This window comes from Gossypium arboreum, chromosome 12 (assembly GCF_025698485.1).
Source record: "Gossypium arboreum isolate Shixiya-1 chromosome 12, ASM2569848v2, whole genome shotgun sequence".
NCBI classification, from domain to species: Eukaryota; Viridiplantae; Streptophyta; class Magnoliopsida; order Malvales; family Malvaceae; genus Gossypium; species Gossypium arboreum.
Window position 1 is genome coordinate 115,824,369 of NC_069081.1, and position 115,327 is coordinate 115,939,695.

A 115,327-nucleotide genomic window follows, 5' to 3' on the forward strand; every position below is an offset into this window, starting at 1 on the left:
TATCAAAATCACTTAATAAAACCACCTTAATATGAAATTAGAACTTAAATTTCATAATAATTCATCATAAAATTCCCTTATCCATCCAGGGTAACTTCCAATTTCACCCATAAAATCAAAACTAATGAATTCTACAAGTGGACCTAATTGTAAAAGTCATAAAAACATAAAAATTATCAAGAAAAAGCAAGAATTAGACTCACATGATGTAAAAATATGAAAACCAGCTTTCTCCAGACCTTCTATGGCGTTTTGGCTGAGAAATTATGAAGAAAATGTCTAGATTTTTCAATTACATCATTATTTAACTATTAACTTTTATCTATTTCCAATTTTGCCCTTGTTCACATTGTTTTCTTGCTTATTTCATACCCAAACCGTCCAGCCATTAACCTTTGGGTCTAATTGCTCTTTAAATCCATCTTTTAAATACTTAAGCTATTTACTCACAATTTAACAAATTTTGTGCTATTTTCAATTTAATCCTTTTCAATTAATTAGCCATCCAAACGTTAAAATTTTCTAACTAAACTTTAATACTAACTCAATGACACTCCATAAATATTTATAAAAATATTTATAGCTCGATTTTCAACTTTGAGGTCTCGATACCTCATTTTTGACCCGTTTGACCTAATAAATTCTTTTAATTCACTAATTTCACCATTTCACAAATTCTTCTAAATTCTTACTTGACTCATAAATATTAAATTACTATCTTGTTCAATCTTATTTTTCGAATTTAGTGATCTCAAATCACCATTTCCGACACCACTGAAAATTAGGCCGTTACAGTTCTTCCAATTATTTTTGTGAATCCATCCTCGCCTTTTCTTCTTCGGCAATTTCATCCAAGTCGGGAACGGGCAAATAGTTCGGGTTGTTGACAAAGTTAGTGCCTGAGCCGGTTTGGAAATTCATCGGTATTGAAGCTCCGGCCTGAACCTACTGGGGCATAATCATGACAGATGGCTTCGGTAAATTAATCTCAGGCTTCATTGGTACATGCGTCAGAGTGAAGCCAGGGGGTATTGAGGATCCTCGTTAGTTTGTTCAACTTTGTCCATAGGGCCCTTTCCTTATCCGCTCCTCCCAACAAGAAATGGGATAATCGACTCATCATTTCCTCTAGGACTCCATCATTTGCTCTTTCATCTCTCGCTGAATCTTGGCTAGCTGCTCTTGCATCTAAGACTGCATTTGTTCTTGTATTTCTTTTTGCATCTGCTCCAATTTCTCGAGTCGCTTATCTATTGATTTTTTTCTTGTACCGTAGGGGTGTGTGGCTGGTTGGTTTTCGTTGGTTTCCAGGTTACTGAAATAAATTTTAGTTAATTAATCAGAAAACTCTTATGGCCTTTAATGCATAATGATATAATGAAAATGCAGATGCATGAATGTAAATGAGGCATCAATTTTTTAATTCAATTGCCCTTATAAAATTTTACTTGAAAATAAAATCTTTTACATAAAGTTAAGTTACAAATAGAATTTTGCTCTAACGCTCAAAGTCCTAATTTTTCTAAGCAATGAGGCCAGCTCTTGTCCGTGCTCCGACTCTAACTCATATTTCATGCTCAGTGTGTCCGCCTGAACAGCTAAAGTTTGTAAGTAGTCCGCTACTTCGCGAATCTGGGTTATGGCCTCCCCTATAAGGTAATCTTTGTTTCTAACTTGGTCTTGCGCATGGTGAAACTGCTCCTTCTAACGATTCTCGTTTGCCTCGAAAAACTGGATCCTCATCTCACAGTTTTGCAGCGACGCCTCTAACTCTTCTATTTTTCCTTTCATTTCTTCTATCTTGCTCAAGCTTGCCCTCAATTCCATCGCGGTGTTGCGGTTTCGGTATTGATGTAGGGACTTCTCAAGTTCTGCCACTCTAGCCCTTAATTCCCCTCGCTCATTTCTGCTTTCTGACAGACTTTTCTCCAAATAATCTTTTCGTGCTTGAGCTTCTTGGAATTTTCTTTCCCACCGGTCGGTATTGGCCTTTTCTTCCCGAATTTCATAGCGCCATTGTTCGGAAGTCTTACCTAACCCCGCAGTTCTCATAGATAGGCGCAGCTTCTTATAGTCAGTCTTCCAGCTGTCTAGGTCTTCTTCGGCCTTAGTTTTCCATTTTCTCCACTTTTCAGCCTCTAACCTCTGGACATCAGCTTCTAACCTTAGGTGCATCTTTTCTTCCTCCAATTGTTCGATCTTCTTCCCAAGCTCCGAACTCTTCTTCTCAAAATCTTGCCTTATAATTTCCAATTCCGATGGGGCGGCTTGTAATTGTTCCCCGATAGGTCGAGCATTCTCCAAGCTTGGCCTAGGAATATTATCATTAATCCTCTTTTTAAACCACTCGCTATACTCTGGCGTTACCATTGAACCGACGGCTAACCTCTTAATCCAACAAGTTTGCTTCCAAGCATCCGATAATTCCTGAACTCTCTTCTTATAGTGAGCACCTTTAAACGAGAATTCACTCTGAGCAAGTCCGTGGGTCATGGGTACAAACTGCCTCGATGTAACGTCCCCCTACCCGAGACCGCTGCCGGAGTCGAGCAGGAGATATTACAAAACTTATCTTAGCACTTAAACAGTTTTCGTAGTAAACTATCCATCTGTGTCATGGTCGCTAAAAAAATCATATCTCGAGTTACGAAACTCAAAATATAATTCCGTAAATTTTTCCTGAAACTATACTCATATATCTACTTACTATTTTTTTTCTAGAATTTTTAATCAGGCCAATTAGTACAGTTTATTAGAAAAATTCTCCCCTGTTTTAGGGTTCGGCTACTCTAACCCTTGTGCACTACGAATCAAATTTCTTCCTGTATAGAAATACAATGACTATGCCATTTATTTCAATTAAAAATAGACTTAATAAGGAATCCATACAAATAAAGTTTGAGTCCTAATTCTTAATACACAATTTATGGTGAATTTCTAAAGTCGAATAGGAATCCAGAAATTGTTCTAACCCTGTTTCACCAAAACGTAAATATCTTATAAAATACAACTCTTTTACCTATTTTATTTCTTCCATATAAAAATAGATTCATTAATCTTCAATTAAAAATTTTATTCATTATCTAATTCACTTTATACTATTTTTGGTATATTTGCAAAGTTGGACTACCGCCATTGCTCAAATCTGTTTTAGTATAAAATGTTGATAACTAAGTTTATAACATCTTCATTTCTTCTCTCTACAATATTTACCAACACTTCCTCTTATTACTCTTCACTAACATATCAAAACATACCATACTTAAGGTTTTGGTAACATTTACAAAACATACCAAAATATCACTTAACAACTTAGATACTTTCAAAATGACCAAAAGACATCCTAGGTACAATGCCATTTTCCAAAAAGATAGAAACTTCACCAATTTGAGTTTGGGGATCGGCTTGTATGCTGAGTCCTTATACTTTCGTACCTAGCCTACGTACGGAAATAAACTGTATGCTAAGAATACTCTCAGTGGTATTTCTATAAACAATAGCTTAATCAACTTTAAAACATGGTAATTCAAACACATTATTGCTATTATTCAATATCAATAAGTACTTTAATAACCTTTACTTTATTTACCCTTATTGACATAACTCGGACACTGACGGATACATGGATCCAACCCACACTCCGGGATAAGCACATAGTGCTTCATCGGAATAAATCCGGAACTTTAACATTATAGTACACAAAGTACTTCATCGGAACAAATTCGAAAGTTTAACAGTAGTCGACACATAGTGTCTCATCGACTCAATGTCGGAATATCCCAATACTTCCAATTCCTATGACATGTCAACTATATTCGACTAGCCCGACACTATTAATAGGGTATTCAAAATCACATTCATTTCAATATGGTAAAAATACTTACCTTATTCACATTTTCATACAATATAAATATCAAATATAGCAATAACGATTAAGCTTGGTTTATAGAAATACAAACCACTATTTATCGAATTTAATCGATATCTTCGTTCACTTTCTCTTTTCCTTCTTTGATAACGATCCGTGCTACGCTTGCTACTAACAATCATACAATTAAAAATCATCAATATATTAATTCATAAAACACATTTTCACTTTCTCTTAAACTTTTACAAAAATTCCAATTTCGTCATTTTTCCATTACTAATCTTTTTTTCTTTAACTTAAGCTGCATATTCTCTTTAATCAACTCATTAACAATTTCTAACTCATAAAATTCATTATAAAACATAAATTTTGAGCTCTATTCAACTTAGTCCCTATTTAAACCTAACTTAGAAATTCCTTTAACTAATCACTTCTAACTTCAATTTCTATCAATTTAACCCATAAAACCTCAATTTATTCAACTAAATCAATGTCTAAAAATTCTCTATTTTTCTTCATTTTAACCTCATACATGTAGAACTTTGAATTAGGCATCCATAAACATAAAAATCATAAGAAAATGAGCTAAAACAACTTACCAATTAAACTTTAGGGCCTTAATCCTCAAATTTCCCTTTTTTTTTTTCTTTCTTTCTTTCTTCTTTCTTTCACGTTTGCTCTCTGTTAGTCTTTCTATCTTCTTTTCTATTTTATCAATTTTACTTATTATACTATTATTAACCTATAATAAATATAAAACTAACATGTGTAATAGCTATAACATAAAATATCTTATAGCTATTACACATATATACCAACTATTACACACGTTATTCAATATTAACACACACATGGCACTTAGGGTCTAATTATTAGATTAGTCCCTTTTACTTCTTTAATCTATAATTAAACTTTTATTCCTTATGCAATTTAGCCCTTTAAACTAAATTCAAGCTACTTCACTTAATTAAACACTAAATAACCATTCAACTATAATTCATAAATATTTCTAATAAATATTCATGAATAAATTTCACGGAAACAGTACTCAAGACTCAATTTTCGATACCGTAACTTTAGGTTCATTACAATTCTCTCCCCCTTAATAAATTTCATCCTCGAAATTTACCTGAAAAGAGATGGGGGTATTGAGATCTCATCGTTTCTTCCGGTTCCCACGTAGCTTTTTCAACACTATGACTTCGCCATAGCACTTTTACTAAATGAATACGTTTATTACGTAATTCTTTTACCTCTCGTGCTAGAATCTCAATTGGTTCTTCTTCATACGATAAGTCAAGTTGAATCTCTACATTCTCAGTCATAATAACATGTGAAGGATCCGATCGATATCTTCTTAGTATAGAAACATGGAAGACATTGTGCATTTTCTGTAATTCAGGAGGTAAGGCCAATCGATACGCTACTGGTCCAATTCTCTCAATAACTTCGTAAGGCCCAATAAAACGAGGACTTAATTTTCCTTTTTGACCAAATCTTAGAATTTTCTTCCAAGGTGAAACCTTTGAAAATACTTTATCCCCGACTGAGTATTCAATATCCCATCGTTTCAAATCTGCATACGATTTCTGTCTATCAAAAACACTAAATAACCATTCAACTATAATTCATAAATATTTCTAATAAATATTCATTAATAAATTTCACGGAAACAATACTCAAGACTCAATTTTCGATACCGTAACTTTAGGTTCATTACAATTCTCTCCCCCTTAATAAATTTCATCCTCGAAATTTACCTGAAAAGAGATGGGGGTATTGAGATCTCATCGTTTCTTCCGGTTCCCACGTAGCTTTTTCAACACTATGACTTCGCCATAGCACTTTTACTAAATGAATACGTTTATTACGTAATTCTTTTACCTCTCGTGCTAGAATCTCAATTGGTTCTTCTTCATACGATAAGTCAAGTCGAATCTCTACATTCTCGGTCATAATAACATGTGAAGGATCCGATCGATATCTTTTTAGTATAAAAACATGGAAGACATTGTGCATTTTCTGTAATTCAGGAGGTAAGGCCAATCGATACGCTACTGGTCCAATTCTCTCAATAACTTCGTAAGGCCCAATAAAACGAGGACTTAATTTTCCTTTTTGACCAAATCTTAGAATTTTCTTCCAAGGTGAAACCTTTAAAAATACTTTATCCCCGACTGAGTATTCAATATCCCATCGTTTCAAATCTGCATACGATTTCTGTCTATCAAAAGCAGTTTTCAATCTTTCTCGAATTTTTTTAACTGTACTTGTCGAAACCATTCCTCGATTTAAAATTTTAAATTAAAAAAAAGGGTAATCGACTTTTAAAAAACAAATGCATGGATCGCCACCGATCTTTTGTTTTGGTGTGATCGGATCACCTAAAAATTTGGTTATTTTAATAAAACATTTATGATTTACTAAAACAACAATTTTGGTCTACAAAAATTTTATAAAACGGGCTCGGGAGTCGGTTACGCATGAGAAAGGATTAGCACCCTCATTACGCCCAAAATTGGCACCAAATCAATTAAATATTGTCCTTATGTCAATATTAAAAATGTTTTTGAAATGTGGCTTTTTTTAATAAAAGTTGAATAACCCGAGTTAATTGTAAAAAATCTTATTGTTTCGATGTCCGGAAATTTATAATTCGAAAATCACGAAAGGATGCTCAACTATTTAGTCCAACGAAAAATCGAAACCCAGCACAGTAGGGCACGATTCTTCGAATTCCCAAACATTGATCATTGCCTCACTTTGGAAAATATGAGTGAAATCCGAGAGATATTTGATTATTTGGTCGACGGAGATTGCAACCCAAACACGATAGGGCACTATTCCCGAATCGCCCAAACATCAAACACTTCTTTCGTTTTAAAGGGTTTTAGAAAACGTGGATGAAACTTCAAAGGGATCTTCGATTGCTTAGAATAAATGAAAAAGCACAACCCAACACGATAGGGCACGATTCTCAAATATCCAATCATCAAACATCCTTTGTTTTGAAAGGTTTTTAATAAGCATGGGTAAAAACCTAAAGGAATATTCGATTGTTTTTTAGCAAACATACATATATATATATATATGTTAAAATAAGTACATATTAATATTAAGATGATGATAATATTAAAATAACCATTGATAACTTTACATATAAATATATATACATATAAGTATGATAATAGTAATTATAATACTAATACTAATAATAAATACAATAATAGTAGTAAAAATAAACACAATAATAATCATGAAAATAATATAAATAATGTGTACATGAAAAATAATAATGATATGATAAAAAAACGATACGATATAATAATAACGTAAAGAAAATTAAATAATAATATTTATAATAAAAGAAAATAAAAGAGTGTATTTAAAAGCATATATATAATATTATTGGAACTAATATTAAAAATTAAAGTAGCAAAGATAATATAAAATCAACTTAAATTAAAAAGAGACTAAATTGAATTAAAAACGAAGTTTTAGGGCAAATTTAAAATAAAGAAGAAAAGGACCTATTTAAATGCGTGAAACAACAGAGGGCCTAAAGTGCAATAACCCTTTTATAAAATGCACAAGATTAGCTAGGATTAAATTGAAAATTGCGACAAATTTTGGTGCCAAATTAAAAATAAAAATAATTTAATTGCAAAGTAATAAAAGCGGAGGGCCTAAACGCAAATAGCCCCTCCAATGAAAACACGCGGATCCCGAAGTTGGAGCGGTCGGGTCGCTGGTCGGCCATGGGTTAAGAGCCAAACGACGTCGTTTTGGCATTAGTATTTAAACCCAAAACGACGTCGTTTTGATGGGGCTATATAAGTCAAAATTCCTAAAAAACTCAATTTTCCCATTTCATAAAAAAAACTAACCCTTTCTCTCAAACTCTCTCAAGACCTTCTCCCTCCGACCAAACTCCGGTTCCGTCCGCCGCCATTCGCCGCCGCCGAGCACCGCGCATGGTGGCCGGATATTTCAAAAAGGTTTTTTTTTTATATATTTCTTATATATATACCTTGATATATTTTAATACATGAATGAGAAGAGATGGATTCGAATAATAAAATAAAAAAGAAAAAAAAGAAAAGAAAAAACCTTAAGCCGGTTTGCACTTCTTTTTTTTTTATGACTTTGTTATTATTTTTTTTTGGTATTGCTTGCTCTTTTTTTTAAAGAAAAATCTTCAGAGAGATTACACTTTTTTTTCTTCAATCTCTTTTTTTTTTATTTCTCCCCCCTTTTACAATATTCTTGTTTTTGTACCCAAAAAATCCGGGATTTCAGGCTTTATAGCCGAAATACCATGGATTTGCTATTATCTATTTCCTTGTTCTCTTGCTTCTTTTTTCGCCTTTTTGTTTTTTTTCTTCTTTGTTTCTTTGTGTTTTGTCTGCACTCTCTGCTTATGCTTTTATTTTGGTTCTCTGTTGTTGTTTTGCAGGTGATGGGATGGCCAAGGCTAATGGGCATCTTGGTAATGAAAGTCTTGGTACCTAGGGTTGGTTGCTGAAAAATTTTAGGATAGTGGGCTAGTTGGGCTTTTAGGGTTTTAAATTTTTTTTTTGGGCTGTAATTGGGTTGGTAGCTTTGTTTGTAAATGGACTTTTAATTTGGGCTATTTTATTTGTGTTTATTTGCCGAGGCCAAAATTGGCTACTACAGTACTTTCCGTTTCTTGAACCAATTCAGGTCCAATCATCATCTTCTTATTTAGTTCTGTCTAACATACGGCTGATCGGCATCTTCGTCCATACAAAGCCTCATACAAGATTGCCATCAGATACTTGATCGAAACTATTATTGTACACAAATTCGCTAATGACAAATAATATTCCCAGTTAGACTCAAAATCAATCATACAGGCTCGAAGCATATCTTCTAAAATTTGTGTTACCCGTTCAGATTGACCATTAGTCTGTGGATGAAAAGCTGTACTAAAGTGAAGTCGAATACCGAAAGATTCATGTAATTGCTTCCAAAACCTTGATGTAAACCTTGGATCTCTGTCAGAAATTATTGATTTTGGAATACCATGTAATTTAATGATTTCCCGAACATAAACCTCAGCAATTTTCTTTAACGACCAATCGGTTCTCACAGCTAAGAAATGAGCTGACTTCATAAGTCTATCAACTATTACCCAAATAGCATTCTTTTTACTTGTAGACGTCGATAATCCCGTCACAAATTCCATCGTTATTCGGTCCCATTTCCATTTAGGAATATTGATGGGTTGAAGTAATCCCGGTGGAACTTGATGTTCTGCCTTCACTCGTTAACAAGTCAAACACTTTGCCACATATTCAGTTATATCCTTTTTCATGCCCGACCACCAATACAATTCACGTAAATCACGATACATTTTCATACCTCCAGGATGAAATGCAAATGGACTATTATGAGCTTCTCGAAGAATTAACTCTTTCAACTCAGAATTATTCAGAATGCAAAGTCGATTCTGAAATCTTAGACAGCCATTTCCATCAATGCTAAAATTTTCTGTTGTACCATTCCGAATCATCTCTCTTTTCTTTAACAACTTATCATCTTCTAACTGGGCTGATCTGATTCGATCAAACATTACTGGCTTTATTCTTAATTCAGGTCAAAAGGCTTCCATCTTCAAGTGATACTAAGTTGTGCAAACATTGCTCGTAATTCAATCGTAGTTTTTCTACTCTAAAAGGCCGACTACTACATTAGCCTTCCCGGATGATAGTCTATGAAACAATCATAGTCTTTTAGAAGCTCTATCCAACGCCTTTGTCTCAGATTCAATTCTTTTTGCGAAAGCAGATACTTCAAACTTTTATGATCCTTATAAACATAGCACTTTTCACCATAAAGATAGTGCCTCCAAATCTTCAAGGCAAAAATTACAGCTGCTAATTCTAAATCATGAGTTGGATAGTTACGTTCATGCGGTTTCAGTTGCCGTGAAGCATAAGCAATGACTTTCCCGTTCTGCATCAGTACACATCCCAGTCCACTCAATGAAGCATCACTGTACACTACAAAATCTCTTTCTGATTCTGGTAAAGTTAACACCGGTGCCTCTGTTAACATTCGTTTTAATGCTTCAAAACTTTTCTAACATTGCTCATTCCAAACAAATGGAATATTCTTCTATAGTAGCTTGGTCATCGGTAAGGCTATCTTTGAAAATCCGTTGACGAATCTTCGATAGTAACCAGCCAATCCGAGAAAACTTCGTACCTTTGATACATTCTTAGGAACTTTCCACTTAATAACTGCTTCAATCTTCTTTGGATCCACTCTAATTCCATCCGCTGATACGACATGACCAAGAAGCACAACTTCTGATAACCAGAATTCTACACTTGCTCAATTTTCCGTACAATTGCTTTTCTCATAGTATTTGCAAAACAATCTGGAGATGTTGCTCATGATCTTTTTCTGACTTGGAATACACCAAAATATCGTCGATAAAAACTACTACGAACTGATCCAAGTATGACTGAAAAATCCGATTCATAAGATCCATAAAAGCAGCAGAGGCATTTGTCAGTCCAAATGGCATCACTAAAAATTCATAATGCCCATACCTCGTACGGAATGCCGTCTTCAATATGTCGCACTCTTTTACTTTCAATTGATAGTATCCCGACCTCAAATCAATCTTTGAAAATACGGAAGCTCCTTTCAGTTGATCAAACAAATCATCTATTCGGGGAAGTGGATACTTGTTCTTGACAGTCACTTTGTTGAGTTGTCGATAATCAATGCACAACCGCATCGACCCATATTTCTTCTTAACAAATAACATTGGAGCTCCCCATGGTGATGTACTAGGCCGTATAAAACCTCTGTCCAATAAGTCTTGCAACTGTACTTTTAATTCCTTTAGCTCAGTAGGTGCCATACGGTACGGAGGTATCGATACCAGATCTGTACCTAGGTAGACTTCAATCACAAATTCTACCTCTCGATCAGGGGGTAATCCAGGTAATTCTTCAGGGAATACATCAGAAAATTCACATACAGTCCGAATTTTACTACAATGACTTTCAACTGAATCTGAATTAATCACATATGCTAAGAAAGCATTGCAACCTCGATGAAGAAGCTTGCTAGCTTTAATGGCTGAAACAATACGAATTGATCTACTAGTTCGAATACCATTTACTTCAATTCTATCTTCACTTTCATTCTGAACAATAAACTTCTTTTTATAACAGTCTAAAATCACTCAATGTTCTGATAACCAGTCCATTCCCAAAATAACATCAAAGTCGCCAAATGGCATAATCAACAGATCAACAGGGAATATTCTATCTTGAATCATTAACGAACATCTTCAACATATATGGTTCACTAAAGTAGTTTGTCACGATGGACTAGACACTTCTATCATAACTTTAGACAATTCGGACTCTAATTTTTTGTCTCAACTACTTTCAGATTAACATATGAATGTGATGACCGAGGTCTATTAAAGCATAAACGGTGTTGAATTCAATAAGAATATACTGTCACCACATCGTGAGCATCTTTCTCTTCTCGAGTCCTAACAACATACGCCGAAATGGAGCTCTAGCTTGATTGTTGTGTAGCACTCTCACTAGTTCTTCTAGTACCACCTCTAGCAACGAACTACTTCTACCGATCCCCGCCTTTGGAAGCAAATTCAGATCTTTGCACTCATCGTTTGTTATTCCAAATATCTTTGGGCAATCTTTAATAAAGTGATCGGTAGCTCCACAACGGAAACAACCTCCAGTCAACTTTCTACACTCCTCTTTGTGTCGGTTTCCACAATGCTCTCATATTGGAATTTCAGTATTTTGAACTGGACTTCGGATACTGCCAGTAGACACAGTAGTCTGTCTTTTTCGACCTCGATCACTCCTTTCCGATCGAGAATTAAATCTCCAATTACCTCGTGATTCCTTTGACCGCTTAGGCTGCGAACTTGAACTAACCATTCGGGACGTTTTTTAGTCGAACGAGCAACTTCAGACTTTTTATCCCTTCCGAGAATTTGTTCAATCATCTTAGCTCTTTCCATTAAATCCGCAAACTCAGTGATTCTAAGAGGCATCAACTGTAGTCTAAATTCATCACGTAATCCTCTTAAAAATCTTTTACATCGGTCGGCTTTAGTCGGTACAAACTCAGTGGCATATCTGCTCAATCTCAGAAATTTTCGTTCATAATCCACTATGAGCATCTCATATTGTTTCAGTGTTAAGAACTCTTGTCTTTTGTCCTCTATGTACATTTCTCGCAAATACTTCTTTTGGAACTCTTTTTGAAAGAAGTCCCAACTTATCTGTTCCTCAAGTACATTCTAAATCACTCATTCCCACCATACGAAAGCTTCATCTTGCAGTAATGAGACAACACACACTAAGCTTTCTTGTGGTGTACATTCAAGTTGCTTCAGAACTCTCTTTGTAGTCTTTAACCAATTTTCAGCAATAGTCGAATCAATTCCTTCGCACCCAAAATTTCAGAGTCTGTATTTTCTCAATTCTTTAATTGGAGCTCTTGGGTAATAGGGATAGAGGACGTAGCAGGCATAGTTCTTACCGCTTTTTGAAGGGCATCGGCGATTATTCTAAAGACTTCAGTATTATCACTTCCAACATTCGGTTAATTTTCTACTGGATTCACACTTGGAGTTGCAGACTCCGATTCATTCATATTATATGGTTCATCATCCTCACTATACATCTCTTGATCAGTATCCTCAATGCTTTTATCAGACATTCTTAATGCTATAAAACAAAAATATTCAATAAACATATCAGCATCCAATCCCAACTCAAATTTGACTCAGTAATGGCATGTACTTCTAGATTCACATTGACATTCGATTTAGTCCTAGAACCGACTAAACCTAATTAGCTCTGATACTAATCAAGCTTGTAACGGATACATGGATCCAACCCACACTCCGGGATAAGCACATAGTGCTTCATCGGAATAAATCCGGAACTTTAACATTATAGTACACAAAGTACTTCATCGGAACAAATCCGAAACTTTAACAGTAGTCTACACATAGTGTCTTATCGACTCAATGTCGGAATATCCCAACACTTCCAATTCCTATGACATGTCAACTATATCCGACTAGCCCGACACTATTAATAGGGTATTCAAAATCACATTCATTTCAATATGGTAAAAATACTTACCTTATTCACATTTTCATACAATATAAATATCAAATATAGCAATAACGATTAAGCTCGGTTTATAGAAATACAAACCACTATTTATCGAATTTAATCAATATCTTCGTTCACTTTCTCTTTTCCCTTCTTTGATAACGTATCCGGTGCTACGTTTGCTACTAACAATCATACAATTAAAAATCATCACTATATTAATTCATAAAACACATTTTCACTTTCTACCAAACTTTTACAAAAATTCCAATTTCATCCTTTTTCCATTACTAATCTTTTTTTCTTTAACTTAAGCTTTATGTTCTCTTTTAATCAACTCATTAACAATTTCTAACTCATAAAATTCATTATAAAACATAAATTTTAAGCTCTATTCAACTTAGTCCTTATTTAAACCTAACTTAGAAATTCCTTTAACTAATCACTTCTAACTTCAATTTCTATCAATTTAACCCATAAAACCTCAATTTATTCAACTAAATCAATATCTAAAAATTCTCTATTTTTCTTCATTTTAACCTCATACATGTAGAACTTTGAATTAGGCATCCATAAACATAAAAATCATAAGAAAATGAGCTAAGACAACTTACCAATTAAACTTTAGGGCCTTAATCCTCAAATTTCCCTTTTTTTTTCTTTATTTCTTTCTTCTTTCTTTCACGTTTGCTCTCTGTTAGTCTTTCTATCTTCTTTTTCTATTTTATCAATTTTACTTATTATACTATTATTAACCTATAATAAATATAAAACTAACATGTGTAATAGCTATAACATAAAATATCTTATAGCTATTACACATATATACCAACTATTACACACGTTATTCAATATTAACACACACATGGCACTTAGGGTCTAATTACTGATTAGTCCCTTTTACTTCTTTAATCTATAATTAAACTTTTATTCCTTATGCAATTTAGCCCTTTAAACTAAATTCAAGCTACTTCACTTAATTAAACACTAAATAACCATTCAACTATAATTCATAAATATTTCTAATAAATATTCATGAATAAATTTCACTAAAACAAGACTCAAGACTCAATTTTCGATACCGTAACTTTAGGTTCATTACAATTCTCTCCCCCTTAATAAATTTCATCCTCGAAATTTACCTGAAAAGAGATGGGGGTATTGAGATCTCATCGTTTCTTCCAGTTCCCACGTAGCTTTTTCAACACTATGACTTCGCCATAGCACTTTTACTAAATGAATACGTTTATTACGTAATTCTTTTACCTCTCGTGCTAGAATCTCAATTGGTTCTTCTTCATACGATAAGTCAAGTCGAATCTCTACATTCTCGGTCATAATAACATGTGAAGGATCCGATCGATATCTTCTTAGTATAGAAACATGGAAGACATTGTGCATTTTCTGTAATTCAGGAGGTAAGGCCAATCGATACGCCATCTTGGTCCAATTCTCTCAATAACTTCGTAAGGCCCAATAAAACGAGGACTTAATTTTCCTTTTTGACCAAATCTTAGAATTTTCTTCCAAGGTGAAACCTTTAAAAATACTTTATCCCCGACTGAGTATTCAATATCCCATCGTTTCAAATCTGCATACGATTTCTGTCTATCAAAAACACTAAATAACCATTCAACTATAATTCATAAATATTTCTAATAAATATTCATGAATAAATTTCACAGAAACAGTACTCAAGACTCAATTTTCGATACCGTAACTTTAGGTTCATTACAATTCTCTCCCCCTTAATAAATTTCATCCTCGAAATTTACCTGAAAAGAGATGGGGGTATTGAGATCTCATCGTTTCTTCCGGTTCCCACGTAGCTTTTTCAACACTATGACTTCGCCATAGCACTTTTACTAAATGAATACGTTTATTACGTAATTCTTTTACCTCTCGTGCTAGAATCTCAATTGGTTCTTCTTCATACGATAAGTCAAGTCGAATCTCTACATTCTCGGTCATAATAACATGTGAAGGATCCGATCGATATCTTCTTAGTATAGAAACATGAAAGACATTGTGCATTTTCTGTAATTCAGGAGGTAAGGCCAATCGATACGCTACTGGTCCAATTCTCTCAATAACTTCGTAAGGCCCAATAAAACGAGGACTTAATTTTCCTTTTTGACCAAATCTTAGAATTTTCTTCCAAGGTGAAACCTTTAAAAATACTTTATCCCCGACTGAGTATTCAATATCCCATCGTTTCAAATCTGCATACGATTTCTGTCTATCAAAAGCAGTTTTCAATCTTTCTCGAATTTTTTTAACTGTACTTGTCGAAACCATTCCTCGATTTAAAAATTTTTAAATTAAAAAAAAAAGGGTAATCGACTTTTGAAAAACAAATGCATGGATCGCCACCGATCTTTTGTTTTGGTGTGATCGGATCACCTAAAAATTTGGTTATTTTAATAAAACATTTATGATTTACTAAAACAACAATTTTGGTCTACAAAAATTTTATAAAACGGGCTCGGGAGTCGGTTACGCATGAGAAAGGATTAGCACCCTCATTACGCCCAAAATTGGCACCAAATCGATTAAATATTGTCCTTATGTCTAAAATTAAAAATGTTTTTGAAATGTGGCTTTTTTTAATAAAAGTTGAATGACCCGAGTTAATTGTCAAAAATCTTCTTGTTTCGATGTCCAAAAATTTATAATTCGAAAATCACGAAAGGATGCTCAACTATTTAGTCCAACGAAAAATCAAAACCCAGCACAGTAGGGCACGATTCTTCGAATTCCCAAACATTGATCATTGCCTCACTTTGGAAAATACGAGTGAAATCCCGGAGAGATATTTGATTATTTCGGTCAGACGGGAGATTGCAACCCCGCACGATAGGGCACTATTCCCCGAACTGCCCAAACATCAAACACTTCTTTCGTTTTAAAGGGTTTTTAGAAAACGTGAATGAAACTTCAAAGGGATCTTCGATTGCTTAGAATAAATGAAAAAGCACAACCCAACACGATAGGGCACGATTCTCAAATATCCAATCATCAAACATCCTTTGTTTTGAAAGGTTTTTAATAAGCATGGGTAAAAACCTAAAGGAATATTCGATTGTTTTTTAGCAAACGAGAAATCACAACCCAGCACGATAAGGTATGATTCTCGAATCATCAAACATCGAGTATTGCCTTTATTTGCGAAAAATCTTATTTCGAGGTAACAACATGTCATACCCGGTAAGTTAGGGCACCACACCTCGTATCTCCAAAAATAAACATTTTTTTTAAACTCACATTGTGATTAAAAGGAATATTCTATTATTTAGGTTAAATAATAAAAATCGAAACCCAGTAAGTTAGGGTACGATTATCTCGAATTACCTAATACGGATTATTACTTTTATGAAAGAATTGTTTTAATATATTGAGTAAGAAAAATAACGTGATTTATAGTAAAACATAAAAGCAAATTATAATATTAATATGAATAATAACATAATAGGTGCGACAGTGTCAAAAACGATAATATGAGTAATTATAAAAGATGAAGTAATAGCAAGACTAGTAATATGTAAATATAAACAAATGCATGAGGAAAATGAAATGATCGAAGACATAAGCAAATTAACGAATAAATGAAAATGAATAAAACATGGAACAACAAAAATGGCAATGACAATGAAAATGATAATGATAATAATAATAATAATAATAATAATAATAATAATATAACGTAGAAAATAATGATAATAATATATGAATAAAGAAAAATATATATATATATACATACGTATACCAAAAACATATTCATAATAATAGTATTGAATATTAAAAGTATATATATAATAGAGATAAAAGTATATGCATAATGTAGTATTGAAAGTATTTACATGGGATAATATATAAAAAACATATGAATAGTGTGATATTAAAATATATACATAAAATATAATAAATATATATATATATATATATAATATAATATATACATAATGTAGTATTAAAATATATATAATACATACACATTACAAATAATAATAATGTTACAAAACAATTATTAATAATACTTCATAAATATATACATACATATATATATATATGTTAAAAATAAGTACATATTAATATTAAGATGATGATAATATTAAAATAACCATTGATAACTTTACATATAAATATATATACATATAAGTATGATAATAGTAATTATAATACTAATACCAATAATAAATACAATAATATTAGTAAAAATAAACACAATAATAATCATGAAAATAATATAAATAATGTGTACATGAAAATAATAATGATATGATAAAAAAAACGATACGATATAATAATAACGTAAAGAAAATAAAATAATAATATTTATAATAAAAGAAAATAAAAGAGTGTATTTAAAAGCATATATATAATATTATTGGAACTAATATTAAAAATTAAAGTAGCAAAGATAATATAAAAATCAACTTAAATTAAAAAAGAGACTAAATTCGAATTAAAAACGAAGTTTTGGGGCAAATTTAAAAATAAAAAAGAAAAGGACCTATTTAAATGCGCGTGAAACAACAGAGGGCCTAAAGTGCAATAACCCCTTTTATAAAATGCACAGCATTAGCTAGGATTAAATTGAAAATTGCGACAAATTTTGGTGCCAAATTAAAAATAAAAAATAATTTAATTGCAAAGTAATAAAAAGCGGAGGGCTAAACGCGCAAATAGCCCCTCCAATGAAAACACGCGGATCTTGAAGTTGGAGCGGGTCGGGTCGCGGGTCGGCCATGGGTTAAGAGCCAAAACGACGTCGTTTTGGCATTAGTGGCTTAAACCCAAAACGACGTCGTTTTGATGGGGCTATATAAGTCAAAATTCCTAAAAAAAAAACTCAATTTTCCCATTTCATAAAAAAAAAGCTAACCCCTTTCTCTCAAACTCTCTCAAGGCCTTCTCCCTCCGAGCAAACTCCGGTTCTGTCCGCCACCATCCTCCGCCGCCGGCCACCGCGCATGGTGGCCGGATATTTCAAAAAGGTTTTTTTTTTATATATTTCTTATATATATACCTTAATATATTTTAATACATGAATGAGAAGAGATGGATTCGAATAATAAAATAAAAAAGAAAAAACCTTAAGCCGGTTTGCACTTCTTTTTTTTTATGACTTTGTTATTATTTTTTTTTTGTATTGCTTGCTGTTTTTTTTTAAAGAAAAATCTTCAGAGAGATTACACTTTTTTTTCTTCAATCTCTTTTTTTTTTTATTTCTCCCCCCTTTTACAATATTCTTGTTTTTGTACCCAAAAAATCCGGGATTTCAGGCTTTATAGCCGAAATACCATGGATTTGCTATTTTCCTTGTTCTCTTGCTTCTTTTCTGCCCCTTTTTGTTTTTTCTTCTTTGTTTCTTTGTGTTTTGTCTGTTACTGTTTGCGTTTTATTTTGGTTCTCTGTTGTTGTTTTACAGGTGATGGGATGGCCAAGGCTAATGGGCATGCGGCGGCTGAAAGTCTTGGTACCTAGGGTTGGTTGCTGAAAAATTTTAGGATAGTGGGCCAGTTGGGCTTTTAGGGTTTTAAATTTTTTTTTGGGCTGTAATTGGGTTGGTAGCTTTGTTTGTAAATGGACTTTTAATTTGGGCTATTTTATTTGTGTTTATTTGCCGAGGCCAAAATTGGCTACTACAGTACTTTCCGTTTCTTGAACCAATTCAGGTCCAATCATCATCTTCTCATTTAGTTCTGTCTAACATACGGGTGATCGGCATCTTCGTCCATACAAAGCCTCATACAGTGCCATCTGTATACTTGACTGGAAACTATTATTGTACACAAATTCGGCTAATGACAAATAATATTCCCAGTTAGACTCAAAATCAATCATACAGGCTCGAAGCATATCTTCTAAAATTTGTGTTACCCGTTCAGATTGACCATCAGTCTGTGGATGAAAAGCTATACTAAAGTGAAGTCGAATACCGAAAGATTCATGTAATTGCTTCCAAAACCTTGATGTAAACCTTGGATCTCTTTCAGAAATTATTGATTTTGGAATACCATGTAATTTAATGATTTTCCGAACATAAACCTCAGCAAGTTTCTTTAACGACCAATCGGTTCTCACAGCTAAGAAATGAGCTGACTTCATAAGTCTATCAACTATTACCCAAATAGCATTCTTTTTACTTGTAGACGTCGATAATCCCGTCACAAATTCCATCGTTATTCGGTCCCATTTCCATTTAGGAATATTGATGGGTTGAAGTAATCCCGGTGGAACTTGATGTTCTGCCTTCACTCGTTAACAAGTCAAACACTTTGCCACATATTCAGTTATATCCTTTTTCATGCCCGACCACCAATACAATTCACGTAAATCACGATACATTTTCATACCTCCAGGATGAAATGCAAATGGGCTATTATGAGCTTCTCAAGAATTAACTCTTTCAACTCGTAATTATTCGTAATGCAAAGTCGATTCTCAAATCTTAGACGACCATTTCCATCAATGCTAAAATTTTCGTTGTACCATTCGAATCATCTCTTTTCTTTAACAACTTATCATCTTCTAACTGTGTTGATTTGATTCGATCAAACATTCGGCTTTATTCTTAATTCACCAAAAGGCTTCCATCTTCAGTGATACTAAGTTGTGCAAACATTGCTCGTAATTCAATCGTAGCTTTTCTACTCGGTGCGTCGACTACTACATTAGCCTTCCCTGGATGATAGTCTATGAAACAATCATAGTCTTTTAGAAGCTCTATCCAACGCCTTTGTCTCAGATTCAATTCTTTTTGCGAAAGCAGATACTTCAAACTTTTATGATCCTTATAAACATAGCACTTTTCACCATAAAGATAGTGCCTCCAAATCTTCAAGGCAAAAATTACAGCTGCTAATTCTAAATCATGAGTTGGATAGTTACGTTCATGCGGTTTCAGTTGCCGTGAAGCATAAGCAATGACTTTCCCGTTCTGCATCAGTACACATCCCAGTCCACTCAATGAAGCATCACTGTACACTACAAAATCTCTTTCGATTCGGTAAAGTTAACACGGTGCCTCTGTTAACATTCGTTTTAATGCTTCAAAACTTTTCTAACATTGCTCATTCCAAACAAATGGAATATTCTTCTGTAGTAGCTTGGTCATCGGTAAGGCTATCTTTGAAAATCCGTTGACGAATCTTCGATAGTAACCAGCCAATTCGAGAAAACTTCGTACCTCTGATACATTCTTAGGAACTTTCCACTTAATAACTGCTTCAATCTTCTTTGGATCCACTCTAATTCCATCCGCTAATACGACATGACCAAGAAACACAACTTCTGATAACCAGAATTCTACACTTGCTCAATTTTCCGTACAATTGCTTTTCTCGTAGTATTTGCAAAACAATCTGGAGATGTTGCTCATGATCTTTTTCTGACTTGGAACACACCAAAATAAATCGATAAAAACTACTACGAACCGATCCAAGTATGACCTGAAAATCCGATTCATAAGATCCATAAAGCGGCAGGGCATTTGTCAGTCCAAATGGCATCACTAAAAATTCATAATGCCCATACCTCGTACGGAATGCCGTCTTCAATATGTCGCACTCTTTTACTTTCAATTGATAGTATCCCGACCTCGATCAATCTTTGAAAATACTAAGCTCCTTTCAGCTTGATCAAACAAATCATCTATTCGGGAAGTGGATACTTGTTCTTGACAGTCATTTTGTTGAGTTGTCGATAATCAATACACAACCGCATCGACCCATCTTTCTTCTTAACAAATAACATTGGAGCTCCCCATGGTGATGTACTAGGTCGTATAAAACCTCTGTCCAATAAGTCTTGCAACTGTACTTTTAATTCCTTTAGCTCAGTAGGTGCCATACGGTACGGAGGTATCGATACCAGATCTGTACCTAGGTAGACTTCAATCACAAATTCTACCTCTCGATCAGGGGGTAATCCTGTAATTCTTCGAGAATACATCGAAAATTCACATACAAATCAATTTTACTACATCGACTTTCAACCGAATCTGAATTAATCACATATGCTAAGAAAGCATTACAACCTCGATGAAGAAGCTTGCTAGCTTTAATGGCTGAAACAATACGAATTGATCTACTAGTTCGAATACCATTTACTTTAATTTTATCTTCACTTTCATTCTGAACAATAAACTTCTTTTTATAACAGTCTAAAATCACTCAATGTTCTGATAACCAGTCCATTCCCAAAATAACATCAAAGTCGCCAAATGGCATAATCAACAGATCAACAGGGAATATTCTATCTTGAATCATTAATGAACATCTTCAACATATATGGTTCACTAAAGTAGTTTGTCACAGTGGACTAGACACTTCTATCATAACTTTAGACAATTCAGACTCTAATTTTTTTGTCTTAACTACTTTCGTATTAACATATGAATGTGATGACCCAGGGTCTATTAAAGCATAAACGGGTGTTGAATTCAATAAGAATATACCGTCACCACATCGTGAGCATCTTTCTCTTCTCGAGTCCTAGCAACATACGCTCGAGCTGGAGTTCTAGCTTCAGATTGTTGTGTAGCACTCTCACTAGTTCTTCTAGTACCACCTCTAGCAAACGAACTACTTCGGCCTGATCCCCGGCCTTTGGAAGCAAATTCAGATCTTTGCACTACTGTCGGTGTTGTTCCAAATATCTTTGGGCAATCTTTAATAAAGTGATCGGTAGCTCCACAACGAAACAACCTCCATCAACTTTCTACACTCCTCTTGTGTCGGTTTCACAATGCTCTCATATTGGAATTTCAGATTCGAATCGGACTTGGATCGCCAAGAGACTGAGAGTCTGTCTTTTTCGACCTCGATCACTCCTTTCCGATCGAGAATTAAATCTCCAATTACCTCGTGATTCCTTTGACCGCTTAGGCTGCGAACTTGAACTAACCATTTCGGGACGTTTTTTAGTCGAACGAGCAACTTCAGACTTTTTATCCCTTCCGAGAATTTGTTCAATCATCTTAGCTCTTTCCATTAAATCCGCAAACTCAGTGATTCTAAGAGGCATCAACTGTAGTCTAAATTCATCACGTAATCCTCTTAAAAATCTTTTACATCGGTCGGCTTTAGTCGGTACAAACTCAGTGGCATATCTGCTCAATCTCAGAAATTTTCGTTCATAATCCACTATGAGCATCTCACATTGTTTCAGTGTTAAGAACTCTTGTCTTTTGTCCTCTATGTACATTTCTCGCAAATACTTCTTTTGGAACTCTTTTTGAAAGAAGTCCCAACTTATCTGTTCCTCAAGTACATTCTGAATCACTCATTCCCACCATACGAAAGCTTCATCTTGCAGTAATGAGACAACACACACTAAGCTTTCTTGTGGTGTACATTCAAGTTGCTTCAGATATCTCTTTGTAGTCTTTAACCAATTTTCAGCAATAGTCGAATCAATTCCCTTCGCACCCAAAAATTCTGTAGCTCCATATTTTCTCAATTCTTTAATTGGAGCTCTTAGGGTAATAGGGATAGAGGACGTAGCAGGCATAGTTCTTACCGCTTTTTGAAGGGCATCGGCGATTATTCTAAAGACTTCAGTATTATCACTTCCAACATTCGGTTAAGTTTCTACTGGATTCACACTTGGAGTTACAGACTCCGATTCATTCAGATTATACGGTTCATCATCCTCACTATACATCTCTTGATCAGTATCCTCAATGCTTTTATCAGACATTCTTAATGCTATAAAACAAAAATATTCAATAAACATATCAGCATCCAATCCCAACTCAAATTTGACTCAGTAATGGCATGTACTTCTAGATTCACATTGACATTCGATTTAGTCCTAGAACCGACTAAACCTAATTAGCTCTGATACTAATCAAGCTTGTAACGGATACATGGATCCAACCCACACTCCGGGATAAGCACATAGTGCTTCATCGGAATAAATCTGGAACTTTAACATTATAGTACACAAAGTACTTCATCGGAACAAATCCGAAACTTTAACAGTAGTCGACACTTAGTGTCTTATCGACTCAATGTCGGAATATCCCAATACTTCCAATTCCTATGACATGTCAACTATATCCGACTAGCCCGACACTATTAATAGGGTATTCAAAATCACATTCATTTCAATATGGTAAAAATACTTACCTTATTCACATTTTCATACAATATAAATATCAAATATAGCAATAACGATTAAGCTCGGTTTATAGAAATACAAACCACTATTTATCGAATTTAATCAATATCTTCGTTCACTTTCTCTTTTCCCTTCTTTGATAACGTATCCGGTGCTACGTTTGCTACTAACAATCATACAATTAAAAATCATCACTATATTAATTCATAAAACACATTTTCACTTTCTACCAAACTTTTACAAAATTCCAATTTCATCCTTTTTCCATTACTAATCTTTTTTTCTTTAACTTAAGCTTCATATTCTCTTTAATCAACTCATTAACAATTTCTAACTCATAAAATTCATTATAAAACATAAATTTTGAGCTCTATTCAACTTAGTCCTTATTTAAACCTAACTTAGAAATTCCTTTAACTAATCACTTCTAACTTCAATTTCTATCAATTTAACCCATAAAACCTCAATTTATTCAACTAAATCAATATCTAAAAATTCTCTATTTTTCTTCATTTTAACCTCATACATGTAGAACTTTGAATTAGGCATCCATAAACATAAAAATCATAAGAAAATAAGCTAAAACAACTTACCAATTAAACTTTAGGGCCTTAATCCTCAAATTTTCCTTTTTTTTTTTCTTTTTTTCTTTCTTCTTTCTTTCACGTTTGCTCTCTGTTAGTCTTTCTATCTTCTTTTTCTATTTTATCAATTTTACTTATTTTACTATTATTAACCTATAATAAATATAAAACTAACATGTGTAATAGCTATAACATAAAATATCTTATAGCTATTACACATATATACCAACTATTACACACGTTATTCAATATTAACACACACATGGCACTTAGGGTCTAATTACTAGATTAGTCCCTTTTACTTCTTTAATCTATAATTAAACTTTTATTCCTTATGCAATTTAGCCCTTTAAACTAAATTCAAGCTACTTCACTTAATTAAACACTAAATAACCATTCAACTATAATTCATAAATATTTCTAATAAATATTCATGAATAAATTTCACGGAAACAATACTCAAGACTCAATTTTCGATACCGTAACTTTTGGTTCTTTACACTCGACTTATATTGCCTCAAGGCTAACAGTGGAGTATACCCAGTAGCTCCCTAGATTCCTAACAATGGCACCCAATCGAAGTTACCACATCGGTACACGATCTCGTCAGGGACCATCCTATAAGCTCTCCACTCGATATCCTCCTCCTTGAGGTTCTGAAAAATATCCATCCATTTCTCCTCCGAGATATCCTCTCTCCTCTGTATAGCTGCCTCTTCTTTCAAAAGAGAATAACCTTCTGAAAAGACTCGATAGGAAACCTTGTCTACCTTCTAAAAGTGCCCATGAAACTATACCATCAATAGTTGAGCACATCCAATAAATCGCCCCTCGTCTGTCATCCGACACGAGCTCAAAGATCTGAACGTTTCTGCCAATAATACCGGTACCGGTGTGATTCCCTTTTCAAGGCGATCGAACAAGTCGATGACCGCCTCGTCCACTTGCCTCAAAGCCTTAGGAAAGATCACTAATCCGTAGATGCTTAAGGCAAATATATCGACCCTTTTTCTTTCATCTGGATTCGTCAAGATCAAATCTCGTAAATTTTCCCAAGGGATACATTTGCTATCTCCTTTTTACTGAATCCGAGTGGTGTCCCAAGGCTCGCTCATCCCAGAAATGCTCATTAGTTTCTTCACGAAAGCCTGATTACTAAAAACCCGGGCATAAGTCTTCTGGACCTGAATCTTTGGACACCTAAGCAGCGTAGTGTATTCCTCCATGGTAGGTACCAAATCCACTTCTCCAAAGGTGAAACACTTATATGCGGAATTCCAAAACTGCACCAAGGCTCGGAACAAATGCTTATCCACTCTAATGTCTAGCAGGTAGGATATGTCACCATAACTTTGGTAAAACAACTGCTTAATCCTTTCGTCCCAACTAACCCAAATGTCTCTCAACTCTTGCAGCTCATTCTGTACTATATTGACGCGAGTGAAATCCTGCAGCTCCGACACATACCTTTCTGCCAAGCTATCCCCTCTCTCAGATTGTAGCCTCTCCGACTAAGCACGAATGGCCGTATTATCCTCGAATTTACTAAGAAATTCATTCTCCATGTCAAATTTTCTAACTTAGTAATTGAATGTAGATTAACGCCTCCTTTAGTATGCAATGTCATGCAAAAAAGATAATCAAAACAAAACATCGGTTAGTATCAAATAATAGCGATAGAATGCAAGTACATAAATGGTGATTATAACGTATATGCGGGTAAGTACTAAGGCTCGACGCGGCTCCACCCAAGGATAGCTCCTAAGGTTCACTATATGTGGTTTAGTTCTAGGAAAAGGGGTACCCGAACCAGCAGATTCCTCAATCCTCACCCATTATAAGCTCATATAGATCGAGTTCGGTTCGGGGGGATACATTTCCCTATGACCATGCAGAGATGAAAATCTCACGAAATCATAGGTACGGATGTACCCCGGAAGCAATCCACTAGCCCATGCGGAGGTGAAAACCTCACGAAAGCGTAGTTTCTTACTCCCACTTAGAAGGTGTGACCACAGTAGCCATGCAATGAAATGTAGTGCTATTCTACAAGACCCGCACCAAAACAAGCATACAATCAAATGCAGTCGAAAGATTCATGATTTTTTAAAGTAAATTTGTAACGGCCTAATTTTCAGTGGTGTCGGAAATGGTGATTTGAGATCACTAAATTCGACAAATAAGATTGAACAAGATAGTAATTTAATATTTATGAGTCAAGTAAGAATTTAGAAGAATTTGTGAAATGGTGAAATTAGTGAATTAAAAGAATTTATTAGGTCAAACGGGTCAAAAATGAGGTATCGAGACCTCAAAGTTGAAAATCGAGCTATAAATATTTTTATAAATATTTATGGAGTTTCATTGAGTTAGTATTAAAGTTTAGTTAGAAAATTTTAACGTTTGGATGGCTAATTAATTAAAAGGACTAAATTGAAAATAGCGCAAAATTTGTTAAATTGTGAGTAAATAGCTTAAGTATTTAAAAGATGGATTTAAACAGCAATTAGACCCAAAGGTTAATGGCTGGACAGTTTGGGTATGAAATAAGCAAGAAAACAATGTGAACAAGGGCAAAATTGGAAATAGCATAAAAGTTAATAGTTAAATAATGATGTAATTGAAAAATCTAGACATTTCTTCATATTTTCTCAGCTAAAACGCCATAGAAGGTCTGGAGAAAGCTGGTTTTCATATTTTACATCATGTGAGTTTAATTCTTACTTTTCTTGATAATTTTATGTTTTTATGACTTTTACAATTAGGTCCACTTGTAGAATTCATTAGTTTTTGATTTTATGGGTGAAATTGGAAGTTACCCTGGATGGATAAGGAATTTTATGATGAATTATTATGAAATTTAAGTTCTAATTTTATATTAAGGTGGTTTTATTAAGTGATTTTGATAGGAAATGATATTTAGGACCTAATTGTTAAAAAGTTGTGAATTGAAGGTTTCTGTTGAAATTAAGAATATAAAAGGTTTTGAAATAGTTTATAATGATAAAATAAAGTGTTAATTGAGAAAATTTAGTTCAATTGATGGGTGAATTGAGAAGGGACTAAATTGTGAAAATTGTAAATTTTGGGGTAAAAGTGCAATTTCAAAATTTGAACAGCATAAATTGTGAAGTGAAATAGAATTGAAATGGATGCTAATGAAGGAATGATTTTATAATTATAGATCAAGAAAACGAATCGAATCGTGGAAAGGCGAAAATTCAAGAATAGTCCACGAATTTCTCGACTTTTACAAATTAGTCCGTAAGTTCATATGGCAAAGTTTAATGTTTTGATATGAAAATATTATGATTGTTAAAGTATTTTATTGTTGATGAATACTATCAATTTGCATTAACTAATGAATAATGTGTAACTAAAAGTACAAATTAGTAGGAACAATGGATTTGAGTGCTTCTATTCTGTGACCTCGATGAGTTGATTGAAACATATGTGACAAGTGTGCCCGTTTAAGACCATAGCTGGGCTATGGCATCGGTGCAATGTGATAATGTGACTCCGTATAAGACCATAGCTGGGCTATGGCATCGGTATAATGTGATAATGTGATTCCGTATAAGACCATGTCTGGGATATGGCTTCAGTATGATATGTGAACCGTGTAAGACCATGGCAAGGCTATGGCTTCGGTGTGTGATGCGTATCAATGTGAAAGTCCATGGTTTACTATGGCAATGTGATAATGAAGCACTCAATTCCCTTATTGTTCCCTAATTTGACAATGAAGTAAATGAGAAATGGGCCTAAGGGAGTTAAATTGTGAGTTGCCATATGGAAATTATTCCAATGAGTTATTAATGAAATTGTGACTTGGAGGATGAAATAGTTAAACTAATAGATATATGATTGTGTACGATATTTGATATGATTTGTGTTTATATGCCTATGAGCTTACTAAGCTTCAATAAGCTTACTTGTGTGTGTTTAATATTTTATGTAGATTGACTTGAAGTGAAGTGGGTAGATCGGATCAACACAACAGGGCACACTATTCAGATCAATTCCGGTAGTTTTAGTTTTTGTTTTATGTTTAAAGATTTATATGGCATGTATAGAGTTTGAATGAATTGAAGTAAAGATGTTATAAATTAGTTAACAATATTTGTACTAAAATAGTTTTCGGTAAGTAACAGTAGTTTGACTTTGAAAAATCACTAAAAATAGTAGAAATGGAATTAAATAATGAATAAATTATGAAATCGAATCTTGATGAGTCTATTTTCATATGGAAGAAGCAAAATAGGTATATGAGCTATATTTTATGAGATGTTTAAATTTTTGTGAAACAGGGCCAGAGCGATTTCTAGATCCCCTGTTCTGACTTTGGAAATTCACCATAAATTTTACAAAGATAATTAGAAGTCATACTTTATATGTAAAGATTCCTTATTGAGTCTAGTTTTATTAGAGACAAACGGCATAGTCATTGAAGCTCTGTACAGAGAGATATCTGATTCGTAATACACAAAGGTCAGAGTAGTCAAACCCTGAAACAGGGGAGATTTTAAATAATAAACTGTACTAATTGGATTGACCAAAAATTCTATAAAAAAATTGGTAAGTAGATATATGAGTATAAATTCATAAAAAATTTACGGATTTGGATTTCGAGTTTTATAACTCGAGATATGAATTATTTAGCAACTATGACACAGTTGGACAGCTTGTCTGAAAAGTATTATATAAATTATCTAAATTTGGTTAAGTGCTCAAATAAGTTTAGTAGTGCCTTGTGCTCGACTCCGGCAACGGTCTCGGGTAAGGGGCGTTACATTTATTGGTATCAGAGCTTCAGTTTAGCCGATTCTCGAAATATGTATGATGTGAAAAGTGTCTAGAATTACATGCCATATAAATGTGATGGTGTCTTGTGTATGATCCGATCTAATCCTTGTTTTTATTATAGATTATCTTGATTTGAAAAGATATCGATAGACCGAACAAACCGAGCAAGAAGAAGTTAATAGCGAGTACAAATCTCGAACAAGGAACAAGTAGTGAAGCTCGATTTCATTGATGCGAGAACAAGAACTCAAAAATATGATTTATGGATTCATGAATCAGTGGTATAATGAGAATGTGCGAGAAAGAAATCAGACTCTGCAACCTCCTCCCCCTATCTCAACATCTGTAGTACCCCAGTTGCTCCTCCACCTCCTCGACAACCGAATCGCAAACGTTCTCCATTTGAAAAGCTCGAGAAAACATGGGGTGAAGAATTTCGGGGAAGAACAGACGATGACCCCGTTAAAGCTGAATATTGGTTACAAAGTATAATGAGGGTTTTTAAGCAAATGGCGAGCTCACCAGATGATTACTTAATATGTACCGTGTCATTATTGAAAGAAGAAGCTTATAACTGGTGGGAAACAATAGAAGCTGTTGTCTTAATTTGAGAAGATCACTTGGGAATTTTTCAAAATGAATTTAAGAAGAAATATGTCGGTAGAAGATATCCGGATAAGAAGAAAAGAGAATTTCTCGACTTGCGAAAGGAAACAAGTCGTTGGCTGAATATGAAAGAGAATTTGTTTATCGAGCAAATATGCTCGAGATATAGTACCCATGAAGAAGAAATGTGTATCGATTTGAAGAAGGGCTTAATGATGAGATTAAAATGATGATAGGGGCATTGAGATACGAGAATTTGTTGTTCTATCGATCGTGCTCGAAGCTTGAAGAAGTATATAATAAAAAGATGCAACGAGATAGAAGAAGTAAAGAATCTTTCAAAAGAAGTGCATCTAAGTCATTTTCGGCTTTACCAGTGAAGAAATCTAAAGAGGAATTCAATCGAGCCACTTGATTACCGAAAGATCAGGAAAAAGTAGGCCAAGACAATCGATTACAAAGCATCCGACAGACTGCTTTGTTAGTGTGGGTAGTGTACAAAATACCCAAAGGCCCAAGTGTCAACATTGTGGAAGAAGTCACCCGGTGAATGTAGAAGTAAATTAGGGCTTGTTATAAATGTGGGGCCACCGATCACTTTATTCGTGATTGTCCCCAATTAAAAGTAGAAGAAGTGGAGCAGAGGAGAAACCGAAAATTCTTCCTCAAAAGGAAGACGCTCGGTCGGAAGCGATTCTTCTGAGGGCTACTCGTTCGGGTATGAAAGATCCTGCTAGCCGATCAGAAGTTAGGGCTCCTGCTCGTACTTATGCCATTCGAGCGAGAGAAGAAGCAACAGCTCCAGATGTAATTGCTGGTACTTTCTATCTTTATGATGTTCCTGTGTATGCTTTAATAGACCCTGGGACTACTCATTCATATATTTGCACTATGTTAGCATCTGAAAAGAACTTATTTGTTGAGCCTCATCGATTATGATGTACAAGTTACAAATCCGTTAGGTCAAAGTGTGGTAGTTAATTTAATATGTCATAACCATCCCTTTGAAAGTTAAGGTCGTGATTTCCCCGATTTGATCTTGCTACCCTTTCGGAATTTGATGTTATCTTGGGCATGGGTGGTTAATGAAACATGACGCAATAGTGAATTGTCGAGAAAAGCGAATTAGTTTGAAATGTCAAACAGAGACATTATTTTGGTTGAGTCTGGAAATTTGGATGACATGGTTAGAATGATTTCCTTTATGTCCGCTTTCGAAATTGTTACGTAAAGGAAATGAGGCTTATTTAGCCTATATTCTTGATACTCAAGTTCGAATCAAAGTTAGAGCAACTATCTATTGTAAATGAATTCATGGATGTATTTCTGAAGAATTACCGTGGTTACCACCGATAGAAGTTGAGTTCGTGATAGATGTGCTTTTGAACAGCTCCCATATCGGTGACACCGTATAGAATGGCTCCAGCAGAATTAAGAGAGTTAAAAGCAGATTGCAAGAGTCATTAGACAAAGGGTTTATCGGACCGAGTATGTCGCCGTGGGTGCACTGTCTTATTTGTGAAAAAGAAGGATGGTTCATTGAGGTCGTGCATAGATTACGTGAGCGGTGAATAAGGTAACAATTAAAAATAAATATCCTTTGCCTCGTATTGATGATTTATTCGATCACTTAAGGATGCTACAAGATGTTTTCAAAAATAGATCTCGATCTGGGTATTATCGATTAAAGGTAAAGGAATGTGATGTACCGAAAAAGCGACTTTTAGAACTCGGTATGGTCATTACGAGTTCTTAGTTATGCCATTCGGTTTGACAAATGCTCCCGCCGCTTTTATGGATTTAATGAATCGAATTTTCCATCTTACCTAGATAGATTTGTGGTTGTGTTTATTGACGATATATTGATCTATTCAAAGACGAATCGAGCATGCTCAAGACTTGAGAATTGTATCTGCAGATATTAAGGAAAAACAGTTATATGCAAAATTTAGTAAATGTGAATTTTGGCTTCATGAAGTGGGATTCTTGGGTCACATTGTGTCGATTGATGGTATACGGGTAGATCCGAGTAAGGTGTCACGGTGATTAATTGGAAAACTCCAAAGAATGTTACTAAGTGCGAAGTTTCCTTGGATTAGTGGTTACTATCGTCGATTTGTGAAAGATTTTTCACCGATTGCTTCACCGATAACTAAATTATTACGAAGAATGTTGAGTTTGTATGGTCTCGATGAGTGCCAACAAAGTTTTGATCAATTAAAGAAAATGTTGACAGAGGCTCGGTGTTAACTCAACTGAATCGTGTGCCATATGTAGTATATAGTGATGCGTCTCTGAATGGTTTAGGTTGTGTATTGATGCAGTCAGGAAAAGTTGTAGCATATGCTTCTCGACAGTTGAAACCACATGAGAGGAACTACCCTACACATGATCTTGAGTTAGCTGCCATAGTATTTGCTTTAAAAATTTGGAGACACTACCTATATGGAGAGAAATGTTATGTGTATACAGACCATAAAAGTTTGAAATATTTAATGTCGCAGAAAGAGCTGAATTTGAGACAGAGGCGATGGTTAGAGCTGTTGAAAGATTACGATCTTATCATTGATTATCATCCGGGTAAGGCAAATGTAGTGGCAGATGCACTTAGTCGGAAATCATCATTATTTGCTCTTCGGGCGTTAAATGCTCATTTGTCTGTTAATGAAAATGGTTCTATATTAGTTGAATTAAAGACAAAACCAGTATTCTTTCAACGAATTCGGAATTGTAAGATGAAGATCCGAAGTTGGTGTTGAAACGACAAATGGTTCGGGATAATTTGAACTTAGATTACTCTATTGATAATAGTGGTATGTTATACCATCGTAATAGAATTTGTGTCCCGAATAATCTAGAATTGAATAAGGATATCTTATCGAGGCTCATAGTAGTATGTACTCGATTCATCCGGTAGTACGAAGATGTATTGTGATTTGAAAAAATGTATTGGTGGCACGGTATGAAACGGAAATTTGTGAATTTGTGGCAAAATGTTTAATCATCAACGGTAAAAGCTGAACATCAAGTGCCTACTGGTTTGTTACAACCCGTAATGATTCCGAATGGAAGTGGGAACATGTGACGATGGATTTTGTATCTGGATTGCGGTGACTCAAGAAAAAGATTCGATTTGGGTGATAGTAGCAGATTAACTAAATCGGTAGCATTTTATTCCGTCGTAACAGATTTTTCACTTGATAAGTTAGCGGAATTATATGTGTCAGAAATTGTGAGATTACATGGGGTGCCGACATCAATTATTTCTGATCGAGATCCGAGGTTTACTTCGAGATTTTGGAATAAACTACAGGAAGCTTTAGGTACTAAGTTAAAATTTAGTACAGCTTTTCACCCTCAGACAGATGGACAATCAGAGCGAGTGATTCAGATTTTGGAAGATATGTTAAGGTGTTGTATACTCGAGTTCAGTGGCAGCTGGGAAAGGTACTTACCTTTAGCTGAATTTGCTTATAATAACAGTTATCAAGCTAGTATCAAAATGGCACCGTTTGAAGCTCTGTATGGAAGGAAGTGCAGAACCCCGTTGTATTGGTCAAAATTAAGTGAATCGAAATTAGTCGGAGTGGATTTAATTCGGGAAACTAAAGAGAAAGTTCAGATTATTCGGGAAAGTTTGAAAGCTGCTTCCGATCGTCAAAAGTCGTATGCAGATTTGAAAAGAAGAGATATAGAGTTCAATGTGGGTGATCGTGTGTTCTTGAAAGTTTCTCCGTGGAAGAAAGTTTTACGGTTTAGTAGAAAAGGAAAGCTTAGTCCACGATTTATCGGACCATACGAAATCATTGAGAGGATCGGTCCGGTAGCTTATAGATTGGCCTTGCCTCCAAAACTTGAGAAGATCCATAATGTATTTCATGTATCTATGTTGAGACGATATAGATCAGACCCTTCACATGTGATTCCTCATACTGAGATAGAGCTACAATTAGATATGACTTATTCGGAGGAACCAGTGAAAGTATTAGCTCGGGAAGTTAAAGAACTACGGAATAAACGAGTACCGTTAGTAAAAGTGTTATGGCATTGACATGGATTGGAGGAGGCAACCTGGGAAACAGAGGAGTCAATGAGATCACAATATCCAAATTGTTGTGTAACAAATTTCGAGGACGAAATTTTAAAGGGGAGAGTTATAACTACTAATTTTCAAGTGGTGTCGGAAATGGTGATTTGAGATCACTAAATTCGACAAATAAGATTGAACAAGATAGTAATTTAATATTTATGAGTCAAGTAAGAATTTAGAAGAATTTGTGAAATGGTGAAATTAGTGAATTAAAAGAATTTATTAGGTCAAGCGGGTCAAAAATGAGGTATCGAGACCTCAAAGTTGAAAATTGAGCTATAAATATTTTTATAAATATTTATGGAGTGTCATTGAGTTAGTATTAAAGTTTAGTTAGAAAATTTTAACGTTTGGATGGCTAATTAATTAAAAGGACTAAATTGAAAATAGCGCAAAATTTGTTAAATTGTGAGTAAATAGCTTAAGTATTTAAAAAGATGGATTTAAACAGCAATTAGACCCAAAGGTTAATGGCTGGACAGTTTGGGTATGAAATAAGCAAGAAAACAATGTGAACAAGGGGCAAAATTGGAAATAGCATAAAAGTTAATAGTTAAATAATGATGTAATTGAAAAATCTAGACATTTCTTCATATTTTCTTAGCTAAAACGCCATAGAAGGTCTGGAGAAAGCTGGTTTTCATATTTTACATCATGTGAGTTTAATTCTTACTTTTCTTGATAATTTTATGTTTTATGACTTTTACAATTAGGTCCACTTGTAGAATTCATTAGTTTTTGATTTTATGGGTGAAATTGGAAGTTACCCTGGATGGATAAGGGAATTTTATGATGAATTATTATGAAATTTAAGTTCTAATTTTATATTAAGGTGGTTTTATTAAGTGATTTTGATAGGAAATGATATTTAGGACCTAATTGTGAAAAAGTTGTGAATTGAAGGTTTCTGTTGAAATTAAGAATATAAAAGGTTTTGAAATAGTTTATAATGATAAAATAAAGTGTTAATTGAGAAAAATTAGTTCAATTGATGGGTGAATTGAGAAGGACTAAATTGTGAAAATTGTAAATTTTGGGGTAAAAGTGCAATTTTGAAATTTGAACAGCATAAATTGTGAAGTGAAATAGAATTGAAATGGATGCTAATGAAGGAATGATTTTATAATTATAGATCAAGAAAACGAATCGAATCGTGGAAAGGCGAAAATTCAAGAATAGTCCCTAATTTCTCGACTTTTACAAATTAGTCCGTAAGTTCATATGGCAAAGTTTAATGTTTTGATATGAAAATATTATGATTGTTAAAGTATTTTATTGTTGATGAATACTATCAATTTGCATTAACTAATGAATAATGTGTAACTAAAAGTACAAATTAGTAGGAATAATGGATTTGAGTGCTTCTATTCGTGACCTCGATGAGTTGATGAAACATATGTGACAAGTGTGCCCGTTTAAGACCATAGCTGGGCTATGGCGTCGGTGCAATGTGATAATGTGACTCAGATAAGACCATAGTTGGGCTATGGCATCGGTATAATGTGATAATGTGATTCCGTATAAGACCATGTCCGGATATGGCTTCGGTATGATATGTGAACCGTGTAAGACCATGGCAAGGCTATGGCTTGTGTGTGATGCGTATCAATGTGAAAGTCCATGGTTTACTATGGCAATGTGATAATGAAGCACTCAATTCCTTATTGTTCCCTAATTTGACAATGAAGTAAATGAGAAATGGGCCTAAGGGAGTTAAATTGTGAGTTGCCATATGGAAATTATTCCAATGAGTTATTAATGAAATTGTGATTTGGAGGATGAAATAGTTAAACTAATAGATATATGATTGTGTACGATATTTGATATGATTTGTGTTTATATGCCTATGAGCTTACTAAGCTTCAATAAGCTTACTTGTGTGTGTTTAATATTTTTATGTAGATTGACTTGAAGTGAAGTGGGTAGATCGGATCAACACAACAGGGCACACTATTCAGATCAATTCCGGTAGTTTTAGTTTTTGTTTTATGTTTAAAGATTTATATGGCATGTATAGAGTTTGAATGAATTGAAGTAAAGATGTTATAAATTAGTTAACAATATTTGTACTAAAATAGTTTTCGGTAAGTAGCAGTAGTTTGACTTTGAAAAATCACTAAAAATAGTAGAAATGGAATTAAATAATGAATAAATTATGGAATCGAATCTTGATGAGTCTATTTTCATATGGAAGAAGCAAAACAGGTATATGAGCTATATTTTATGAGATGTTTAAATTTTTGTGAAACAGGGCCAGAGCAATTTCTGGATCCCCTGTTCTGACTTTGGAGATTCACCATAAATTTTACAAAGATAATTAGAAGTCATACTTTATATGTACAGATTCCTTATTGAGTCTAGTTTTATTAGAGACAAACGGCATAGTCATTGAAGCTCTGTACAGAGAGATATCTGATTCGTAATACACAAAGGTCAGAGTAGTCAAACCCTGAAACAGGGGAGATTTTAAATAATAAACTGTACTAATTGGCTTGACAAAAAATTCTAGAAAAAAATTAGTAAGTAGATATATGAGTATAAATTCAGAAAAAATTTACGGATTTGGATTTCGAGTTTTATAACTCGAGATATAAATTATTTAGCAACTATGACACAGTTGGACAGCTTGTCTGAAAAGTATTATATAAATTATCTAAATTTGGTTAAGTGCTCAAATAAGTTTAGTAGTGCCTTGTGCTTGACTCCGGCAACGGTCTCGGGTAAGGGGTGTTACAAAATTTTTGGTATTTTAACAAAAGGATAGTAAATAATCGATTTTTATGGCTCGACTCTCAAGTTCATTCCCCAGTGGAGTCGCCAACCTGTCGAAACCATCACTCGATTAAAAAAAATTAATATTTTAAATTTGATGAAAATACGAGGGGGATCGACTTTTTAGAAAATAGAAATATGGAGTCGCCATCGTTCTTCTATTTTAGTGTGATCGGATCACTTAAAAGATAAGGTTAATTTAATAAAACATTTTTGGTTTATTAAAATGCAATTTTGGTCTTACGAAAATGTGAGAAAATGGGTTCGGGAGTCGGTTACGCATGAGGAAGGATTAGCACCCTCACTACGCCCAAAATTGGTACCAAATCGATTAAATACTGTCCTTATGTCAAAGCTTAAAAAATTGTTTTTGAAATGTGGTTCTTATCAATAACGTTTAAATAACCCGAGTGGGTTACCAAAATCTTCTTGTTTTGACGTCCGAAAGTCTACAATTTGAAATTAACAAAAGGATGCCCAACTGTTTGGTCCAACGAAAAATCGAAACCCAGCACAGTAGGGCACGATTCCTCGAATTTCCAAACATTGTCCATTGCCTTACCTTAGAAAATAAGGGTGAAATCCCGAAGGGATCTTTGATGGTTTTGAGCAAATGAAAAAGCGCAACCCAGCACGATAGGGCTCTATTCTCAAATTGCCAAACATCGAACAACACCTTCTTTTTGAAAGGTTTTTAATAATTATGAATAAAGACCTAAAGGAATACTCGATTGTTTTGAACAAACGAGAAATCACAACCCAGCATGATAAGGCATGATTCCCGAATTATCGAACATCGAGTATTGCCCTCGTTTTAAAGGATTTTTAGAAGAGCCGAGTGAAATTTATAGAGAATATTTATATGCCTATGAGCTTACTAAGCTTCAATAAGCTTACTTGTGTGTGTTTAATATTTTTATGTAGATTGACTTGAAGTGAAGTGGGTAGATCGGATCAACACAACAGGGCACACTATTCAGATCAATTCCGGTAGTTTTAGTTTTTGTTTTATGTTTAAAGATTTATATGGCATGTATAGAGTTTGAATGAATTGAAGTAAAGATGTTATAAATTAGTTAACAATATTTGTACTAAAATAGTTTTCGTAAGTAGCAGTAGTTTGACTTTGAAAAATCACTAAAAATAGTAGAAATGGAATTAAATAATGAATAAATTATGGAATCGAATCTTGATGAGTCTATTTTCATATGGAAGAAGCAAAACAGGTATATGAGCTATATTTTATGAGATGTTTAAATTTTTGTGAAACAGGGCCAGAGCAATTTCTGGATCCCCTGTTCTGACTTTGGAGATTCACCATAAATTTTACAAAGATAATTAGAAGTCATACTTTATATGTACAGATTCCTTATTGAGTCTAGTTTTATTAGAGACAAACGGCATAGTCATTGAAGCTCTGTACAGAGAGATATCTGATTCGTAATACACAAAGGTCAGAGTAGTCAAACCCTGAAACAGGGAGATTTTAAATAATAAACTGTACTAATTGGCTTGACAAAAATTCTAGAAAAAATTAGTAAGTAGATATATGAGTATAAATTCAGAAAAATTTACGGATTTGGATTTCGAGTTTTATAACTCGAGATATAAATTATTTAGCAACTATGACACAGTTGGACAGCTTGTCTGAAAAGTATTATATAAATTATCTAAATTTGGTTAAGTGCTCAAATAAGTTTAGTAGTGCCTTGTGCTCGACTCCGGCAACGGTCTCGGGTAAGGGGTGTTACAAAATTTTTGGTATTTTAACAAAAGGATAGTAAATAATCGATTTTTATGGCTCGACTCTCAAGTTCATTCCCCAGTGGAGTCGCCAACCTGTCGAAACCATCACTCGATTAAAAAAAATTAATATTTTAAATTTGATGAAAATACGAGGGGGATCGACTTTTTAGAAAATAGAAATATGGAGTCGCCATCGTTCTTCTATTTTAGTGTGATCGGATCACTTAAAAGATAAGGTTAATTTAATAAAACATTTTTGGTTTATTAAAATGCAATTTTGGTCTTACGAAAATGTGAGAAAATGGGTTCGGGAGTCGGTTACGCATGAGGAAGGATTAGCACCCTCACTACGCCCAAAATTGGTACCAAATCGATTAAATACTGTCCTTATGTCAAAGCTTAAAAAATTGTTTTTGAAATGTGGTTCTTATCAATAACGTTTAAATAACCTGAGTGGGTTACCAAAATCTTCTTGTTTTGACGTCCAAAGTCTACAATTTGAAATTAACAAAAGGATGCCCAACTGTTTGGTCCAACGAAAAATCGAAACCCAGCACAGTAGGGCACGATTCCTCGAATTTCCAAACATTGTCCATTGCCTTACCTTAGAAAATAAGGGTGAAATCCCGAAGGGATCTTTGATGGTTTTGAGCAAATGAAAAAGCGCAACCCAGCACGATAGGGCTCTATTCTCAAATTGCCAAACATCGAACAACACCTTCTTTTTGAAAGGTTTTTAATAATTATGAATAAAGACCTAAAGGAATACTCGATTGTTTTGAACAAACGAGAAATCACAACCCAGCATGATAAGGCATGATTCCCGAATTATCGAACATCGAGTATTGCCCTCGTTTTAAAGGATTTTTAGAAGAGCCGAGTGAAATTTTGAAGGGGTATTTGATTATTTTAAACAATCGAGAAATTACTACCCAACACGTTAGGGCACGATCCCACGAATTGCCAAATACCAGATATCGCCTTCGTTTTAGGGATTTTAAAAGACACGAGCGAAATTTTAAAGTGATATTCGATTATTTTGAGCAAATGCAAAATCGCAACCCAACATGTCAGGGCACGATTCCGCGAATTGCCAAACATCAAATCTCATCTTCGTTTAAGGGATTTTAAAAGATATGAATGGAATTTCGAAGGGAAATTCGATTATTTTGAGCAAATGCGAAATTACAACCCAACACGTTAGGGCACGATTCCGCGAATTGCCAAACATCAAATTTCGTCTTCGTTTTGAAGAATTTTAAATAATCGTGAAGCTAGATTTTAAATTTATAAAAGAATAATCAACAAAAACATGAGGTCCAAAATAGATTTTAAAAATGAAATGTACATGTAAATTTATAAAAGAATGAGATCAAAATTAGTACATATGTAAATTTTAAAATATTCTAAGAGTTATCGTATGCACTTATATCAAAATATTTAGATAATAAGCTATATGTAAAACACAAAAATGATTTGATATATAAATACACCCCAAAAATAATGATTTTATAAGTATACAAGAAAAATGAAGTTTCCAAGAATTATTTCATATGTATATGAAGAGATTATTTAATAAATCATAAAATAAAAAGTATTTTAAGATAAGAAATCTATTAAGATAACAAATATATTAATATATAAATATACGTGTCTAAGAGTAAGTACATGCATATTTATAGATAATGTATATACATACTCAATTAACTTATATGAATCAAAAGCATGCACTAATATCCATGGATACAAAATAGTTTAAATTCAATGTAAAACATATATAAAGCATGTTAAAAAAAATGTTGAAATGCAATGATATATTTATAGAGTCCAAAGCCATTATGCATAAAAGTAGGTTAACATTATTATAATATATATGTATATGTAATAATATAAATGAAACCAATATTTAAAATGTACAAAACATGATACTACGGTTGCTAAAAGAGAACAATTTACAACAATGGAATAATCATGACTTAAAGTTAAAAATAATTAATTAGGAACACACAAAAGGGCTATAAACTAAAGGACTCAATCGAAATTAAGCTAAAACAAGAGGGGAAAATTAAGAAAATGGAGCAAATACGAAAAAAAGGACCTATGCGCGAGGCGTGATAATACAGGAGGGTCTAAACTGGAAATATAGCAGTCCTCACAACACCGCATTAAAACGCAGATCAATTCGCAAACGCGCATAAATTGCAAAGCCAAGCTTAAAAAAATAATTAAATAGATAGGGCAATATTGAAGGCCCAAACGAAAAGGGAAGGGCCAATTGGGAAATTACCCCCTCTCCGCCAGAACGCGCGGATCATAGGGTGGACGAATGGGTCGGGTCGAGTCTTATAAAACGACACCGTATTTGGGCCCTTGGACAAGACCTAAAACGGTGCCGTTTAAGGTCCTATATAAAGGCTTATTTTAGCCCATTCAGCTGGAACCCTAGCCTCATTTCCCTTATTCAACCGCAATCTGCGTTTCCTCCCTCAAAGAGACCTGCCCGCCGCAAAGCATGGCGACTGATGCCCTCAGCCTTCAAAACACGATTTCTTTCGGCCATCGGGTTCCCTTCAAACCCCGATTTTGACAGAGCAAAAAGGAATCCGCGGCCCACACTCAAGGTAAGTCTCTTTTTTCTTTCTTTTTTGAATGTAAAATGAAAAAACAATAATAAAAACAGAGGAAATAATGAATGGAACCAAAGAACAAAGATCACCTTCTCGAAAAATGGCTCTTTGATTTTCAAGCAATATATTGCATATGTATTGTGTATATTTCTTTGGTGTATTTGTCAGTAGTCATTACAAAGATTGAATCGTTGGCTTTATAGCCGGAAAGAAAAACCAAAAAGAAAAAATACAAAATAATTTCCTATTGGCTGCCATTCTCGTTGTTGTCTTTTGTGTCTTTTCGCAGGTACAGGTGCAGAGGACATGCGCTGTCCCTTGGCGTGAGGCACACGGGCAGGTCATCTTGTGCTTGCAGTCTGAGAGAAATGTCTTGAGAGAGGTACGGAGGTGGGCGACGTGGGGAAATGGGGTTTGGCTACTGGTTGCGGTAAGAAGTGAAGGAGAACCCTAGGGTTCTAAAATTTTGGGCCATTTGGGCCAATGTGGTTTTGGGTCCCGGGTTAATTTGGGGATTGGGTATTGGTTGTGGGGCATTAGTTATTGGGTCTAGGTATTAGTGTTTTAAATTGGGTCAAAGCCTGTTAATAGACTGTTATAAGGTTTAAGTCTTGGTCTTGTAATTGGGCTTTGATTGGTCATTGGACCATGGACTATTGTAATTATTTGGACTTTGGACTGTTAATATTTATATTCAATGTTTATGGGTTTTTTTTTTGTTTATTTGGACCGGGAAAATTTGGCCCACTACAAAGGGAATATGAAAAATGCTTAAAATGGTCTTTCACGTAAATAAAAAGATTTTTCTTACAAAAATTATTAACTTGAATGTGAAGAATTTTTTATCTAATAAATGGAAAAGTCATTTTTGGGTAAGTGTTTCTAAATCTAAAACATAGAAAAGATTAATTTTTGGATTGATGTATCAATTCCACCTTTCATTTTCACTTTCATGTTTAGAACAAGTTTTTCTTTTCCCTTTTACATGAACTTGATAAAAACCGTTATGGTTTTGATGGATGACTAGCTTGTTTAGAAGTAATCAAAGGCTATAGCAATGACATGAAACCACTTTTCTTTTAAAGTGGTAAAAATTATAAAATTATTCAAAAAAAATTGAACTTGAATTAATTTCATAAATATAAGCTTATAAGTTGGACCACCAAAGAACAAATTTTTTTCACGTGGGTCTATTTGTGCTCTTCTATAAGAACACAGTTGTTGTGACAAATTGGAATTTCTCCCACAAAAGTGGGAATAAAAGATAAAAAGGAATAAAGATATTAATTTAGTTTTGAAAGCATGAAAGAGTTCACACTTCTCACTCCCAAATTCATAGTGTATCAAAATGATATTTCAGGTCATAAATAGACTATACAAATTGATAAAGTAGTAATAACAAAAGAATTATTAAAAATAATTATATGATATATACTACTTTTTTTAGCAATACCAACTAGCTTTAAAAATTAAAATTGTTCAAACCAAGTGTAAGGTAGGAACGAATTTGTTCCAATCAATACAAACAAAAAAAAAATATATATTAGGTTGCCCTAAAATTTTCTTTCCTTCATGAAATATTATTAAATTAGCATTATTTTATTGCATTTGTGGGGACTGTTGGGATCAGATTTCGAAGGTGGAGTCGATGACCCTACCATTACAAGGTATTAAATTACTGTACCATTGAGCATTAGCCCATTGCCCAATGTTACTGCTACAAGATTTGACCATTGTCGGCTTCATATTCCTCTCCCAAGTGAATATGTACTGAAAAGAACATTAGTTTAAAGGACCCTAAACCCTTTAAGCTATATAGTTAATTTTAATATATGGTACAATTATTAATAAAAATCACATCATTATTGATATCAGTTATCAGTCAACAACACATAAATAGCTTCACAAACAGCTCCTATAAGACCTAGTCTTTTTTGTTCATAATTCGAATGTTGGGTTTGTCTCCGACCAATTTTATTATTATTATTATTATTTCTTTTGAGTGTTTTTATTATGCAAGTTACATAAACCGAATGTTTTGGTCTGAAAACGTACTGTGCTCATAATATTATTATTATTATACCAAGAAAGATTGCAGAATTTAACTTAGAAATTTAAAGCATAAAGTTTGTATCGTTTTCAAAGTAGAATATATCTTTGGTTCCATCATAAAATTATACCAAGAAAGAATGCAGACTAACACACTTTTCAATTATGAGCATGATAATCGACGGGGTCGAAGCGAAGGTAGAAGAGCTCGATATGTACTAATGGAAATAAAGAGAACCCCATATACCCTAAGCACAGTCTTTGTAGCAAAAGTACATGCTGTTGATCAAGTGCAAATATAAATCAAACACCATTTCACCTATATAATGACACTGACACCCCCCATACCATTTACCAAGCAACTGGCCCCTAACAATAATTAAACCTGCAATGTTATGATTCTCTCCTTTAACAACACTCTCCTTGTTTGATGATTATAGCTAGGTCCAGTTCCAAAGAGTACAACAGAAGAAGAATATAACAGAAGAAAAATAATAAATTAATATAAAGTAAAAAACCATGGGCATGCATGGGATGATATGATCAGACAACCCAGTGTAGGCACAGTGGTCAGGCTGCCAGCCAACCAGCCACTGAAAACCCTATAAAAGTACACACACACACACATATACTGAATTCACATTTAGGTATGGTGTGTAGTAGGCTAGGTAGGATGGTCCAAGATTATTTGTTGGGAAAAGGGTCAAAAGGACCACCCTATGAAGACCTTAGGGTTTTAAACGAGTTTCAAAAAGAAAAGGAACCAATCTCAAAAGTGTGGTCTGGCTCAGATGTACACACAGTCTCTCGCAGGTTATCTTTTTTATAAACTCCTTTCTTTTATTCTGCCTTTGGGCTATAATCAAACTCTATTCCCCTTCACCCCCGTCTTTTCTGGGCTCCTACTTCAATCATTCGTACGCATTTTTTATTTGCTTTGTGCAGTGTAAAAAGAAATATAATAGTAAAAAAGAAAATCTTGTCATGTAATGTAAATGTTTATTAAAGGGTGAAGATCTAATGAAAGTTACGTAATGCAAAGGAAGATAAAGTTGTTTTTTATTACTGTTGGGAAGTGGGAAGTGACAAAGTGTGATGAAGTCAGATAGTGAGTGAGTGAGCGAGTGAGGCTTGGGGTAGTTGCTATCGTGCACCGGGGGGGGGGGTTAACAAGAAAGGATGACGCGGGCATTGGGGTAGGCGGGTGGGGGGTTTTAGGGTAAGGGTTAAAGTAGGCAAGCGGCGGAGAAAGCTTGCTCGTAGGACCACCTGCTTTTAACGGACTAAAGCTCTTTGCTCTCCTTCTGTGCTTTGCACTTTTCCCATTCTCATTCTCCCGCGCGTGCTTTTTCCTTTCCTTTCATTGCTTGGCGCTAATACCCTCTTAAGCCTTTATTTTTGGCTATAATAGCTACAGTTTGTTGTCTATATATGCCGTATTGACTTCCATACTTAAGAAATGGGGAATTGACTTTTAAACGGAGGTGGATTCTCGTTAACCCCTTAATTTTTTTTAATTCAATTTTCTTAATTAAACCTCTATTTTTTTATTATTTTTTCCTTTAAGTATTTGCATATAAAACACCGTTTTTCTTCGTAAAAATGGACAAATGAAAGTTGATGTAAAAAACGTGATAGGGTGTGCCAATTTCAATACAAATTCAATGTCAAGCATATATTGCCGATGGCCTTTTTTTATTAAATAAGAAAATTATGCGATTTTTTACATGTTGGTTGTAGGCTTGGAGCTACTTCAAAATTAATTATTAATAGATTAATGACAGAAAATGAAACATTTTGAATATTATTGCTTGTCATTTAAGAAATTTGTGGTTAATTGAGTAAATATATTGTATTGTAGAAAATATTCAAATAATGTAAATATATTTTAACAAGTGATTAGAAGTAGTGAAAGTGGATTTTTTAAGGTATTTAGAATAAATTCAAATTCTAAAGTTTACCTTGTTGACATATTTTATGTAATTATCACCTTTGATCCAAATAACATTAAATTTCGACCATAAAATAAATATGAGCACGTATGATTATGATTATAAAAAAATAATACGAAAACCTAAGAAAAAAACTCCTCTAAAACTCTAATTTTTGTTTAAATAACGACTCTAGAAAATATATATATTATTATTAGAACTCACGAGTCATGAGATTAATTCAATTGCGATTTTATTTAAACTCATTATTTTTGTAAATTAATAAACTATAAAATTCTAATTTTTTTAAAGAAATAACAACTCTAGAAAAATGTATCTATACTATTATTAACAGTGGTGACATTAGTTCAATTGCTACATTATTAAAACCCATTATTTTATAAAATAATAAGTGTAATTGTACATTTTGATACTTGAACTTGGCTTTAAAATTCAAATCGGCACTTAAGGTTTTTTTGGGTCCAATTAGGTACCTAAACTTGGCCTCAATGTTCAATTTGATACCTAAACATTTTTTATCCAATTAGGTACTTGAACTTCATTTTTTTTGTTCAATTTGATACCTGAAACTTGGATATATAGTACAATTTGGTTCGAATAGCTAAGTATTAATTTGGACCAAAAAGTTAATTTCAAGTACTTGATCTTGTGGTTAATGAACTTGGTTTCATAGTTCAAATTGGTCCAAAAAATTGAGTACTAAATTAGACCAAAAAGCCAAGTTCAAGTATCGAGTTGAACCAAGAAGTCAAGCTCGAGTACCTAATTAGACCAAAATAAACTTTAGGTACAACATCGAACTCTAAATCCAAATTTAAGTATCTAATTAAATAAAAAAAACTTAAGTATCAATTTGAACTGTGAAATCAAGCTTAGATACCAAAATGTATATTTACTTAAATAACAAATATTAATTTAAGAGTATTTTATTTTATAAAATATTAAAAAATAAAGTTTGAACATAAAACGCTATTTTTATAAATTTAAATAAAAATTTAAATTAAAACCGGTTATTATATAGTTTAGACATTAAATGGAGTATGAAAAATGGAAATGTTGAAAGGTGGTGAGGGCGGTGCGCGTGGATTGAAGCATACATAATTTTCATCACAAATAAAAAAAAAACAAGGAAAATAAGGAGAAAAAAATGAAAAAGATGCGGTCCCATTCCATTGGCAATGGACTGTACATTAATAGAGCCATTAATTAGAATTAGAATTGAATTGGTGCAAACATTTGGACCACACCTCTTCTCTCCCTCTTTTACACTCCATAGCTACCTTATTTTGGGAACATTTTTCCACATTTCAAGTGCTCCATTTAACACCATCCACTCCAATCCAAAATGGGAACCCAGTTTTTTCAAGGAACAAAATTATTATTTTACATATTAAAAATTAACATTTTTTAAAAATATAATCAAAATGTATGTTGGTTCACAACAGCTGCACCCCACCCTCCCCCATAAAAGGAAGCCTACAAAAACTCTGGATTTAACTCTACTTAAAGGAATTATTAATTTTTTTTCTGGGATTCCTGCCCCCTACGAGGGTCTCCATTTGCATTAAAGTTTTTCCTGCAATTAATTCTTTCATTGGGATTTAGAACTATGGGTTTTGTTAAAAGATGAAAATGAAGAGGTCATGTGGCGGCTTTAAGGTTAAAAATTTTCACCAATAGTATTTTTTAAGTGTATTTCTTTATTCATGATTACAAAGTATATTTTATTTGTTGGTTATGAAATAATTGAGGGGCAGTTTATTTTATTTTTTTTTATTTTTTTATTTTTCATAGTAGGATGTCTATTTTGGATGTATTTTTTTACATCCATAATGCATTGACCCACTTGAGCTAGAGAGAGATAAAGCAGAGGGAAGAAAGAGGTAAAGAGAAAGAGAATTAAGAATATATGAGATAAATGAGAAACTATGATAATGGCTATATGGAAGGGTCATCATCACCTCTATATCTGAGCTTCCATTTCTAAACAATATATATATACACACATATATATTTCTATGATCTTTCTTCCTAGGTTTGTATTTTCATGGCAGACCATGTTGGCCTTTTAACACAACAAAGTTTGAGATGAGCAGCTCTTTGGCAATTACCTCTTCTCATCACCATCATCATCAGCTCTTTCTTTGTTCTTGTGCTTCATCATCAATCCTTCCACTAAGAAAAAGTCTTTATTCTTGTTGATTCTTTAACAACATATTAGTTTCAACTTGTTCCTATAACTGGTAAGGTCTCCCTTTTATCTCTCTTACATTAAGTTTGGTCTAAAAGAAGAAAAGAAATGAAAAACCAAAGTTTTCTCTTTTTGTTTATCTTCTGTATGATCAAAAGGGTACTTTTTTTTAAAAAAAGTCTCATAAATTTTTTATTTTGTTTTACAAACACTGATCTTTGCTTCACCCAGTTAACTCTGAGAGCTTTTAATTGTTGGGTTTTTATGGCTTCCCTTTATTCTTGGAGTGAATCTTGATGGAATTATTAGTTGCAGAATCAGCATCAACTTTTGATCAGTATCTCAGAAGCTGGTGGGCAAGACAAGTATACACAAAGGACCAAAAAGAAGATTAAAAGAAGAGAAAGAAAAACTGGTTTTCATGGCTAGAGAATCGTGTGAAGATAAATCAAGGAATATTGTGTCATCCACTGGATTTTGCTACTCAGATGTTTCATCTGGTAACTCAACCATGCAAACCCATCTGGTGAATCAGATCCAAGGCTTTGAATCCAACCCAGAGATCTTCAACTTAACAACAGGCATGGAGATGATAGGGTTTGCCAAGAACCTACATCAACAACAAGGTGACACCAACAACATGATCATGTGGAAAGGGTTCTCCAACAAACATGGAAACAACCCAGGAGCAGCAGGCCCTTCTTCTTCTTCTTCCAAGCCAATCAATGAGTCAACCACTGATTTCTATCAACATGAATTCCACAAACCTGAGTTCACAACTGGGATATCTGAAACCAGTACTGGGAATCTAATAGTTGGACCTGAATCAGCTCCATGGCAAGAAAACAGGTTGCTTGTTGATGATTCTTCTTTTAGGTGTGTGTTCCCTTGTGAAGGGAACGAGAGACCAAGTCAAGGTCTTTCACTCTCTCTTTCATCAAGTAATCCTACTAGTATCGGGTTACAGTCTTTTGAACTAAGACAAACAAGCCATAGTAACCATGATGACCAGCCAGATGATATGAGGTTTATTGGTTCAAGTTCAAGAGATGGGTTCTTTGGGAAGCCGGCAATTGTTCAACAACATCAAGCTCAGTTCCAAATAAGGGGTTCCAGGTACTTGAATGCTGCTCAAGAACTTTTGAATGAATTTTGCAGCTTGGGAGCAAAGCAATTGGATACATCAAAGCAAAAGCAAACCCAAAAGACCACCAAACAGTGGGATGATGATGATGGAGGAGCTAGCTCTTCAAGGAAGCAATCACTATATTCCCTCGATTTCACTGAGTTACAGAGAAGAAAAACCAAGATGCTTTCAATGCTGGAAGAGGTATGTCATATGTGTATTACGTTTTCAACTTTCAGATCCTCAAAGAAATTTTTACTTTGTGGTTGATTTGAAGGAGAACTAATTCAGCATCATGGGACCTCCCCATAAATGCCCACATCGTGACAATTCTTGCTTTTCATTTTACTTTCTATTCCTTATCTTTTTTATTTCATGTCAGCGTATGTTTTTCATCTGCCTATATATATTACATGTACGAAACATAAAATTTCAACTCATCATTTTCTCTCCTATCCCTTTCCTCTCTTTCTCTTGTTAGGTGGATAGAAGATATAAGATCTACTGTGATCAAATGAAAGCCGTAGTATCATCGTTCGAAGCAGTGGCTGGTACTGGGGCAGCATCAGTGTATTCAGCTTTAGCCTCTAAAGCCATGTCAAGACATTTTAGATGCTTAAGAGACGGGATTGCGAGTCAGATTCAAGCTACAAGGAAAGCCATGGGAGAAAAAGACACGGTTGCACCAGGCACAACGAAAGGCGAAACACCAAGGCTAAGGATACTCGACCAAGCTTTAAGGCAACAAAGGGCATTTCAACAGATGAGCATGATGGAGAGTCATCCGTGGAGACCCCAAAGAGGCTTACCAGAAAGATCTGTTTCAGTTCTTCGAGCTTGGCTGTTTGAACATTTCCTTCATCCGTAAATTTCTCTCATCATACACTCTTTTTATACGTAAAATACAAAGTAGATTTTGTGAAAGAACCAACGTTTTCTACAAAGTAAAAAACAAAACAAAAAACTCTTGCAGTCGTTTTACAGTACTGCAGGTTTAAATCATTTTTTTGCTTGCAAAAGCAATGCACAGTCTTTGTTAGTTTCTACCCATCACCATTCAGATTCTCACATGTTCAATCATTTAGCATTTCTTTCGCTTCCCTTATAGATTTGTTTTAGTCAGCTTCTCTATGTTATTTTTATCATATGGATTTGATTCTGTTAGTATAAATATATATACACACACATGTAGGACCCATGTTTCCCCCACAAACAAGTTACCCCATAAGTTCATCCATGGCGGCAAATGTTTCAAATACGTACTAACTCTGTATTTTCATGAATAAAAAAACTTTTTCAGGTACCCTAGCGATGTTGATAAACATATCTTAGCCCGCCAAACCGGCCTCTCAAGAAGCCAGGCATGTCCACATCCCTTTCTATATTTTATTTATATCCTCAATGGACCATATCTTCTTGGGATCTTAAGCTTATTATAATCATATGCAGTTATTGAATCTGTATCATACAAAAATATTATAGGTATCGAATTGGTTCATCAATGCCAGGGTGAGGCTATGGAAACCAATGGTGGAGGAAATGTACTTGGAAGAAACAAAGGAGCACGAAAACAACATGGATTCCTCAGATAATGGAGGTACTGATGGTGGTGATGATAATAACAATAATGGCCGGTTAAATATTCCACTGGCTGATCAGAAACCCACCCCGGACCAGCTCGTTCGAGTTGACTCGGAGTGTCTATCTTCCATTATCACTACTAACCCGGAAAAAAACGATGGGAAAAGTGGTACCAAAACCCTTGAAAACCAGCACTTGCATCATCATCATCATCATCATCAACAACAAAGTTTCGGAACCTATGGTGCCACTGCCATGGAACTGGACTTCGCTTCCTACGGTGATCACACGGCGGGTGGTGGGGTACCTTATCATAACGCTAATCAAAGCTTCAATGGTGGAGGAGGTGTGTCATTGACATTAGGGTTGCAACAACATGGTGGGAGTGGCGTGAGCTTAGCTTTCTCGCCCGCAACACAAACGTCACTTTTTTACCCTAGAGACCACATAGAAGATTGTCAGCCAGTTCAGTACTCACTTTTAGACAACGAGGGACAACATTTGCCTTACAGGAACTTGATGGGGGCACAATTGCTTCATGATTTGGCCGGATAGCAAAGCAAAAGAAGATAAAAAAAGGTCAAAATCGATATGTTGGTGGGGTTCATTAGAGCTCTCATCAAATGATGAAAATGGCAGTAGATAAAGTAGTTTAGAGGTGGCATATATAAATACTGAAATACATATATATACATATTGCTACACTTTGTTCAACGGTAAGAACAAGTTTATTTAACCTGCAAAGGCTTAATTTGGGATATGCCAGTTCAATGCAAGGTTACACATATATATTTATTTTCCTCTTTTGAGTGGGAATATTATGTTTTAATTTGCAGAAACTTTTAACCTTATTATTATCTGTTTGGCATCTTTCTTTGTGCCCAAAGCTTAAGTGATTGAATCGTTTGTGGTTCTTGTTTTTAAGTTGAAACTTTCAAAAAAAAAAAAAAAAACTTCATTGGAGGATTATCTAGATATTAATTATTTCCCCCCTTTTCTATGAAAACAAAGTGATTTAGGAACACAATTTGGTTTTGGGGGGGGTCCTTAGTTTTGGAGACTAAGACAATTCCATTCATAAGAATTATCGTTTCAAAGTGAAGTGGTCCCTAATTCATCTTCATGAGATGATGTTTCATGTCCATAAGAATTGCCTGCTTTATGATTTGTCAACTTTGGCATGGTTTATGCTTACTACTTTTGCCAATGAAAAAGGTGCCTCTACTTACTTCCTTTTTAGATATATAGTGTTGTGTGACTAAAAAAAAGCCATTAGATTTTTCTCCTTTTTTCCAAGTTTTATGCATCGGTTGAACCACCAGTAAAATGGGAAAGAATTGGTATTCAGATCTTCATTTCAATTCCTCAAGTGTTTCATTTGTTAAATACCATTTATATGCAGTGGGTATTAATGTTAAAATAGAGAAATCATCTCGAATAAAAGTGTTCCAATAATTTATGAAATTCAACGAATCAAATCTATTCGAATCAAATATTTTTATTTATTTATTTTATAATGTAAAAATAAATATATTATATTTAACATGGTGAAAATAAGTTAAAAGTTTTATTTAAAAATATTTTTAAAAAACATATAAAAATTATTGAATATTTTTATTTATTTAAAATTTTCTTTTCTAAAAATATTAATAAAAAAAGTCTTTCAAGCTTCAATTAAATAATACTCTATCGTTATATAACAAAGCACTTTTATCAAAATAAATATAAAAAATCAATATGAAAAACTGGAATCAAATTAAATCAAATTGAATTATAAAGGAAGTATATTATACCATCCCACAATAACTATCATATTCACTTAATTTGAAATAAACCCAAATTCCAATATCTATTTTTAGTTATGGTCTACAATTCATAGCTAGATATCTAAAAAAGAGGAAGAAGTTATTGCAAGAAGATTGTCCCTTGTGCCCTAATAAGATGTACGACCCATTTATCTTCTTAATGTTGGCTTAAACAAAATAGGCAAAGTAATGGATGCATTAAATCATCTTATACCTGACATAAATGCTCATTTAATTTAATTTGCTTCAAATTACAGTGAGATACAAAAGAAAAATATAGAAAAATAAATTTAAATTTTATATGATGAACTGATGATTAAGAGTGTTCACTATCTTAAATGTGATTTAGATTCTAATCATACTAATCAACATACTACATTCTAAGAAAATGTGCATATTAATGTATACAAAAGTGAAATATGTAAAGAAAATTGCATGCATGCCTAGTTTGCCTTTCCATATGAAGTCGACATACTAAGAAAAGCATTATTCTTGGAATGCAAAAAAAAAAGGGCATTTATTGCTTTCTTCTTTTACGTTCAAATGGTCATAGCTGTTGCTGGGTTTGTAAGTAAGGAATAAATATTCTGGATTTTGGCATGCTTTTTTTTTAACTCCATATGTTCGTCTCTAGAGCTTCAAAATTCTTTCTTTTATTAAAAAAATAACAATAAAGTATATTTAAGATATATATTATCTTACTATTTAAGTCTTAGCTCAATTATCACAGGTATTGTTGTCAATATAGAAATATACGGGTTCGAGTGTGTTGAAGCACATTACCCTCCTAATTATGGGTTGGGAAAGGGTTATAGGTAATTCTAAATATCATGTAAAAAAAAAGCAGATATTATAAAATCCTATAATGAAATTATTAAAAGTATATATTATTTTATAGATGTGAATCAAAATAGAAATAATTATGTGTTATTATTATTTATTTTAATTAAATTAAATTAATTAAAGAATATTGATGACAACTTAAAGAAAGACTTCAAAATGTTTCTTTAGATTAATTCCAGAAGGTCATCAAAGATTAAAGTTTAAATTGTTGCTTCGCCTTCGTACATACATATAAAGCCATACACTTAGAAGATTAATTATTTGAAGATACTTGAAAATTATCCTCCTATGGAGTTCCAACAGTTAGATAAAAAAGGAAGTTCATGTCAACACATTTTGTGGAAACTTACAATAGCGTTAGCATTGATAGAGATCTTATGATGAAACAGTTTGTACAATCATTAAAATTAAATATCTTCAATTACTACATTGATCTTAAGCCTAAAGCAATTGAGAGCTAAAAAACTTTTGAACAAAATTTTCTCAATCAATTTTACAACACTTGTCACATTATCTGCATAATCGAGTACACATGCTCAAGACTATGGAAAGACGAGTGAATCACCGATTAAATCCATCGTTGGAGGAATTAAAATCTAAATTCTAAAGAGAAATTGCAAGAGCCTTTTCCAATCAACATGTGCATACAAGGCATGAATTGGGGCTTGCAATGCATTCTCCAAGATATCAGGCTAAAATCATTTGAAGGATTAGCCGCTCAAGCTCATGACATGAAATTATATATGATAACTACTGCGAATTAAGAACCTTTTAACCAAATAAAAGGAGAAAAATTTGAATTGATAATGAATATATTGATCACTTTATAGTTATGATTACGAATGTGAAACCAATTTCTACTCATGTCAATGGTACAACAAAATTCACATTTAAGGAAAGGCAGGAAAGAAATATTATTTCCTTGATGTAGATGTTCTACATATGTTTGAAGAATTTTTTGAAGCCAAGTCAATTTGGTTGCCAAAAATAAAGCGACTTGAAGAAGCCAATCTTGTGTAGCCATCCTCTCAGGAATTGCTTTTTGTTGAATGAGAAAATCATGTAATTTTATCACAAAGGGAAAATCAAGTTTGAAGAAGAGGAACATCAACCACAATGCATGGTTTTGCAATCCAATGTGATGGATAGAACCATAAAATTCAACCCTTTTGATTCTATTAAATTGGCTCCAATTACAAGTAAAATGGTGGATTTTCAAAGTACTAGAGTAATTGTTTGCTTCTAGAATATTAAAATGATAACAATTGAACTCCAGTTGCTTGTCAAATATACCAACAAAAAAAGTAATGCTCCTACCAACGAACTTAAACTGTCATATGGCTCCTAAACATAAATTTAAATTGTTCATCCAAAATAAAATGATGCTCCCAAACATGAGATTAAATTGTTGTAGTTCTCCTAAGCATGAGCTTAAATTGTTCAGCCCAAATTATGAAACCATGAGCTTAAACTGTTAATTCAAAATAATGCTCCTAAGTATGAACCTAAACTGTTCATCCAAAAAAAAAATTATACTCCTAAGCATGAGCTTAAATTATTCATCCAAAAAATGAAGCTTCTAATAGTATAAGTTTAAACTGTTCATCCAAAAAATGAAACTCCTAAGCATGAGATTAAATTGCACATCAAAGATAAAAAAAGATTTTCAACTATGTCGTGACTTAATCTTTTAAAATACGATGGTACATAAGTAGTTTTATTTAATTGTCAAGTTCAGTACAAATGAAAAAAAAAAAATCTTGATGACATCATTTAGAGTTTGTAAAATTGTCCAATGATTTCATAAATGAAATTTTACATTGAAAGTAAACCAAATTTCAAGACTTGTCTACTTTCTACACCCAACAAAACCCCATGTACGTGACTTTGAGAAGACATTTGTAATCTTATTTTGAAGCGAAATTTCTAGAAATGAAAAGCGCAGACTCCAATTTCAAATTTTGGGTGATAGAATCAAAATATTTTGGACCGTCCTTTGGAATAAATCCATGGCTAATCTGTTAATGTAACAATGCAAAAGGCATGCATGTTTGCAAAAAAAGCCATTTTCATCTCTCTCTCATGAAACTGTGAAAATGAAGATCTCATTAAGCGCAGACGTGGTTGAAGTTGATGGATTAGTGACATTGCTAACATGTGTGTGTATATATAATTTTAATGCATGCACTACTTCTTTTATTAAATTTATAACTCTCTTAATTATTTCATAAATATATAAATAGATTATGTGAATAAAAATATTTAAAAAAACTTCTCTTTTAAATTAAATATACAACGTTCTTTTGAAGTAATGATTGATGCACGTGCTTTCAAAGGTTGAAATAAGTAGGTTTTTTTTTTTTTGTCTATGTAAACAATTAAAAGACGTAAATACCTTATATAATATTTGTCATTTGTTTAAATTTTTTAAATATTTATAATAACAACTTAATTAAAGGTATTACGTTAGAATAAATAGATGTCTCTGGTTTGATATGCTGTATAAAATATTTTAAGGTTTAAAGCATTATTTTCCCTTAACCAATATTTTTTTTCTACTTTAATATCTCAATTGGTATAATTTGGTATTTAAAATTCTATTATGTCACTTGGTACAATTCAATGGCGTTAAAAAGTTTGATTAGAATTTGTCATGCAGCACTTTTAGTCAATTGGAATGCAACACATGACATTCATATTTATTGAAATTAAATATATATAAATGCTAGAAATTCAAAAAAATTGTAAAAATAATTTATAAATAAAAATAATTAAATATTTTGTAAAGTTATTGTTGACTTTAATTAGCCATTGATCGATGTTTACCGGTGTTGACCAATTGGTTGGTGGTAATCAAGTTTACCAAAAATTTAAGAACTTTTTAAAATTTATATATATTTTAATTTTTTAAAAATTATTTTTATAATATATATTTATTTTATTTTCTTAATTTAACTATATTTCAATTTTTTGAATTTTAAATTTTTATTTTTCAATATATATATATATATATTTTTTTTAAAAAATAATTTTAAAATAATTGCAATTTTCTAGAGTTTATGTACATATATTAATTCTTTATATTTTATTGTAATTTTACAAAGTTTAACTACAAATTTTCAATTCCTTAGATTTTTCTTTTGAATTTATTCTAAGAATTTAACTAAAATTTTATTTTTATAATTTCTTAAAAACCATTTTTCCAGGATTTTTTTATTTCTTTATTTTCGTAATTTATATATATATTAACAAGGAAGCCATGTGTCACTTTCTCGATGGCTAAAAGTGCTAAATGGCACTTTCTAATTCTACCACATGTCAAACAAATTTTCAAGATCATTAATGCCATTGGACTGAACATGTTAACAAAATGCAAATTTAAGTACCAATCTAGGCCAACTTTAAGGGACAAATCATACTTTAAGGCTATTTAAAATCGAAGCCCCTAAAAAAACAATACTATGCAGAGAGTCTAATTTTTTTACACGTGAATACCTTAAATTATATCACGTGCTATTTAATAATGTAGTCTGCTTTGTTTAATTTATTGTTAATTTTAAAATAATAGTAAATCCAAATTGATTATCTTTTACATTTCTTATTATTTATGTTATCGTAGCGTCGGTATGATGAAAAATAGTCACTTTCCTAAAAGTTTAATTAATTAGAATGTGATTTCAACATTTGATATGTCACATTTTATTTATTTTTCGTGAAATCTAACTTTCCCATAGACATAACAAAGTGATTTTCATGATAAAATCTAGAAAAGTTATTTTCTCATGCAGATTAAAAAGTTAAAAATATTAAGACAAAATAACCCTTATCTTAATTAATACCTTTCAACGAATACTAAACTTGTAAAGTAAGTTTTCCGACAATCATATTCTAACCATATTTCATTAAAATCATAACATGACCAAATACTCCTTATATATTTTAATAAAAAATTATTAAAGGCAATAAAATATTAACTACTTAACTTTTTAAATTACAAATATTCAAATATAAAATTACATTAAATTTAATATTCATTGTCTTAAATTTTTATTATTAACTTTATTTTTTATTTGAGGTTTAAATCCATTTATTTTGTAATCTTACATAAAAAATAAAAGTAAAATATTTATCAATATTTATACATGGATAGTCAAATTTATAAGGGTCAGGGAGAGGGTTTCTTTTTTTTTGAATTTTATAGTTTTTAATTTTTTAAAAAATTAATAAATTATAAATTCTAATCTTTAAATATTTAAAAATAATATTTTTTTATTTTTATAATTTTAATAATTTTAAAAATTTAAAATAATTTATTAGATTTCGTCATGTGACACAATATTGACGTGTCACGTGACGAAGTTAACAAAAGTTAATAATATTAAAGGATAAAAATTTAATTAATTGTTTAAATATAACTGAAGGCTCAACTGATCAATTAAATGTGCTTTCAATTGAGTGTTGTTTTAAATTTAAGACTCAATTAATTATTGAATTATTTTAATGTACTTTTTGTTATATAATAAAATAGAGACTTTCTTGTTCGGTTCAATTATAATTGATTAGACTTGAGATGACTTCCATAGTTTGTATAGAAATTACTATCGAATTTCCCACCTATTTCGTTAAATAATTTCCGATTTGATATAATTATTATTATTTTTTTTGATATGTGAAAATGAAAGCTTTATAGTCTTAAATTTCATGATTTACATACATGTAAAAAAAAAATAGCAACCACTTTTATAATGTTTTTGCAAGGAATTTTATTATTTTTACATGTATGTATTTTATTTTAATTATAAGCCCATAGGTGATCTTATCATGCTATTTTCCTACAAAACAAATATAATTAATTAGCATACATCCCATGCACAAATCATGTTTAAAACTAGTTTTAATGATCCTAATTAGGGTGAACTGCACATGAATATTATTCTTAGTAATATATTAGTTTTTTGTGCCTATAATCACATGGTTATTGGGTATCTGCTAAAGCAACACAAGTTTTTCTTTATCTATATACAAGGAAGGTCGGTCCTTTGGACTTTCCTCCGGAACACGCGGTACCAGGGCCGAAATTAGGAAAAAAATATTTAAGACTAAAATTAAATTGTAATTTTTATGATAGTAAAAATATGATTTTAATAGTTTATATTATTATAATTTTTAGAATATTAAATCAAATTTTTATATTTTTAAGGGAGTTAAAATGTAATTTTACTTTTATTGATTTAAAATTTTAAAAAATCTAATTTTTTTCATTTTAGGGGGTCGAGGCCCCAACCTCCTCTAACTTCACCCCTACGTGATACACACTTATCATTTTTAATTTTTTTATAAAATAGTTAATTTTAATTTTGATCCTTTTAAAATACTTAAAATTGAGATTTAATCTTTATACTTTAATTTATAACATTATTTGCTCTTTATGTTTTCATAATGTTATTAATTAATTCAAATAGTTAATATTGTTAACTTTTCAATTAAAATATTATGTTGTGATATATATTTTGAAAACAGTGTTTAAATCCAAAAAGCAGAGGGACTTAGAGACTTCAAAATAAAATCAAGAAGACTAAATTTCAAATGTATAAAGTGTGTAGAGACTTAGAGTCAAAGTTGTTTGAACCGGATCGGACTGACCGGGTATCGGCCTGGAGAGAGGCATCAAACCGATTGACTGATAAATCAATATGGACCAATTAAACCTAGCTAAAAATCGATTAAACTAAATTTTTTTTATAATTTTTAATGATTTATTTAATCGAAACTATAAAATCAATGATCTGATCGGTTTGACCACCGATTAGATTATGAAAACCTTACTTCAAGTATATTTTACCTTCCAAATTTTAATATTATAATTTGATACAAACAAATAATTAAATCAGCATGAAACGTGTGAGAATCATACTAATTATTATTGGAAGTGGAGGAGGCTTTGCACAATTTGCTCCCTTCAACTTATCAACAGCACAACATGGTATAGATTCATTTTGTTGTGAATGTTCTTCCTGCCATGCTTTTTAATTCATTTGGTATACATTCATTGAATTAAATAAGTCATCTGTTCTTTTCTTGGATAACAGCAACTCATCTATTCTTATGCCCTAAAGATGTTGCTTTTTGCTGCTCGATGTTAAATAAAATTTTAAAAGCCTAAATATTAAATCCTATAATGTTTTTTTATACAAATATTTACCTTTATTCATTACTCATTCATTTTAAATCGGAAGATAATATGGATTTAATTAAATTTAAATTTTTATCGTTACAATAATAATGATATCAATCGAATTAAGTCTCAATTTTTATGTTAAGTTTTAAAGTTAATGATAAGAATTAATTAAAATTTTCCGAGGTTCTAATTTCATGTAATTATGTTAAATCTCTTAATAATTTCCTATGGGTAAATTATAACAACAAATATATTAGCAGATTGAAAAAAAAAAGGGGAAATGTGTTCTTATGATGTGGGTTTAATTATGCACCCAAATGTTATATCCTTTTTACATTTATTTTTAAAATTTAATTCTCTCTTTATTTGGATTGAAAATTAAAACTCAATTGATAACATTATTAATGTATATTCTTTAAAATTTGAATATATAAAATTTGATTAAAATGTTATTAATTAAATTTTAATTTTTAAATCAAACAATCCGAGAGAATAAATTGTGTAAAATTAAAATTTGAGAAAGAGTATTTTAAGAAATTTATATAAGATGGTTATAAATGATGATTCTATCCATCAATGCATTGAAAATCAATAAAAAAGAATAATCGACTATTGAATTTAAATGATCCTTAATAGAATTTAGTACCCAAAAGCAAGGGCTTTAGGCCTTTGGGTTCAAAAAAGTAGGAATGTGATTGATGTCCAGTGATAAGTGCACAGACATTACGTCGTTTACCCCTTGTCACATGTTACTAAGGTAGCCTTAATGAGCTCACTGGGTTTCCCAAAGTAAAATATGCCTGTAACAAACCCATTTGGACCTTAAAAGGTTGAGAATGTTGATATTTAAATTCATTATTTATTAGACATCATTGTTTAAATCATATGAAGATTTCAAGTCTATATTGTGTAAATTTTATCTAGATTTATTTCTTCTAAGAATTGAACGCCATTATAATTTATTCATATGCATTTGTAATTGTAATTTATGGTTATATAAGTTTTGATCTTGTCAATAACAACATCTAAGTTCAAGATTGATCATGAACAATTATGTGTGTGTTCAAGTTTCAACATGTGATTGTCATGATTACTCAGACATACTTGGTTGTTTGTAGTGAGTTGCTCGTAATATCTATATTATTCACGTGTATGAAGTTAATCTGAAGAATATATGAAAGAGTAAAAAGTAATTGGACTTTTTCTTATTTTTTAGTCTTAACTTTCCATCCAATAAAGGAGAGTCATGATGATTGATGAGGCCGAGGCATTAGATTTGATGATGAGTGGACCCACCGTACTGGGCGACACGATCTACCATATTTTACTATTCTTGTCCCACCATGGAATTGAAACCAGTAATCTGCAGGCCAACCACTTCCCAAGGGTTGGTTGCCATACTTATTTTCCGGCTTTCATTTCATGTAATCTTCTTATTGGACCAGGTGCAGGGCATACACGTTCTTGCCCTTACATTTGGACAGTAGCACTTGCACCGACATTTCTTAAGCCCATTCGCCCTCATTAAATCCACCATTAATATTGAATATAACTTATATTAAACACAATGGCGGACAACATAAATTCTCTATTGACCCAATTGATAACTATACCTGATTCCTTTTGGCAAAACATCATTAAATATACCCATCATCTACCAAAAGGGTAAAAGCAACCTTTCTTACTGTATAGAATGTTAACTTAGACATTACTGCGTTAGCCTCAATTCATATAGTCAAACTTCATCATTAATTAATAAATTATTACCATTTTCATGCGACTGGCTGGGATGCTTCCAACAAGGTCTGCTCTTTAGATATTTTTACCTTATAAACAGGCTAGTATTATAATACTGCAATTTTTTTATACAACATATAATTTGTTGCTTGTTCTCCAAATTACACTCCCTCTATTCTTGCATAAAGAAACAATATTTGGACACTTGAGAGATAAATTAATAAATATAATAGGAAACACAATTAAGGATGAAAAGCTAACACCTAAAATGATCAAAGCATTAATCACACTATACTTCACTAACCTCACCATCCTTACATACACCCACATTCACCACCATGGTTCCTGGTTCCTTTGATTCCATCACCCTGCAACAGTTCCTTCTCGGCGACTGCCAAAAATAAAATAAAATCATGTCAATTTTTTTTAATAATTCATGTTTTGATGTGGAATGTAAATAAAATAATGAAGAATGTGACTTACTCTATCCCATAGATGTGGGTCTGGTTTCTTATTGACGATCACCATTTCAAGTGCACCGGGATTAGCCATCTTCCATCTGCAGGGAGGATGAGGCACACGGTGCCGCTCGTACTCGCTTACTGTTTGGTTCAGTTCTGAATCCATTCCCACCTTTGACATGTAAAACACAAAAGGCTTTTGGCATGGGTTTCGGCTAACTGGACGAGTGTTGAAAGCGTATGCTGTGTAATCTGCTCTTCTGTACCAATTTAAGAATGTTCTAGAAGGCATTTCGATCTCCCGTGGTGAAAAGATTCCTCTAAAGATTTGAACAGCGAAACCCCATGAAACTGATATAGTCCAACTCTTGGATTTATCATAGCAGATGGATTGCTGCATGATTCCTGCTGAATCCAGCTTTACAGGCAACATAAGCCGCTGAAGGGCTTCAACCCTGGTTACATTGGGGAAAATAGGCTCGACAACATCAAGGTGATGCAGTGACACCAATGGTGTTACGGGATGTGCAGCAAGGAGTCCGAACAAGTTCCCATACACGTCATACTGATACAAATCAACCAACAAGGAACACTTGGAATCAGATATCGAGTCATCGCATTAATAATAGTGGCAAAAGTTGTTCTAATGGCTAATCAGTCATCCAGCTTCAGTATTAACAATGAACATCTACGTGAAAACCAAAACTTACTAGGACTGCCACTTTCCTTGTGACATAGACATCCAAACTACAAAAAATTGACTTACACGCTCCACCTATAAATCAGGTAGGTATGCAGGCCTTGCACATAATACTCCATCAAGAAATTCATTTCACCATACCAACTTAAACAAATTACCTTATGGGGATACACCGTTTCGTAACTTGTAATTTAGTTGAAAGACATAGTTGATTCAATGCTGTGATAAGCTAAACATTTTACTTCTTGTTAACAATGTCTTTAGGATCAACTAGTCAATAATTCCATCTTTCAGTCTAATAGCCATGTATCATAAAGCTTGAGCAAAAGACCACATAAACCTAACAAACTGAGGTCGAAACCTTACCAACACACGGGTCCTAACCCCATCGCCTATGTCTAGCTCCGACAACCAAATGCATTGAGCTAATCAACCACCCAAGGTTCATACACCTAAACTACTGTTGACAAACAATGATTAAACCGCGGTTGCAGTAATGGCCAATTCGATTTCATCCGATTCCAAGTAATGTAATCCAAAATATTTTGGATTTTTAATTGAAATATCTATTTATAACTCCCTCAGTTTTAATTTGCTATTAAGAGTATTTTAATGATTTTTTTTTCATTTTTATGCTCCTGGCAGCATTATAATCTTTACCCAAATGAACCATCAAACCAAATTCATGCACCTGAATTAAATTTTCTTGAAATAGAAATGTGAAATGCAACTTCAACACCCCTACAAATGCTTCATTAACTCACACAGTATTAAATTCAGTTAGGATTAACTTACCCGATTACATTACTATTAGAGATACTTATACTAGCATTGAAGTTACTAAAAGTAATAGAAACAATGCATGCACTTTACCAACTCAACAAACTGAGTCACCGACCTGGTGGAAGCCGAGTTCCTTAGTGAGTGGGACACCGAGTTCAGCCATACAAGCCTGCATTCGGTCATCTGAGCCGTACAATCCTGGGTACCTCTGAATACACCGGTCCTGCATCTTCGCCAAAGCCTTAGCCAAAGGGTAGCTAATGGCAAACCCTCCACCGCCGTATGCCATGCCGTAGGAGAAAAAAATGTTCTGGATATGAGATTCCGACAAGCTCCCGATGTAGTAATACTGTGTATGGTCGTATTTCCTCAAAATCCTAATCAGATTGTCCGTGATAAACACGGTGTCGTCGTCACCCATCACGAACCACCGGACATTATCCATCTTAAGCCTCAATGTCTCCGTCACGATCCGCGATATTCGAATCGCCGACCGGTGACCTTGCCGGTTCGTGTAGGCGAAGTTGGAAGTGTCGCTGGAGACACGAACCGGTGGAAGGGTTTGCTTGTCCTCCGGAGAGTACTTCACGCGATCGTCAAGCCAAACCACGCCCCGCATTTTGTTCGGCTTGTACCAAATCTTGATGTACTCTTTCCTCTGCTGCCATAGCTTGGAAGAAGCCGCGACCCCGAAAACGATGTCCTGGATCTCCGTCGGCTTCGGTTTATTCGGCATTTGCACCGCTACCGCCAGTTTTTCTCGGACATCTCGATGGCGAAGAAGGGGCGACGTTGTCTCAGCCGTCTGATTGAGAATCGACGGCGGAGATGTAATGCCTGTTCTGGTGGATAAAGTAAACGGGAAATCATCGGAAGTGTGATGAACTGAGGCCGTTAGCAGCTTGAGAGTGTAGACAACATAGGTAACTGAAACAAAGAGGATTAACCAGACCATGAGCTTGGGAATGGGTCGGGTCGAATGTCCAAGAACAAGCGGATTTCCCGATGGGCTCCTCATCTGAATCTGATCCCATACCATTTCTGAATCTTTCTTGGCGTCCTTCATTTTCTTTTCAAAATTCTGTTAAAAAAATTAAAGATTTTCTCTTTACTTTTGCATGTAATGTTGGATTCTCTAGGAGAATCTAAAAATGGGGGAAAAAGGACTTTAAGATCAGATGGCACCCAGAAAACAAAATCAGATGAAAATGGGAGAAAAGTGGTGATGGAAGGAAGAAGGCTGTAGTTGCAGATGAGTAAAGGTGAGAGCTTGCATTGTTGCCAGGTTGCAAACCACCGCTAGAAGGGATCCTTCAAAGTCCAAAGTAATTAAATACCAAGTAATTCTTTTTACTTATTATTTTATTAATTTGGGGTGTAATGCACTGAGATTTCTAGAACCCTGTGAGCGACTTGGATTTGGTACTAGATTTTGGAGGTGACGACTGACCATACCTTTTTTCTACTTAAAGGCGGGAAATATACGTATTTAGCCGACAATTGGGTTTAAATGAATTAATGGTCTAATTTAATTGAAAATTTTATAACTAACTCCATACATTTGAAAATTACATCATCCTGATTTATATAAGCAATAAAGAAAATATATATTTTTATTTTCTAAATAGTAATATAAGTTATATTCTTTAATATGTTTTTTTTTAAGTTTTAAAAATAACTCGTTCACATTATTGCTATTACAATAACTAGAAAGATGTAAGTTTAAATGTGTTTAAATACATTTTTTTTAAACTTAAACGAGTTTTACAATCTAAAGATCAGTGAGAATTCAAGTATGTCCTTAGAGAGTGCAATTTAATTGCTGACCAATTAGCAAAGATCAGCCTATCTTGGCAAACCTCTCTCCAAATTTTTGAAGTTTCTCCTGATGTGGTGATTTCGACTATCTAACAAGATAAATCTTTTAGTGTCTTTCAGAATCTCTTAAGTTGTATTTTTTGTTATGTTTTTTCAAAAAAAAAATATAATTTTCTTTCTATTTAAAGATTGAGAAGAGATTATAATTAGAAATATACACTGCATTTAGAAAAAAAAATAGAAACAATAAAAGTCATAATAGAAGGATTAAATCTAAAAATAATGCCTAATATAAGGATCTTCCGAAGAATTTGACCAAGAGTCATGCGTCAAAGAAAAAAGGGGTAAATTTAGGGTGAGTTGTGTGTGTTGAGCAATTACACCTCCATCCAAGGCATAAAAGATAGAAGTGCAACAACAGAACAAAAGATTTGAAGTTAGACAGCGACAGATGATGAAAGCTTTTGCCTTTTTGATTGGGAGATAGATGTTGAAAGTTACTTATGTAATATGCGTTATTTGAAAGTTAATTTACAAAAACAGTTTTCTTTCAGCTTAACCCAACCATTACGCGCGTTTATTATGTTGAAAATTACTTATATTCTATCATAAAAGAAAAAGGAAATTATTAATATACTAGATTTAGTAACAAGTGAAAAATTTCTCACTAATATATTTATAAAAAATTTATATATAAAAATTGAAAATTTTAATATTTTAAATTAAAATATTCTCTTAAAAATATTTTTTCTAAAATAATAAGTGTAAAATTAAGGTTTTTATAATTTTATTTTATGATTCCTAAAATTAATCTATATTTGAGTTGTTAAAAGAGAAAATAAAAGTATATTTGCGTTGTTGTTAAAAGAGAAAATTATAATATATATTATAAAAGTATAAAAGATATAAATATTTCTAAAATAAAATTACTCTTTTAAATTTTTAAAATTATTTAGTGTTTTCCCAATTGAGCTGATGGTCTTTTGCGATACAATTTCTAGAGCTTATATAATTTTTTAATTAAATTTTACCTAAATTAACTAAACATTAATTCAGTTTAATTTTTAAAAATTATTTTCTGAAAAAAATTGTAAATGTTATCTAACATAAAATTAAAAATATATTTTAAAATGTTCAAGATTTAAAATTATTTAAATTATAAAACTATATCATCTATAACTTGTGTTTTTTTCATATATATGAAATAAAGAAATAAAGAAATTATTTAGCAAAACAGATGACGTTGAAAATTAATTAACGAAATAGTTGAAGTCCGCCCTAAAGCAGCGGATTCGGCACCTCCTGGTTCAAATGCCAAATGGAAAAATATCATAAATAGTCCCCATTTTTTATCAAATATTCGCATTAGTTACTTTCAAATTTTTTTTTCAGATTCAATATAATACTAAGAGGTTTCATGTCTAGAAATTGGCTGGAGCTAAAAAAAACATGTCATTTATTTTATTAATTTATTCTATTTTTAAAAGAATTTATCTTAAAATTTTGATAAAATGATGAGGGACCATTTCTGATATTACTCCATTTTAGTCCAAAGCATAGAAGCAACTGATATTACTCCTTACTCTTTATTTTCCATTTTAGTTTCTTAAATCATAATAATTTATGAAATCATATTTGATATATTATCGATATATATGTCTCGAATTTAAAATTTTGGACTTAAAATTTTAAATTTAAAAATTTTAACATTTATTTATAATTAATTATATTTAAATAAAATTATTAATGTTTATTACATCAAATACTCTACTTTATTTCATATATATTTTAACTTCTTTTAAAAATTATTCATCTATCATCCCTCGTATAATTTTTATTTTTATTTCATATGTGTTAACGTTAAAAGACTACAGGGGAAAATTTTGGCAGTTGGCAAAAAGCCTGAAGGAAAAATGAAAAAAAAAAGAAAAGAAAAGCTGGAAACAGCCGGGTCGGGGCCATTTTGCTTGCATTCAGTCAGTGAGGCACACGTGAACGGGCCTGGGTGCTTATGGGTGTCGGTTCCCACCTTAAGTTTTGTGAATGACCCAATCTGGACCATTCATCAAAATAGTTGTTTAATGTTGTGAAGTGACTTTTACTGTTTGTTCCTTGATGATGTTTGTATGTTTCGAGCCGTAAGGTTGTTGGGGGGTGGGGTTGGATTGCAACACAATCACACAGCTGCCACGTTGATTATTAGATTAATGCATGCCTTTTAAATCCGATATGATTCTTTTTCCAATTAATAATTGAAAAAATTAGAGTAGGATCTGCATTATGCCACGAATCTATACAACCATTAAAAAGATTAGGGTTGATTCAATCAAAAGTTTTCGATTTTTTAATTTTCTCTAAATTTTAAAAATATTTGTATTATATTAATTAAATAATTATATCAGTCTAATCATTGATTTAAATTTAATATGGATAAATTATAAATATATAAATATATATTGCATAAATAATTTGAATTTATAATTAGATAAATTACTTAGCCAGTTACTCAATTTTTAAGATATTTTTATTTTAATCACTCAAAATAAAATTTTTACAAATTTATCACTCAACTTAATAATTAAATTTTTGATTGGTATAATATTAAAATTTTGATAAATAAATTACAACATTATAAGTTATGGACAGTCAATTAAAATTTAACAACGTGTGATGGACTTATACTTGCACATATGGGACTCTGCAAATGTGCAATGCATGTTTGGGTTAATGTATGGTTAGAATCGGACCAGACCATTGTTGTGCAAAAGCTGGGCTATATGACTATATCCAACAGACAATGCTCAGTTTAGTTACTCATTGAGTCTCTGTCCAAGACCGCTTTTTTTTTTTTTTTCATTTAAACTTCTAAATTCTCTCATAAACCCCGAAACCTTATAAATGACAGTGGTCAAACTCCTCCATTAATAACCAACATGTATGAAGAAACTAACAGTTACTCTCACCCGCCATGGACCCTCCATCAAAGTCCTCATATCTCAAAATCTCCACCCTCAAGCTCTCAAAGCTTCTCTCTTTGCACACTCTCCGTTCCTGACTGACCAAATCTACTCTCATTTCATCAAATCAGGCCATTCTCTGGACCCCTTTCTCTCCACCGCTCTCATCTCCCACTTCTCCAAACATGCTGACTTGTCACGCGCCCTTTCCTTCTTTCTCGACACCCCCAACCCCGATACAATTTCTTTCAACTCACTCATCTCTGGTCTCGCTCGTTTTGGCCGAGTCGGGCCGGTGCTTGGGTTGTTTAATGAGTTGAGGCATTTGGGGTTGAAGCCCGACGTGTTCACGTTGAGCAGTTTAGTTAAAGGGTGTGAGAGAATAGAAGAAAACGAGATTGTTCATGGGGTTTGTTTGAGATTGGGGTTTGGAAGTGGGGCTTTTGTGGTTAGCGGATTGATTGAGAATTATGCTAAAAGTGGGGACTTGGTTTCAGCTGAGAAGTGTTTTAGAGATTGTTTCGATGTTGATAATGTTGTTCTAACGGCTATGATTTGTTGTTATTTTTGGAATGGGGAATTCGATAAGGGTAGACAAGTTTTTATGAAACTGAGGGATTTGGGATTTGAATTGAATGAATTTAGCTTGACAGGTTTGATCAGCGGCTTGTTTGATGTAAAAGAAGGTCAACTGATCCATGGGGTTGGCTTAAAGATGGGATTTTTATGTGGTGGTTCCCTTCATTTTAACAATGCTGTAATGAGCATGTATGCTAGGTGTGGAAGTAAATTGGACGCTGTTAAGGTATTCGATGAAATTACTGAACCAGATATTGTCTCATGGACTGAAAGGATAGGAGCAGCTCTTGATGGATTCGAGGCCTTTGGAATTTTTAATAGCTTACGTCGTAAAGGTTTGGGTGTTAATGAATATACAATGACCAATGTCTTGTCTGCTGTTGCAGGAGAGGGGTTGTCATGTTTAGGGAGGCAAATCCAAGCAGTTTGTCAGAAGGAAGGGTATTTGAAAGTGGTTTTTGTTGGCAATGCGTTGATTTCTATGTATAATAAGTGTGGGAAAATGGATGATGCGAGGTGCATTTTTGATGTTATGATCTTTCAGGATTCTGTGTCGTGGAATTCACTGATTGCTGGATATTCGGATAATGGATTTGTTAGTCTTGCTCTTAAGATGTTCTCTGATATGCGTGGTCCTAATGTTGAAGTGAATTGTTTTACCCTTGCTAGCATTCTTAAAGTGGCGTCTGACTCGAACTCTTTGCACCTTGCAGTGCAGATGCATTCCTATATGATTAAATGTGGATTCATGTCGGATGACTATGTGATGTCTTGCTTGATAGCAACGTATGGGAAGTGCGGCAGCTGTAACGAGTCGAGAAGGGTATTTTCTGATGTTGATAAGACAAGTGTCATGCATCTTAATGCAATGTTGAATACTTTGGTTAATGCTGATTGTCATGTTGATAGTCTAGATCTCTTCCGAAACACAGTGGATTCCAAACTTGAAGTAGACAGCAAAACTTTTAGCATCGTTCTTAAAGCTTGCAGTGCTATGACAGATTTGGAACAGGGAAGAGGCATTCACTCTCTTGCTCTTAAATCTGGATTTCATCAAGATTGCTTTGTCGAGACTGCTGTTATTGACCTTTGCTGCAAGTGTGGAAACATAAGTGATGCAGAGAGGGCTTTCAGATATGCATCTGTTGACAACTTGGCTGCATGGAATGCAATGATAACAGGATATGCACAACATGGTTGCTATAATGAGGCTTTCAGACTTTACGATAGAATGACTGTATGTAGAATTGAACCTGATGAGATAACTTATCTTGGACTCCTTACTTCATGCTGCCATGCAGGACTACTGCAAGAAGCACAGAGTTACATGAACTCTATGGCTGAGTGTCATGGTCTAATCCCACATTTAGAACATTACGCTTGCATGGTTGATCTGCTTGGCCGAGTAGGTCTCCTGGAAGATGCAAAGAAGACCATAGATGAAATGCCTATCGAACCAGATGCTCGAATATGGCAGATTCTGCTATCTGCATGCAACATCCATGGAAATTTTGATATGGGAAGAGTTGCAGCCACCAAACTTCTTGAACTGCAGCCTGATAATGAATCTGCCTATATTCTTCTTTCGAATCTTTGTGCTTCAGCTGGTATGTGGAATGCTGTCAGAAAATTGAGAAGAGAAATGAAGGAAAAACTAGTTTCCAAGGAACCGGGTTCTAGTTGGATTCAACTAAGAGGATCCATGCATTACTTTTTTGCTGATGATCTGTTGCACCCTGAACATAAAGCAATATTTTTGGAGCTGTCAAAGTTGTATGAACATATGCAAGATTCAAAGATAAATGGTAATTTTTTATTGGACTTATGACCATTGAAAAGGATACGTTGTCGTAGCTTTTGCAACTGAGAATATTTAGGTTCTCCGATGTTCTAAATTCTAATCCATCAACCTTATCAATCATCTAATTTGATGTGATGAACTTTTGGATTTTGGCAAGTTGAATAGAAACTGGCACTTTAACTTGGATTCTAAGAAGTTACTACAATGTAGACAAACAACGAAGAACAGGGATTGCTTCAATACATTAATAAGTTAAATTGGGTTCATGGCATTTTTTACATTAGTTAGACATGGCAATAGCCATGGAAACCAGGGTCGAGGAACCTTCTGGTTCCTCAAGGCCAAGACGATAAACCATCATGGTCCATGGACAGAACACTGTTAACCGTTCCTCCTTTAACCCATGGCAAGCAAAATGCAGCCTAAAGCCCCTAACGGAGATTCCTTGATTCTTTCAGAAGGTAATGGAAGGAAGCCTTTTCTTGGTGTTAAAGGTATAAACTTGTTACTTTATTCCTTGCTCTACCATGTGATAAATGCCATAAACCCTACTTTAAACTACATTTTCTCAATACCTGAAAATCACTTTGCTAATCTCACCTCGTTAGGTCATGGCTATTGCTGTCAATTTCTCAGCCCAAGCCTTGAGGCAGAGGACATTTCCGAGGGCAATGGCAGACCTTGCCCTTAATCCCTTGCCTTCCCAAACATCACGCCGACTTGAGCTAAAGAGAACGAAGAAGCAGCCTAATGGGGTGGCCATTAAAAAGCAGGAACAAAATAAACTAACCTACAACTGTGGAGTCTCTTCAGTCATGTCGTCATCGAACAGTGATATTGAGTCAATTTTGGGTCAACCTTCTGCAGCTGAAACAATCAAGGATTTCTACATGTGCATCAATGAGAAAAATCTGAAAGGACTTGAGGGTTATATCTCAGAAGCCTGCTACATCGAGGACTGCTCTTTCTACAACCCATTTAACGGAAAAAGGGTTACCTCTCTTTGTCTCTGCTTGCGTATTTAAGTTACAACATGTATTGTCATATCTGATATGGAAACATAGTTTGCAGGAGGTTATTCATTTCTTCTATCTGCTCATGGGCAGCATGGGTCAAAACGTGAAATTCATCATCGAACACATTTGTGAAGGAGATAGTTTTACTGCAGGAGTAAACTGGCATTTAGGTAACTATATACATATGATATATCGACCACCTTTTCTTGAGCTTTTAACCCTTATCGTAACTTGCTTTAACAAGAGGCTGAGGAATTATTTTCTGATAATATTGCAGAATGGAAACAGACGCAGATTCCCTTCACCAGAGGATGCAGCTTTTACGAATGCTCGGAAGAAGGGGAAATATTAGTTATAAAGTAATGTATAGCATATCAGTGCCTGTTTTAGGCCATTTTAATCGACACTAACTTTCGATTCAATGCAGGAAAGCTCGGATCATTATCGAGTCACCTCTGAAACCAGGGGGAGTGGTGCTGGTAATCTCCCCTCGAGAACCATTCAGTTTAACACTACTTAATCAAGGGCTAATTAAGCTTCCTGTTTGTTGGTTCTGAACCATCTTTTTTTCTCGATATGTCAATTCATTCAGGTCCTGTTGAAGAACGTGACTACAATATTCGACGAGTTCCCGCAGGTTGCCGAATGTACGCAACACTTTCACCAATATACTAAAAACTTCAAATGACAAACATACACACAAATCTCTTGGCTTTATATTATCACGTCCCATATAATTTGCTTTTTCTTGTTTGAAACCTTCAGGGTTCTTGAAGAGTCCGAATGTGATATTACAATGGTTACTGAAGATTTACGCAATATTCGTGGCACCTTTGATAAACCCACTATTGGCAGGCTACGTAAGAATCGGGAAATTCATGGCGGGGTTGTTTGCTTTGGCCATCAAAATCGTGGTCTACATCTCGAGGATTTTCTCCAGGTAGTGGTAAATTAAGGGTTTTTTTTCTCACATCAAAGGCAGCTCTATCAGAGCATGACGGCGAGTCCACGTTTCTAAGAATGAGGTGGCTGTGATAGAAGGCTTGCTCAAGGCAACAGCATTAAGCTACAAACAAATACCTACTATTTCCATTTGGTATCACCAGTAAGGCGACTTCATATATATATATATATATAAAGAGTAAACTTATGCATTGTTTGATTAGGGATTGGAAATAAAATAAATTTAAACAATTTATTCTTTTTAATTCGTTTCATAATGAAAATAAACTTATTTGAATTTTTAAAAAGAAAACTATGAAAAAAATATGTAGATACTGTTTGATATATTGAAAAATTAAATCTACTAACTTAAAGTGCGGTACATAACATTCCCGTGGACATCATTCAATGAGAGATGATTCAAGCAACCGGGAGAAGTAAAACAGACACAAAACAAGTCTTGAAAGTTAACTACATCTAAGGGAGAAGGTTTTAAATTGCTCTCGAGCATTGGCACATTTGTTCCCTCCATGAAAAACATGCTTTGAAGAGCTAGAACTTATATTATGGAGGAGCATTTTAGACTCATAAATTAAGAGAGAGAACATAAGATTAGAATTAGAAGTGCTTTTTCTGAGTGAATAATAGTTGTAACATCTACTTCAATCTAATAGATAAGATGTTTAAGTCACGAGTTAACATAAATCTGTCTCCAAGGGTCCAAAAATTCTGCTTCAAAGCTAGTTGCACTATGGCGGAATAAAATTATTTGTTATGTTAGTAAAAATGAGTACCAAATACCATTATTTCATTTGATAATAAATGTTGATTTTTTTAAAATTACATATTTATTTCATAATTTATTTTATTAATATAACATTTTATATTATTTTGAATAATTCTAGATAAAAAATTAAATATAATAATTGAATATTGTATTTAGTGTTATATTTTAGACTTAAATATATGTATTTGATGTATTATTAGTGTATAGCTTTAAAAATAAATATAATTAAACCTTTTGGCAATTAAATATAATGTATGAAACTTTCTTAAGGGTACAATTACAATCTCATTTACAATTAATGCATTTGTATAATTAAAATTAATGTTTTATATATCTATAATTAGTATCAAATTATTACAATGCACAAACAAACTAATAACGGGAACATATTTAAGCTTAGACAAAAAGTAAATTTTGACAAGATTTTCATGCATTTTTAAACTTCAACCAAAATAAAATATAAATTAAGAATCCACGAATGATCTTTATGAATAAGAACATTAAATGCCCATTATTTACGTGAGCTTATATTTATAAACTTAAATCATTTTAAGGATTCATGTGGAAAATTAAAATCTAAAAATATATAAACAATCGATAATATGTTAATATTTGAATTTACGTATTTTAATTCTAGATAATTATTGGTACATAAGTGGTGGGAATTTTAACTTCATAAGCAATCGAGATTTTATCACGTGGACACATGCATGGCAGTAGCAGTAGCAGGTAGGAGCTTGGCCCCGAAAGTGGAAATTTATGTTTTTAATCCTTTTAAAATCTGTAATTTTATATGCAAATATATGATGAAATTGTATTTTGGTTCTCCAAGAATATAAAATTTTGATTTAATTTTTTTAAAAAATATAAAATTAAAAGTTAATATAGTAGTAACTTTGTATTTTGAGTATCATAAAAATTATAATTCAATCTTGATTCTGTTAAAAAATTCCTTTCATCACTCCTTAGACACACAATAAAATTTCAAACCACTAATAAAATTAAATTTTATATAAATATATTTGTTATGTATTTTTGCATAAATTATAAACGTGCCATAATCTAATAATAAAATACACTATGGATATCTTGGTTTGCAAATTTTTTAATAATTTCATTATAGGTTCTAATCTAATAATAAAATGTTGACACAATGCTTAGAACTACCAATAACCCTTTCTCAATCTATAAATAAGAGGATAATGCTCTTCAACACACTCAAACTTACACCTTATTACATTAACAACAATACTCATGTCAATCGAGCTAAAACTTAATTGGTATCTTAACTAGCAAATTAAGTGGAGATGAAATTGGAAGGATTAATAAGGAAAAGGAAGTTTTTGAGTGTTGGAATAATTTTGAAGTGTGAAGTTACACGTCATCTGTACCTATTCCATCTCCATCACCACCGAGCCATGAAAATTGAAGCTTGGAGGCTTCTCCTTTTAGTTGTCTTAATCCATTTTGAACAAAATTTAGATATTATGCCAAAGGCTCTTCTTACTCTATTCATACTTTGCTTGCACGCCTTCTTTTCCCTTTATTTTACTTACCATCATTTATGTTATATCAACTGCATTGTAAGTATGCTAATCCTAATATCAAGTTTGATCACTACTAAACTTTTTACCCTATTTTTCTAAAATAATTATATTACAACAATTGCTCAATTTATATATATATTTAAATGGGGTGTCCAAAGATTTTTTTTTTTGGATGGATTTAGAGTAATTAAATTTTAGAAAGAAAAAAAAAGAGAGACTTTTTTGAGAGTCAAATGAAGATGAACTAATAAAAACAAAGCATCCGTAGGAAGGAAGGAAGGAAGGCGTAAGAAATAAAGAGAGGCTGGTGAGCTGAGTTAGCCAATAAAGAGTTGTTTATGTCGGCAAGTGGCAGCAGTGAATTTACACCAAAATAAGTCACCCACGAGCGCTGACGTTGCACTGCTCGTGGTCTGCGTCTCCTTTTCCATGCTACCCATGGAAGGGAAACCCACCCCATTAGCTTTCTCCTTTCTTCGAGTTATTTTCATATTTTTGTTGTGATTAGAAAAGTTTTGATTTTGAAAAATAAAATTAAAAATATGTGAAAAAGAGTGATTCATAAATTCAAATTTTCAGCATTATTGTAAAAAATTAAGGTGAAAAAATGTTTATTTTATACATGCAATTGGAAACTGAAAAATTAATTAATTAAAATAATATTTAAAGAGTTTAATAGAATTATACTTAAAATACATAATTTAAATATTTTAAGTAATTAGTATAAATTATATTTTTCGAAAGAAAATTAATTTATTCATTTCATCTAACTAAGTAAAATGAAAGATACAACAATATTTTAAAATTTTAAATATAATAATATCAAAAATATAAATTAGACTAAATAGTTAATAAGAATAAAAATGTTTAAAATTATAAAACACATGATTATAATGGTGAGGGCTCAATATTAATGCTAACAAAATCATAAAACTAATGAATCCTCGTTCTCACAATGTCTCTATCCACAAAGATAGTAAAAGTGTTCAAACAACCGATCGATTAATATTCGAATTAAATTATTATTAAATATAAAAATATTTAATCACTAATTGAATCGATTTTTTCAAATTATTAGATCAGTTAATCGAAATTTATATGTTTTTTTATCTTTTAATTTAAATAAGTATAAAATATATATAAAAAAATGTACATTGCTAATGTTTAAAAAATTATATGAAGATGAAAACAACAAATAAGACATTAAAATATTATATAAATCTTGAAAGTGAACAATAATAACTAAAATTTTAGAAAATTATTAACTGACCACCGATTGATTAATCAAATTAAATCGATTCGATTGATTAATTTAAGTTTAACTAAACTATAAATAGTCCTAACCAAGTTGATGATAGGTATGAATTTTTCAAACCCTTTAATTAATGCAAAATATATGTAAAAAATGGAATATACAATAATTTGTAATTTAAATAAAACAAATTTAAGGGGAATTTGGATAAGAAGACTACACCGGACCTTGAATAAAGCGATGGACACCGGGTAGCCTTCGTTCATTAATTAATGTTTTATTCGCTTTCTTTGCCTTCAAATCGTCGCTCTTATTATTCAACGAGGAGATAATAATTATAAAATATCACTATTTTGGGACAACTTTCTTCTTCTTTTGATCTCTTTTTCCAGTTCCGTCAAGCCTCCAACTTCCTCTAATTCCTGGAAAATTAAATAAAATATTATATATCCATATATGTATTCAATCAATTTGGTCACTTTTTTTAATTGGTCATGTTTTAATAATAAAAAAAAGGAATTAAAAGGTTGCCTGAGGTCCTAGAAACAAGCCATATGGCACTCCATCGAATTTGTCTGCATGATGAATCTGCTTAAAAACATGTCATGTTGTTATAATAATAATAATTATATTTTACCAAAAAGATTAATTAATTAATTAATTAACAAGGAAGTGTTATTATGCAGACAAGTGTTGCATTACTTGGTGGGCGGCAGCTACTTTCCGTAGATAAGGTACATTAGCAATGGGACCCACTGGGAATCGACGGTGGACAAGACCATCGTGTACGAACATGTAGGCCATACCAAAAACCGTGATTCCTAATCCCTGTAAATTCAAAATTACATTAGGAATAAAAACTTCTGTTCAATTCCCATCATGCCCAGCGTTTTGGTGAGAGTTGGGTTGAGCCAAATTTCCGTACAAGTCAAAAGCGTTGTAGTTTTGAAGTGAGATTAAAAAATATTTTTAAATTAATATTTAAAAAAATGAAAACAAATAAGGCCCTTTTTAACATCTTATAAGAAAAAAGAAAATAAAATTACCGCGCCAAAACAAAGTCCCGGAACAAATCCACCATTGAAGAAACCGTAAGAGAGCAAAGCAATGGCAGGAAGTGCATTAACTACTGCAAACACGTCATTGAGTTCAAAGGCTCCCTCTCTTGCTCTATGATGAGACTGGCAAAATGCTTGTCTTTAGCTCAACATCTATCTAATATCTATATTGTAATTGGAGTGGAAGGAGTTTATATCTCACCTCGTGCATGTGCCACAATGAAGCATGCCATAAAGCTCTATGAGCCCACCTTGCCCAATACTCCATCCCCACCTGAAATTACAACCTTTTAATTTATACCCCAAAAGGTCAAGATTTCAATCAGGGGAAGTTTAGAGTCGGAATTTATGCTTACTGCAGCACCAACAGAGAGAGCAAATGTGCCAACATCTCCAGCAGTTGAAATTCCCCACCCTGTAATTATTCAAAACCAAAACCACATCAATACCTGAAAATAACCCAGAAAAATAAATAGTTTTAAGTTGTTATAATTACCTCCATCTGCCATGAAAACCTGCAATAAACAGCCATAATCGCCATTGAAGAGATGCCTAAACTAGACAAGATAGCAGCAAGCAAGTAAGTTGTTCTCTCGAATTTCTTCTTAGCTAATCTCTCCTCCGATTTCGAGAGTTTGATTTGGCTGACGTGATTGAAAGCTTCGTAACTCTTTATCGCATCGCTGTTGTTAATCATGATCTCCTTTTCACTCTCGAGGTTTTTTCTTCTCTGCTGCAACACCATGCATACGTTCAGTTCATTCCTTTTCCGACCGTTTTCGACGCAAACCACAGTAGAGTTGGGTATTGCCGTTGAAGCAGTGTTACGTCGGAACGGATAGATTACGGTGCTGGTGCTTGTGCGCAAAGTTGCCATGTATTTCAATAAATAATATTTGTTTAGCTCAAATTTAAGGTAACAGAAATATGTTGCGGCAAAAACGAAGACTTTTTTTGTTTGAAAACTTAGAAGCAAGGCGAGGGGATATTTATGGGAAGAAAGAAAGAGAAACATTTTTGAAGTTTTGGGTCACTGCGGTGCTGATGTTGAATGACAGTAAATAGATACAGCCGTTGACATGTGGCATTGTTGGCTATTCGTTTGCTAAACCGCCCTTATAATGTTTTGGGTCTAACATTCAGTCCAAAGGTAACGTTACTTACGCTATAATTAATGCTTAATCGTCCATGGCCAACCCCAAAATCATATGTGAGTTTTATATATTTTGAATATCGACTTAATTATGTTTTGTATTTATTGATTTTTTAAAGATTGTTTATTGATTTTAGTTATAATTATTTGGATGTGTTATATATAATTTTGATTCTAGATGATAAAAGTTAAATTAATGGATTTCGAATGATATAATGATAAATTTTAATTTTAACATTTATATTTCTTTCTAATTCAATTTTTTATCTAAATTTAGCCATCAAATTTGTAAAAGAATTAAATTTAACTAATAATCTTCCAAAAATAGTTGAATTGTTATTTTAACAAAAATATTAACTAAAACATTAAATTTTTAAACATAATAACCTGTTTAGTAATTCACATGCACTTCATACTAGTATTTTGAATTTTTATGAATTATTTGTATTTATATTTTGAATATTTTATAATTTTTAAATTATAAGTTGACTTGTCATAAATAATGAATGACGTCATGTCAAAATGAAGTACACATAAATTGTTACGTAGGTTGCCATGCCACCATTGTTAAAAAATTCATATTTTGGTCAGTATTTTTGTTAAAAGAATGATCCAACCTTTAAGGTTGAATTTAACTAAAAAAAAAGAAGACCAAATTGATAAAAGATGCAAATATTAAAGGCTAAATTTATGAATATGTCATTTCGAATTGATTTGTTTACAATTTTTAAATATACTTGTAATTATATGTATAAATTATTAAATATATTTTTATATGTATATGGTATTCTTTCGTTAAAAAGAAAAGAAAAGAGAGAGAGAATTAGACATGTTCATGCGTTGAGAGGATTAAACAAAAACATTAGGTCTGAAAAATAAGTTTAAACAAAAATATTAGGTTTGCTTAAAATATGGTCCAAGATCAAGCTTAAAATTGTTAAGGTGATTATAAATAAAATTTTAATAATAAAAATATATAAAATTATTAAATATTAAATAAAAACAATATAAATATATATTTTAAATTTTTAAAATAATATGAGCGAGCTTAAAATAAGTTTCAATATTTATAAATATAGACGAATTTAGATAAAATTTAAACTCATATTTCAGATCGAACTAGACTTAGACAAACATAAATTTTCTTAATATCATGTATAACGCAACAGAAAAAATACCAAATTTTAAATTATTTTCAAAATCGCAAACAATTTATTATGACTACAGTAGTAGCCCATGGAATTATCCCCGGCTAACATTTCTTGATTACATAGAAAAGTCGACACATGATATAATATGATAGAGACATTCTATTTAATTTTCACTCTGATTATCAAATGATTAAATCTCTGTTAATTTTCCAATCATTTAAATTAATTTTCTATGTTTAAGCAAGTGATTGGAATTAAATAATTAAGAATTAGAAAAAAAAAAAACTACAACTACCATCAGCCATGCACATGACAATGACAAAAGCTCAGTTTTGTTCAAAATAGGCATACAAATGCTTACGTGAAGCCAGCATTAATGGTCTTTGTTGTGTGTTTCGTTTTGTTCCAATGGGCCTTCCCAAATGCACACTGAAACATCTTGAGGGTGGCATTACGTTTGAAACGCTTACTCGAAATTTTGGGAGTTTAGGTAAAATATTAAAATTGAACAGCACCATATTATAACATAAATATTATAAGTTATGATTTGGGGAAATGGGGCGAAGAACGTCGTTATTAAATGTGATAGCTGTTCAATCACCAATTTGTTAAATGAGGAGTAATAGGAAGAAAGTAACTTATCCTTGGCTAGGAGAATCAGATAGCTAAAAAAGGAGATACTGTCGAGTGAACATTATACATCTATTCCAAGACGCTACTCAATAGTGATAGAAACGGGCGGGGCGGGACAGGTCTGATTTTTGTTCGTCTCGATATTCTATTGCTATACTTTGATGTTTGAGTTTTAAAAAAATTAACCTACTTCGAATTTGAATTTAAAAATTAATTGTATATCCTATCCCATTTTGATCAGTTCAAATTTTTATTTAAAATTATGATTAATTAAATTTAAAAATATTTTTTATAAAAAGACTATACTTGAGATGACCAAGTAAAAAAAAAAAAAACATATACTCCATCATAGAAAAAAATATAAAGAACAAATAAATAAATTACAATGAAAAGGGGAAAGAAACTAGTGTGAAATGGGAGTAAAGGTAGTAAAATGATGTTGATAGTGATAACTTTTTTTACCTAATTATTATTAAATATGTATAAAGGTAATTTCGCAAATATCTTGGAATAAGGTGAATTATCAGTAAACTCGACTTCTACCCGACCATTCTTTAAAGGTATTCCAACCTGAAACCTGATTTAAAAAAAAAAAAAAACACCCAACCTTATCTGGTCGGATAGATTTGAAACCCTTTGGTTTCGGATTATTTTTGCCATCCCTATTAATCAAGCAACTAATTCATGGTGAAGCCATTTTAATTATGGAGTCAGAATTATATGTATTAATCAAGTATAAAAAGTATTTAATATATTTTTATTTAAAAAAATTCATTAATTATTAGCGTGGCATACACATAGATTGTCATGTCAATAAAGTTAATAAACGTTAATTTTTTATTCATTTTAAGATGATTTGATAAACAATACAAATTTAAGAGTTAAAAAGAACAAAAAATTAAATGAACTAAAATAAATTTTTTTATAAAGTTGAAGGGTGATATAAATAATTAATTCAAATAAGATACTAACAGGAAATAATCTAAATATATATATTTTTTTACTAAGCGAAAGAAATTATTATTAATAATTTAATAAACCCAAAAGGGTAGTTATACGTTATAGCCAAATCATGACTAGAAGCACAACTGGGAAAAAGCATACAATCACCTAATAAGCAAAACCCATTATACAATTATAGCACACCTTAAAATAGCAGCAACCATTATTCAACTCTCAAGGAAGATCATGGAACTCAAGAGAGATAGTTGAAGTTTCTTACAGTTGGGAGATTCATTTTTTCTCATCGTCTGGAGAAGTATCGATTCACGTCCTTTTGAAGCACATATTGCTGGAGAACGGATCTTTCTTAATATTGACGTTGTAGTGCAATTGGATTCCGTATACGCTGCGGTTGGGGGAGTTGTTTGTGATAAACATGGAGATTGGATCGTTAGTTATCATCGGTACCTTAGAAAATGTTCGATCTTTGATGCTGAACTTTAAGGCATCTTTGAGGGACTCAAGCTTATTCAATATAGAGGCCATGATTAAGTTATCATTCAATCCAATAGTTTGGAAGTCGTTAAGGCCATCCTTAGAAGCAGTTCTACCGAATAGAACTCATCTTTGATTAGACGAATCCAAAGTATTTTAGCTTAGGAAAACTAGTGATTTCTGCGGTACATCTAAAGATGACAGAATCAAATTGTAGACTGTTTAGCTAAACAAGCCTTGACCAGAAAAGACGATTTGTAGGTGTTTGAAGTCCTCCCACAATGATTCGCACTGTTTTTGAGATGGACAAATCTAAAGGTGATCTTTCTTTTAGAATGTTGCTGTGTAATTAGTTAGGTATTATTTTATTATCACGAAAAAGAAAATAGCAGCAACCACATTCAAATAGGTACAAAATACTGCTGGTCACTAAGCAAATTAAGCAGTTGAGTGCATGAGTATAGTCAGTTATAGAATCAATGAGCCCGGTCCAAGTAGCCCGAGTAAGACTCTCTGTAACTTTACCATTTTGAACAAAGTAAGACTCTTTTGTTTCATCTTCATTCTTTACTAACTTATATACAGACACTAAACCTACGAACTCAATCAATCAGTGACCTACACACCTAGTCTATAACTAACATCAACAGTAGTAAATATTTTAATTATTTCATCATCGCAAAATTTTTTTGTGTTACAAAATAAATATAACTCTATGTTCGCTTTACATTTCTTAAATAAGCTGCTCATCAATGTGTGTGACTGTGTGTGCCTTTTTGTTTTTTATTTGTGCGTGGTTCCTATGGTGGATATCCATTGAAATTGTTGGTAGGATTTTAGTATCTTTTAAGTGTGTCCTACTCTCCATTTATGTCCACTAAATGGGTTACAAATTGAGGTAAGCTAGCTTCATCATCGTGTATCTCCACCAGTGCATTACCTTCATGCTTAACTAATCATGTATACATATGCATACATAACATACATATATATGTTTAGCTCTAAATTTAACATAATAAATGTAATAACTTAACAAGTTGGGATTAATTCTAAATATGCTTGAAATGGCGAGTGAGTGATCAGAAAAGCTTAGCTGAAAAAAGGATATACTAAGAGCATATATACTTTTTAGACAGAATAAATGTTAGGTCACTTCATTTTCAGATTAAGCCCCACCGGTTGTGCTTTCAATGTCCTCAAGATTCAGTGGCTGCCATTTTACATATCCTTTTTAGGGCCACTTGCCAGTCCTTTTTAGACAGAATAAATGTTGAAAGTCATCCATATATTATTTTTCCATCAGCAATTGCAAAATATTATATATGCACTCGAAATTCAATCTCTCAGTCAACTAATTGCTAATGTTTGAAATAGTCTTTATGCAGCTTTGAAGCAGGTTCAATTAGCTTTAGAATTTTTTTGTGACCAATTTACTTTGTTGGTGCAATTGTGCAGTAATTATGCATTAGCTGAAAGCTGCATTGCTTAGGCCTACAAGCTCCCTTCCCACCGAACTTTACCAGCTTAGTTCCTTTTTCATATTCTTACTTTATTATCCCCTATCAAAGGAATACAAGTCATGAAGGGGACCAACCAACAACCAAATTATGATTAACTCCCCTTTATACATATAGGCTTCTTTTAAACTCGCCCATTATCTTTGATTTAACACCATTAACACACTGCTTTAGCTCTTAATTAATGTGCATTATTGATGATAAAAATTTACCTAATTAGGTTACAGTAAAACCCCAATGCAAAAAGCTTATCTTAAAATATTTGTACTTTCTTTTTTATAGTGAGTGAGGTATCATCACCTCAGTACGCTGATTTTGATCGGTTTGATTAGACTGTGTAAGTTGCAAAGATCGGCAAGTCCTGGCTAGATGCCCCTCAATAGTAGTCCAGCCGCTAAATGGACCCCAGGTTAAGCAACCATATATTAAAGTAATGATATGTAGGTTAAACAATCCCAAGTCTCGATTACCTGTCAACAGTGTTCACCTAAGAAGAACCACTAAATCATCATAATTATTGTTCATTATAATTTATCTAAATGGCCTGATTTGAACACTTAAACCAACTCATCGCTCTTCTTCTTTTGCAGCGAGACAGTTCTCGAGTCATTTTTGTGCAACCTTTGCATGGTATATGGTTGTTGGGTTATATATGTTTACGCCACATCTTGCAATCCCCAAATCCCAGAATATTCTAGTGTAAATAAAATTTCTGCAATGGCAGGTTTAATATATACAAAGGTACTTCAATTTGATATTTTATATTTATTTGGTATATAATTTTTTGGACCTAATTGATATCTAAACTCGGTACTCTTTTAGATACTTGACCAACACTATTAAAATACGCTAATATGATATTGAGGACGAATAGCATGGTGACACGTATCAAAATGTAAAGCTGTCACGTGTCATCATGTTATTGGTTAATAGTGCTACATTAACATATTTTAACAGTATTAGTAAGATATTTAAAACAAATAAAAGTTGACTTACAATTTTCAAATTTAGATACTAAAAAAATTTTAGATACTAAGTGTAATTTGTCAAGTTTAAATACTTTAGAATATAATAACATTTGATATATATATATACACATGTATATATATATATATACATGTAATTTGAAGTTAAAACATAATTTATTAAAGTTTGAATCTAAGGTCTCATGTCTAAGGATGAATGGTCTAAAAAATCAGGCACCATAGTATATATATGTAAGAAATAATATCCTAGTACTGTAAATTTTTCATGATTCACGTGCTAACTGATGATCGTTGTTTAAAGTTACATCTCTCCTAGAAATTAGTGGCATATATACACACATACGTACATCTCTATTGCAAGTTGCAATTAGTTTATTTTTCCTATTTGCCATGGCTTGTCAATTATTGGTCAAGTAGGTATGATGCATACGTCATAACATGCATGCACATATACATGGCCCCATCCATTTCTACATTACATACACTGTTCCTAAACCCATTATATATTAGGGTTTCTTTTCCCCCTTGTTTGATATTTCTTTGTTAACTAAAAGCTTGTAGTAGTGGAAAACATGAGTAGAGGTTGGAGCTACGGTGGCGGCCAAAGTTCCTTGGGCTACCTCTTTGGTGCCGATGAGCAGCCAAGCGCACCCACCGTCACACCAGCGATCCAGCCTCCATATGGCATAGATATTACCCCAGAGAACCCTCCCCCTCAATATAAACCAAGTTCAGAGCAACAGACTGAGAAAAACACCACCAACAACTATCAGAGGGCTAAAGGACAGAATGCAGGCAACTTCATAACTGTGAGTTGTTATTATTATTACACACATATGTATGTATAGCTTTTAACCTAATTTATGTAACCGTGTTGTGAAATTTTAGGATCGACCATCAACAAAGGTGAAATCAGTTCCAGGTGGAGATTCCTCCCTGGGTTACCTGTTTGGAGACAAGTGATGCAATGATTAATTCCTTCTTACAAGTTTTTAAGAAGAAAATTGGTGAACTGCTTCCGACAAGGAATTGAAGATAAACAGATAAGTGGGTTTTTTTAGTTAAATACATGTGCAGAAGTTGCTAAATAAAGGGGTTGAGTTCCCCATGTCAGTGTCGAATTTGCCAGGGTCTAATGTATGGTGTCTGTTTAACTAGGTATTCAAGTTTGGAGCAATATTTAATGAAGTTTGTCTTTTGTATTAAATAGCCGAATTTGGAAAGTGGGAAATTTTCCCATTTCGGATGTTTCGATGAAAATAATTTGTTAATATTAAAAACTTGCCAGTGTTCTTTTTTGTGTATGTTCCATCTGAATTTAAAATTACCCAAAGGGGCTGTGATTATGTTGTTGTTTAATTGTCCTGCTGTTCTTATTCTTTCTATTATTTTAATTAAAGTGAATTAAAACTTTAAATAGGCTTAATTAAACTGGATTAGAACTAATTTTTCCTTCTTAAACAATTTTTTCATGCATATTCGAGTATTCATTTTGATGTCTTACAGGACTTGAATTCCTCATTAACAATATTTAACAAATAACATTTTTAATCCCTACTTTCCCTCAATTTTTTTCTTCATTCATGACTTGAGTGATTAATTATAAGTTGGTTTATTTTTGTGTTTTTGATAAATTAATTAACAAAATTAGAAGCATTCAGCAGTGTTATGCTATAATAAACTTCCATTCTCACTATATTACTTGCTTTACCATTGTGTGTGTGCGTGTGTTTTTTTGTTAATATTATGCATATGTATATAGATCAAGTAAGTGCTTGGTATAGCTAGGTAGCTATATATATATATATATACATTTCTTTTCTTTTACCATAAGAACTGCCTTTTTATAGCTAAATTGAATTAGGAGCATGCCTTTCTTGATAATATTCTTGTGCCAATATTGATATTGAAATTAGTTTTCTAATGTTTAATAAGATAGATTTTTATTTTATTTTATTTTATTTTTTATAAGTATATATTGAGCATTCAATTAATTGTATTGTTCACATGGGTCAAATTATTGATTCAAATCTAAATATTCGTTTGAAATTTGTAAGGGTTTGAACCAAATATTAAGTTTAAAAATGAGCATAGACAAAATAAATTAGGCTCATTTAAAATATGGGTTGATTTTGGATTCCAATAATCAAAGCCCAAATACAATCTAGTCTAACCCATTTTCAAGTTTATAATATATTATTTTTATTATTTTATTTTATATCTTATAAAATTTAATACACTATTCTATAATATAAATATTAAAAATATATATCAAGTTGCTTAGAAATCTTTTCATATGTCTAATTTTTTTTATAATTTGAAATATATTTCAATGGACACATGTCATCATCTTAACATTATTTGTGATTATTTTCTACTAGTAATCTAATTATAGTCTAATTTAATAAATTGCTAGAATTTGATATATTATTAGTAGAAAATTTTATTCAATGAGTAGGGTTTAAATATGGCCACATGTCCTTTTTTTAATTATTTTTTATTATTTGTAGGTATTGCACATTTATTATAGAGTTTTTAAATACCAGTAATAATGTATGGAATAATTTTTCATTAACATATTATATATATTACTATGTGAGTGAAAAAAATTCTGTTAAAAATATTTCCTTTCAAAATTTATTCACCAATAAGTAAAGTGGTAATGAATTTGTATTTTAATACTAATAAACATGTCTTTGATCATTGAATTTGTAATTGGTTTTTTTTAGCATTATTCTCATTTTAGGTTCTTCTCATATATGTTTTTTTAATAGAATATCTAGAATTAACCATAACCCCTCTCTAACCCTTAAATAGGAGGATAATGCGCTTAAGCACACTTAACCTACAGCCTCCTGCACTGACAATAATGCCGATGCCAATCAAACTCAGACTCAATCAATAACTCAATAAAATACTTAAATATAAGTATTAGATAACTATATTATCATAATTTTATGTGCATGAGAATTGGATTTTTCAAGATATAGTGGAGTGTCCACTCATGTAATCCATCCATGCTAGTTAGTTTGTTTAACATTTAAATAAGAGGACAAATGCATTTGAATTCACATTTTATATTAATAACAATATCGATATCAATTACATTAAGACTCAATCAACTACAACTCAAACCAAATAACACCTTATATACATTTTCTAACGTCACATAGACTAGCGCTATCGAAAACCCACACTACCATATATAGGCTTTCAATCTTATGCTACCATAGGATGGAAGTCCAAATAAAATACGATATATATGCTATTCCTAAATATCTCGTAAATTTCAGTTGGTTTTTTTTTTTAATAATAAAAATTCGCTAATTGATCGTCTTGGCAATACAATGACTAATGGAACCAAAACAAAACATGGGTCCATGATCAATACAACATCCATTCACTAAGCAGTATTACTAAAGAAGATCTTTGTCTTTTTTTTTTGTTCATATAGGAACCTAAACTAACATCTGGTCGGGATTATGCCAAACCACTTTGGTACCAAATCTCACAAACAAGTAATATTTAAGCTCCTTGTAGATTAGTTAAGGTTCATATGACAATGAAGCAAAGTTGAATGATGTTCCTAGTTTCTATCAACTTCATTGAATGGTGAAGAACAACATCATATATATATATATATATATATATAGGGAATTCGGGGGAAACAAACCATGATTCCCACTATATATTTTACATAAAATATCTAGAAGGACAGATTCTCTTAATGGACTGGATCTGGATTGAATTGCAAGGATTCCCTCCATATAAGCTCCTTGATGTGATCCTCGGTGCACGATGATTGCTCGAAATCGAAACTGAATGGTCTGGGACAGACAGGCTCGTCGTTGATATCGTGAAGAGATGCCAAGTATGGGTGACAAAGTGCCTCTTCAGCTGCAAAAAAAAAAAAGAAAAAAAGAAAGATGCAAGAAAAATAGATCATAGATATGTACATGGAGAGACCAAACAGAAATGATGTGCTTGAAAATCTAGTTTACCTGTGATTCGTTTGTTGGGGTCAAAGACAAGCATTTTCTCTAGCAGATCAACAGCACCAGGAGACATGTTTGGGAACCGAGCTGAAAATTGTTGCTTCCTACACTGTGGAAGTTGTCTGAAATACCTTCGGGCATTGTTGCTTCGGAGAAATCCGAGGCTAGCGTCATCGGGTGAACCTATCAGCTTTTGGAACAAAAAAAGAATGAACAATGTTAGAAGTGAACCTACGTTTTAAGACCATGGCTAGAATACTTCAACAGAAGTTGAGTACCTCAGTGATGAGTCTCAGCTGATGAACGTAATCTTTGCCTGGAAACAGAGGCTCTCTTGTCATAATTTCTCCGAATATGCAGCCGACAGACCACATATCGATGGCAGCAGTGTATTCGGAACAGTTGAGAAGCAGCTCTGGTGCTCGGTACCAACGAGTGACGACGTACTCGGTCATGAAATCTGTTTCGGAGGTGGTCCTAGCCAATCCAAAGTCCCCGATCTTAAGGTCGCACTTTGCATTCAAAAGCAGACTGCTTGGCTTAAGGTCACGGTGCAAAACATTGGCAGAATGCACGTACTTCAGTCCTCGTAACAACTGATACAGAAAGTACTGGAAAAAAGGTTCCCATTCAGTATCAGATTCATGCTAAATCAAACAAGGTTTTGGTTGTAGTAGTAGTATGATGATGATGATGATGTTAGGAAAACGCAACGTAAAGTATATCGGCAACATATATGAATGTCACCCACAAAGCCTGTTTATCCAAACCTGACAATGATCATCTGTCAATGGCTGGTCGGAGCGGATTATGTGATGAAGATCGGTGTCCATCAATTCATAAACGATGTAAACATCGTTGAAGGTCTCCTTCTTCGGTGGTCGAATGATGTCCTTGATGGCAATCACCTGCAAAAAAAGAGAATTGAGTGCGGGATTTCCAGGCATACATTACACCGTAGAAGAATGATGAATCCTGAGGGAGCTTACATTTTCATGGTCCATGTGACGAAGAAGCTTGATTTCCCTCAGTGTCCTTCTGGCATCTATGATGTTATCAAATGCATTACCGATCTTCTTAATAGCAACCTCCTGACGCGTCTCTGAATTGACAGCAGCACTGAAAATAGAGCAACGAAGAGGTCAAAGTAATTCAGTCCCACATCAGCAATGCATCCAAATGTGAAATGCCAATTGGTATTTAAATAAAAAAGAAATGTCAAGCGATATGAGATTTGAGGAAGGACGTTTTTTGAGAACTTTACTACAGGCATAAGCAGTGCTTCTATTTCATTTTTAGAATATCACGAAATCTTTTTGGTCAAAATATGCTGTTGCTCCCTGTATTTTAGCAAAGTTTGAGTTTTTTAATCCATATACTTAAAAAAAGTTCTCTTTTGGTTATAACTATGCTGTCACTCCCTGTATTTTAGCAAAGTTTACAGATTTAATCCATCTTAAAAAGTTAAAAGTTTTAATTTCTCAAAATTTTAGGGGAAATTTGAAATTCTATTAGTTTTTTCAATTACTACTTTCTGTCACATATATGCTTACTGCTTCATAGTAATTTGTTTTTTAAGTTGGTACGATTATATGCAGGTATTGACAGAAAATTTAAGGAAAAAAATATCGTCAATAATTGAATGGAAAATTGAAGAATTTTTATTTTTTTAACTTTTTCTAAGCAAATATCAAACTTGGGCACATATGTTTTTGAAAAACCTATAAGTTACATCTAACATACACCTAACAATAAGAGAAATAGTGAATGATTTATTTATATGCTACCTATTTATCCATAAACTGAAAATATTAAGAAACAAACAATAAAAAAGGAAGCCCCCTAATCATAATCATAAACATAAAGGACAAAAATTCTATTATCACTCAATTAAATTCAACAAATTACGAAGAAAATGTTCACTTGACTAGGATACATATGATAATATCAACCCACCACGTAAAAGATCACAATCATCAGGGACAAACTTATCTTAAAAAAACTTTGATGGCCTAGATCTAATCAAATTATTTAATTTGTGAGTTTGAGTTAAACATGAAAAAGAAAACTTACCAAACAATGCCATTAGCACCACGACCGATAGGACGAATAGGAGGTACGTACTTACTGGACACCTCAAACAAGTTACCATACACGTTGTAATGAACATATTTTCCTCCGTGTGTCGGCACTCCTTTGATACTGCTTCCCTCCGAGCTTGAATGTTTTGTACTCCCCATTTCCTTTTTCATTTTTTCTGCTTCACCTGCTAACCAGCTCAAAATATGTATATAAATCTTTAAACAAAGAACTCAGACTGGGTTTGTTTCCTTTCAGCGCTATATCTGGAGATTCATTCTTGGCAATTTTGCTTTGTATAATTTTCTTTTCTTTGCGAAACTTTTTGGAAGAGAGTGTTTTTTTTTTTTTTCTTTTGGCTTTGATATGATCAAAAGTTTTATGGTTCGAAAATCCGTGAAATGTAAGGAGACTTTTGTAGTTTTCTTAAGATTTTTTTTTAATTAAAAATAAAATTAGTCCTTCACGCAGCTTAACATGTGGTTTCTTTTAACATCACCCAAGTGAGATATGAGTAGATGGGTGCCAAGTATTTGTTTAGCCAACTGCTTTCGGATATGGTGGTTGTGCTGATCACGGGACGCTTGCTGTCTTAACCCCTGCCCCCTTTTTGCTTGGGAGGCAGCACAGTACATGATGGCAAGTGGCAACTCACCTGCGCCTTTTTTAATCACACTTCTTTTTTTTGGACTATAAACCCATAATTGGAATGGGACTTGATTAAGGCCTAGATTTCTGGGTATACTGTGTGGCTTCATTGGACTATCATGGCCTGCCTTTTGCAGCTGTGCTGGATTGAGGCCCATGTTGTTGAATTATATTGTATGATGGAAAAGAACTATTGGGCGCGCAGTGACTTTGAGTTTTAGGAATGTGATTCATTGAACACTAAAGCGATTTTCTTGGTTCCTCCAAATTCTAATCGCCATCAGAAGGTTGATCAAATTGCTTTGCCAAGTGCAGCACTTGGATTTATTTAATAAATCAACTTAATGCTTCCTTGAGTAGATACGGTAATAAACAAAAAGGTTTGGAAAGATAATTTTACTGGTATATTAATATATTTGGACCTAAATTTATTGTAAATTAAAAGTAGTTGAATATAGAAATAACATTGAAGAGAATGAGATTTGTTAGGCGCGTCCATAATTAACGGATGAAACTTAAGGCTCACACAGTCCAAAGGGTCCAATACACATCTATTAATGATAACCAGCAGCCAGCCAAGCTTCATGCTATAGCTTTTCACCACATAAGCCATACAACAGGTAAGCACTGACAGTTACAATTCTACTAACTAGGTTCATAAGTTGGATTGAGTTTTTTAGATTTTTCATATTAATTTTTTGTTTTAAATTTTAAACTTATTTTAACAAAATAAAATTTTGACTTCTGAAATATAACTTTTAAGAATTTTTAAATTATTTTTACTATTTTAAATATAATTTTTATTTTATATAATAAAAAATAAAATTTACTATAAAAATTTCAATTTAATTTAGAATAATCACAATTTTTAAACTTATATTCCATAAACCATCTTAATACTTCAATACAGATTTTCTAACTTTTGTTTTAAATTTAACCCTACTACCAAACTCGCACCCAACTACCACTACTAAAGTTGTCAGCCAAGCATAAAAAGCACGAGCCAATTCCATGCACTATTTCCTTTGGACCCTTTATTGGTTTGAGATCGGTGAGCAGGGGCGAAACCAGGGGGGCAGGCATGGCCCCGGCCCCCCCTAAAATGGGAAATTTTCATTTAGGCCCTTTAGATTTTTTTAAAATTTTAAATTAGTAAAGGTAAAATTTCACTTTGGCCCCCTCTAAAATTATAAAAATTCAATTTAATCCTTTAAAAATTATAAATATATAGACTATAAAAAATTAAAATTTCTTTCGGCCTCCCAAAATTTTTTTCTGGCTTCGCCCCTGTCGGTGAGAGTTTGGAAGTGCAAACTCCTATGCCTAGTTAACCCTCCTGCAGATCCATCAGAGACCAAGCTACTAGAGTACCCCCCAAAAAAAATTCAAGATATTAGAGTTTATACAAATATAATTTACAATAAAGAAATGATAAGCACGACGCAGGATAAATTTTGGACATATTTTTAAGATTCTATCAGAAAAATCAGATTTCCAAACCGACCATGGTGTATTTTTGTCAAGTCCTGGAGTGGTGATTTACCAAAAACCGACAAGACAACTTAATTTAAGCCGCTAAAGGCTCTTTCCTTGGGAAAAAAATAATAATATCATAGAAATGAGTGAGTTGACAGTTATCGCGCTTTTGTAACGGTAACAGGTAACTAACATAATTTTCATTTGAAGTGCAGATGCAAGATGTTGACGGTTCATAATCAATTCCCCTATTATTTTTTTATCATTCTTTTTCATTATTTTCAACTAAAGAACAGTGAAAAGTTACTTTTGAGTAATCATAATATTTGCATTGAAGTTTTAAATGACCAGTGGACCGACCGGAGATTAAAATTAGTAGTTTTACTTGCAAATTACTCATCTGTCGGAATGATTCGTGTAAAAAAGAAATTAGTATTTCGGTCTTTTCTGGTTATTTCAACACAGTAAAATTAATTTACATTATTTATTTTTTCACATGTCCATCGTATTACTTGCCCTTGAATATTCTATCACAAAACATTTTTTTCTACCATCTTTTGCCTTGAATCAAAATACTTCACACCAAAAAAAAAAAAAAAGTTGAATCAAAATAAAGGAACATTCCGATTAATTCACAAAGTCAAGAAGTAAATTGCAACTTTGACATTGGATTTTAGGGATTAATTCATTACATTTACACAACTGTGATTCGTTTGAGTTGGATCTGAATCTTTTTTATTAAAGAAATGTGACTGTTTCGAGATTTTTTTTGAACTTAATAAGGTATTTAGATGGTGAAATGGTGTCTTGTATTCTAAATATACGATCTCCCTCTTTTAATATTGTATTAAACATTTATGGGTGGCATTAGTCAGCTTTAGGGCTTATTATTATCTAAGATAACTATCGATCGCTTGTTTGCAACTCATGGTGAAGGGTCATTTGGATGCATAAGAGTCCTCAGCGAGTCAAATAATTTCTTGGCTGGTTTTGAAAGGGAAACTTTTGACTAATGAAGAGCTTGTAAAAAGAAACATTACTTGGGATCCTCGTTGTCCGATTTGTTGTAGGGAGGTACAAACGATTCTGCATGTTTTACGGGATTGTAAATTTGCTTAGGATGTTTGGTTTCGTGTTTTGCCTGTTCATAGTGTGACCGGATTTTTTACAATGAAGTGCAACTAGTGGGTAATTGATAATATTCAAAATTGTCTTAATATTGTTGTGTTGAATCTGGAATGGGATTTATTTTTTGCTTTGCTGATTTCGCGTTTTTGGCATGCCCATAATAAATCGATTTTCATTGAAAATGGCGTGTCGCTGGTGGAAATAGTGTCTTATTGTTATGTTATGCTTTGTCTAAGCATATTTTGGATGCAGATCAACACATGAAGTTCGTTGCTGGTAGTTTGGAATTGAATACACATCTTGCATTGGGATGGATTAAAATCAATTGTGACACAACGATGCACTCGAATTCAAATGAGGCATCGATTGGGGGGCTTATACGAGATCATTATGGTAATTGGATGGCGGGGTTTAGTGAATACTTGGGACTGAGTTCAATGTTACGGACAGAATCTCATGCTATTTGGGAGGGATTGTTGGTTGCATGGTTTCGACAAGTTAGTGTGTTGAGATTGATTGTGCTGATGCTGGAACTTTGATCAACTCTTCTTCCCAAGCCTTAAGTGTGTTGGCGGTGGTTAATAGCATAAAGGAACTGTGTAATCGACAATGGACTGTGTAGGTTAGATAGGTGCGACGAGAGGCAAACCAGACTACAAATTCTATGGCAAAATTGGCTGTTGTGGGCTGGTATAAAGTGATTTATTTCAACTTACCTTCAAGAATGGTTATTTCAGGCATTAAAAATGACCTTACCCCATCCTCTTGATAGGCTTGTTTTTATTTCTAAGTTCGATTAGGGTGCAACCCTCTTTATTTACCAAAAAAAGTACTGGGTTTTGTTGCACAAATCATTCAGTTTTCCATCTTGCTTTTTAAGCTACTCTTGATTTTCCTAAATCAATATCATTTTTTCCCTTGTTGAGATTTCACATACTTGGATTTTTACTTCCTCAAGAGGAGTAAAGCATGTTGAAGATTAATGAGATTTCTTACTCGTAGTTTAGTGCTAACCTTGAGACACTTGCAAATTATGAATTAGTTTCCCACATGGCTTCGAATAATGGTTCCTTCAAACCAATCCATTTCATTGCTTTTGACGATACAAAGACAGTCTCCAATTAGTACCTAAGTCCCCACTTGGTACAAAATGTACAAGTAGACTAAACACAGTAATAATTTTTTTTTATCTCTCACTAGACTGGTACCTCAGTCGGTTCTTAGTCCAACTAGTTTCATTGATCGATCTAGTCTGGTTCAGACAACATTGTTTGTGACACAAACTCAATCAAACACTTTATTTATAGTATAAATTTTAAAAAATAAAAACTAGTGAAAAGAATGCATATAATGTAACACCCCTCACTCGATCCGAGTAAGAAATGTTACATTTAAACACTAAACTCACCACTTAAACATATTCTTGTTTCATTATAATCGAGGTAACTTATAAACTCACATATAATTCACTTTTTTTTACTAATAAACCTAAATACATGCCAAACTAAAGTAAAAAATATATATACCAAAGGGCTTGAACTTGAAGTTTGAGGAGTGATATGATTCGAATTGAAGTAGCAATCCCCAATTCTTTTCAAAACTTAGCTATCACCGATGGATCACATCACGACGTACGAACGCCGAGCAGAGAATCAACATAAAATTACCAAAAATAAGCTTAACTGCAAGTGGGACTTCACTAAAATATTTTATTTCACTATTTTAGCACACTTAGTAATTTCTGATCATTTTACAATTTAATCTCTAAATTCATGAAAATTAAATATTTACTTTTATAACACTTTAATTGTAACACCCTCAACCTGATTGAATTCGCCGGATCCGGATTTCGGGTGTTACCACACAAATACAGACATAAATTTGAACTATTATTACAATTAAAGCATGAATTATTACAAATTTGATTGATCACATAAACAACATTGACATATACCAAGATAAGTGGAGTAATTTAATTACCAAAGTTATCATCTATTATTATAATTTATTACATTGAAAACTAAGTGTAGAATCTTATGTAGTATGACTGATTAATAAAACGCCATCAAGCTTGCTCTGTATGCATAATAATTCGATACGTTACTCCATTGGCGTAATCTTGGCATCGTCCCTCCTAGCGCAGATTTACATCAACCAACCAGAAACATAATGCACACAGATAAGTTCATAAGAACTTAATGAGAAAAACACAATTTACCTTAGTTGAAACATGCATAATGTAGGTGATGGTTCATTACATCTATCTTACAATTCTTTGACATCTGACTTACTTCTGGCGAATACTTCCCACATTCTGATATTTTATACACGCTAGTTACCATACTTTACTTGGGATTCATTTCCTTCTCCCATCTATGACTTTGATTCTTCACTTATATCCTTAAATCTTAACCTTCACATATCTATACCAATTTCCTTTTTAGAGATAAATGCAACCAAAATGTCATTTCATGCACATACATAACTCAGAACTTGTAACGGCCTAATTTTCAGTGGTGTCGGAAATGGTGATTTGAGATCACTAAATTCGACAAATAAGATTGAACAAGATAGTAATTTAATATTTATGAGTCAAGTAAGAATTTAGAAGAATTTGTGAAATGGTGAAATTAGTGAATTAAAAGAATTTATTAGGTCAACGGGTCAAAAATGAGGTATCGAGACCTCAAAGTTGAAAATCGAGCTATAAATATTTTTATAAATATTTATGGAGTGTCATTGAGTTAGTATTAAAGTTTAGTTAGAAAATTTTAACGTTTGGATGGCTAATTAATTAAAAGGACTAAATTGAAAATAGCACAAAATTTGTTAAATTGTGAGTAAATAGCTTAAGTATTTAAAAGATGGATTTAAAGAGCAATTAGACCCAAAGGTTAATGGCTGGACGGTTTGGGTATGAAATAAGCAAGAAAACAATGTGAACAAGGGCAAAATTGGAAATAGCATAAAAGTTAATAGTTAAATAATGATGTAATTGAAAAATCTAGACATTTCTTCATATTTTCTCAGCTAAAACGCCATAGAAGGTCTGTAGAAAGCTGGTTTTCATATTTTACATCATGTGAGTTTAATTCTTACTTTTCTTGATAATTTTTATGTTTTATGACTTTTACAATTAGGTCCACTTGTAGAATTCATTAGTTTTTGATTTTATGGGTGAAATTGGAAGTTACCCTGGATGGATAAGGGAATTTTATGATGAATTATTATGAAATTTAAGTTCTAATTTTATATTAAGGTGGTTTTATTAAGTGATTTTGATAGGAAATGATATTTAGGACCTAATTGTGAAAAAGTTGTGAATTGAAGGTTTCTGTTGAAATTAAGAATATAAAAGGTTTTGAAATAGTTTATAATGATAAAATAAAGTGTTAATTGAGAAAAATTAGTTCAATTGATGGGTGAATTGAGAAGGGACTAAATTGTGAAAATTGTAAATTTTGGGGTAAAAGTGCAATTTCGAAATTTGAACAGCATAAATTGTGAAGTGAAATAGAATTGAAATGGATGCTAATGAAGGAATGATTTTATAATTATAGATCAAGAAAACGAATGAATCGTGGAAAGGAGAAAATTCAAGAATAGTCCCAATTTCTCGACTTTTACAAATTAGTCCAGGTAAGTTCATATGGCAAAGTTCAATGTTTTGATATGAAAATATTATGATTGTTAAAGTATTTTATTGTTGATGAATACTATCAATTTGCATTAACTAATGAATAATGTGTAACTAAAAGTACAAATTAGTAGGAACAATGGATTTGAGTGCTTCTATTCGTGACCACGATGAGTTGACGAAACATATGTGACAAGTGTGCCCGTTTAAGACCATAGCTGGGCTATGGCATCGGTGCAATGTGATAATGTGACTCCGTATAAGACCATAGCTGGGCTATGGCATCGGTATAATGTGATAATGTGATTCCGTATAAGACCATGTCTGGGATATGGCTTCGGTATGATATGTGAACCGTGTAAGACCATGGCAAGGCTATGGCTTCGTGTGTGATGCGATCAATGTGAAAGTCCATGGTTTACTATGGCAATGTGATAATGAAGCACTCAATTCCTTATTGTTCCCTAATTTGACAATGAAGTAAATGAGAAATGGGCCTAAGGGAGTTAAATTGTGAGTTGCCATATGGAAATTATTCCAATGAGTTATTAATGAAATTGTGATTTGGAGGATGAAATAGTTAAACTAATAGATATATGATTGTGTACGATATTTGATATGATTTGTGTTTATATGCCTATGAGCTTACTAAGCTTCAATAAGCTTACTTGTGTGTGTTTAATATTTTATGTAGATTGACTTGAAGTGAAGTGGGTAGATCGGATCAACACAACAGGGCACACTATTCAGATCAATTCCGGTAGTTTTTGTTTTATGTTTAAAGATTTATATGGCATGTATAGAGTTTGAATGAATTGAAGTAAAGATGTTATAAACTAGTTAACAATATTTGTACTAAAATAGTTTTCGGTAAGTAGCAGTAGTTTGATTTTGAAAAATCACTAAAAATAGTAGAAATGGAATTAAATAATGAATAAATTATGGAATCGAATCTTGATGAGTCTATTTTCATATGGAAGAAGCAAAACAGGTATATGAGCTATATTTTATGAGATGTTTAAATTTTTGTGAAACAGGGCCAGAGCGATTTCTGGATCCCTGTTCTGACTTTGGAAATTCACCATAAATTTTACAAAGATAATTAGAAGTCATACTTTATATGTACAGATTCCTTATTGAGTCTAGTTTTATTAGAGACAAACGGAATAGTCATTGAAGCTCTGTACAGAGAGATATCTGATTTGTAATACACAAAGGTCAGAGTAGTCAAACCCTGAAACAGGGAGATTTTAAATAATAAACTGTACTAATTGACTTGACCAAAATTCTAGAAAAAATTGGTAAGTAGATATATGAGTATAAATTCAGAGAAAATTTACGGATTTGGATTTCGAGTTTTATAACTCGAGATATGAATTATTTAGAAACTATGACACAGTTGGACAGCTTGTGCGAAAAGTATTATATAAATTATCTAAATTTGGTTAAGTGCTCAAATAAGTTTAGTAGTGCCTTGTGCTCGACTCCGCAACGGTCTCGGGTAAGGCGTTACATTTATTGGTATCGAGCTTGGTTTAGCCGATTCTCGGAATATGTATAATGTGAAAAGTGTCTAGAATTACATGCCATATAAATCGTGATAGTGTCTTGTGTATGATCCGATCTAATCCTTGTTTTTATTATAGATTATCTTGATTTGAAAAGATGTCGATAGACCGAACAAACCGAGCAAGAAGAAGTTAATAGCGAGTACAAATCTCGAACAAGGAACAAGTAGTGAAGCTCGATTTCATTGATGCGAGAACAAGAACTCAAAATATGATTTATGGATTCATGAATCGGTGGTATAATGAGAATGTGCGAGAAAGAAATCAGACTCCGCAACCTCCTCCCCCTATCTCAACATCTGTAGTACCCCCGGTTGCTCCTCCACCTCCTCCGACAACTGAATCTGGCAAACGTTCTCCATTTGAAAAGCTCGAAAACATGGGGTGAAGAATTTGGGGAAGAACAGACGATGACCCCGTTAAAGTGAATATTGGTTACAAAGTATAATGAGGGTTTTTAAGCAAATGGCGTGCTCACCAGATGATTACTTAATATGTGCCGTGTCATTATTGAAAGAAGAAGCTTATAACTGGTGGGAAACAATAGAAGCTGTTGTCTTATTTGAGAAGATCACTTGGGAATTTTTCAAAATGAATTTAAGAAGAAATATGTCGGTAGAAGATATCCGGATAAGAAGAAAAGAGAATTTCTCGACTTGCGACAGGGAAACAAGTCAGTGGCTGAATATGAAAGAGAATTTGTTTATCTGAGCAAATATGCTCGAGATAGTACCCACTGAAGAAGAAATGTGTATCAGATTTGAAGAAGGGCATAATGATGAGATTAAAATGATGATAGGGGGCATTGAGATACGAGAATTTGTTGTTCTATCAGATCGTGCTCAGAAGCTTGAAGAAGTATATAATAAAAAGATGCAACGAGATAGAAGAAGTAAAGAATCTTTCAAAAGAAGTGCATCTAAGTTATTTTCTACTTTACCGGTGAAGAAATCTAAAGAGGAATTCAATGAGCCACTTGATTACCGAAAGATAAGGAAAAAGTAGGCCAAGACAATCGATTACAAAGCATCCGACAGACTGCTTTGTTAGTGTGGGTAGTGTACAAAATACCCAAAGGCCCAAGTGTCAACATTGTAGAAGAAGTCACCCGGTGAATGTAGAAGTAAATTAGGGCTTGTTATAAATGTGGGGCCACCGATCACTTTATTCGTGATTGTCCCCAATTACAAGTAGAAGAAGTGGAACAGAGGAGAAACCGAAAATTCTTCCTCAAAAGGAAGACGCTCTGGTCGGAAAGCGTTTCTGAGGGCTACTCGTTCGGGTATGAAAGATACGCTAGCCGATCGAAGTTAGGGCTCTGCTCGTACTTATGCCATTCGAGCGAGAGAAGAAGCAATGACTCCGGATGTAATTGCTGGTACTTTCTATCTTTATGATGTTCCTGTATGCTTTAATAGACCCGGTCTACTCATTCATATATTTGCACTATGTTAGCATCTGAAAAGAACTTATTTGTTGAGCCTCGATTATGATGTACAAGTTACAAATCCGTTAGGTCAAAGTGTGGTAGTTAATTTAATATGTCATAACATCACTTTGAAAGTTAAAAATGTGATTTCCCCGATTTGATCTTGCTACCTTTCGGAATTTGATGTTATCTTGGGCATGGATGGTTAATGAAACATGACGCAATAGTGAATTGTCGAGAAAAACGAATTAGTTTGAAATGTCAAAAGGAGACATTATTTTGGTTGAGTCTGGAAATTTGGATGACATGGTTAGAATGATTTCCTTTATGTCCTTTCGTAAATTGTTGCGTAAAGGAAATGAGGCTTATTTAGCCTATATTCTTGATACTCAAGTTCGAATCAAAGTTAAAGCAACTATCTATTGTAAATGAATTCATGGATGTATTTCTGAAGAATTACCGGGGTTACCACCGATAGAGAAGTTGAGTTCGTGATAGATGTGCTTCCTGAACAGCCCCATATCGGTGACACCGTATAGAATGGCTCCAGCAGAATTAAGAGAGTTAAAACGCAGCTTGCAAGAGTGTTAGACAAAGGGTTTATCGGATCGAGTATGTCGCCGTAAGTGCACTGTCTTATTTGTGAAAAGAAGGATGGTTCATTGAGGTGTGCATAGATTACGAGCAAATTGAATAAGGTAACAATTAAAATAAATATCCTTTGCCTCGTATTGATGATTTATTCGATCAGCTTAAGGATGCTACAAGTGTTTTCAAAAATAGATCTCAGATCCGGTATTATCGATTAAAGGTAAAGGAATGTGATGTACCAAAAGCGACTTTTAGAACTCGGTATGGTCATTATGAGTTCTTAGTTATGCCATTCGGTTTGACAAATGCTCCTGCTGCTTTTATGGATTTAATGAATCGAATTTTCCAGTCTTACCTAGATAGATTTGTGGTTGTGTTTATTGACGATATACTGATCTATTCAAAGACAGAATCCGAGCATGCTCAGCACTTGAGAATTGTACTACAGATATTAAGGGAAAAACAGTTATATGCAAAATTTAGTAAATGTGAATTTTGGCTTCATGAAGTGGGATTCTTGGGTCACATTGTGTCAGTTGATGGTATACGGGTAGATCCGAGTAAGGTGTCAGCGGTGATTAATTGGAAAACTTCAAAGAATGTTACGGAAGTGCGAAGTTTCCTTGGATTAGCTAGTTACTATCGTCGATTTGTGAAAGATTTTTCATTGATTGCTTCACCGATAACTAAATTATTACAGAAGAATGTTGAGTTTGTATGGTCTGATGAGTGCCAACAAAGTTTTGATCAATTAAAGAAAATGTTGACAGAGGCTCCGGTGTTAACTCAGCCTGAATCAGGTGTGCCATATGTAGTATATAGTGATGCGTCTCGAATGGTTTAGGTTGTGTATTGATGCATCAGAAAAGTTGTAGCATATGCTTCTCGACAGTTGAAACCACATGAGAGGAACTACCCTACACATGATCTTGAGTTAGTTGCCATAGTATTTGCTTTTAAAATTTGGAGACACTACCTATATGGAGAGAAATGTTATGTGTATCTGAGACCATAAAAGTTTGAAATATTTAATGTCGCAGAAAGAGCTGAATTTGAGCAGAGGCGATGGTTAGAGTTGTTGAAAAATTACGATCTTATCATTGATTATCATCCGGTAAGGCAAATGTAGTGGCAGATGCACTTAGTCGAAATCATCATTATTTGCTCTTGAGCGTTAAATGCTCATTTGTGCATTAATGAAAATGGTTCTATATTAGTTGAATTAAAGACAAAACCAGTATTCTTTCAACGAATTCAGAACCGCAAGATAAAGATCCGAAGTTGGTGTTGAAACGACAAATGGTTCGGATAATTTGAACTTAGATTACTCTATTGATAATAGTGGTATGTTATACCATCGTAATAGAATTTGTGTCCCGAATAATCTAGAATTGAAGAAGGATATCTTATCGAGGCTCATAGTAGTATGTACTCGATTCATCCGGGTAGTACGAAGATGTATTGTGATTTGAAAAAATGTATTGGTGGCTGGTATGAAACGGAAATTTGTGAATTTGTGGCAAAATGTTTAATCATCAACAGTAAAAGTGAACATCAAGTGCCTCTGTGTTTGTTACAACTCGTAATGATTCCGAATGGAAGTGGGAACATGTGACGATGGATTTTGTATCTGGATTGCCGGTGACTCAAGAAAAAGATTCGATTTGGGTGATAGTAGATGATTAACTAAATCGGTAGCATTTTATTCCGGTCGTAATGATTTTTCACTTGATAAGTTAGCGGAATTATATGTGTCGAAATTGTGAGATTACATGGGGTGCCGACATCAATTATTTCGATCGAGATCCGAGGTTTACTTGAGATTTTGGAATAAACTACAGGAAGCTTTAGGTACTAAGTTAAAATTTAGTACTGACTTTTCACCCTCGACATGATGGACAATCGAGCGAGTGATTGATTTTGGAAGATATGTTAAGGTGTTGTATACTCGAGTTCGATGGCATTTGGGAAAGGTACTTACCTTTAATTGAATTTGCTTATAATAACAGTTATCAAGCTAGTATCAAAATGGCACCGTTTGAAGCTCTGTATGGAAGGAAGTGCAGAACCCCGTTGTATTGGTCAGAATTAAGTGAATCGAAATTAGTCGGAATGGATTTAATTCGGGAAACTAAAGAGAAAGTTCAGATTATTCGGGAAAGTTTAAAAGCTGCTTTCGATCGTCAAAAGTCGTATGCAGATTTGAAAAGAAGAGATATAGAGTTCAATGTGGGTGATCGTGTGTTCTTGAAAGTTTCTCCGTGGAAGAAAGTTTTACGGTTTGGTAGAAAAGGAAAGCTTAGTCCACGATTTATCGGACCATCTGAAATCATTGAGAGGATCGGTCCCAGTAGCTTATAGATTGGCCTTGCCTCCGAACTTGAGAAGATCCATAATGTATTTCATGTATCTATGTTGAGACGATATAGATCAAACCCTTCACATGTGATTCCTCATCTTGAGATAGAGCTACAATCGATATGACTTATTCGGAGGAACCGGTGAAAGTATTAGCTCGGGAAGTTAAAGAACTACTAATAAACGAAAGTACCGTTAGTAAAAGTGTTATGGCATCGACATGGATTGGAGGAGGCAACCTGGGAAACAGAGGAGTCAATGAGATCACAATATCCAAATGTTTGGGTAACAAATTTCGAGGACGAAATTTTTAAAGGGGAGAGTTATAACTACTAATTTTCAAGTGGTGTCGGAAATGGTGATTTGAGATCACTAAATTGAAAAATAAGATTGAACAAGATAGTAATTTAATATTTATGAGTCAAGTAAGAATTTAGAAGAATTTGTGAAATGGTGAAATTAGTGAATTAAAAGAATTTATTAGGTCAAACGGGTCAAAAATGAGGTATCGAGACCTCAAAGTTGAAAATCGAGCTATAAATATTTTTATAAATATTTATGGAGTGTCATTGAGTTAGTATTAAAGTTTCGTTAGAAAATTTTAACGTTTGGATGGCTAATTAATTAAAAAGGACTAAATTGAAAATAGCATAAAATTTGTTAAATTGTGAGTAAATAGCTTAAGTATTTAAAAAGATGGATTTAAAGAGCAATTAGACCCAAAGGTTAATGGCTGGACGGTTTGGGTATGAAATAAGCAAGAAAACAATGTGAACAAGGGGCAAAATTGGAAATAGCATAAAAGTTAATAGTTAAATAATGATGTAATTGAAAAATCTAGACATTTCTTCATATTTTCTCAGCTAAAACGCCATAGAAGGTCTGGAGAAAGCTGGTTTTCATATTTTACATCATGTGAGTTTAATTCTTACTTTTCTTGATAATTTTATGTTTTTATGACTTTTACAATTAGGTCCACTTGTAGAATTCATTAGTTTTTGATTTTATGGGTGAAATTGGAAGTTACCCTGGATGGATAAGGGAATTTTATGATGAATTATTATGAAATTTAAGTTCTAATTTTATATTAAGGTGGTTTTATTAAGTGATTTTGATAGGAAATGATATTTAGGACCTAATTGTGAAAAAGTTGTGAATTGAAGGTTTCTGTTGAAATTAAGAATATAAAAGGTTTTGAAATAGTTTATAATGATAAAATAAAGTGTTAATTGAGAAAAATTAGTTCAATTGATGGGTGAATTGAGAAGGGACTAAATTGTGAAAATTGTAAATTTTGGGGTAAAAGTGCAATTTCGAAATTTGAACAGCATAAATTGTGAAGTGAAATAGAATTGAAATGGATGCTAATGAAGGAATGATTTTATAATTATAGATCAAGAAAACGAACTGAATCGTGGAAAGGAGAAAATTCAAGAATAGTCCCTGAATTTCTACGACTTTTACAAATTAGTCCAGGTAAGTTCATATGGCAAAGTTCAATGTTTTGATATGAAAATATTATGATTGTTAAAATATTTTATTGTTGATGAATACTATCAATTTGCATTAACTAATGAATAATGTGTAACTAAAAGTACAAATTAGTAGGAACAATGGATTTGAGTGCTTCTATTCGTGACCACGATGAGTTGATTGAAACATATGTGACAAGTGTGCCCGTTTAAGACCATAGCTGGGCTATGGCATCGGTGCAATGTGATAATGTGACTCCGTATAAGACCATAGCTGGGCTATGGCATCGGTATAATGTGATAATGTGATTCCGTATAAGACCATGTCTGGGATATGGCTTCGGTATGATATGTGAACCGTGTAAGACCATGGCAAGGCTATGGCTTCGGTGTGTGATGCGTATCAATGTGAAAGTCCATGGTTTACTATGGCAATGTGATAATGAAGCACTCAATTCCTTATTGTTCCCTAATTTGACAATGAAGTAAATGAGAAATGGGCCTAAGGGAGTTAAATTGTGAGTTGCCATATGGAAATTATTCCAATGAGTTATTAATGAAATTGTGATTTGGAGGATGAAATAGTTAAACTAATAGATATATGATTGTGTACGATATTTGATATGATTTGTGTTTATATGCCTATGAGCTTACTAAGCTTCAATAAGCTTACTTGTGTGTGTTTAATATTTTATGTAGATTGACTTGAAGTGAAGTGGGTAGATCGGATCAACACAACAGGGCACACTATTCAGATCAATTCCGGTAGTTTTTGTTTTATGTTTAAAGATTTATATGGCATGTATAGAGTTTGAATGAATTGAAGTAAAGATGTTATAAACTAGTTAACAATATTTGTATTAAAACAGTTTTCGGTAAGTAGCAGTAGTTTGAATTTGAAAAATCACTAAAAATAGTAGAAATGGAATTAAATAATGAATAAATTATGGAATCGAATCTTGATGAGTCTATTTTCATATGGAAGAAGCAAAACAGGTATATGAGCTATATTTTATGAGATGTTTAAATTTTTGTGAAACAGGGCTAGAGCGATTTCTGGATCCCCTGTTCTGACTTTGGAAATTCACCATACATTTTACAAAGATAATTAGAAGTCATACTTTATATGTACAGATTCCTTATTGAGTCTAGTTTTATTAGAGACAAACGGAATAGTCATTGAAGCTCTGTACAGAGAGATATCTGATTCGTAATACACAAAGGTCAGAGTAGTCAAACCCTGAAACAGGGGAGATTTTAAATAATAAACTGTACTAATTGGCTTGGCCAAAAATTCTAGAAAAAAATTGGTAAGTAGATATATGAGTATAAATTCAGAGAAAATTTACGGATTTGGATTTCGAGTTTTATAACTCGAGATATGAATTATTTAGCAACTATGACACAGTTGGACAGCTTGTCTGAAAAGTATTATATAAATTATCTAAATTTGGTTAAGTGCTCAAATAAGTTTAGTAGTGCCTTGTGCTCGACTCCGGCAACGGTCTCGGGTAAGGGGCGTTACAGAACTAACGTACAATCTCAATTTGTGAATGAGCACATATAAAGATAACAGATATCTGCTTCGAACATACAAAGTCAAACCTTTATTTGGAGTAAACTTTCAATACTAACCTATTGCTTCTCTACATTTCTTCAATTCATTGTTTTCGATTGAATCTTAGCATTATATAGTACTTTATTGTAAAATCAATGGATACCTTATACCATACTGACTTTATTGAATATACATAAGAGCCATACTAAATATGCCACTTAGCTTAATACAGAACCCGCTACAAAGGATATCTATTAAAGTACACCAGAAAGGCCTTTCCTTCAGGATGCAGTTCATTCATAATGCGCCACAAAGTCTGTTCATCCAGAGTACACCACAAAAGGCTATTTTTTCAAAGTTCGCCACAAAGGCTATTCTTAACTGTTGTGTTTACGATATGGATTTGCCTAAACTCACATTTTGTGAGGTTTGCCCATCATCTTCCCGGGACACGTAGAGAACCCTATTAGGTAATCACCATTCCTTAGTTCCTTTCCAGAGGATGCCATGGTCATGGGCTTTTCCTTTATAATTTCATATCAGAGTTCATGTTTTATGTCCTAACAGACACCATCGGATACCACTGTGGTGAACAGACAAAGACCCACTTCACAGACTTCATGCACTAACTCAATCTAAGCCTAACACTGTAGTTCCCTAACATACACCCTAAAGAACTCACATCTTATAGCATACATTCCAGACAGACATATACAACCTTACTTTAACATCACAATACTCATCACATACTTATCATATTCATACTATACATTCCATGGTTTCAGATTCATAGATCGATTGATTTCATACAGACATACTTCGGTATGAACAATATACATCACGAACCAGCAACAACCACAATTTAGAAACATAATTTCACCATTAATACTCTTATACATACAAATTACTTATCATTTCAATCGCTGACAATCCCATGTAGAAACCTTATACTTACAATCTAACTGTTCAGTTATCAAATACAGATTTACTCATTCAAAACTTAACATGCAGAGTTGAAATACTTATCCTGATACGAAGTAACTACTGATAATAAAAGAACTTTAGCCTCTAGATCATCAAGGTAGGATACATTTAGATTTAATGAAAGTGTAAGTAGATACCACTTAAGGAAGAGGAAGAAGGAATCACATATAAATATGGTTCGTCTTGCTTAGTGGAATTTAACAAGTGTCATACGTATCAAAACTTACCTTCTTATTGGCCTACAGTTTTCGAGAAAAATATAAATAAGTTCCCTTCATTAAACTTATCAGGCAAAACTATACATTTGGTTTCTAACTAAATTACTTAAAGTCTAACTAACACAATATTCCATACAAATCGGGCGTTCTATACCTTTAGAGAATACTCATCTCATATTTCTCTTTTATCCCTTAACACGAACGTCTCCTTAATACATGGTAGAATATTATAAAATCAAATTCTTACTTACTCTTTTGGTGGTTAGTACACGTCCACACGTATACGCCAAAATAATCTTTTGGGCTAATAACACTACAACAGACAGACTGTTTACTACTATACGTCGAAACTTTAGACTTGCCATATGGCGTGTTACATTAATATCACTATTCATTTCATTTAAACTTGTAATCACAATATTTATTTCAATATCAAATTTTAAAACCTTTACAATTTAATCATTTCTATAGTAATTTTACTATTCTACATCTATTCACTTATTAATCAATGACAAATAAATAACTTTTCACTCATTATAATTTAATCTTTTGTTTCATAACATTCACTAATCACTAAATTATCACTTTATCATTTCTTACATTACTAACATATCTTTAATTACATATCTACTACTATATTCAATAATCTTAATCATATCTTATTTAATTATTTCATATGAAAATTTAAATACTCAAATATTCAAATTAAAATAAACTAACTTGAATTCAATTAAGTATTTACCTATTTCTTTACTTGAACTCAACCTTATTTTTACTACCATTTCACTCCTCAAAGATTGTAGAAAATTGTCCACTTTTCTTTTTATTTTAATTTCATCCTTTTATTTTTAATTTCTAATCAAATTTCAACACTTTTCAACCTTAAAATTCCACCAAACTTTCCACCTCATCAGCTATGAGATTTTAATCTCATCATTATGTTCCTAAATATCAATTAAATATAGAACAATTTCATTTAGGTCCCTCCTCCATAAAATGGGAAAATTGCACCTTAGTCCTTATACTTTTCCACTTTATTCAATTTAATTCATATCCCAATTTTCCAACTCCATATATCAATACATATCCTTATCACATTCATAAAAAAAAAAAATTTATTCAATTTCACCTCCTTTCCAAAAATGGTCAATTTGTACTTTTAGTTCTTCAACTTTAAAGAAATTACAAATTAGTCATTACTAAATTTCATTATTCATACTTTGTCTCCCAATATTTAATTCATCTTTTAAATACTTATCCTTTCTCAAAGACTAAAATTTTGGATATTACATGTAATTTCTTAAACATACTTGTGAAGTATATTTAAAATTTAAGTATACTAAATACTATTTTTTTATGTAATGCTTATTTTTACCCTAATTTTCAAATTCCTAAATCAAAAGAAAATGCATTTAATCACGTTTTGAACCCACATCTTGTACTAAATAACAATTCTTAAAAGAAAGTAGAAGTTTTAATTTTTTAAAATAAGGATAAATCTCAAAATTATACATAAATTTTAATTTAATGTACAATTTGATACATGAATTTGAAGTTGGTGCAATTATACACATGAAACTTTGGTTATGGTTCAAATGTATAGTATGAAATTTTAATTTTAATTCAATCATACATATTTAAAGAAATAAACACATCAATTTATTTTATATTAGATAAATATAATTATATTTGATGTAATATATAAATATAAAATGATGTTATATCAATAATTATATTAATAATTTGTGAGAATTGAATCAAATCAAATCAAAATATATAAAATTACACAAAATCAAAATACATATATAAATTTAAAATTTATACCTAAAAATTCATGTATAGTTGCATATTTAAAGAGGAATTTTGGGAAAAAAAATATTAATAATAAAAGAACACTAACTGAGTGCCAAGTCAGGGCTCCAAAGAAGGAAGGCAGAACGGGTCGTCGTCCCCGATAATTCCACCTCCATAAATTTCGCTCCCGTTATTTAACTCCCTAACCCCTCCTCCTTTTTAACCTTAGACACCGTCCCTTTTCCCCATCCCACTCCCTGTTTCCTCTTCCCCTCTTTTCATTGGCTTTCAATTTATCCAAAAATCTTCCAACTAAGATGACGGGAACCGACCAAAGTTCCTTCTTGGGACGAATCAGCATCAGGCGGAACCAAGTCAACGCAATGGAAGGGTACCACGAGCAAGAGATTGAAGACCTAGAGCTTTTCCAAAAGCAGCTCTCCGATCGCTTTGCCGAGCTCTTATCTGCCCCCGATGACGCCCCCACTGAAGCATTTCTCTCTATTTCCTGGATACGCAAGCTGGTCGACGTGTTCCTTTGTTGCGAAACCGAATGCAAGGCAATTCTCTTGATGGAACGAGACGCGGCTCAGATCTCCAAACCCCCTCTCGATCGCTTGATTCCCGAACTTCTCGAACGCGTCGTTAAAGCTATGGACATTTGTAATGCGGTAACCAACGGGCTGGAGTTGGTCAGGCATTGCCAAAAGCTGGCGGAGATTGCCGTTTCGGCTTTGGAACAAAAACCCTTCGGTGAAGGACAAGCGAGGAGGGCCAAAAAAGCGTTGGTTTCACTAATGTCGGCAATGCACGTCGACGACAAAGAAAGCTCCGTTCAGAAAACGGCGGAGCGGAGCTGGTCGTTCGGCCGCCGAAGTGGTAATAAAGATCGACACCATGGACATTACAGGTCACTTTCTTGGCAGGTAGCCAAGCATTGGTCAGCATCCAAACAGATTCACGCCATGACCATGAACCTCGCTGCTCCACGTGGACCGGAGGCCTCCTGTTTGCCCGCCCCGGTTTACATACTGAGCTTGATTATAGTTTTTGTTATGTGGGTATTGATTGCTGCGATACCTTGTCAAGAGAGGAGCGGTTTGACAACTCATCTTCCGATTAATAAGCACGTGAACTGGACCCATAGTCTGGCCGGTATACATGATAAAATCGGTGAGGAGTGGAAGAAGAAGGAGAAGAAAGGGATGGCTGGGTTGTTATACGAGATGCAGAAGATGGAGAAACTCGGCCAGAGTTTGATTGAATTCACTGACTCATACCAGTTCCCCGGAGAGAAAGAGAAATTGGACGAAGTGGCTGCACAAGTGGCGGAGCTGGCAGAGGTTTGTCGGAGAATGGATGAAGGGTTGGTGCCTTTGCAGATGCTGATTAGGGAAGCGTTCCATAGGTTGGTAAGAAACAGAACTGAGTTTCTCGATGTGTTGGAACAAGGTGGCCCGGTCGTGTAACTATGTCGGGCATTTTCGTCGGTCAATCTTTTGGTCCGAACAAGGCCTTGAAGGTTGTTCCCCCCCCCCCCCCCTTTGTTTTATTTTTTAATTTAACACCGGCTTCAGGCTCCAGAGTCCAGGCTTCAGCCACTATGGTTGTGGTGAAGCAAGCATTTTCTTTGTGAAATGTAGACTTTTTATTTTTTGGTTAGCTTTGGCCGTTTGTTTAATATGTTGACTATGATTTGAGTACAGAAGCTTTGAGGGAAATGTAAATACGCAAACTAATATATAACATTTTTGTATTCAAGTGAGAGTTTCTCACTTTGCAGAAAGTACATGTATGTTGGATTGACATTTTCATATGTTCTTGTTGGTCAATTTGGAAATGTGAAATATGCTTGATCTTCTTTAAGGCAACCAGTTTTGTTATGGTGTTGGTTCCATTTAAACAGACCTGAGACAATGGATAGAATCTGTGTTTGCTTTTCAACTTTATATTCAGCAGGTTCAACCCTTGTTAAATTTCCTAAAGAACAACCATAAAGGTTTGTTCTTGATATGAAAATGAAACATTGGATAGTTTGTACCCAATTTTAGGACAAATGGTAAACGTATAGAGGTTTGAATCTATCTATGATTCCCGAACTTTGTTCCGTGCAAGTAAATGGAATTAGTGCTAACAAATTCTTTGGGTTGATTTTAGACAAAATTGCGATTTCAATTAATTAAACAGTAAGTTTCCTCAAATTTTTAATCAAAGTAAAAGATGTTCAGACCTGTGTCTTATGCCCATTTCACACTGTGATTTATTTCTTGATAAAAGTTTTGAGAGATTGAATGTCGTTTATGCTTGGTTTAATCTTCCATTATACATGAATATTTTTGTTTTCCTGGCTTTAGCATAGCACTAAGCAGCGTGGGAAATTTTAAAAGCTTGAAAAAGTAATGCAGACAAAAATAGGCAGAGTGCCACGACGACCACTCTTCTCTGATCATTGGGCACCCCGTTTGTCAAAGATCAATGGCACGGTGTTGAACCATCCTTAAAAAGGCCTAAACTGCTTTACAATCGTCAGTCTTATGCCCTTTGGCTATCTTCTAGAGCCAAAGTCGCCTCAATAATTAATAATCTATTGATTCTTTAAGCGTTTTCTCTCACTACAAAAATCACCTTCAAATAACATGTACCCAGGTCCACCCTCCACTCAAATCTGCTGTTGTTACTGCAATTCCTGATCCTCTTTGTCAAATACTTTCATATCTTCTAAGTATTTCTTCCTTTTCCATTCCTTTTTTACAGCTCGAAAAGCAATGGCGAGTTTATCGAACTCGCTTCAACTCAAGCACGGACTCACTTCCTGGTGCCCGGGCTCTTCTGCTTTGACTCGTCGTCTCCCTTCCTCTTCCATCCGATTCAGAAGCTTCGTCGTTGCCGCCTCATCTTTTTCTAATGACAACCGAGAGTCAGTTTCTCTCAATCAAAATTTTTATTCTTTTCAATTTGGTTTAAAATTTCATGTTTATATAACTTGATTCACTTGGGGTTTTTTCATTTTGTTCCTTATCTGATAGATTTGTGATCGTTGGAGGAGGCAATGCTGCTGGGTATGCAGCCAGGACTTTCGTCGAACACGGGATGGCCGATGGCAAGCTGTGTATTGTGTCCAAGGAGGTGATTTCTATATCCTAATTTTGCTGCTTCTTTTTATGATTCTTTTACTAGTTAGTGGTTTTGAATGTTGGGTTTTTGGTTTGATGCTTACAATGATTTTTTGCAGGCATATGCACCGTATGAGAGACCGGCTTTGACAAAAGGCTACTTGTTTCCACTAGATAAGAAACCAGCTCGATTACCTGTAAGTATAATCTTCTGCTTTATATAGCTACATTTAACTTGAATTAGGTCCTTCTTTGTACATTGGGTCATTGTTGAGTGTAATTTGGTGAAAACATTTTGCAAGTTCATGTTCTCAAAGACTAGAATTTCAAGCCTGTTCAGGTCTAGTTTTCTGTAGGGTCTAATGGTTTCATGCTTGTAATATGTTATATATTGTTTTAATTGTTTTAAATTGAATCATCATAGGGTTTTCATACTTGTGTTGGATCTGGTGGTGAAAGGCAAACTCCTGAATGGTACAAAGAGAAAGGGATTGAGGTATCTTTAACTTCATTAGCTACTTGTTTATGCCCCCCTGCCTTTCTTCCTCTTTTTACTGGTCCTTTTTTTTAGAACTGGAAATTCATTTTTCCATAAGCTGAGAAACGAAAGTTGGCTTGTTCTAATCTTTTCTCCTGCTTCTCTTGTATGCTTAGATGATCTACGAGGATCCAGTAACGGGTATTGATACAGAAAAGCAAACCCTAACTACAAATTCAGGCAAATTGCTGAAGTATGGATCTCTTATAATTGCCACAGGATGTACAGCCTCAAGGTATGCTCATCGTTTTGCATTCTTCTCCCATTTAATTGTCCTAGGTTATACACATGAACTGGTGAAACAATTAAGAAGAAAAAGGGGACATTGATTTCTTGACGTGTTTATTTCAGATTTCCAGATAAAATTGGTGGAAACTTTCCTGGTGTACACTATATTCGGGATGTTGCTGATGCTGACTCACTAATCTCTTCTTTGGTACTTCAAAAGTTTCTTCTAATCATATATATATTTCCTATATCTATGTTTATATATTCCTTTTTTTATTGTTCTTAAGTTGGGTCTTCCAATAGGTTGATAAAACTTTTTATTTAATTGTTTAGGAGAAGGCACAGAAAGTGGTGATTGTTGGTGGTGGTTATATTGGGATGGAGGTTGCTGCCGCTGCTGTTTCCTGGAAACTTGATACTTCGGTATGAGTTCATTTCATTTAGTAAACTTAATTTGCTCTGTTCTTAATGAAAGGAAAACAAACTGTTCCATTTCTGCTGTAGTTTTCCTTTAGATGGTCCAAGCCGAGGTGTCACTTTTGATATCTTGAAAACGAGTAAAAAGTTTCTATATGTTTCAAGAAATGATTGTATTCAGACACACACATGTGCATTTCTGTGTCAGCCTGTGCATAAGACTACATTATCTTCTTTTCTTTCTTTTTTTTAAGGTTATCTGATTTCATGTAACAACTTGCTGAGCTTTAATTCAATTTCCTTTTGCTCCTAATGTAGATCATTTTCCCAGAGAATCAGCTTTTGCAAAGATTATTCACTCCTTCTCTTGCTCAAAGGTATGAAGAACTATACAAAGAGTACGGTGTCAAATTTTTAAAGGTACTCTCTCTCTTTCTCCTACACACATTTTGCAATCTGAGTTTGTGTGCTGCAATGTTCATTAGCTTGAAATTGATATTGAGTTAGCCAGTGAACACCTGAATTTGTCTAGTCCTTGTAACTGAGTATTCTGATCTCATTAAACCGATGACCAGGGTGCTTCTATCAAAAACTTAGAAGCTGGTCCTGATGGACGGGTAGCTGCTGTTAAACTTGGAGATGGATCTACTGTGGAAGCTGACATGGTAACCATTTTGTTATAAGTAGAAACATTTTTTTTGTTAGTGGTGGGAGAGCTGATCAAGTTCTCCTTTTACTCAATATTTTCGACATTCTGCAGGTAGTTATTGGTATTGGAGCAAAACCTGCAGTTAGTCCCTTTGAAGTGGTAGGATTAAATAATACTGTTGGTGGCATACAGGTGAGCATTGTCTTTAACCTTTTCTGATTGAATTATTTGCTCATTTATACGATCTGTTGCTATTAACTTTTAATGCATTGTTACTTGTTCGTATCTATTAATATACAGGCAACCAACTAGTCATGCTATAGCATATATTATATGCCTTGATGAAATTTTTTTCAGTTTTTTTTTTTTTTTACATGTTCTATTCCTGATTGTTAAAAAGTCCACTACAACACCATCATTTTATTTTCATGCCTTCTTGTGACCATAGTTTGATATTCTGATTGTTCTAGTGGAGTATGTGGGTATGATGATTGATGTCTGAACATGAACCAGGTTGATGGTCTGTTCCGGACAAGCGTACCTGGAATATTTGCAGTGGGAGATGTTGCAGCATTCCCCCTTAAGGTACAATATTTTTTAAATTAATTGCCATTTTTCCTTTCAAGATCTATAAATACACATTTTATCATGACAGATGTATGACCGTGTAGCACGAGTTGAACATGTTGATCATGCTCGTCGATCTGCACAGCATTGTGTTAAGTCATTACTTAGTGCACAAACTCACACGTATGTGACCATCTATCTCTTTTCTTCCTCAATCTGAATCTCTATAATGTTAGTTACATTCAGTGCTGCTCTTTCATTCTGAAACGTTGATGGTTTGCATCATTACCTATTTATGTTTTCCAGGTATGATTATCTGCCCTACTTTTACTCGAGGGTTTTTGAGTATGAAGGGAGCCCCAGGAAAGTTTGGTGGCAGTTTTTCGGGGACAATGGTGAGAATATATTTTACTTTGCATTTGTAACAGTGCATGTATATGTTATCTCACTTTTCAATTATAATATACTGCGCAGTTGGAGAGACGGTTGAGATTGGAAATTTTGATCCAAAAATTGCTACTTTCTGGATAGATTCTGGTAATGGAACTTCTGAGAGTCCTCTCTCTTCACTCTCTCCATTTTCTATTACAGTTTTGACCAAGAAATATTAAACTTTTCCTTCATGACTTTACAGGTAAACTGAAAGGAGTTCTTCTTGAAAGTGGAAATGCTGAGGTAGTTTTCTTTACAAGATTTCCATGCCACTTAACATTCTTGATTGAATGGTTGAGATTTTCTACTTATGTTGAATTTGGGTTATCTCTAAGAGAAGTCAAAAATCGTGATGGAATGACGAAACCATTAAGATATAACTAGACACAGTGTTTATACAAAACCAAGATTCCTCATAAAGTACATTAAACAGTATACGTTTTATCTAAGTCGGTCTTTTCAGCACAAAAACAATAATATATGGCAGAAGGAAGATAACTATAGATTTCGGCTTTTAGTTCACATGTATGAAACTAAAATATAGTTGTGTCAATATAATATCCCTCCTGGCATTTTATGTATTTTGTGGCATGTTAGTTATTTATCCTATACTGCTATTTGGATTAAATGGTTGCTAAACTCAAAAAGTATTAAAAAAAACATGAAACCCCCTTGTTTCATCTTTCTCCTGCATCTTTTGTGCTATGTTATTACAAGACTTTGCTTTCCAAGGCGCTCAAGGTGACACAATTTTGTCATGTTGTAGGAATTTAAGCTACTTCCGGAACTTGCAAGGAACCAGCCTTCCATTGACAAAGCCAAGCTCGAAAAGGCATCTTCAGTTGAGGAGGCACTCGAGATTGCTAAAGCCTCCCTGCAAATTGTGTAGAAAGCTTAGTTGCACTGCTGAACCTCTCATCGAAAAGTAGTGGTCTTTGCACAAGAACACCACCATGCAGTTAGCTTTTGGTAATAAAATCTTGAAACCTTACCATGAAATAATTGTTTGAAACCTAGAGTATACAGCCTACTTCGATATGCAGTGAGAGAGAGAGAAATGTACCACCTTGAAATTTTGGTAGGGTGTTTGTGGATCCAATAATAACTGATTCAATCATTTGTGTAGTATGTATCCTTTTTTTTTTTTTTTCTGCTTTTCATGATATAGAAATGATTAAACTGATTCCTAGTTTGAATTACTAGGGAATAAAATGGTTAGATGATGTAAAAACTAACCAAGTAATATTATAGCAATGGAAAGTTAATAAAAAATCTGAAACTTGGCAGAAGACTAGATAGCAATAAAATTGTTAAAATACACATTTCCCTGTACCAACCAAGACCCTCTTAATACTTGAGTATGTATTAACAAAGAAAGATATATTATGAATTTGGTCTCTTTATTATATTTAAATTTGAAATTTAGTCCATAGTTGAAATACTTAAACCTTATTAATAATTAAAGTTAAAATCACGGAAAACTCACATTAACATCTTGATTGGAATAGTTAACTAAAAATATTAGAGCATAGACCAAAAGTATAGCTTAATCTAACAAAAACTAGTTCAAATAGGAATGGAAATGTAGCAGCCTGGTATAAATGTTGCTAAATTTAATATTCGCTTCACACTTAGCAATTTTATGTTCCATCAGTTTTGCTGTTGGATGTATGATATTGAAAACCCTATCTTGTTTCAATTTAATTTTTATTACTTATTTATAATATTTTCAATCTTTTAAAGACATATAAATATTTAATCATAATTCTTTCAAAATTATATTTAAACATAAAACATATAAATTTTTATAACACATTTTTTATATGTTTATTCTTTTAATAGTTATAAAGATAAAATGATAAAATTTATATAACAAAATAAAATAAATATTTACCATAATTATTCCGTTTCTAATATAATAGAAAAATAAGATAATTGGGATTTTACTTTCCTTAAATCAAAATTCTGGAAGAAAAGCCCAAATTATTAGGACAGGTAAGTCATACAGACCCAGAGCAGTCCAAGTGGC

At 33.1% G+C, this 115,327-nt stretch overlaps 8 protein-coding genes, 2 long non-coding RNA genes and 1 pseudogene across 12 annotated transcripts; 7 read left to right on the plus strand and 4 right to left on the minus strand.

Annotated features, from left to right (window-relative positions):
• Positions 1-3,163: 3,163 nt before the first annotated feature.
• LOC128285248 (uncharacterized) lies at positions 3,164-4,007 on the minus strand. The gene is made up of 2 exons (XR_008275709.1): positions 3,960-4,007; positions 3,164-3,439 (listed from the first exon to the last, which is right to left on the minus strand). It is a non-coding gene; the product is annotated as an uncharacterized LOC128285248 (long non-coding RNA).
• A 25,884-nt stretch (positions 4,008-29,891) lies between these two features.
• LOC128285357 (uncharacterized) lies at positions 29,892-103,641 on the plus strand. Of its 2 annotated transcripts, XR_008275870.1 has the most exons (3): positions 29,892-29,961; positions 102,722-102,804; positions 103,500-103,641. It is a non-coding gene; the product is annotated as an uncharacterized LOC128285357 (long non-coding RNA). The 2 variants fall into 2 exon arrangements; XR_008275869.1 differs by lacking the exon at positions 29,892-29,961 and having other exon boundaries at positions 102,434-102,804.
• On the plus strand, positions 45,855-50,117 carry LOC108450511 (homeobox protein BEL1 homolog). Of its 2 annotated transcripts, none has more exons than XM_017748170.2 (5): positions 45,855-46,623; positions 46,881-47,901; positions 48,179-48,561; positions 48,998-49,058; positions 49,180-50,117. In XM_017748170.2, the coding sequence occupies exons 2-5, from the start codon at positions 46,993-46,995 to the stop codon at positions 49,831-49,833; spliced, it is 2,007 nt and encodes a 668-aa protein (XP_017603659.1). In that variant the 5' UTR covers positions 45,855-46,623; positions 46,881-46,992; the 3' UTR covers positions 49,834-50,117. The 2 variants fall into 2 exon arrangements, with proteins under 2 accessions (XP_017603659.1, XP_017603660.1); XM_017748171.2 differs by having other exon boundaries at positions 45,856-46,623; positions 46,887-47,901.
• LOC108453273 (uncharacterized) lies at positions 59,924-63,247 on the minus strand. Its single transcript, XM_017751282.2, has 3 exons — positions 61,901-63,247; positions 60,325-60,867; positions 59,924-60,232 (listed from the first exon to the last, which is right to left on the minus strand). Exons 1-3 carry the CDS (start codon positions 62,849-62,851, stop codon positions 60,131-60,133), a joined length of 1,596 nt encoding a protein of 531 aa, XP_017606771.1. The 5' UTR covers positions 62,852-63,247; the 3' UTR covers positions 59,924-60,130.
• LOC108453271 (pentatricopeptide repeat-containing protein At2g33680-like) lies at positions 66,412-68,977 on the plus strand. The gene has a single exon (XM_017751281.2). The coding sequence runs from the start codon at positions 66,541-66,543 to the stop codon at positions 68,965-68,967; it is 2,427 nt and encodes an 808-aa protein (XP_017606770.1). The 5' UTR covers positions 66,412-66,540; the 3' UTR covers positions 68,968-68,977.
• Positions 69,240-71,211, plus strand: LOC108453274 (uncharacterized). Its single transcript, XM_017751283.2, has 7 exons — positions 69,240-69,434; positions 69,549-69,932; positions 70,012-70,126; positions 70,234-70,315; positions 70,384-70,435; positions 70,549-70,603; positions 70,722-71,211. Exons 1-7 carry the CDS (start codon positions 69,405-69,407, stop codon positions 70,898-70,900), a joined length of 897 nt encoding a protein of 298 aa, XP_017606772.1. The 5' UTR covers positions 69,240-69,404; the 3' UTR covers positions 70,901-71,211.
• On the minus strand, positions 74,610-76,640 carry LOC108452109 (beta-carotene 3-hydroxylase 2, chloroplastic-like; annotated as a pseudogene).
• LOC108452486 (protein SPIRAL1-like 5) lies at positions 82,920-83,699 on the plus strand. Its single transcript, XM_017750281.2, has 2 exons — positions 82,920-83,228; positions 83,308-83,699. Exons 1-2 carry the CDS (start codon positions 82,992-82,994, stop codon positions 83,380-83,382), a joined length of 312 nt encoding a protein of 103 aa, XP_017605770.1. The 5' UTR covers positions 82,920-82,991; the 3' UTR covers positions 83,383-83,699.
• Positions 85,914-88,999, minus strand: LOC108451885 (mitogen-activated protein kinase homolog MMK2-like). The gene is made up of 6 exons (XM_017749588.2): positions 88,488-88,999; positions 87,404-87,533; positions 87,185-87,322; positions 86,693-87,025; positions 86,421-86,604; positions 85,914-86,316 (listed from the first exon to the last, which is right to left on the minus strand). Exons 1-6 carry the CDS (start codon positions 88,664-88,666, stop codon positions 86,144-86,146), a joined length of 1,137 nt encoding a protein of 378 aa, XP_017605077.1. The 5' UTR covers positions 88,667-88,999; the 3' UTR covers positions 85,914-86,143.
• Positions 103,642-107,456: 3,815 nt separating the features above from the next.
• On the plus strand, positions 107,457-109,228 carry LOC108452622 (protein ROH1-like). The gene has a single exon (XM_017750423.2). It carries the CDS (start codon positions 107,672-107,674, stop codon positions 108,821-108,823), a length of 1,152 nt encoding a protein of 383 aa, XP_017605912.1. The 5' UTR covers positions 107,457-107,671; the 3' UTR covers positions 108,824-109,228.
• A 456-nt stretch (positions 109,229-109,684) lies between these two features.
• LOC108489855 (monodehydroascorbate reductase, chloroplastic/mitochondrial) lies at positions 109,685-114,426 on the plus strand. Its single transcript, XM_017794538.2, has 17 exons — positions 109,685-110,000; positions 110,109-110,271; positions 110,381-110,480; positions 110,587-110,664; positions 110,892-110,963; positions 111,122-111,240; positions 111,357-111,441; positions 111,567-111,656; positions 111,969-112,070; positions 112,226-112,315; positions 112,411-112,491; positions 112,813-112,884; positions 112,955-113,049; positions 113,173-113,261; positions 113,341-113,403; positions 113,501-113,541; positions 114,065-114,426. Exons 1-17 carry the CDS (start codon positions 109,991-109,993, stop codon positions 114,185-114,187), a joined length of 1,473 nt encoding a protein of 490 aa, XP_017650027.1. The 5' UTR covers positions 109,685-109,990; the 3' UTR covers positions 114,188-114,426.
• The last annotated feature ends 901 nt before the right edge of the window (positions 114,427-115,327 follow it).

Coding starts and splice junctions, on each gene's coding strand:
- LOC108453274 (XM_017751283.2), top strand. CDS start 69,405: ATGGAAGGAAGCCTTTTCTTGGTGTTAAAG. Junction 69,933..70,011: donor ACCCATTTAACGGAAAAAGG/GTTACCTCTCTT, acceptor CATAGTTTGCAG/GAGGTTATTCATTTCTTCTA. Junction 70,316..70,383: donor GGGGAAATATTAGTTATAAA/GTAATGTATAGC, acceptor GATTCAATGCAG/GAAAGCTCGGATCATTATCG.
- LOC108450511 (XM_017748170.2), top strand. CDS start 46,993: ATGGCTAGAGAATCGTGTGAAGATAAATCAAGGAATATTGTGTCATCC. Junction 48,562..48,997: donor TTTGAACATTTCCTTCATCC/GTAAATTTCTCT, acceptor AAACTTTTTCAG/GTACCCTAGCGATGTTGATA. Junction 49,059..49,179: donor CCGGCCTCTCAAGAAGCCAG/GCATGTCCACAT, acceptor AAAATATTATAG/GTATCGAATTGGTTCATCAA.
- LOC108451885 (XM_017749588.2), bottom strand. CDS start 88,666: ATGAAAAAGGAAATGGGGAGTACAAAACATTCAAGCTCGGAGGGAAGC. Junction 87,323..87,403: donor GTCACATGGACCATGAAAAT/GTAAGCTCCCTC, acceptor CTTTTTTTGCAG/GTGATTGCCATCAAGGACAT. Junction 87,026..87,184: donor TGACAGATGATCATTGTCAG/GTTTGGATAAAC, acceptor CCTTTTTTCCAG/TACTTTCTGTATCAGTTGTT.
- LOC108452486 (XM_017750281.2), top strand. CDS start 82,992: ATGAGTAGAGGTTGGAGCTACGGTGGCGGCCAAAGTTCCTTGGGCTAC. Junction 83,229..83,307: donor ATGCAGGCAACTTCATAACT/GTGAGTTGTTAT, acceptor GTGAAATTTTAG/GATCGACCATCAACAAAGGT.
- LOC108452622 (XM_017750423.2), top strand. CDS start 107,672: ATGACGGGAACCGACCAAAGTTCCTTCTTGGGACGAATCAGCATCAGG.
- LOC108489855 (XM_017794538.2), top strand. Junction 110,272..110,380: donor TTTTCTAATGACAACCGAGA/GTCAGTTTCTCT, acceptor CTTATCTGATAG/ATTTGTGATCGTTGGAGGAG. Junction 110,481..110,586: donor TGTGTATTGTGTCCAAGGAG/GTGATTTCTATA, acceptor GATTTTTTGCAG/GCATATGCACCGTATGAGAG.
- LOC108453273 (XM_017751282.2), bottom strand. CDS start 62,851: ATGAAGGACGCCAAGAAAGATTCAGAAATGGTATGGGATCAGATTCAG. Junction 60,868..61,900: donor AGGAACTCGGCTTCCACCAG/GTCGGTGACTCA, acceptor GATTTGTATCAG/TATGACGTGTATGGGAACTT. Junction 60,233..60,324: donor ACCCACATCTATGGGATAGA/GTAAGTCACATT, acceptor TATTTTTGGCAG/TCGCCGAGAAGGAACTGTTG.
- LOC108453271 (XM_017751281.2), top strand. CDS start 66,541: ATGAAGAAACTAACAGTTACTCTCACCCGCCATGGACCCTCCATCAAA.